The following is a 144,179-nucleotide window of genomic DNA, read 5'->3' on the forward strand; positions in this document are numbered from 1 at the left end:
ACCTTGTACCCTCTAACTTTCACATCTTCCCAGCCATGAAGTTGTTTTTGAAAGGAAAGCATTTCCCAGATGACTTCAGAAATCAAGGCTGCATCATGTCGTGGTTGGAGGACCAACCTTGGGTATTCTACAAAAAAGATCTCCAGAGCTGCATCAAACGATGGGAGAAATGCATAACTCTGGGTGGTTCATATGTAGAGAAAGACTAATAACTGTGCCAAGTTTTGTTGCTCTACTGCTATGAGAAGTGGGTCAGGGGCATTACTTATTGCACGCCCCTCATATATGGAAAACTACCGTTTCTAACATATTTTAACCTTTCCCTCTAATCTATCTACTATTATATAAAAGTGTGTGTGTGCGTGCGTTCCTTCCTCACAGGCTCAGCTGTTTCAGAACTTATTTTGCAAATTACATACAAAGCTAATTTATATGTCTGGCAGTGTTCTTAGATAATTTCTGTACAAATGTACAAAACAATCCGATAAGTATCGAAAATCAAAAAAATATGATCTTCAAAATAGCTTTTCTCTCTTATAGATGAAAAGAATACTTTTTACAGGGGGAATATTTTATGTTACACCGGCAAGGGAGATAATAAAATCTGAGCAAATCTTTTCTTCTTAAATAAAAAAATGAAAAACTGATTTATCATAATCTGGAGATATAGCTCAGTGGTAGAGCATTCGACTACAGATCGAATGATCCCCTGTTCAAACCCGGGTGTACCTCACGATTTTATTTTAATCTTTTCTTATTAATGAGTTCAATTTATGATAAGAAGCGGTACCATTTAAAATCATTGCAAATCATTTTTTCGTTTGCATATTTTAAAACTAAACATTAATCAGAAGTGACTTTTCCAGGGCATTCATTATCAGCTAACGTGATATTATAAACAAACAGATGGAATCTGATGAACGACATTATTATTTAAAATTTTTTTTTTTTTTTGCAAATTAGTCCACTGGGCAAATTATTCCTCATAATATATGATTCTATAATAATACATACGCAATCTGCATATATTAAAACATCATATTTAAGCTTATTGTACAACCAGGCAGTCTTACTATATTTGTCCTTTTTATGACAAATCAATATTTATAGTACTAATCAAATATATGCTCCCTTCGCTTGCATATATTTGCTAGGCTGGGGGGGAATTATATAATTATGAAAGCACTGCATAAAATAGTTAAAGCAAAATAAATTGTTTTAAACTATAGAAATTATTTTAATGTTTACCCAACCATGCATTTTTTTTTTTTTTTTAACTATAACTTGTGCTTTAATTCATGTTTTGAAACATGACAGATCAGAAATCTATATCACATCAAACCTATAATTATTTTGTTAAGGTAATGTTATAAGCTCTATCTTCCAAGTTAGTAGAAACTCAGACTAAAGATCTAATTTTTTTTTTTTCCAATTCCGATTAATTGTCTCAACACTACTACCTATCAACCCCAAGACAGAATTTTATTTCAACTAAAAAGATAAATAAAGTTTTCTTTAAACTTCTAAAATTACATGAATGGATTATCTTAATTCTCCAACAGATCCCCTTTATTCATCTCTTGGTTTAGGGAACTATATTTTCGGATTTTTCATAAATTGGGGTCACGATACTTATGCCATAGGGATCATTAATTGACTTTGAGCCAAATGTAATATAGAACAGTAAAAAAAAAAAAAAAAAAAAAAAAAAATTGACAAACTGCAACTACAAAAATGTTGAGTACAAAGTTCCAAAATTCTCAGTAATATCAGAAATCGCAACAAAAAAATGTATTACTCTTCCCAACAACTTATGTGAATCAGCATTCTCTCAAGTTCTCATCCTTAAAAACAAGAACCAAAATCAATTAAATGTGGAAGACTTCTTGAGGGGCGTCATATCAACAACAGAGGCCAGGATAGAGTTGCTATCTGAAAAACTGCAATACCGACCATCTCATTAATGTCTGTTCATAAACATTAATTATATAATGGAAGTTTGTATGTTCAAATAATTTTGAATTGATTTGCAATTAATTTTTGTAGCAGCTTGAGACTTTTCTGAATAAATTAGAAATTAATCATGAATTTATGAAATGCATAGTTATTTCACCAATAAATAATCTATAATTCAATAATTGCAATATATGGCAGTTTGTTGTGCAAAAAAAAATTTTTTAATAAAAAATTGAATGAACAGAAAAGATATTTTAAGTGTTGGCGTTGTTTCCACATTATTATAAAAACATGGGTCGCCATACTTAAAAAGTTGAGAACCATTGATTTAATCTAATTATATTATTTGTACATGAAATCAAATTAAAAACCACATATGGAGCATTGTTGTCGTATTTGAGCTGGTGCACAAACCACTAATCTCTTCTTGCTCGACAAGATCTAAAAATAAGATCTTTAATCTAATACGACCCACATTTTTTACCAAGGTTCATTCCTGTTTCATTGCCGCAATCTTGCTTGTTTTGCAAGTACTATAATGGAATGTGCTCCAACGAACTTGCTACACTTGTTCTCCCACCCCAAGCATAAATCCCCCACCCCAAGCATAAATCCCCCAACTAGCCCAACAATCAGCAAAAGTTGCTTCTGTTTTGTTATTGTAAAAAAAAATTCAAAAATTGAAATATTGAATTTCGAGTGAAAAAAATGATATCTACTGAATTGTAATGTCGCAATAAGGAATATATCCAAAAATCATGAAAAATGATTAGGTAGAAAATTATTAAAAAAATATTTTTCAAAGAAATTAGCAATTTTAGATGACATAACTGAAGAGCGTGCATATTCGCAGGGGAGATAATTCATTTTTGAAACTTGCACAAATTCAAACCTAGTTATTTCCCTTGTGTTTACATCACACCTGATAAAACAAACATGGTGAAATCATTTTTTCGTTGAATCATGGAAATACGTGTTTTATGTAATATTCCAGAAATATTTAACTAATTGTGACATGACAATTAGGTAGATAACATTGCTTATTGTTGAAATCGATAAAAAATAAATTTTTTAAAATTTTTAAAAATTTAAGAAAAAAAAAAAAAATGTAAGTAGTTATTATTGTTTTTTAAATTAAAACTAAATATTTCAACTGTTGGATTTTGCTACAATAATGAAGGACCTAAAATCTCTACTCGTTCACTGTAAAGGTCCCAGATGCTGAAAAACTTTATACTTTAATAGCTTCCTGCTCGACTTTAGAATTTTCTCCCTACTCCTTAAACTGTATCAACATGCAGATATTTAAATGTAACATGATTAAATATTTCGCTGTATAACACTCCACTTATGGGACAGCTTTATAGGGCAATCATAATTTACAGTAACCCTTAAATCTCAGTGGAGCTCAGTTAAAGTGCGTCTTTTTTGGAGTGAACATAAGTATTAAAAAAAAAAAAAAAAAAAAAAATTATTATATACACGGCAGCAGTTAACAATGCATATGGTTAAACTGCAGTAACCTCTTTACATATTTGCACAAATATTTATATATTATGTATTCGTGTAACATAAATAAACCTTTCATTTCTACAAATAAAACTCATTTTTATTTACAGTAAAATTAAATTTTACTAATTCCTTTGATTTTAACTCACCTAAAAAAAAATTTCACTATTTAAAAATATTAAGTGTTTAATAAAAAATTTTCACTATTTTAAAATATTAAGCATTTAATAAAATCGTTTTTAAGCTAAAATATTTGTATGAGGTGAACATTTTTTTTTTTTTAATATCTTTTTTATTTGAAAAAAAAAAAAAAAAAAGAAAAAAAAATTGGTTATTTTTTTTTTTTTTTTTGCTCATGTGAAAGATGGCAGTGCAAAATAAAATAAAGCTTATGGATATACTTTAAACAAAAAAAAAAAATGTATACCAAAAATTATGGAAAACCAGCAATTAGAATTTTAATGAAAACATAAAATTTACTATTCAGAGTCCACTAACTGAATGACATTCACATCAAGCCAGCGTGTTATAGATTATCTCCTTTCTAAAATAAATAAATGCTGGCTTGTCATTCAGAGTACAGCACAATCACGTTGACACACCAGTTCTCACCAGATCACCGAAGTTAAGCAACGTTGACCCTGGCCAGTACCAGATGGGTTACCATTTGGGAAGGCTAGGTGGTGTATGTACCTTTTGGGAAGGTTGGGTGTGGGTCCAGCACCCTCACCCCCGTAAAAAGAACTCAGTCACTACAAAAGCATCTACAAAGTTGTAGATGGCCTATGCCCCTTAGGGGCTCAAGGCTATGGATGGATTCTTATTCAGAGTTCATGAATTCTGAATAGTAAATTTTATTTTATTTTTAAATTCCACTCAATTTTCCATAATTTTTTTGTGTGATTTTTAAAAGTTAGAGTTTCAAACTTAAATATTCATTAAAATGATCTAAACTTGCAAACTGTTAATTTATGGAGTTACAACCTTATTTTCTATAAAATTGTATCCAGAACGAATTTAAAACATTGAAAAGGTAATTGTATGTATTGTAAATTTTTTCACCGATACAAAATCTTTAAATTGCTTTTATATATGGATACATGGTTTAGAGACCTAGGAATTTCTGATGCTATAAGCATTTTATCATCAGCTAAGAAAATATTAGATAAAAAAAAAAATTTTTTTAAATAAAAAAAAAAAAAAAATTAAAAAAAAAAAAAATTAAAAAATTAAAAAGTAAAAAGAATGAATTTAAAAAATATGAATAAAACATTTTTTCTATTACACCGGTTTTGTTAGTTTTCATTTTGCATTTTTTTTTATGAAGGTTAGCGTCTTACAATATTTATTTAAATAAAAAGTAATTAAACGAAAGTCACATTTTAACATTTTTATATCTCAAATTAAAATATTTTTTTAAAAAATTTTATTTTAAAATCTCTAATATGATTTATGTTTTATACTTCTATTCAACATGTAAAATATTAAAAGTTTATAAAAAAAAAAAAAAAAAAAAAATTGTTTATCCAAATAAACATTAGAAGTAAAAAACTGAATAGTCATTCGGATTATAAATGATTAAGAACTTAAATATTTTACATTAAAAAAAAAAAAAAAAATTTTTTTAAATCTCTGAAATTTCTGGTTCATATCCAGAATTCAACCTAATTAAAAAAAAAAAAGAAAAGAAAAAAAATACAGGAAAATCTTTATGATGTACACCAATTATTGAAAATTTCATATTCCAAAAATCACATAAATTGATCAAGTATCTTTTCAAAGGAAATATTTATTATTTTTAGCAATTTTAATAGTAAATTGTAGCCATTGTAAGGCCGATTTTGATCTCTGTAGTTTGAATGGAATTTTTCCCCCCTTAAACATGGCAGGTCAAAACATCTCATTTCTTCATAAAATTTGTTTTTCTTAGTTAAAAAAAAACTAATTGACCAATTTATGTGCTTTTTGGGATATGACATTTTCGTTCCATGACCGGTACATACATAAAGATTTTTCAATATTTTTGTATTTCTTAATTAGGTTGAATTATGGATATGTTATAAAATTCCTATATAATTATTTCTTTTAATTTTAAAATATTTCGGTTTAACTCTTCTGTATTCACATGCAAAGGCAATGTTATAGAATTAAAAAGTTACGTTAACATAAGTTCCTCCCATTTTCATTCGTTTGAGTTAATGCAAATTAAATTATTTGATTCAGAATAAAAAGTATTTACAGAATCTAGATTTTTTTTTTCATAAATTACAGATCTTTGCACAGCGATGGATCATTTGAACGGCCGGATCGAAGACTGCAAAGTAGTTCCCGGCGACACGTGGAAGAACAGCTTCCATCTGTGGTTGATTTGTATTTATATCTGGAAAAAGAAAATAAAATAAAGATTCTAAAATGCATATCATGAGAATGGAAATCTCTTTTACAAGTAGACAGATATGACAAAACCTTTTTCAATCTTGGAAGAAGCAACTAAAAGTGGACACATTTAAGATGGAGTAATCCAAAAAGCTTATGCTTCTGAGTTTTTGAGATGAAGGTCCATAATTTGGATTGTTTTGCTTATTCAAATTACTATTCTCATCTTGAGTGTTATTTTCACTTTCAGGTTTCTGTAAATGTTTATTTTCAAACTCTGGAATCTTTCCGTCGAGTAAAAAAAAAATAAAAGGTTTAAAGGTAAAATTCTGAAATAATTCGCAGTGCAAGCAATACTCACAATATAATTGCAAACTACTTAAGACTTGTACCTGATCATGGCTGATTGAAAGAAAAGCATGTTACCCCTGTGGATTAAATAAAAAAAAAAAGATTTCATTGAAATTCCATGCAGATTCCAGAGTTCAACAAGATACACTTGAAGGTTGGTGGTTACATCATCCAAAGCATTGTCAAAATAACACTCAAAATGTGAACAGTGGTTTGAATAATCCAACCAATTCTAAAAAGCTAATGTTTGATAAAACTTTTTTGCTCTCTCTCTCTTTCCAATTGTATTGTAACACGATCAGAAGATGCAATGCAATAAACTTAATGTTCTTCATTGTTTATATTAATTTTCCAATGAGATTTTATTTTTCGTAACATGTTCAGACAAATAAATGCATTTGCAATAGACCTCAGTGCAGGCAGAACAACACATTTGAATGAAGATAGTTTTGTTCATATTAGTAATGGAATGATTCCACTATTCCCCTCATCCCAATTCAGTTCCGATTCTGTTCTAAATTTCCTGATTCTGATTCTTTTAAATTTCTTAGTATAGAGTTGATTTCTTTCGGGGGGGGGGGGGGCTATTTACTGCAAAAAAACATGTAATATGTGCATATAATTTAGCAAATATAAAAATACACATGTGGGTTGATCCATAGATTTTAATAGAAAATGGATAAATATTGATCATTTTATCATTAATACATGCCATGTGTAATGAAGTTTTAAACAAAAACAATTAAAAGAATCATTTTTGGCATTAGAAAATAGGCACAAAATTTTCTGACACAAATTTCTCTCTAAATATAAAGTTAAGTATGCTTGTTTTTATGTACATGAAACACCATTAAACTAATTAACCGACAATTATGAATTTTGGAACACACCTGCTAGGTATAAAGGATAATTTTCTGCCAAGAGAATAAAAGAGGGTAGAATTCGTCGGACGATGACTAAATGATTAATGACACAGATTGAGTGTATCAATTATGAATTCTATTCATTCCACAGAAACACTTTCACCAAACCCACACGTGACCTTGTGTCTAACCTTCTGGGAGGAAGTAAATAAAATAAACCAAAACAGAAGGTTTGGCAGATCCATAATCTGTAATGGATTCAAGATGTTGATTAAACAGTTAACAAAGTGGATTGACAATATATGTATGCAAAGTTCCAATCCAGTTCATTTCACAAAAATACTTTCATCAAACCCACACTTGACCTTTTGTTTGACCTTCTGGAAAGGAGGTACATAAAATAAAAAGAGGGTGAAAATTTACATATCTCTGATTTTTGTGAAATCAGAATAGATATTAGACATCAATTAATAAATTTTCTCCAAATTTCCGTTTCTTTGGAGTATTTTAAAAGGTTTAAATTTAAGTAAAAATGACAGGCAAAAAACTGCAGGAGTTGATAAATCGAAAAAAATGGCACAAGTGAATAAATAAGTTGATAAATCGTAAAAAATGGCACAAGTGAATAAAGGAAAATTAAAAATATATATATTTACATTGAAAAGTAAATGAGGATTCTCCATTAAATTTCCTCTCCCTGAAATTCTACTTTTTTTAAGCAATTAAGTGATTTTAGAATCAGGAAAAATATTAGAATTGTCCCATCACTATTTATATACAAAGATATTGAAATAAAAACAGCTTGTATTTTTAGAGGAACCATATTGAACAATATCTATATATTAATACGATAGCGTGAGTGTTCTTTTGTGTGTCATGCTTACATCCGGGTCATTTGTTATGTTCTTCTATTTCTTGTTATAAATAATTTTATCAAGAATTTTCATAAGTTTTAGTTTCGACTATAGCTGATGGCACTTTATTTTTTTATAATTTTATCAAGAATTCTTCATAAGTTTTGGTTTCGGTTATGGCCGAAGGAACTCAAGTATATATATATATATATATATATTCATAAGTTTTTATTTCAGCTTCGATTCAAGCTAATGCATCTAAGTCATATGGATATATTTTTTATTTTTGAAATCACAACTTTATAATATAAAAATCGATAGAACATTAACTCTATAATAATATATACAAAATCTGCAAGAATTAAAATATCATATCTAAGCGTACTTTACGAATGGGCTTTATCGGACATTCGTGCTAGCTTAGATAAATACTTTTGCAGTTTTAAAAAAAAGCTACAATAATATCAGTGTATCCATTTACACTGAACATCTACAGAATGCCAACATTAATATATTACATATGAATAAGTCCCCTATGGAATTTTCACAGGTTCCGCTAATTTAATATTAAAATCAAAGAAATTGATCTAAAAGTAAAATATTTGTTTCTGACAACACGGACCAATACATACTGATTAAGGAAGTAGATTTTTTTTTTTAATGATACTTTTATTAAAAAAGATTTATCAAGCACAATTTATATATAAAATTATGAGTGATTAATGTATGTCAGCACTGATGATTTAAATTCTAATTACAATTATCACAAATTGCAAAAAAAAATAAAAAATGAGAAAAAAAAAAGGAGAAAAGATTAAAAACAATTTCCAATCTATTGGATTTCTTACCTATTAAACAATTTTAAAACAGTGTCGTCTGTTTTCATAATTTCAATCAAATTGTTCCAATTTGCAGGGCTCAACGATGGCAAATTATACGTCGCCTTGAAAAGATGTGAAAACAAAACATTACTCAATTAGATAAAGATTAAATGCAACTAATTTATAATAATGCATTCATAATATACATTAGTAACCAACAGATTATTGTTGCAGTAGCACTACAAACATGCTCTGGACTGCATGTTTTAATGATGCATTCAAATGGCAGGCTTTACAGGTAATAGATGCTTGGCCAAGGAAAAAAGATGGAGCACAAAGGTTTGAAAATATCTATGGTTGGAATCTTCCTTTGAAATAAAATAAGTATCTCATTAAACGGAGAATCAAGCTGCCATCAGCCTATTTGAGAAAATAATAATCCAAGATGATCTCCAGATAAACCCATTTGAATGAACACTATCCGTTTATCTCCAGTGGTGATTTCAAGTAGTCAACCTCTGAATGGTCAAATGATGCCACTAACAATGATCAGAATCCAGTCAGAAGTAAAAGGACTTCAGGAGATGGGTGGGAGGAAACAGTCAGAACTAGCCCTATGGCTTTGAAACACTTCAATTGGAGTGGGACATTCAAGGAGGTAGTTGTTTTTTGTTTATTTTTTCTAAGAGTTTGTGGTCAGTTGGGCCAATGTGCCTTTCCAGACAAGGTGTGCGTTCAAAGATCTTGGCTAAATGACTATGTTAATGAGATTTAGTTTGGTCAGGCTAAAATCTCATTTTGCAAGTCTGCTGTTTAACCTAGGAAAGTACCATTTTAACCTTCAAAGAAAAATAAATTTTTTTGTTAATTGTTTTTAAAACTGGAGTTGTGGCTTTTACCTGAAAAGAAGAATCCCTTTGCTGCAGCACTGATTGAATGAAATGACAACTTTGAACCAACACAATGAGGGAATGCAAAACTGCACATTCATACTATGACAAATGGCAGCAGCAACTGCAGTCATTATTCTACAGCATTACCACTGTCAACTAAGAGAAAAGTTTACTGAATGTGTGTACAATGAAATGATGTATGGAAGTGAAATTTACTCCAGTAAGGGTTGAGGACATGCATTGCATCCAGAGAAATGATATAAGACTGAGACAATGGATGTGTAATGTTAAAGAAGATTAGTTCCAATGATCTCAGAAGATCAAATTTGGACAGTATAGGGAGATGATCTTTTGTTTACAAAATTTGCAAAGTATTAAAGGTTTCAACTAGAAAGGCATCACCACGACAGATGACTATGTGCAGATCCTTTAAAAATTCCAAGTGTAGTGCATTCAAAATGCACTCATTGTTTTAGGGGATTGTTAACAATGATGGTCTCATCACTTCATTTCACAAGATCTTTAAGTAAACTCTGCCACTTACGTAAAAGTTCTGAAGACACTTAAGCCATGAATTGGTAACATACAAATGGAAGATCTTGTGTTTCAACGAGATGTGAAACCATTACATAAAGCTGTAGCAACACAATATTAGATGACAAATAATTTTCATGACCATTTGATCTCCAATATTTGATCTCTTAGTTTCCAAGATCTTAATCCATTGGACTACTTACTATGTATGGAGCATATTTGAAGAAGAGGTTAATCAGCATCCTTATAAAACTAAAAAATACCTGAAAGTCTTCATGGTTTAAGTAATGTCCAATACAAACACAAATCGCTTGATTCTAGCATGTAGGTATTTCAGAACTTGCAGAAACCCTTGTTGAATAAAGTTAGGAAACAAGATAGATTTTTTTTCACAGCTTTTCCATTTTAAAGCATTGTTAATGGTTTCTATGATTCATTTTTGTATAAGAATAAAAAAAATGTTAAATATCTTAATTTTTATTATTAAATAATACTCAATTTATACAATAAAATTGTCTGCAGGAATTCACATTAAACAATTTTTTTAAATGTTATTTTAAATAATTTCATTACATTACTGTAATGACAGTGATTACATTGAATTTGACAAAAATTTGTTCTAAATCAATTGATATAGAAAAGCGTGACTGTTCCTACAAGAATATATTTATGGTTTTGTTTCAACAACAAAAAAAAAATACAAGGATTGTTCCAAAAGTAAAGCCTCCTATTATTTTTTAAGTTGAAGAGCTATGAAGATCAGAGTAGTACCATTAAAAGCACAACTTTTTGTGTTCCAGAATTTATTTTCTACATAGTCACCATCATTCACAATGCAATTTTGCCAGTAATGAATGATGGCTGTGCATGGCCATCTGAAGTGTCCTTTCTCATATGAGGGTCGTTCCAAAAGTAAAGCCTTTTTTTTTTTTTTTTTAATTCACAATGTTAAAGAGCTATGAAGACTGGAGTTTTACCATTAAAACGGGCGATCTTTTGTACTCCAGAATTCATTTTTCTACACAATCACCACTATTCTCTATGTACTTTTGCCAGGAATTCAATGACGCATCTCTGCTTCAGATGCACATTCATGACAGAGGGTTGCTTTTTAGAGTCTCACGCCGTCAATATCTGCAACAAAGAGATGAAACTTTCAGGTCATGAATGCATAAGTACAGTCATCATAACAATGCAATTTGCAATACCCTTCGATCCATTCAGGCAGGAAAAATAGGAAGCATTACTTTTGGAATGCTCCCTCATATGGAAAATCAAGCAGAAATCATTGTGAAAAGTACACAAAAAGCCTAAAAGCAGAAATTAACAAATTCCAAATATGGCAAGCATTATTCGAAAGATTCTAAGATAAGCTAGAGTGTGGTGCCATGAAACATAATGCAACAATATTTAATACTAGCATTTCAATCCGACGTTGCCCGGGTGTTTGGAGGTGTATGCTGAGCAAAAAAAAAAAAAAAAGGGGGGGGCGTAATTTTTGTAACTTTGACCCCTATTATGACCCCTTAAAATTTGTTTTGGGCTCAAAGTTAGATCCATGTCCAAGGAACCTATATCTAAAATTTCAAGTGTTTAGAACCAAAATTGTCGGAGGAGTTTGGTAGAGTTCTCAAAGGTCAAATCGTTGAATTTTGACCCCTTTAAACAGCCAAATTTCTGGCCAAAAAAACGATCACATCGATTTTCCCAAATCTCAGTACCCTGTATATCAAATTTCGAGTCTGTAGACTAAAAATTGACAGAGTTATTGTGTAGGGAAATGTACACACACAGATAGACAGACAGACAGACACTTTCACAGATATATAGATAGATTGGAAGAAACAATAGGCAGAATTTGGTCAAAATTCTTAGAAAGCATGTCCAATATATTGATGCCAATCCATATTTCTTTGTCATCATTAAAATTTAAATCCATCAAAGTTTTACTGCAATTTTCAATTTCGTAATATGTGACCTAAAGTTTTCTTAAGTTAAAAAAAAAAAAAGACTTAAATTTTTGGAGAGTTGAAAGTAGGTTTCACTTACATTCCCCACATAAGTAATAACGAGGTAACAGACAACTTTGCCACGGACATTATTCTATCCTTGGTATGAATACATATTTATATGAATACATATTTTCTTGATATCTTTATTTCTTTTTTATTGTATTGCACAAAAAAAAAAAAAAATTAAAAAAGTTTATGCATAGAAAATATTAAGTTTTTTTTTTTATAGATGTCCCGCAAAAATTTAAGGAGTTTTAATTTTAAGTCATTATTATTCTAGAAAGTGTACAAATATACTCAAGGGCTGTACTCACCTTAGCACTGTACTCTTTTATCCATACAGGTTTATCTCGTTCATTAGCCAATTTTAGATCTAAAATGTAACTGTCATAATCAAGGACAGCCTACAATAAAGAATGTCAAATTTAAGAGTCATAATCATAGAAGAGGGAGAGCGAGAAACAAGAGGCGGGGGGAAGGAGAGCGAGAAACAAGAGGCGGGGGGAAGGAGAGCGAGAAACAAGAGGCGGGGGGAAGGAGAGCGAGAAACAAGAGGCGGGGGGAAGGAGAGCGAGAAACAAGAGGCGGGGGGAAGGAGAGCGAGAAACAAGAGGCGGGGGGAAGGAGAGCGAGAAACAAGAGGCGGGGGGAAGGAGAGCGAGAAACAAGAGGCGGGGGGAAGGAGAGCGAGAAACAAGAGGCGGGGGGAAGGAGAGCGGGGGGAAGGAGAGCGAGAAACAAGAGGCGGGGGGAAGGAGAGCGGGGGGAGGGAGAGCGAGAAACAAGAGGCGGGGGGAAGGAGAGCGAGGAACAAGAGGCGGGGGGAAGGAGAGCGAGGAACAAGAGGCGGGGGGGGGAGCGAGAAACGGGCCGCGGGGGGGGGAAGGAGAGCGAGAAATGGGAGGCGGGGGGGAAGGAGAGCGAGAAACGGGAGGCGGGGGGGGAAGGAGAGCGAGAAACGGGAGGCGGGGGGGAAGGAGAGCCAGAAACTGGAGGCGGGGGGGAAGGAGAGCCAGAAACTGGAGGCGGGGGGGAAGGAGAGCCAGAAACTGGAGGCGGGGGGGAAGGAGAGCCAGAAACTGGAGGCGGGGGGGGGGTAGAGTAAATCAACTTACCCAAGAACTGGAATTGTAATTGCCATCGACTTCATAGATACGGAAACTTGGGTTAACCGCTGTATTTGTTAAGTATGGAGTCACACTACTGCCAATGTAAGCCATACTAACGGGCCTCTTCATGTTATTAACATCATAAAACATTTCGTAGCTGTCCAGGTGAATATGGCCAAAAAACTGACCAACAATTGTACTTTCATACCTGAAATAGAATTAAATTTTATTTAATTATTATTCACAATATTGGGGGGGGGGGTCAACAAAATTTAAAAAATCAGGCATTTTATCATATTAGTTTTAACGTTTATTTTGCATGCTGACATGTGTTGGACAGTTTCAGATATTGATTTCAAAGGTAACTTACCTCCGGCCAGGTCTTTATACCTGTTTCTTTAAACTCCATCCTTACTACTTCCTCTCACGATTTTTTTACCAACATAACCCTGCTACCTAAACTGTTCTACATCTATTAATCCAAGAACTCCAATTCATTCATTCAACATGGCCATATTATCAAAATCTGTTCTGCATGCATCTCGCTATACTGTCCAGATTTAATCTCCCACTACAGTTATCAAATCCAAGACTGTTTAAGACTAGCATTACACATCAATCGTGTCATTCACATATCACATTTCATACACATACCTAATAGACATTTCCTTTTGTTGACAGTTATAATGTTCTACTGATTAGTAATGACAGTTTTTTCTTGAACTTACTTGATACTGTGTAAAGATACCAATCGACCATACAATTAATAAAGTAAACACAAGATAAAGAAGTAAAGACAATAGCAAAGAAGAATGACAAACACAGATAGTATCCTATCGTCTTAAACTGACTAAGAAAAAAGGTAAAATGCATGGCAAGGAATATCAGGATCATCCACAGAGAGAATGGGCATCTCGAGGGGGTGAGATTCTTTCATCTCTAAGGTAGAATGATGTGCCTTGGTTGATTTGAGTAAGAGATGGGATCTGATGTTGACAACCGGTAGTGAGATGTCGATAGGGTATCATGTAACACCAAGTCACCCTGCTTATGGGCTAAAGGTTAGATGGAGTGTTTCACATAAAGCTTAAGAAATTCATTACTTTCACCAAAACCCTGGAATATGTTTTTTTGCCAATATGGTGGACAGATAAGAAATTTCTCAGCAAGGTGAAGTTGACATTGGCGACGAGAAGTTCGCTCTGATATCTAAGAAGATATTGTCATTGGGCCACGTGTTTTATTTTTAAAAAATATATTTTTGGGATTCACAATTCATGTGGAAATTGATGGACCACATTTATTTTTAATTGGAAAAATTCAAGAATCACACATTGTAATATTGACAAAGCTATGAATATTCAATTATTCACTTTGTGTACTACTACTACTATAATGTAAGGATGCATGTAGGGAGGAGGAGGGGTGGTGGTAGGTATCTGAGTGTTGGAAGGGCGTGTAGCAGTCGCAGAGAACTACTTTCGCTGGTGAATCAATGCTCCCCTCTAAGTTCTTCGGCCACAAGCTGACCTATCAGCTAACAGGGCACCAAAAATCTGAAACCTTGGGCTAGATTATGATTGATTGATTGATTGATTGGTTTTACGGCATATCAACCTATGTGGTCATTTAATGCCGGAGTCCTTTTTTTTTTTTTTTTTAACTTTTTTTAAATGGGAGGGGGGGAATGACTTTTTCAGCCTTTCCTCCCTTTTTTTATAAAATTGAACTAAGAAATTAAATGTTGTATTTATACATGGATGTGTATATTTGGGTGACTTTAAATTTCCTTAAATTTTCTTATATAAATTTACTTTCCTTAGGTATGCTAGAATATTTGCTGAGTTGACCTTTTCAAAAAGGTCTTCCATATTGCTTTCTGTATAATATAATTTTCTAGTTGGGGCAAGGTCATCACACCCAACTAGGATATGTTTTACTGTGAGTGTCTCCTGGCATGGGATGCACTCTGGCGCCGATTCTCCATTTAGTATATAAGAATGAGTAAAGTTGGTGTGCCCTATGCGCAGCCGAGTCAGTATCACATCTTCTCGGCGTGATCTCTTGATGCCCGGACATCGTTCCTTAAGTTCAGGTTTGATTGAGTATAATTTGTTGCCCTCTTGCTGACTCCACCGCAGTTGCCATTTTTCCTGTATGTATGCTTTTATCTGGGGTCTAAGATCAGTATGTGGAATCTTAAAATTGTCAGTTGGAAGGTGAGAAGATCTTTTTGCAGCTATATCTGCCCTGTCATTGCCTTTGATCCCCACATGGCTGGGGATCCAGACAAGAATAATGTTTTTAGTAGTTGAAAGGATATTGATTTTTTCTATTAATTTTGTTGTTAGTGGATTTTCTTGTTTTTGATTTTGTATAGATAATAGGACTGATAGAGAATCTGTGAGAATGATGAAGTTTTTGGTGGTTTCCTCTGAAATTATGTTGAGTGCTAGATCGATAGCTATAGTCTCTCCAGTGAATATAGATGCTTCATTTTGAAGATTTCTCTTCATTGTGGTTTTATGGTACGTTGCTGCACATCCAGTGTGATTGTTGCTTTTAGACCCGTCTGTGTAGATAAAGGTGTAGTCTGAATATTGTAATTTTAAATGTTGAAGTTCGTCGTGGTATTCAATAGGGTTTGTGGTAGATTTGGACTTTTTGTTTAGGTTGAGTTTTATTTCAACTTGTTTCATGGTCCATGGGGGTGTTTTAGGCAGTATGAAGTTGTGAATGCTGGAGATTGGAATTTTCGATTCTTCAATGCTTTCCTTCATTCGGAGCCCAAACGTTTTGATAGTTTTTCTTCTCATGTTAAAGAGTTCTTCATATTTAGGATAGAAGGTACATTGGTATGCAGGGTTGTTTGGGCAAGACTTCAGTTTCAGTAAATATTGAAGGGCTAACTTTTCTCGCCTTAGATCTAGTGGGGGTTCGTGTGCTTCCGTGTATAGACTGTTCACGGGGGAAGTTCTGTATGCTCCTAGGGCCAATCTTAGGCCAGTATGGTGAATAGGGTCTAGGCTTTTTATATATGATGTTCGGGTTGATCCATATATGAAACAACCGTAGTCTAGCTTTGAGCGGACTAGTGCTCTGTAAAGTTTAAGGAGTGTTTCCCTGTTTGCACCCCAATCGGTATGTGCTACCACTCTCAAAAGATTTACAGCTTTGTTACATTTTTTTTTCAGATAGTTTATGTGTGGGATGAATGTTAACTTTTTGTCAAATAAAATCCCTAAGAATTTGTACTGGTCAGTAACTGGTATGGGCATTCCTTCCATGGTTAGGACAGGATCATTATGCATGTTCTTTAGTTTGCAGAAATGCATGCATTTCGTTTTTCTTTTGGAGAATCTAAATCCATTCTCTTCCGTCCATCTCATTACTTTGTTTAAGCACAATTGAAGCTTCCTTTCTATTATAGATATATATCTAGATCTACAGCATATTAGGAAGTCATCCACATATAGGGAGCAATCTACCCCAGGGTTAAGGTTTTTTACAATGTTGTTAATTCGGATACTGAACAGGGTCACTGACAGTATACTCCCTTGAGGTACTCCATTCTCTTGTTCTTTCAAGTCCGAGAGAGCTGTGCCAACCTTTATTCTGAACCGTCTATTTTTTAAAAAATTTTCAATAAAAATTGGCATTCTGCCTTTTAGTCCAAGCGCCTTCAGATCCCTTGTAACACCGTACTTCCACACAGTATCGTAGGCTTTTTCCATGTCAAAAAACACTGCTGTTAAATGTTCCTTCCTTACAAAGGCTTCTCTGATGAAGGTTTCAAGTCTGACTATGTGGTCTATTGAACTTCGGTTTTTCCTGAATCCTGTTTGAAATTCTGTAATAAGATTCTGTTTCCAGGAACCAAATTAGTCTTTTGTTTATAATCCTTTCCATGGTCTTACAAATGCAGCTTGTTAGAGCTATTGGCCTGAAATTCAATGGATCTGAGACGTTACTTGATTGGGATTGGATGTTTGAGTTTTCAGATTTGGGGATTGGTATTATTGTGGCCTCTTTCCAGGTCTCGGGTACGTTTCCACTGGACCATATAATATTGAAAATTTCAAGTAGGTATTTCATTGAGGTTTCTGGAAGTTTTTTGAGGATTTCATATGGAATTTCATCGGGCCCTGTAGCTGTGTCATGGGATTTGGTTAGTGATTCTTTTAATTCAGGCAAGGTAAGAGGTTGGTTGTATTTTTCAGTATTTTGTGATTTAAATAGAATTTTCTTTTTCTCTTCCTTTTCTCTAATCTTTTTGAATTTCTCTGTCTGTCACATGATGAAATTTTTGATAAATTATCTGCCAGGTTATTGGAAATGTCTTTTTGATCTGTGTATATTTTGTTGCCTTTAGAGATGTGGGATATTGGTGTACTACTACACTTTCCTTCTATTTTCCTCATCATGTTCCAAACTGTTTTCGCCTTGGTATTCACATTAATTTTGGATATATAATTTCTCCAAGTTGTTCTTTTGGATTCCTTTATGATTCGTCTGGCTTTTGCTCTGTTGTTTTTGAAGAAATCCAGATTTTCGCTTGTTGGATACTTTTCGAATTTTCTCAAGGCAGCTCGTCGAGCTCTGATGGCTTTTCTGCATTCTTTTGTGAACCAAGGTTTGTTGTGATTGTTGGTTTTGGTTGTTTTCGGTATGGTATTATTTGCTATGTTTGTGAGTGTTTTAATGAAGTAGTTCAAATGGTCATCTTCATCATTCTTTTCGATAATTAATTGGTTTTTGCACTGTTCCTGGAAGTCTTCCCAATCCGCTTTATGTAGGTTCCATTTGGGTGTTTTTTGTTCAGTGCTAGTACTTAGACTTTCCAGGATGATTGGGAAATGATCACTCCCACAGGTGTCATTGTGTACTTTCCAGTCATAGTCCATATATATGGAAGGATCACATAAGGTAAGGTCAATGGCGGTGAAAGTACCTGTTGCTGGGTACATATAGGTGTAGTTTTGATTGTTAAGGAGGCATAGATTATTTTTATTTATTATGTTTTCTATTTCTTTTCCTTTTTTATTTGTTTCTTTACTTCCCCATATTACATTGTGACTGTTGAGATCTCCTAGTAGAAAAAAGGGTTTAGGGAGTTGTTTTATTAATTGAGTTATCTCAGTTTCGTTGATTGTATCTTTTGGAGGGATGTATATTGAGCAAAGTGTTATAGTTCTATGTAGAGTCACTGAAACTGCAATTGCTTGCAAGTTTGTGTTTATATTTATTTGTCTTTGAGGGACTTCATTCTTCACAAGTATTGATGTGCCTCCAGAAGCTCTGTCCGTATCTTTATTTATGTAGTTGTAAGATGTGTAGTGTTTTATGTTGATGGTATTATTTTCTTTCAGAAAGGTCTCCTGTAGACAGACAAGTGCTGGGCTCATATTTGTTATTAATAATGTGAGTTCATTTTGGTTTGCTTTTATCCCTCTGATATTCCATTGTAATATTTTGTTCATCATTTGGAATTGTGTTCAACTTCCATCGTCTCCAATCCCTCAAATCTATTTTCTGTCGGAGTCCCTGTTCGAGATATAGATTGGGATCTTTCTTTTCCTGTTTTTGTTTGTTTTGTTTTTTTGTCTGGGGGGGATTTTTGATTCTTTTCTGGCTTGTGGTGTGTTTGATGGTTGTTCGGTTGTTTTTGTAGAAATGGTTTGTGGTTTTGTTTCTTTTTGTGGTTCAGTAGTGTCTTTACTTAATATTATCCTTGGATTGGTTGCAGACATTGCACTATTCATTTTCCTCATTTCTTCTAATAGTTCTTTCATTTCCTTTATTAGTTTGCTTAGGACATCAATTTTCTTGTCAGTTGTATCCGTTACATGTATATGACCATTTTGATTGTTGATTGGATTAGTTTTTTTTGTTGCATCTGCATATGTTTTAGTTTCGATGATTTTCCTGGCCTCTGGGTAGGATATATTCTTTATATGTTTTAGTTTGGTCACTTCTTTTTCTCTTTTCCATATTTCGCAAAATCTAGAGCCAGCGCCATGGTTTCCCAGGCAGTTGGCACACTTGAAATCTTTTCTGCAGTCAATGTGTGGGCCACTTTCTCCACATCTTCCACACACTGGTAATCGTGTGCACCGATCTTGATGGTGTCCAAACTTCTGGCACTTGAAGCATTAGAGGGGGTTTGGAATATAAATTTCTACATTTATTTTCATATATCCGACTTTCACTTCTTTGGGTATGGTGAGGGAATCGAAAGTTAGTATATATGTATTGGTATCGATTTTCTCACTGTTTTTTTTAATTTGAACTCTGCGAACATCTAACACATTCTGTTTCTGTAAGTTTGTCCTGATTTCCTCCAAGGGACAAAGTGCAAGTTCGTGGCTTTTCACTACTCCTTTGCAGGTATTTAGGGTTGGATGTCTGTAGCATTTGACTTTGATGTTTTCAAATAATTTTAATTTCAATATTTCTTTAGTTTGTTCTTCGTTATGGGTTTCTATTAGTAGGCTGCCGTTAAATTGTTTTTTAATAGACTTTGGTTTTAGAGTTTTAAGATTTTTTTCAATTTTAAAAGGTGATAGTTTGCTCAAAGGAGTTTCCTCCATTGATTCTATTACTACGAATGTTGAGTTCCTTGGTTTTATCGTCTCTTCGTCAGAGCTACCGATGTCAGAGACATCAGAGTGGGTTCTCTTTGGGTGGTTGGGTGGTTTTTGGGAGGAATAAGCCATATATTTTGTTTTCTTTTTTCGTCATCTTTGTTCCCCACCCACCTCGGAGTCCTATTTGGGAAGAGCCTGGGGGGAAACCCATTCGCCCAGCCTCTACAGGGATACAATGATGATATAACCGACTTTGGTGGTATCATAATGATTATCTGTTCTCTCTTGATATTGCTATGGGATCTGTAGCAATCCTGAGGGGTTTACAGCCTCGTCATCGATATTCACACCTAATCGATTGACCCTCAGCCACCGCTTTCCATCATATATTAGGGAGTAGGGTTATTTGTGGGAGAGGGGGGGATGTGTTGTATTAGTAGTGAGTTTTTGGAATGGGCAATATATGGTGGGGCTTGGCGTGACTGGCCGATTGGTCGGATCGGGCCTCTCCGACCGCCCGTCTAATCGAAGTAAGGGCCAAAGTAATGTGTTGCGGTGCCTAAACTTCTATGTATCCTGGTTTAGGTTCGCTCAATTACCAGGATCACGTCCTAAGACTTTACGGGTAGCAACCCACGGCTAACTGGTTGCCCCATTGAGGGATTTTTACCCTCTGCAAGGGGGCAGTCGGTTTGTTCTCATGCCCTACCGACAGGGCAAAAAAATAAATAAATAAATAGATAATTTAATAGAATATATTTGTTTTCTTTTTCTTTCTTTTTTTGTTGTTTCTTTTCCTTTTTAAAATCTGTTTCTATTTAACCCATAGTTGGGACCCTAACAGGTACTACCACTCCGGGTCAGGGTGGACCTGGGAGCAATGGCAATTAAGAGGTGGCTCCACACTCCCCAAGCCCGTAAGCCGGACCTCACCATCGGATGTAGTTTAAGGTCATATCCAGGACCGGGAGTAAGGTAGGAAAAAATAAAATAAAAAGGGGGGGGGAATAGGCTGTTGTTTTTGTTTTTGGTTTTGCAGAACATAATTAAGTTTTACAAAAAAGATCAGAAAACAAAAAAAAACGTCAATGTAGGTGCATTTCGTCTCAGGAAGCCACAGGGCAGCCTGATCTGGTAGCACCAGTTGGGCTAGATTATCTAAATGGACAACTCAATAAGAATTTAGTCACATTAGATTGGAAGACGACTAGGTTATAGTCAGCCGGGAAGCAAACAGTATTGGACAGTTCTAAAAAAAGAAACTCTGCTTATAGAATTTTCATTTAGATTTGGGCAGAGATAGATACTGAGGAAATTTGTTGCCAGTTGTTTTACATTAGGTAAGTATTTGTTGCTAACGTTTTATGGGGAGCGGGGGGGGGGCACACCTTGGAGCTCATTCGAGCATCTACCATACCAGTATTGTTAGAGCAGAGAGACTCAAAATGTCTCCTGTGAAAGAAGAGGAAGTAGGGAGGCGAAAAGGTCGTTGCCCTATAAACTTCAAAGACTGTATCCTATCAAGGCAGGAAAGAGTGCTCTTAGAAGCTCCATCCCAGATGTGGCGACAATACTTCATTTTAGGGCGTATTTGACTCTTGTACAGGTACAAGATTGCATCAGCAGCAAGATATTTTCTGGAGTGATAGGACGATCGCACCAAATTAATGATGATAGGTGCTGAATCAACACTACTTTCAAATACTATAGTCGACTTCTGTAGTCGTAAGAAGAACAAGACAATTCGCCTAAAAAGGGAAATTCTAAGTAAAATCAAACTTTGGATGATATGAACGAAACCAGACAGAAATAATTGGTGTACGACAGAATCAAAATTTAAAATCAATTGACCACAGCTGATCCTAACAAAGAGGCGCCAGTAGATGTGCAGATGTGAAAATAATATTAAAAAATCTTCCATGTAGGGTTACAATTAAACAAAGAACGGAATTCCCCTAAAAGTCAAGTTAGAACTTAGGAGTCTATGATGTGAGGATATGACATCACAGACAGGAAGTTCAAAGGGAGATGTGGTGAAGAAAGATTTGCCGCTTCTCTGAGAAACAATTAAGTAAAGCTAATGTGATGTAAAAAAATAAAGCAATGGAGAATAAGAGTCAGTGAAAAAAAGGTTGTTGGCATTTATCCGTTATTACGGTGATCAGGGAAGACAGTTGCCACAATCATAAACAGAAAATGAAAGTGAATAACTGTTTCTGCTGCTGTTAAAACACCACAGCTTATGTGTCTGAAAGAACAACTGTTCCGTAAATGAAAAAATCTGGGGAACAAAAATACTTTTTCAAAGCTTCTAGTTATTGCCACTCATCTCCTGTGTGTAAAAAATGCAGTTTGATCTTGGCAACTAAATTTAACAATCATTAAAACTTGAGGCACTTACCCAGGTTACAATTCAATCTTTCGCAACTTTGCATCAACATCTTCCTTCAGATTATGTAATCTGCTGGAAAAAGCTGACAAAGACTGCACGATAATTCAAAATACAGTGTTCCCCCTCCCCATGTTAAGAATTTAGAAAACCATTCTTAACATAGAGAAAGGAGGGGGTGGGGGGGTAAAGTTGCCATAGTTATTTTCAGTTTAAAAATTTTTTCTTGATTCTAATAAATTTAACTTTCTTTGAAACTTGTCTTTTGATAGCTGACTGAATAATCAGTTTTGGCATCTTTCGGCTGCTTATATAATCTACTGACAGGAAATTGCCAGAGATGGAGTCATAAACTGGATAAATATCAAGGTGAAATGCGGAGGAAATGGGGGGGGGGGGGGGTAAAGCTGATCAGCTTTCTTGTACCACCAACTTTGCCACACCCCAATTCCATTTCAAACGATAATTTGGGAACTGCAAGATAAAACTACGATTGATGATCAACTCTAAGAAGTGGAAACCCTTTAGCAAGGTCAAAAAGAATCAGTACACCAATCTGAGCAAAGGAATAATGTTTTGAAAAAGGGTTAAAATTTACCTAGAAATAATTTTGTAGTAATTGAAACTCCAAGTCGTCAAACAATCCAGTACTCCAGGAGGAATATGGCCAATTATATGAACCTAAAATAAGATTTAAAAAAATATATAATTACTTTTGCAAAAAAGGTGTAGAAACAAACATGAACAACTAGCAAGAAGGCCTGACATTGCTCAGGATTGAACGACGATCAACAAGCCTTCCATGGTACCATACTTTTATTGTCATTGAAATCAACCATTTTTTAATCAAATCGATTGATTACCTGTTCTTGTTGAGGAACCCACTGCGGTGTAACAGCAGGAAACTTCATATGCCTCTTGCAGTGACTAAGTTCACAATACATTGTAGCCTACATTGCACTGTAGATATAACCCTTTCTCCCTCGCAGGGGTCGCGCGCGCACGGTGAAAAACGACGCGCACTAACCCTAAGGACGGTTGGCTATATTTTCGCTCCTTCGAGCCTCGGACCCCGCACAAGCATCCGTCTCTCTCCCTCTCTCTATTGAGTCTCTCCGAATTGGACGTTGGTATCTGGCCGTCTAGTGTTGTAACGCCCAATCGGGAATTCTTGGTAATTTCTGTTGTGATCGTCTTCTCGTCGGTGGCCGTCTCTCTCTGTCTGCGACGGCTGGAAAGTCAAGTTTGGTTATGCTGAAATCGAAGGGCAGTCTTCACAAGTATAAATGGAAACAATCAACAACGATGAGGATAGTTTAGGCTGTTCATTTAGTGATTCGGTATACATTAAGGCTCGGCTCGTCCCTTATACTTTCGTCAGGCTTGGAATGCAACCCCCACAGTGTATTTAAACAAAAACTAAGTCGCGGTCTTGTTAGTTTTCTTCGTCTCAATTAGAAGAGGCTGGCGGCACGCGTGGCTTCCCGACTCCTCTGTTCGACAGACTGTCCGATTCTCTTCTTTTGTCTATCTCCGCAGTAGTTTTATTAAACGTCATCCTCCCCTTCCTTCTGTAGTCGACCCAATCTCTCTATTCGACGGGTAATCATAATTCTTTCTCTCTCTCTCCTTCCCAACCGACCCCCTCTAGATTCAATTCAGAGAATTAGTTATCACTCTAGGCAATTAACCAATTTGTTCCCTTAAAATTAGAATGACTAATTCAATTGTTTTCGGGTTTGTTCTTTCTCTCTCTCATCACCTCCAACTTGTTGGTTTAAGTGAATCATGTTATCATTTACACTCAGATCATCGACTTTACTCGTCGACCCTTCCCAGACCTCCTTGCGTTTTCCTCGCCAACCCGACATCTGGCTTATCTTTAATCTGGCCCTTTTGAACTCCAAATAATTTACTTGTCAACCGATGACAATTCGTTGGTTTCTCACGAGATGGGACTGAGACCTCTCGCCCAGCTCCATCCCACTCACCCTCAACCTAGGAAGCAAGGTTATCCGGTGTCGCCCGGCTTCGTTACATACGACCCCCCGTTTTTTGTGTCATTGTCATCAATTACACGCACGTCCCCTGCCTCTAGCTTCTGCTCCGAACCAGTGTGGGTCGTATATGTACTTATGTATGTAGGTAGGCGTGTGGGTTGCATTCCATTCCCCCGGTTTTTTTTCACAGTTGAGAACCAGACGAGGGGGAAAAAAAAAAATCTTTCTTCTCTTTCAGCATGCAAAAGAAGATAATTAATAAAATAGGACGAACCAACCAAAATAAAATAGAAAGAGAAAAAAATGTTCTTGGATTAACGGTCCATCTGATATGCATAAAATTGTTCGTCTCGAAAATTTTGCAAATTTCTTTTTCATCTCATTTCGTCTGCATTTTTGTTCAAAACAATTAAAAAACAAAGAGTTCATAGCGACTCAACAGTTAGCATGCAATTGATAAGGTAGGGTCGTTGAGTCCATTTTCCCCTCCTCTTCCTAAGTGTCATAAGGACAACATCGATAAGTTCAATTTATAGATTCCTTCCCTTCTTTGTCTCGCGAAATCGTTCTTTAATCCGAAGCATGCAAGCAAAAAAAAATATAACAACCAAAACAAAAAAAAATCATTTTTTCCTTGAATTACTCAATAGTTAGCGTGCGGTAACGAAAGGATCTTCCCTTTTTTTTTTCCAGTGAGGTACCTAAAATCCAATAAAGAAAAGAGAAAAAAAAACACACACACACAAGGAATCCTCCGGTGGTCCCCTCTCCCTCTCTTCACATAAGAAGCCATGTACAGTTTATGTCACAAAATCACCTGGGGATATAGATTTCCCTGTCTCTCTTACTTCCTTTCCGTCCTGGGTCGCTGGACGATTTTTGAGGGTCTCACTGCCGGCTTGGGTTCCTCCTCAACGCGGATCTGGTTTACCAGGTCCTCGGCTTGATTCTCTGATAGCCGCAACTCAGGCTCTTCTTCCACGCCCCGAGAAAGGGCGCTCATTGGTATCCCCGCTCCGCTCTGGTGCGTTGTCGTCGGCGGGTTACCATCACGTAATCTCCTCCATCCTCCCCATAGATACCTTACCAAAACGGCTAAAACTATCACTACCATTAGAATACTCATGATCGGCCAAGCTATTTTTCCAACCACTTCTGGCCTCCCCCCTGACTCTTCCCTACCGACTCGGCTTAATTTTAACCTCAATTTCTCTAGACTGATTTTTTCGATCGGTCCCAACACTTCGGGCATCTTCTGTAAGGTAATATTGGGGAATTCCTTTATTATTGGTTCCCATAGCTCCACCCAACCGCTGGAGTTGGTTTCTATTAGCTTCTTAAGGGACCCCCTATCTTCGAATCTCTCTTCCGCCTGATAGTACGGGGCAAGGAAATCGAGGCCCCGTGCGCGGCACAACCCATGGGTAGCTCTATAACAGACAATCGTGCAGCGACTCACTGTTCTCGGGGGCTTCCCGTCACAAACTCGGGTTAACTATTCCCTCTTGGGTTACCACCGCCCAAATCCCGTCGGACACCCCCACTGCGGAAGGTAATGTCACCTTCGTTAAGATTTCTACCTCGCAACTCTCTTTGATCCCCGGTTCGTTTTTTCTAAACAGCTCTAGTACGCACAACCGGTATCGACTCACTACATAAATGGGGCTGGTTGACCCACACGTTCCAAGGGCGTCAGCCGGCTTCCTCACCGGTCAGCAACATGAATCTTGTTCTCGCCATGTTTAACGCGATAAAGTCCGTTTCCATCTTATATCTAGCCACTGCCCCTAGCTTCTGGTCCGCTCTGGGGTAGGGCATGGCTAGGTTCATGACTTGGTATATCTCGAAAGTACTGTCGTGGTCCAACAAGGGGATCGACACTAGTACAACGAGTCTATCCTCTTCCAACAGTGTAACGCAGCCCAGGGCATTATAGTATCTCCATAACCGCTTGGTGGGGTCTACCGGCAGTCTCAAGTGGGGGGGCAACTTCAACTGTATCTCCAACAGCACTTCTCTTAACCTCCCTGGAGCCACTATACTCGGCGACAAATGTCCCAAGGACAACATATCCAGCTGCGCCCGCACGTGTTCCAATTGTATCATTACCTGTTGCCCTGTCTGATGGACCCTGTTCGTTATGGCCAACAATTGCAGGTACCTCTGCACAAAACCATCCAACTCTCGTAATTCCGTGGATATCAGCTGGGTTATATTCGCTACCTCTTCTTTGAATCCTCGAATCTGGGAAAACAGCCTCCCTATGCTGGCCCTGTTCTTGGCCAGTTCTAACCTGGTAACATTTAGGATCGATACACTCTCTTCGGCTACGTGTGCCAACACCCCCTGGTCCTTCTCGACCTGTTCCAATCTCCTCCGAATGATCCTTACATCACTCTCGGATACCGTCCCAAACAATACGTGGAGGGCCTTTCCCACTATCGGCAGCACCGATCTCTTCGGTTTCGTTCGGAGCAACTCTACCTCCTTTAGGTAGAACCGCATATCCTCCCACTGAGCCTCCATTACGATGGTCTCCCTCCTCAGGGAGGCCAGTAACTGCACGTACTCGCTACGACCCCTATATTCTTGGATTATTTGGCTCTCGATCTTGGCCAATTTGGCCGCTTGTTCACTCAACCGCTCGATCACCACTCTATACGGCTGCAGGTCTATCACTAGCGTGACCAACCACCTTGATCTGGTGATCACTACTTCACTGGTCTTTTTAAACACGGTATTCCGGCTCTGCTCCCACATACTTGCTACCGCTAAGGCCGCCAATAGTACCACTACTTTTCGTCCATACATTCCTGAAATGATACAAGTAGAGAACCAGTCTGAGCTCTCTATGTTAGACTCTTTCCAACAGGTTCCAATCACTGTCATTACTCGAAAGACTTTAGAACCACTCTGGCTGTTAAATTCCTTCCAACCCGTTCCAATCATTTTGTCCCTACTCGACAGTTTAAAGGCTTTAAAATCACTCTCAACATCAGACTATTCTCGCTTCCTCAGCACATCCGAGAGTCGCGAGCGCCACGCCCTCCAGCCCCTCACATGCACGGGGGCCCTTCCGCACACATGATGGCCCGTCGGCGCACCGCCGCTTCCCCAAGGTGGCTAATCAACAGAAAAAAAAAATAATAATTATAGCTTTCCTTCTCTTCACTACCATTCTTCTTCCTTCTGTTCTGGTCCCCCGGGGTGGTCTACTCCTCTTAGCCTTAACTTCAGGGGCAATTCCTTCTTGACGCCCAATGTTTCCTTCTCCCTTTCCCACTTCTCCCGGAGCCGAGCAAGGGGGACTTCATCCTCTTCGTCCCACTCGCTCGGTGCATCCCCCGGGCTTAATCCCGGATTCTCACCGATCCGACCTCCTCTGTCCGTGGGAGCCGTCTTGGCTCCCTCCCTCGAGGAGGTCATCGCCTCCTTTACAAGCCTATCACCAGCTGGAGGGGGAAACTGACATCCCGCTCCTCCCCACTCTGATTCACTATCGGATTCCACTCCCTCTGGGTCCACGAGAGTGGTCCGTCTCATTTTCCTCCTCTTCGCTCTTATGGGCTCTGGCTCTTCCCATCCTTCCACTTCTGCCAGCTTTAGATCATTGACATGCACTCGTTTCGTTCTCCCCGCCACCTGATCCCAGATGACAAAGGATACCGGTCCCGTCTGCTGTACGATCCGGTAAAAGGGGGCCCATCTCTGGTCTAACTTCCCTTCTCTTAGGGGTAACCTGTAGTATACCGGGTCCCCCACTTGTAAGCCAACTTCCTTCCTTCCCTTATTTACTCGTTCATTCCTTTTTTGCTGGGCCCTCTGGACCCTCCTCCTAACTTGGGTAAAAATCTGGTGCTGCTTTTCTAAAATCAACTTATGGTGGTCTTCCCCCAGGTATTTGCGGCGTGGTTTCAGCAAGTTATCGATAGGCAACACCACGTCCCTTCCAAACAGCAAGTAATAAGAGGCGGCCTTCATGGTTTCATTCATAGTGAATCTTACCGCCGCCAGTGCTTAGGGAAGATATAAATCCCAATTCTCCCTGTTGCCCTCAGCTAGTTTGGCCAGCACATCAGCCAGGGTCCGGTGGAACCGCTCGACCTTGGCGTTACTTTGGGGCCGATACACAGAGGTAGTCACGTGCTGGACGTTCAGACCTCACAACGTCTCGGCCATGATCTGGTTCACATTCTCTGGTCCGTTATCCGTGACCAGCTGTTCTGGGGCTCCATATCGGGGAAATATCTCGGATAGTATTATATGGGGCACAGTTTGTGCCCGTTTATCTGGTATGGCGAATGCCTCCGGCCAGTTCGTCAACCAGTCCACGAAGCTAAGTATGTAGAGATTACTCGCGGTGGTTTCTCCATATGGCCCTGAGATATCCATGCTCACCTTTTGAAACGGAAAACTCGGCACGTCTGTTTCCATCAGAGGGGCCGATCTTCCACTCCTACTCTGGAGTAGGCAGGTGCGGCAGCTCTCCAGGTGGGCTATCACGTCCTGGTACAGCCTCGGCCAGTAATAATTCCGGCCTATTAATTTGTATGTCTTCTCGATCCCCATGTGCCCAGTTCCCTCGTGGCACTGGGTCAATATTTCCCCTCTTAACCCCTCCGGCATGACCAGCTTGGCGCTCACTCGGCCCTCCCTCTGGGAGAGATAACACAGCACCCCCTCTTGTATTACAAATCTGGTCGCTGTACCCTTCTCTACGCTAACTCGGAGACTAGCTATTTCTTGATCCTCTTGAGCTTTCTCGATGAGGCTCCTCCAGTGGGGATCCCTGATCGTTTCTGGTTCCTCCTCATCACTACTTCCCCACTCAGGCCGCTGGCCCTTTTGATGAGAATTTATGACGTTTATCTGATACGCCTTATCGTCCACGCCCGGTTCCAACTTGACCGACTCGGTCTCCAACTTCTCCGGTATCCGGGACAGCACAGATCCGCGCAGGTGTTGTCCCTACCGGCCAGGTATTCTATCTTACACTGATAGCCGCTAAGCTTCAAGGCCCACTGTTGTATTTTTTTGTTCGTCCAGTCGGCCTCCAACAAGTGTTTCAGTGGTTTATGGTCCATCTTGATAGTAAAGACAGCTCCATTCAGATAGTAGTCTAGTTTCTGCACCGCATATATGATTGCAAATGCCTCTTTCTCTATCACCGGCCATCTCTGCTGGGTCTCTGACAATCTATGTGACAGGAAATACACGGGCACCTCCTCTTGTATTCCTGGTATTGGGCCGTCCCTCTCGGGGCAAGGCTGGGTCAACACCGCCCCCACGCACCTATCACTGGCATCGGTGTACAACACCATAGGCCTGCTCAGGTCAGGGTAGGTCAGCAGTGGCACCGCGGTCAGTTGTTCTTTAAGGGGCTCGAAGGCCTTTTGGCAGTCTTCCGTCCACTTGAATCAGGCGTATTTCTTTGTTAGTGCTACCAAAGGTCCCGCTAATCGGCTGAATGCGGGCACAAATCGTCGGTAATAACCTATTGCACCTATGAATCCACGGACCTGCCTCACCGTTTTGGGTTCCGGCATGGCTCGAATGACCTCGACCTTGTCCATGTCCGGGCGAATCCCGTCCCTGTCTATTATAAACCCCAAGTACTTCGTCTTATCCTTCAAGAACTGACACTTGGGTAGCTTCAGCTTCAACCCGTGTTCCCCTAGTCTATCGAACACCCTCTGCAGGTGTTCGAAGTGCTCCTCCTCATTTTTCGAAAATACCAGTATGTCGTCCAGGTAGGCCATGGCGAAATCTTCCAGGCCTCGCAATACTATTGACATCAACTGGGTGAATACCCCTAGCGCATTCGACAACCCAAAGGGCATCACTCTAAACTGAAACAGCCCCACATGACAGGCAAAGGCCGTCTTCTGTTGATCCTTCTGCTCTAGTGCCACCTGCCAATATCCAGACCTCAGATCCAGGGTCGAAAAACAGGTGGACCTCCCCAGTAAGGCTAGTATGTCGTCTATAAGCGGCAAGGGTACCGCCAATGGTTTAGTGACGACGTTCAGTCTTCGGAAGTCAACGCAAAACCGGTGACCTCCATCCTTCTCAACAATAACTATGGGAAAACTCCATGGGGAGCTGGACCTTTCTATTATCCCTGCCCCCAACATATCCACCACTGCCTCCTCGGCCAATTTTCTCTTGTGTATCGGGGTTTTATACGGTCTCATCCTTATGGGCGGGTGGTCCCCTGTGTCAATTCCCATCTCCACCGTCTTGGTCTGTCCCAACTCTCTATCAGTCAAGGCTATCACGTCTCGGTTATCCTCTAACAGTTGTTTGGTCCTTATTCTGTATGGTCCGGGAACCACAATGTCCTCATCTCCCAATCGTTCAGCTCTCTGCCTCCCTTCCTTCCTGGGGATCTCCTCTAACCGTACCCTTTCTGTCCTCTTCACTGGGCGGCAATATGCTAAATCTTCTCCCTTAGCTATTCGGATCGTCTTTCCCGATGTGTTGAGCATCAACACCGGTATCGTCCCCGACGCTGGACAACCGATTCGCTCACCGTCACTCCCTCTTCATTATCCATGTATTTCTCTATGGGCGATATCTGGACTAATCCCCTTTTTATTTCCTTCCTTGTTTCAATCCTACCGGCGCAAGACATCGCCATCCTGGGCGAAATCCTCATGTCGGCGCTCGCCAAAATGGGCAACTCGTCATGATCTTCACCACCCAAGGGAATTTCCGTTTCACCTATCGTCAGTACAGCAGGGTCGAAACTGAGTCTGGCTCCCTTGGCTCGGAGCCAATCCTCCCCCAAGATCAATTCGCTGCACAGCCCGTGCGTTACATAAAAGGGAAACTCCTCTCCCCCTGCTACTCGTAAGGGCAACCATGCCACTCCGTCTACCCGCAGTTCGCTCCCATCTGCCTGGCTGATCGCTATGTCTGACAGTTCTAGTCTGCCCCTTCTCGCTAGTCCTTGATACGTTTCTTTCCCCAACAGTGAGATCGATGCCCCAGTATCTATCAGTGCCTTCACTCGCACACCTCCCATAATCGCTCCGCATGTGAGTTCCTTTTTTTCAGTGAGCAGGGAGAACACCTGGGCTCTCCCTCTCTCTATTTGTGGGGTCCTTATTCTGTATCCCGCTACCGAGGACATGGGGGCGGGCAGCAACAAACCCCCTTGTGACCTATCCGTCCTCGGATCGCCATGGTGCTCCCGACGGTCCCTAACAGTTGTCTCCCTGGGTGGGCGCATGCCGCCAGGGCGCCGCCTCCCAGAGGGGCACCCCTTCCTTAGGTGGCCCTCCTCTCCACATTGCTAACATCGACGCCGCCGGCAATTGGCGGAGAAGTGGTTCTTCTCCCCATACGTCCAACACGCTACTGATTTCGACTTTACTGGGGCCACCCTGCCAGTTACCTTCGGCGGGGCGGCCCTCTAGCGTTTCCCTAGTTCCTTCCCTCATATCTGGGTGGTACGCGATGATTGGGTGTAGTGACCCCCAACCTCCTGTCTCCAGCTATTCTGCACCCCCTGTTCTCGTGTCCGAACTGCCCACATTTGTCGCAGTTCGGTCCAACCGGATCAGGTGGTCTCTCCCATCTCGTGGGACACTCCGCCGCCCGATGCTCCTCACTCTGGCAGGTCCAACAAATCAGTCCGTATCTGCCGGGAGTGGGTTTGTAAAACCCATGCGCGAGGTGGCATTCTTCTGTTTGAATCGGCCTCCGCCTCCTAGTCTTCTTCCCCTTCTTTCCACCCGGGCTTCCCTTTCTTCTGGGGTTTCCTAGTGTTTTCGCCCCTCTCTATTCTCTCTCCAAGCCTTACACTCGCCCACGCTAATTCCTTAGCTCCGGCTAGGGACAGTGGCTGGCCCCTGACAATATCTCTCCTGGTCTCCCTGTCACTCAGACTATCCACAAACGCATCAATCAGTATCGTCTGTATGGCATCACTGCCTCTCGTCCTCTCATCCGGGAACGCCAACACCGCCAGCCTCTCTATTCGTTCTGCCAGTTCGTCGATGCTGTCCTTGTCCGACATTTTCAGTCGTGTTAACTTTCGCACCGCCTGAATTGCCGTTCGCTCACTGGCATATTGTTTCACCAGTGCCCCGCGCAACTCGGACCAAGTGACGGTTTGATTGTCGGCGTATATTGTCCCAATGAATTTTGAGACCGGTCCCGCAGCATTGTCCAAAGCCAGCAGGACCATCTCGTAATCCTCTAGTTCGTATATCACCCTCTTTTCTATTATCGCTAGCCACTCCTGCAGTCCGGCGGGTTCACCCGCATAGGACGGAATCCTTATCCCCGCTATGGGCTTATCTATCTTCTTTGCTCCCCCGAGGGGCCCTTCGCCTATGGTACTAACGCCCTCTAGCTCATTTATTTCTCCTTCGTCTGAGGTGGTCATTATAGTAATGCTTCTCTTCGTTCACTCTTCTTAAGGTCTCCAATTCCCTTCTTCTTCCCCACAATCTATCGCAAGTAATATCCCCCCTTAGAACCACAACCAATTAAAAAAAGAAAAAAAGAAAAAACCCACCGACAACAAGCACCTGTAAAAAAAAAAAAAAACGAGCGAAGCAACAAGGAACCAAAAGAAAATCTTTTTCCTACCTCTTTTTGCTGTTCTCGTCCTTCCGTTTCTCTTTTTCTGCAATTGACGGGCTGGCTTTTGACCGCACGGTCTTAGCTAAGCCCTAAAAGTTCTGTTTAGTTTACTTTTCTTTTTCTTTGATCTCTTCTGATCTTTCCTCCGTCTCAGTGATCATTTATTGGATAGATCTGGATGCTGTTTTTCGTGACAACCAGTGTGGCATTCTGGCTTCACGGCACCATTAATATAACCCTTTCTCCCTCGCAGGGGTCGCGCGCGCACGGTGAAAAACGACGCGCACTAACCCTAAGGACGGTTGGCTATATTTTCGCTCCTTCGAGCCTCGGACCCCGCACAAGCATCCGTCTCTATTGAGTCTCTCCGAATTGGACGTTGGTATCTGGCAGTCTAGTGTTGTAACGCCCAATTGGGAATTCTTGGTAATTTCTGTCGTGATCGTCTTCTCGTCGGTGGCCGTCTCTCTGTCTGCGACGGCTGGAAAGTCAAGTTTGGTTATGCTGAAATCGAAGGGCAGTCATCACAAGTATAAATGGAAACAACAACGATGAGGATAGTTTAGGCTGTTCATTTAGTGATTCAGTATACATTAAGGCTCGGCTTGTCCCTTATACTTTCGTCAGGCCTGGAATGCAACCCCCACAGTGTATTTAAACAAAAACTCTAAATGGCGGTCTTGTTAGTTTTCTTCGTCTGGCGGCACGCGTGGCTTCCCGACTCCTCTGTTCGACAGACTGTCCGATTCTCTTCTTTTGTCTATCTCCGCAGTAGTTTTATTAAACGTCATCCTCCCCTTCCTTCTGTAGTCGACCCAATCTCTCTATTCGACGGGTAATCATAATTCTTTCTCTCTCTCTCCTTCCCAACCGACCCCCTCGATTCAATTCAGAGAATTAGTTATCTCTCTAGGCAATTAACCAATTTGTTCCCTTAAAATTAGAATGACTAATTCAATTGTTTTCGGGTTTGTTCTTTCTCTCTCTCATCACCTCCAACTTGTTGGTTTAAGTGAATCATGTTATCATTTACACTCGGATCATCGACTTTACTCGTCGACCCTTCCCAGACCTCCTTGCGTTTTCCTCGCCAACCCGACATCTGGCTTATCTTTAATCTGGTCCTTTTGAACTCCAAATAATTTACTTGTCAACCGATGACAATTCGTTGGTTTCTCACAAGATAGGACTGAGACCTCTCGCCCAGCTCCATCCCACTCACCCTCAACCTAGGAAGCAAGGTTATCCGGTGTCGCCCGGCTTCGTTACATAGAGAACATACTGTTGATTTTATGAAATTATTTTTACATAGTGGCTCGAATTAAAGTTTAAAATACAGAAGTATCATGGTTCAACTATGGTCTAAATAGAAACATTCATTTTGAACATATCTATCTTATCAAAAGAATTACTGTTGATTTTATTCACTGAGCCTTCCTACTTGTGTGGTAATAAAACTTGTGATGTTAGGTTATATAAAAGTGTTTACTGGGATTAAAATCTAACTTCCATCTTTAATCAATTTTTTTTTTGATTATCGAACCTTATCAGAGGCATTCCAATACAAAACCTATGTAAGAACACTTGTTTCGGAGTCTATAGGGAACAAAATCACACACACAAAAAGTGACTTTTATATAATAGAGATTTCAAGGATTCACACTATTATTCTCAGCTTCTTTGTTATATTCACAATTCAGCCAATTTAACCGCCAAGTCATGACAAGAGGCAAGGAAGGCAATGCAGTGTCTTATCAGGACAGTATTTCAGGTGAAACTTAATCATATTTCCACAATAAGTCTCTGGGAAAAACTGAAGAAAATGTGAACACTGTAAGGGTTGAGTAAAGCAGGATATTGTATCCTTCTGGCTCGTGGTGTGTTCAATACAAAATACAAATGTTTGTGCCCATGTTTACTGTATTTATAGAAATCAGGGGAGGTCATTCTGGTTCCTTCCTGCCCAGGGGAGCTCACTGGTTGCCTCTCATTGTCAGGGACAGATAACTCTTATAGGTTTTTATTTCAGATAATGTATATTTATGATCTTGCAAAAAAATAAAATAAAAAAATAAAATATGAGCTGTAAAAACTTGAACAAAAAGAAGAAAAATAGCTTTCAAGTGATGGATTTTTTTTTTTTTGCTCTTATTTTGTAAGTATAAACATGCTTCACTGTGACAACTAATTATCTCCCTTGGAAAAAAAAAAAAAAAAAATGAAAGGTTTTAAAAAAAAATTTCTTATATCGCTTTAATAGACCTTTTTTTTTATTAAATTGATTTAATGGTGGCCCTTTTTATTTTTAAAAATCGCTTTAGTATTTTTTATAATAATATTACTATCAGCAAAACATTTGTATAAAATATGATACAAATTATAAATGTATATTCTGTAATATTAATTTATTAGAAAATTTTTATTAAATTAATATACAAATTAGGAAAATCTACCGCTGTTTGTAGTTTCCACTATATCAATATATATATATATATATATATATATATATATATATATATATATATTTTTTTTTTTCAAGCCAAAAGGTTTTCCTTTGTTCTCAAAGTCACCAGAATCTAAGCCTTTGAATGATTTGTTCTATGTTGGCTGAGCTATGGTCTCATGCAGTTCTAGGAAGTACACCAACCTACCGCCCAAGATTTACCTTTTCACTCTTTGAAAAAGGTTAGTTGCTTATCGTCCAAAGCACCCCTACTGGAGAATGCCAATACGACTGCCCAGGCATTTTTTTTGCAGGCCAGAATCTCATCTTTATCAACCTTGTGTAAAAGTCGCACCATGGCAAGGAAATAAACATCCATAAGCATAATCTGTTTTGATGTTAATATAGATGGGAAAAAAATCTACTGTATAAATCTCATTTGTCTGTTTAAATGTACATATGTATGTATGTCTGCCTAAAACTTTTGACAGAGGTGACAGATTTTCACGAGATCATTATTGTTTTGAAGCTTGACCCTTTGGACGATAAATATTGAAAAATTGGCTAAAAATTTCTTCATGCTCAACTGGTCACTTTTCTACAAGGAGGGGGGGGGGGTCACTTTTTTCACAGATATTTTCGAAAGTCATCCTCTCTTTTCTATTGACTAGCCTTAATTTAAACTCACCACTTCTGGTTTAGCGATGGACGCAACGGCAAAGACATCACTTTTTTCACGTTCTTTTCCTCCTTCGCCTGCCTACTATCACTTATTTTTTTTTGCTTAACACACACCTTCAAACACCCGGGCAATGCTGGGTACCCAGGCTAGTTTATATATAAGAGAAGAAACATTTAGTTTAATGTCACTTTCACATGCTAGTGTGCACTGGATGACTTAAAAACTTACTTCCATATACCCCTACCTTTGGCCTTTTTTATCACTTCCTCCCAGATTTTCATTTGTTTTCTTCTGAACTGAACCTGCTACCTCGACAGTCTTACATCTAACTCGAGAACTCATCGATTCTTTCAACATGGTCATACCAACAAAGTTTTTTTTCTTCTGGAAGACATTTCTTCAACAAGTTACAGCAATAAGAAAAACAATTGGGTGATTATACTTACTTTCTCATGATTATCTTCAGCTTTCTGGAGGACACTTATTAACCATTCCAATTCGTGGTTAGGGTCAGTCAGGTTAGACATCAACCACCTGAATAAAAAGAGAAAAAAAAAATGTTCAGTTATTTCCTCTTACTGTAGAATATCATTCAACTACGGTAGTAATTGAATTTATTATTACTATGTCTAGATTTTTGCCACTGCCTGTGGCAGACCATGCCACCCTTCTCAACAATCGCCAACCATAACGCTGTTTGCCATGGTTGCATATTTGTCTTCAGGTCATGTTCTCATTTTGGCCATTTTATTGTCTCTAACACTGGCAATTGCCAAAGGCGCAAACAGTGGTTTACAAGCATAAAATATTGTGAACCCATAAGAGAAAACAAAAACTGACACATACTGCAGATCTCAGTCGTACTTTGTGTGTGTGTATGTGTGTGTGTGTGTTATTATTGCAGAAAAGGACCCTTCAAACACTACGTTTGTATCTTGGATAAGTTTCAGTAAATATCAACTCCAACCCAATTGAGAAAATCTTGGCTGTCGAGACCATCACTATCATTCTGTTGAAGTCAGCTCATCTTGGGTCTGCTAAAGCGATCTCGATATGCTCCAAATAACAAGCTTAATAATCACAAAAAAAAAAAAAAAAAAAAAAAAAAAAAAAAGAAAAACACTTTGTAAACAAACTGACTCCTAAATGTATTGACTCAAAATTGAAATACTATGTCAGGTCTTTTATCTTGGTCACCATCACTGGATTAATAGAAACCGACTACTTCTGCATTGGCACTATCAGCCACTCTCAGAGGACTAGTTGGAAACTGACCATCAATCATGAGGCGTCTTCCCATCTCGAGGGTTCAAATAACCCCAGTCTTTTTACTCATCTCACTTCCTTTTGGTCTGTTAATGAATCATTTCCTTCCATTGATCGTCAGAAATTTTGGCTCATTTGTAGTATCACACCCACACTTTCTAAGATCAAAACATCATTCTGTTTTGAAACAAATTTCAAACTGCTTACATTGTTAAAAAAAATAAAAAATAAAAACATTTAAAAAAAATAAAAACTGTTCAGCTATATTTGGACATAAAAATTTTTTTTGATGTTGCATTAAAATATCCGAGTAGTCAAGTGAGATTACTGTTTTTGGGTGATGAACAATATTTGAAATGCTTGATCAACAAGTGGCAGATGTCATTCGTTTGACTGTAGCAGTGCATTTAGCGGTACATTCTTTGAGGAAGGTTAAGCATATCCATGTTGCACTCAAAGAATTATGTAAATTGATCAATACTTTCATTTTTATAAAAACCATTTAAGCAATTAATGGGAGTTCATACACATTACAACATAAATTATGCTAGTTTTTTGACCCGATGGGGACCGAACGTCAGGTTGACTTGCTTGTTGCGGATCAGTCTCCTGGGTGGTCTCATTGACACGAATTCAGGAGATTTCACATGGTTGAATCTAATGAAGAGGGTGATGGAAAGGAGGAAGCCTCGAAGGGTATCTACGCCTGGCATGAAAGTCATAAAAATAATTCCCAAGCAGGGAAAGCTGGGTACTTATGTTAATTAACAGACCTCCAAGGAAGAGATGATAACATTCTGTCAAGTGGTTAGTTTGGAGGAAATTAGCCCTGAATGCCGCTTGACGAAGGAGGGTGGGGAATGTTATTTCCAGACTGCAGAATGTGACAGCTGACACCGAAGCCATAAAAAGTCGCAGATCCACAGGGCCTGGTGTTTGTTGCTTGACCGAAATAATTATCTGTTAGAAGACCACCACGGAAACAGGTCAAGGGGACCCATTGAGTGGTAATTGACCATGACAACCCGCCTTTTCTGACGTGTGGACATTTATTGCCCTTACTTACTGACAGGGTAATTTAGTCTGGGATCGTTGACAAGAGGAGTGGTGGGCGACGAGGCTCATTAAAACTGAAAACCCTTTTCTCTTCAATAATTTTAAAGGTCTTTTTTTTTTTTTTCTTTTGCGTCAGAGTTCATGTGGGAAATGCTTGGACCTCCCTTCCCACCCTTGGGAACAGGACGTTACTGGACCCTGAAACAAAAGCACGGCTGCTGATTAGTTGACAGCCACTTGAGGACGTATTGGGAGGGGTGGGGTTGCAACCAACCGATACTGAAATAATGTTCAATAAAGACATCTGAAGACTGACTTTGCCACGCGCCTTGGGCAACACCCTCCTCCTGATAACATGCGTCTCTGGACTTTTACTTCCCGTAAACTGATGATAGAAAAATGAAGAACTTTGTTAAAAACCGCCAACCCAGATCTATATAAGTAACTAAGGCAGTTGTGTATATGCTATTTGTAAAGTTGAAAGCAATAATTATTCTATGTTAAGAAAAGCCAGTTAATCTGTTACTTATTTTCTTTGTTTTGAAAACGCCGTTGTTGAGTGCAGTCTATCTTTCAGACCGGCCCTGTTGACAGTTCGGAAGCTGGATTAAGGTTGGAAACAAGTGAGCGGACCACGCCGACAGGGACGAATTCGATCACTAGACAGGAACACGGGTGATGCCACAGGGATTGGCATCAGTTGCACCTCTCACCTCAGCCTGTGCATCTGAGCCGGCCTGTAGGGGTTACAGTTTGAATTATTGTCGAGTTATCTCCCTTTGTTAACAGTTTTCAAAATGGTAAACAAGACAGCCACTGTTTGGTTACTCATAAAATTTGATTTTATTTAAAAAAGAAAAACATCTACTTGATCAGTTTACATAATTTTGGGAATTTGAGATTTTCGTTTTATCACATGTAAGTACATAATACAAATTTTTCTTTGTCTTAACATAGGAGGAAAAACAAGTTATCTATTTGAAGGACTTCACACTGAATGTGCATCAGATCCCAAGATCTGATATTCTGGCACTGCGATGAGGCCAATAAAAAAAACAATTAGGTTTTACAAGATGTCAACACTTGTGGAACATTTTATGTTATAATCGTTCATGTTTTGTTTTTTGAGATGAGGATTGATAATACAAATTATTTAGATTATTCAGACTACTGTTTTCATCTTTAGTGTTATTTTCATGACGTTTTGGCCGCCGGAGCCTACAACTTTCTTCGGGTGTCTTTTACTGAATTCTGGAATCTGCATAGAATTATCTACAAAGACCCATGGCATAACAATTTAAGTACCAGGTAAAAAATTCAGTTGTAAATGACATACTCCTAGAGGTTGAAGGCTCAATTCTTAGTGTGGGTGATACTTAGAATATAATTGTGAATCACTTAAGATTTCTATCTGGTCATGGCTGATAGAACAAGAGCATGCTACACCTTTGGATTGAATAAAGAGCTCTGTTCAAAATTCTGTTCAGATTTCTGAGTTTAACAAGATATACCTGAAGTAGGTAGGAAGTTGCATCAACCAAAATGTGAAAATAGAATTCAAGATAAAAACAGTAGTCGGAATAATCTAACTACCAGGAATGTTCCAAAAGTAATGCCTCCTATTTTTTTTTTTTTTTTTTTTTTTTTTTATTCTGCCCAAATGGATCATAGGGGATTTCAAATTGCATTTTTATGACTGAACTTATGTATTCAGGACCCGAAAGTTTCATCTTTCTATTACAGATATTGATGGTGACACTCTTGGAAAGCAATCTCTGTCATGGACGTACATCAGAAGCAGAGAGGAGTCACTGAATTTCTCCATGCAAAAGAATTTAACTGATCAACATTCACTAAATTGATGCAGTTGATGTCAGCATAGTTATAAGATGGGTTTGTCAATTTCAGAATGGTGACGGAGATATGAGTGGTAAAACACACTCTGGACTTTTAGAACCAAAGCATCAAAAGAGGTTGGCAAAAGTGCATTGAGAAAGGTAGTGACTATGTAGAAAAATAAATTCTGAGGCACAAAAGGTTGCTTGATTTAATGGTGCCACTTCCATCTTCGTAGTTCTTCAACATTTTAGTTTTTGAGTTAAAAATAGGAGCCCTTACTTTGGGAAGGACCGTCATATATATATATATATATATATATATTAGTGATGGGACGATCCAAAATTTTTCCTGATTCCGATACAATTACAGATTCCTTTCAAAATTTCCGATTCCGATTCTATTAAAATTTATACATATTTAGAGATTTGTTTTCTTTTTATTGTTTCTTTCGTAAATTTTCATAAACCCCTGGATAATTTCCGCATATATTTTTTCTCAAATGTTTGCTCTGTAATTGATTAAAAATTATAAGACAAAACATTTATTTTGATTTTAAAACAAAGCTATATTGTATCAGATTGTATTTACTGTATAACATGCTACTTACATAAATAATTAGATAGTTGAAAATATTCGAAGATTGGTAGGCCAAATAAGAAAACGATATAAGACAACATATTTAACAACGGTACCTCTCATTGTTACAAATGAATTTCTAAATTTAGAAAAACATTTTTAACGAGAGATTGCGTGAGCTTTCTGTGCCTTCTCTCTATGAATGAAAATTTTATTTTAATTATAAAAATTTGGTAGGTTATTAAATTGATTTACTTTGCTATGAAAAATAAAACAAAACGAAGTGCAAATGGTGATGATGATGATAACGACAACAACGACTTTGTAGATTAACACGCAGCTAAATCCCTGTTCCAAAATGAAATATTACTTTCATAGATTATGTGTTTACCCATTTTTTTAAATTGACGGAAAGAAAAGCGATCATGGTACTTGTGCAGTTTACGTCCCTCATTAAAAAATGAAAATTTCAAAAAACAATTATATTCTACGTACCCGTTGTGGAATAGAGTTCTAAAAAAAAAAAAAAAAAAAAAAAAAAAAAAAAATTCACTTAATTTCATCAAGTAGTTTTGTTTTTACAGCTTGTTTTCAATCTCGGGAACATGGAATTTCTCTAATAAATCGCTTAATTGATATCAAAGGGAAGTAATCCATTATATTTCGACCAAAATCAAGGCTAATGGCGTAGTTTAGATTGACTGTTTCGAATGCCTCAAATGAATGCTTTTAGCGATAAAAGTAAAACTACTTGATGAAATTAAGTGAATTTTTTATGAGAACTTCATTCCATAACGGGTACGTAGAATGTAATAGTTTTTCTTTTTGAAATTTTCGTTTTTTAATGGGGTACATAAACTGCACAAGTACCGCAATCATTTTAGAATTTAGAATGTTTCAAATATAAATTTAACGCAAAATGATCATCGTTTCTGGACACCCTAATTCTTTATGGGTGTTAACTAAATTGTTTCTCACTAAATTAAATTCGATTTGCGACGTTGTAAAACCATGTGTAATTGCTTAAAAAGTAGACACCCCCTCCTCCTCCAATAATGCACATAATTTAAAATTGGTAACACACTGTTTTGGAAAAGCAGCTCATTTTACGTTAAATTTATTTGTGAAATTGACCCTCTATTTTAAATTCCTAATCGTTTTATATTTTTTTATAATCATGAGTGTTTATAGGCAATGTTTATATTTCATTTTTAAATAGCTACGTGTAAAACGGTACGAAGATGTAAATGATGTATTCTCGTGAAATTATCAGTGTTTTTTTTACTCCGTTTTCATTTTTCACCCATCGCAATTATAACTTTTTGTTGCAAAAAGAAAAGTTTGATTCGCCATTTTATAAACGACACGGCCCTTTCCTACTACTAACCCTAAGTCCATGATACTACAAAAAATAAAGAGTTGGATTCCCTATATTAAAAACCGACCTTGTGTCTAACACTACCTTCGGATAAGGGATGACAAGTAAATAGAATCACATGTAAACGAACTCACACACCCCAAACAAAATGAGATTCTACATTTTTAGGCGATTATGTGAACATATTAAAAAAAACGCTAATTTAAAATTTAGAGAGTGGGATCAGTTTAGTATATATATTTAAAGTAAAATCGTCTTCATTTTCAGGCCATTATAAATTATTATGATTGTTCATTAAATTCTTTTACAACTTACCCTAAGTTAGACTGGTAAGTTCATAAAACCCGCATATTATCACTTAAAAAGTTATCTCCCACATACAAACACACAGAACTTACATATTATAGCAATCTTTGGTTAACTGTCCTTAAACGTTAGAATTACTTGGATATGGAGGCTCATTTTCTGTTAAATTTACTTGTAAAACAGATACTATAAATTCTTAAATTTATTATTTTTTTGCTTTTCGTCTGGTGATGATTTTTCAGAATAAGAAAGGGAGAGAAGGGGCGAAATAATTGAATACACAACGAATAAATGTTACGAAAAACATTTGGATAATTTTTTTTATTTTTTTTCCACTTTAACTTATTTTAAAGTGTTTTTTTAACTTAAAATAATGGTAGTGTAAAGCCTATTGAGTTAAAACAAAATAAAAATGGTGATATTATTCAAGCCATATTCGAACCTCGGTAATAGCTCAGAAATCAAAGTACTGATAGAAACGCACCCAAGAAATGTCACTATGTTCACCCGATGTTATGTGAGAACAAGAAAAACGGCCGACATACGACTTAACTCTCGATAATGACTCAAAAATTAAACATTAAATATACAAGTAGAAACCCATCCAATAAATGTTACCAAAAGCAAGATAAGTTACACTTCTACCTAACAAAAGAATATATTTGACTTACAAAACAAAAAAACAATTCAAACTTTCGCATCACATTAAAATAAATGTTAAACAAAAATAAAGTAAAAATATGCTGGTAATTAATTTTCAAATCATGAAACACATTTTAAATATCTTTAAAATAGGTGTTTAAAAATACACTTACATTTTATGTTGCCAAATTGTCGAAGCCAAACGAGTATCGAAAATGTTAATTACCCCAAAATACTTTTAGTTAGTGGCCTTATATAGGGGAGTGAGATTGGTGGGTTCTAGACGGCGTTGGCGCCACCGCCACCGTAGGAATCCCTAAGTATAAACATAAATGATACCGGAAGAATCAAAGAAAATCACACGGAAGCATGACATTTCACGAGTTCATTTCAAATTCAATTTAAGGCCAATCCTTTTCACACCTTTCGCCATTCCTTGTCATATTTGCCAATGCCAAGTAAGGGAGCTGGACAAAAACCTAACCGGACAAAATCCAACACTATTATATTCTACTTTTGATTAAATTAGCAATAATGCTTGATATTATTTTTCTTAACAAAATATTTCTTAAAATTTAAACAATTTTTTTAATACCTTGAAAATAAACTGCATTCTTCTAAAGGTTATCTAGCGAATTTTCGCAAAGTTTCAAGTTTTATTTTATGCAGATAAAATAAATTTAGATCTTTTAATGTTAAGATCTATACAAGTTAGTTTTACTAATAGTTTAAAAGGAATAAATATTTACCAACTTTATCAGTAATGAAAAATTAACATAATAAAATATTAAAAAAATCTGTTTTGGAATGGGAAATTAGGCACAAATTTTTCTGATTCCGATACCCCGAAAACTACTGATTTTTCTGATTCCCGATTCCGATTAATCGGTACAACACTAATATATATATACACACACTAGCATTTCAGCCCGGCGTTGCCGGGGTGTTTGGATGTGTATGTTGAGCAAAAAAAAAAAAAAAAAAGTGGTAGTAGGTAGGCAGGCTCGAACCCATACCGCAAAGGAGGAAAAGAACCGGGTAAAACCTAACGTTTATGCTGTTACGATCACCGCCAAACTGGAAGCGACATTTTTTAAAAATTAAGGCTAGACAATCTAAAGGAGAGGATAACTTTCAAAAATATCGGCAAAAAAGTGACCCCCCCCCCTGTAAAAAAGTGCCTAGTTGAAGGTGAAGATATTAATGTTTTTAGCCAATTTTTCGATATTTGTCGTATGAAAGGTCAAACTTTAAAACGATACTGATCTTGGTTATATCCGTCGCCTCTATTGAAAGTTTAAGGCAGACATGCAAACAGACATGCATTTATATATTGGTAACTAAAAATTTTCGACCAAAACTGATGAAAAAGCTTGCCCTATCTCTGAATACCTTTTATGTAAAATTTCAAATATTTAGACCAGAAATTGTCCGAGTAATTTGGAAGAGACCGCAGAGGTCAATTTTTTAAAAACTTTGACCCCTTAAAATTTATTGTTTTCGGCTCAAATCAAGTTATTAAGTTAGATCCATGTCCAAGGAACCTATATCTAAAATTTCAAGTGCGTAGACCCAAAATTGTCGGAGGAGTTTGGTAGAGTTCTCAAAAGTCAAATCGTTGAACTTTGACCCCTTAATCGCCAAATTTCTTGCCAAAAACCCGATCAAAGATTTTCCAAAATCTCAGTACCCTGTATATCAAATTTCAAGTCTGTAGACTAAAAATTGACAGAGTTATTGCGTAGGGAAATGTACACAGACATGTTCACTTTTTATATATATATATATATATATATATATATATACATACACACACACACACACATTAGCATTTCAGCCCGGCGTTGCCCGGGTGTTTGGATGTGTATATTGAGCCCCCCCCCCCCCAAAAAAAAAAAGTGGTAGTAGGAAGGCAGGCTCGAGCCCGTACTGCAAAGGAGGAAAAGAATGGGAAAAAAAAACTGACGTCTTTTGCTGCTATGATCACCGCCAAACCGGAAGTGATGTAGGTTTAAATTAAGGCTAGACAATTGAAAGGAGAGGATGACTTTCAAAAATATCAGCAAGAAAAGTTTTTTTTCTTGATATTTTTACTTGCTGAATACATTTCAATTATAAAATGAAAAAAATAAATATTAAAGTAATATATATATATATATATATATATATATTACACTTGTTTTGTACATCAATTTGAAGAGATTTTTGTTACATACAGCATCCATTATATACTGGCCAGGCTGAACATTGCTTAACTTTGGTGATTTTCCAAGAACTAGTTTGTCAAGATTATAACCATATCAAACAGAAAAATAGAATTAATAAAAAATAAAATTTTTTAAATATTTTAACTTACCAATTGAGTGTATTACAGTAGTTTGTATTGATGGAAACAATCCTGAATCCTGGGAAAGGAGACACTGTATAAAAAGCACCTCTGTGGATAAAAAAAAGGTAAAGAAAAATTCTTCCAAATTTCTTAATCAAAATAAAATATTTGTATATACAAATCAGAATCATGTTTTTGATAACATTTGAATCTACTAATTCTCTAATTTAAAAAAATATATATAAAAATAAATAAATAAAAATAAAAAAAATTAAAATAAAATATGCAGAATAGGGACAATAAACTACCAAATAAAATTTTTGTTTCTTTTTTTTCCACTGGCCAAATTTCTTCAATGGAAATATTTTTGTTAAGAAAATCTGTTTGCAGAGGAATTTTAATTTTTGCTTCCAGAGACATGGTGAGAATTTTAGCAAGTTTTCAAGAATTGGTACTTATGCAGGTTACAGACCGTGCTAAAATACTAATACTAAGGAACTCATTCTTAACATGGCGAGGAAAGGGGGTTTGTTAGCTATTGTGTACTTTCACCTAATGATTTAATAAACAAAAGATACCGTAAAAATTGAATTTAACTTGAAAATCCTACCTGAAAATAAAATAGTATATAAACTGCAATAAAATTTATTGAAATGGTGATGACTAATCTGTTTACACAAATTGAATTTTCTGCAATATTTTTATTGCATTTACCAAGTGTCAGTTGTTCCGATTATTATTATGCAAGTGTTTCAGTACTTTTCGGTCGTTTACATAAAAATATGCTGACTATAATGCATAAATATCGAAAAAATCCAAAATTTTATTTGAACTATTTGTTTTATAAATTTGAGTATCTGTCAAACCAGATATCATGATGCAGGATTTTTTATCAAATAAATGAAATATTTAACGGATTTTCAAATTTCTCATACCGACTAAGGAAGGCTCATGGAGCTGAAAATTTGGATAAAAAAAAAAAATAAATAAAATTCCTTTATTTTTAAAAAATTATACTGCATTGTGTTATTTAGTTTCTTAACAGATTTTCACATTTCTCATTATAGCAGAGTTTCTACTGTAGTAAAAATTATCCTAATATTTGTTTATCACTATATGTAAGATTGAAATGCTGGATCATCCTCCCTCATTTATGGTTCAGCACTCCTAATAAAACCATAGATTTCATTTTTGAACAGCTCAATGTGTGCGGCAGAGACAAACACAATCTTGTCATTTCCACAGATCAACCAGATCTCAAAGGCACCATAATTAGTAGCATTATAAACTCCCATCACTTGTGCCCCTTCGAAGTACATACTCCTTTCCAACTAACCAGACAAGCAACAAAATCTCACACCTTCACTGTTGAGGTCCATAGATGTAGGAGTCTATTTCTCAGACTGCTAGACTTCAGTATTCTCTCAGTTTCCTGCTTCCCTGATAGTACAACCTGCAGAAGTTTAAATATAACATAAATAGACATCTCGCAACTCAATTTTCTACAGTCTCCTGTTACACACAATCCCAAATAGTTTGGACAATTTGGGTTTTCTTCCAGCCCCCACTGCCAGCGATTTAGTGGATTTTTACCACCAGAATCACTGCTGGATAAAATGGCGATTTCACTACAGCAGCGGCAGTTCTGAATCTTCTACAGTTCGCATCAACAATGTGACAGAGATGATAACGGTCAATGCAGCTTCCATTCTGCCGCATTTGTCATCTATAAAGAGTAGACAGTAACAGTGAGAAATCAGTGAATAACCAAATAAAATAATCATCCTACGATAACTCCTTTCCTGACGAGTCACTGATTATTTATATATATTTTTTTAATTGATTATGTAATTTAGAGAAAAAGCACATATTTAACATTCAAAAACCTACCTTTTAATTGTACCATATGTCTCTTTGGGTAGCCAGTTGGCCCAGCTCTTATTTAGAGCCGAATAAAGCCAGCTTATAGAGTTGTTCCCTGTAATGTATGAGGGTGGGAAGCTGAAAAGAAAAAATACACACTAGATTAATAATGAAAGCTAAAATATTGGGGGGTTTTTTCTTTTTTTTTCAAAATAAAAAGGATTCAAATATCAAAAAAACAACAAATTGTCAATTAAAAGTTAAAATATTGAACAATTTTTTAAAACTACAATTCAACACACAATGTTTAAACTAAAAGACATAAATCAAAAATTAAAGTTCTTACATATAATTCTTATTTGTCTTTTCTAGAGATATGTGCATGTGTATATATATGTGTGTGTGTGTGTGTGTGTCAGGTCATGTCATATGCTATTGGTACCATGTAACCCAGTACTACCTGCCTCATGGTCGGGTCACTGGCGACTAAACTGGTTCCCCACCAGACTTGTTTGGTGAGGAGGGTGGCTAGTCTCCCTGAAGGATTAAAAACAAGACCTTCCAAAGGGCGAATGAACCCTTTTTCGGGGTCAACGGCTAACTAGCACCGTGTGTATTTATATATGTGTTGAAGTGGAGAGGGCTCCCCTAAGTCGTGGTGAAAGCAACCTTTCTAGGAGAAGAAAATCTCTGATTTAAAAAAACCATAAAGCGGGAGACCAGTACCCGCATTAAGCTGGTCTGCAGTTCAAATTGTTTCTGGCTATCTTGCTCTTGCTTGTTGCTGGATCTCAACATTTTGAACAGACAGAGAGAGAGACTTAGCTGTCATACAAAGCTAAGACTCTGTAACATCATCTGTGTATAGATACTTCCTCAGGCATTTGTCTATAAAAATGGTTCTGTGGCGATGGAAAAGTTGTGATGTGTGGAAGCTTGAAATGCTGGAAGCATGAAATAATTGACCTCAATGACAGTCTTCAGTGTCATGCCCGCTTGAGCATGTAAATTCACCGGTAGGGCTAAAAAACAGTCATTTTTGGGCTCATGGACTTTAAGTGTCTGAGGGAGTGGCACTCGTCTGACAAGACATTGCAATCATCATCATCATCATATATATATATATATATATATATATATATATACACACACACATACAAACATTATTAGCTACATGTGCATAAATGTTTCTGCAGAATCTTTTTTTCAGAGAGACCACGTCATGCTACAAAAAAAAAAATAAAAAAATTTTCCAGATTTTTTTCAACCTGATGATGATGTGGTCTCTCTGAAAAGAGGTCCTGTAGAAGCATGTATATACATGTATGCAGCAGCATTGCTGTTTCAACAGCGTCGGCAACCATGGCTCTCCAAATTGTACAGTGATGATAATCTCGGGAAGAAAAGTAAAGACTTGATATATGTTGTCAGCATACCCACCCACAAAGACTATAAACCAAAAAAAATGTGGGGGAAGGCAATGTGGTGCGAAGAGAAGTACACTTTTTTATCGCACATGCGTTGAACAGTGAATAATGCATGTCATTATATCTTAAAAACTACTTGGCTCCATCTAAGTTAAAATAGATTGTCTTATTCAGCATAGTCTAAAACCTGTAGAAATCGTCAGTTTGAAGAAAATAGTATAGTTGGTGTTAAGGTTAAAAAGTACTAAAAAAGTTCATGTCTGAGCAGTGTGAAAAACAAGTCCTAAAAAGAGAACTAGACAAAAAAAAAAACAACTATAGTATAAAAAAGCCAATATATAACAAATAAGTATATTCATAGGCAATGTAATAAAGGGGAAATTTATACTTTAGCAGCATAAATTATTTGACAAAGGAAGAAAAAAAATTTTTAAAAATAAAAATCAGCATTAATCTAGTCAAAGGCAAACTGAATGAAAAGTAATGAAAATAATTTATCTTTATTTTAATTCAGGTCTTGAGTGTGAAAATATGTTTTATATAAAAAGAAAAAATACTTATGATTTTGAAAGTTTTTTTTTTTTTTGTTTGCCTGATCACCCCAATTTAGGTTTGGCACCACTTTGATGTAGGAGGCTACTACAATTCACTTTACCAGATTTTTAAATTAAAAGATGTTTAATAATACCACCACCCCCCCAGTAAATTCCATAAATTTAAGTTTGTTATCGAAGAAAATTAACTTGACAAAAAAAAAAAAAAGAAAAAAAATGTATTGACATTTTTTTTCTTTTGTCAAGTTAATCTCATTGATAAAAAAAACTTAAATTTCAGATAAGAAAAAAGTAAGAATTGTAAAAAAATTTTTATGCCTTATCGTCGGGGATCAGTTTTCAATTATAATGTTCTAATGGAGTGAACACATACGAGAAAAATATTGTCTCAAGGATGGTCACAAAGTAAGTGTCCAATTTAGTAGAACGTTAATGTGTAAATAATATTAATCCAAATAATGCATAATGGCATGTGTAACTTGTAAGGAAATGTTATGGTTATTTTTGGTAAAAATCAGTTCATAAAATAAAGGAAAAGCGACGATAGTAAAGTATAAGTGATTTAAAAGAATGCAAGGCAATTGATCGGCTATATGGAATAAGGTGTTCATTTTTTGTATGTTTGTGTGCAATCCAGAATAATAGAATTTCATGGTTGCAGCCAATGAGAATAGGTGGAATGTTATTGGGAGAAATCATTATTTTCGAATAGTGAAGTGCAATAGTAGTTGCGTTTAATGTGTTTAGGAAGCCATGAGAAAACCAGCAATAGCCATATTGCTTTTAATCTTATCAAAATTCAAGGGTGGCATATCAATTCGACAACAGAAATTTTATTTGTATTCAAATTAAACTTTTTAATCACTAAAAATCATAAAATTTGATTTTCTTTATTAAAAAAAAAAAAAGAAAAAAAAAATACTTATCAATTTACGTGATTTTTGGAATATGACTTTTGCTCCATGACAAGTACATACAAAGGTTTTCTGTATTTTTGTTTTTAATCAAGTGTAATTCTATTATTTTATCCAAACCCCCCTAATATATATATATATATATATATATATATATATATATATATACATACACACAACATACAAAAAAAAAATGTATTTAAAACGAGCTTGATTAAACAAAATATTGTTGAACAATATGCAATATACTTATTCCTATAAAAAAATAAATAAATAAATACCTATTGACAGGTGCACTTTCATGATTCCCAACTACAGGGAATAATGTTTTCTTTGGAAGATATTTCAAAAAATAATCTGTTAGGACACTGATGGCTTTAGTCTGGTCGGTTCTTGTTTGGCTCCAAATGTTATGTGGAGGTAGATCACCTGTCCAATAAATACAATCAAACTGGAAAAAAAAAAAAAATCTGGATTAAAAGGCAGGAGAAGCAAGAAGAAAGAGGGAAAACAGAGTTAAGAAAAGGTATGAATCTACATTAATATTAATTAAAGATGAATAGTGAGGTTGGGTGTTGTTGCTGTGTAAAGTAAATGAATATAAGGTTTCATAAATTAATTAGATTGCGAATAATCTGAAAAAAAATTCATTATGAAAGTTATTAAAATGAAAACATGCAAAGTTCAAGCAATGACGATTATATTTGTTTTATAGAAAATATTGTTGGCTACAATATGCATAAGCAAATTCAAAATAAATGATAATTACAAAAAAAAAACAAAAAAAAACTGAAAACAAACAAGTTAATTTAAAAATATATATTGAAGTGGTTAGCTTTCAAAATGTCTGCCAAATTTTATTAACTAGTTTTCTCTTGATTTACTAAGCAGTGACGAGGTAATTGATCCACTTTATAAATTTGGTGGATGATTTTTGCATTTAAAAATTTTTTATCATTTTTAAAATATTTATTTGTTTTCTGGTTTTCACAAATTAGATAGCATCTTTTAAGACAATTTCTTCAGCAAAATTCTATATTGGAAACATCATTACCAAGGTTCAATTGGAAATATTTTAATTTCATTTTTAATAAACACTGTTTGATTTTATGTTGTTTTTTTTTTTGTTTTATGTATTATTTTTTTAATATTGTTTGATTTTGTTTCTTACAAAAAAAAAAAAAAAAAAAAAAAAAAAAAAAAATCACTCCTTTAAGCCCAAGTCCGTGTGGCAACATTTTTAATAAAGCGTTTTATTATATTAATAATTACTATTTACCAAATAAAAATTCAAGCAAAAATCAAAATGGATTAATTTGCCTTGTCATCGTTTGTCAAAACAGAAAACTAGTCAATAAAATTTGGTAGATATTTGGAGAGCTGACCTTTTTAATAAAACCATTTAAAATGAAACAAATGATAAATAATTTACTTTAAAATAAAAATAGACCAAAAATTTAAAAATAGAACAAATGAAATTCAAATAAATAATTTCAATACAAAGTTACTAGTGCCCAAATAAATTTTAAAAAGATCAAACTTATAAAAAAAAAAAAAATCTGTTGGATAATTTACTTGAATATTTGAAATTTTTTTTTTTACTGCTCGAATTTTTTTTTTTTTTTTTTTAGAAATATTTTTCTTAACAAAAATTATTTAACAGAGAATTTAAAATGCTCCAGACCAGCATTCCATTTTTTTTTTTTTTTCGTCAAAGCATTTCTTTTTTAATACTATGATCCTGATCGCAAGAGTCAACAGGAAAAAACAGAACCTCTATTAATCTCTTGAAAATAGCAGTTCATTTTAGGAATTTCAAAATCTTGTTAGGCGATGGTTAGCACCAATCAATGTGATGTCAGCAGAAAGACAAAACTCAATGGAGAGGCTTTATCTCGACGAGTCACATTCACTATAAACAACTTCATCTGAATTTGATAATTAGAATCTCATAGGTGGTAAAGAATGGAAGAATCTAATATATAATCTAGAAGAATAAGACGTTCATACTTTGTTAATATGCCTTTTTTTTGTATTTAATTGTTTACACTATGCCAAACGGATAATTGCCAAATAATATCATTAAGAAATGACTAAAATTAAAAAATCAATCCAGAATGGTAAAAGTTTGCAACAAATGGCGTCAGATAAAATTTATTCTATTTTTCTAAACAAAGAAATCAAGAAATATTTCATCAAGTAATATATTTTTATAATATTAAAAATAAATTCAAAACCGTGAAGCATTAACATTTTATTATTTTATGAAAAAAACAAAAACAAAAAAAACAAGTATTATGCAAATTTTTTATCTGTCATTGTTTGTTGCGGACTTAGAGTCACCTGCTCTGATTCACCCTGTAGTCACTCATTTTCACACAATGATCACGTTTGATAGAAAGCATTTTGATACTGTAAAAAGGTATGCTTTAAAAAAATACAAAAGGTTAAAGAAATGGGTTACAAAGTGTTCCTTCTTAAAACAACCTAAATAATTTTTCTTGTAACAATTCTGGTTCACCATAATATTGTTGTAGAGAAAGCACCAAAACTCTTCTTGCATAACGAACGATGCATAGTATGTTAATGATGCTAGCTTTAAGGATTGTAACAGTAGTATGAGTATAAGCGGACCATTCCCCATATACATCACAAGCCAATTACTCAATTTGTAACTATGTACTGCATTGTTCACTTACAGTAATGAACTCTTTATATAAGCTGGATGATTGAGTTATTAAGTACATTTGGATAATATTTGAAAAAAAATAAATAAAATAATCAAACTATTTAGAATATATTAAAATTTCTGCAAATATGCTTAAGTCTGAAAACTTTAAATAGCAACAAATATGTCCTAGCATCAAATGGTTTTGTATCATGAAAGATTGATTTGGTCAGTTTGTTTTACTACACACTGATCGTTTTCTCGTTATTTAATACTGAATTCAGTAATTTGGGAAAAGTTTTTCAAGCTTAAAGTTTTTTTTTTATATCTTCGAATATTTGTTCATGATTGTTTGATTCGGCTGTCTTTTAAGAGGATGTTTTTAAAACTTTGCAAAACAGGATCGATTTTTGCAAATGAAAAGAAAAAAAGCAATAGCATCAACATTTTAGGTCAGTGAGCCAGTATCTTCAAACAGCCTAATCTGGTACACTAAGTATTGTGAAAGAAAAAGTACTTTTTCTAGAACTTACTTTATCTTGAATTGACTTAAGATGCTGGAAAAGATTATCAAGTGTTCTTGGAGGCACATCACAGCTCCTGTAGTCTCCCCATTTTCCTGCACCACGTATTCCTTTCTCTGTTTAAAAAAAAAAAAAAAAAAGTGCTTATTGTTAGAATTATTATAGTCATTAATTTTCATAAATATGCAATAGTAACACGGATTATCAACAACAGGATCTTTTCTATGCTAACAGATTCTTTCTTCAAACTGTTTGCCTTTGTAATTCCCTCCCCAATCCCCATTTGTCTGACAACACCATTATGAAAAACATTAAAGATTACATGAGCAGATATTGGTTAAGAATTCTCCATCTACACTCATAGATTCTTACAAATCCAATATTATTTTCTTTTATGGAAATTGCTCCAGACAAGGCATGAAGCATTTTGATGTAAGAAGCTTAAAAAAAGTTGTAACATCAAAAACCTAGCCAGTAATTAGTAGTATATTAATAGATTCTGACCTAGAAAACAGCAATTCTTTCCTCTTGTCAAGCTTTTTTCATGGAATGTGAGGACTAAAGAACAAAATAAGACTGCCAAAAGAAAATCCAAGGTCATCTTTCTACTCTATTTTATTTCCCTTCTGTACTTTCATAGTTTTAATTTTTCCCTTTATTTTTCAGTAATCATTTTTTCAGTATTTTTTATACATTTTGCCCCTTTTCAAAAATAATCCTCTATCTTAGACCAAGCAATTTTATTGCATTATTTGAACTTCTATTCTCATCTTGGTTGTTATCTTCAAGTCTCTAACCTTCCAAACGTGTTCATTTTTATAGTGAATAGAAACCTATATGGAATTTCCAACTGAAACTAACAGAACAAGAACAATATAATCTTGTGATTTAAATGAAGAGTTTGAAATTCTGAATAGGTTTACAAGTTGGAAAAAAGGTTGGGTGTTACGTTAGTTGAATAATTGTTAAAATAATAATGAAGAGGAGAATTTTAGACCAAATAATCCAAATTATTAATCTCATTTATAAAATTCACTATGTCTCCATTTTGTTGCTTTCAAATTAGCTTTTGGTTGAAATTCTGACTGATAGCATCCATGTCAAAACCGTTTTTTACTTTTGACATCTTGACTATGTATTGGGTATAGTATCATATGAAATAATCGAGAAAACTTGTATACAAAATCTGGATAAATTAAAATATATTTAAGTGTATTTTATGACTGGGCAATGCCGAGCGCCCTCTGCTAGTCATTATCTAAAAATAATTCAGAAATAAACACCTATAGTTTTTTTCTTTTAATTTTTTTTTCGTTAATGTTTTAAATGATTCTTCAGTTTTAGCCCAATATTTAAAAATATTTTATAAAAAGAAAAATAAATTGGTACAAAAGTTTATGTACTTACAGGATAGGTACGAAATAAAAATAAAATAAAAAAATAAAGTCCATTAAAAGTTCCAAATTCATTTAATATTTTTGTTTAAAAAAAAAAAAAAAAAAAAAAATATTAGTGAAATCTCATCGGCCGTTTTTAGCCTTATTAAGGTTAAGGTACATAACTCAAACTTTAATTCAAACAAGAAAAGGGTCAATAAAGCACTGCCTCCTTATGTTAAGAATTGCTTTCCAAATTTGCATATGCATGATTTGATTTTTCTTTTTTAAACAAAAATACTGGATAAATTTGCATAAATTTTGGTATACCATTTTTTTTTTTTTAACCAAACAGATATGTAAATAAAAGTGTGCAATTATATAGTTTTTTAATATTTAAGTGAAACTGGAGAAGCACCCCATTTTATTTCCAATTTTTTCTTAAAATGTTACTTTATTTAACTTATATTACATTTTTGTTACAATTGTCTAAATTTTTTTGTTTTTTGGGGGTTTTTTTGTTTTGTTTTTTTAAACCTCCAAACAAGCCATAAATCTATTTGAAATGTAAGTAACTACAATTTAAAATCATGTCTAACAGGGGATTGTGGGAGAGCTGAGCAGCAAGATGTCTGTTCATGTTACATTTAAACTTTTTTTTTTTTTTGCATTTTCACCCTAAACAAGGCACAGTGCCACTTTGATGAAGGGAGGTTACTATCTGGGCCATAATTTGTAGTTGCACTATGTGAGAAGCTAAGCAGCAAGATGTTTGATTACATTATACTTGAACTTCTGCATGTCAGTACAGTCGAGGAAGCGGGAACCTGGAAGTCTAGCAATCCAGGGAAAGAACTATTAAGAGTAGAAGGCTTTCTGCCGTCTAGGGATTTCTACTGTGTAGGGATGGAATTTTGCTGCTTGCCAGGTTTGTCGAAGGGTATTTATGTCAAGGTGGTACTAGAGCTTGTAGTTTAGTACAGTCAGATAAGGAGGAAACAAGGAGGAAATTCCAAAGTATAGCAGTTCACGGAAAGAAACTCTTCTAAAAAGCTTTCCAATATCTAGGGTCTCTACAGTGAAGATGTGGGATTTTGCTGCTTGTCAAGTTAGTCGGGGGTAAGTATGTCAAGAGGGCACGTGCTACGAGTTCATCAAAGCACATTCCATTAAAGTACTTGTAAAACAGGCACAGGTATATGACATTTGATGAGACAGGGGTTGGAGCTTGGCCGATAGTGCGGGATTTATTAGATCTGAAACTTTTTTTAATCCTGTCTAAGAGTAAGAAACTAGTGATAGATTTCCCAGCCCAAACATGGCAACAATAAACCATGCATGGGAAAATGATGGCTTTATAAATGTATAGGATGCTCGCTAGTGAGAGTAATTTTTTAGCAGAGTAGAGGGATGGGTTCTCAGGTAGAGTGTTATTTGTCATAGCAATCATTGGCCGAGAAGGTTTAATGCTAAAATTGTATAATGGCAGTCTTGTAAAAATTTCTCACTCATTTCACATGAAGTCTTGATAAAAAATGAAATATATAAGTGCACATTCAAGTCGATTGGTATGTTTAATTTATGCCTACCACTTATCCAACATCTCACAAAGGGGGTCCTATGTGTAGCAACGGACACAAAGGGGGTCCTATGTGTAGCAACGGACACAAACGGGGTCCTATGTGTAGCAACGGACACAAACGGGGTCCTATGTGTAGCAACGGACACAAACGGGGTCCTATGTGTAGCAACGGACACAAACGGGGTCCTATGTGTAGCAACGGACACAAACGGGGTCCTATGTGTAGCAACGGACACAAACGGGGTCCTATGTGTAGCAACGGACACAAACGGGGTCCTATGTGTAGCAACGGACACAAACGGGGTCCTATGTGTAGCAACGGACACAAACGGGGTCCTATGTGTAGCAACGGACACAAACGGGGTCCTATGTGTAGCAACGGACACAAACGGGGTCCTATGTGTAGCAACGGACACAAACGGGGTCCTATGTGTAGCAACGGACACAAACGGGGTCCTATGTGTAGCAACGGACACAAACGGGGTCCTATGTGTAGCAACGGACACAAACGGGGTCCTATGTGTAGCAACGGACACAAACGGGGTCCTATGTGTAGCAACGGACACAAACGGGGTCCTATGTGTAGCAACGGACACAAACGGGGTCCTATGTGTAGCAACGGACACAAACGGGGTCCTATGTGTAGCAACGGACACAAACGGGGTCCTATGTGTAGCAACGGACACAAACGGGGTCCTATGTGTAGCAACGGACACAAACGGGGTCCTATGTGTAGCAACGGACACAAACGGGGTCCTATGAGTAAGAACAGATGACAATGTACTAGATATGTAAGAATGGAGAAGTTATATACGTGTCTGCTGAGAAATGAAATAAAAAGGATTTTACTGGGAGGTCCATTATCAGCTCTGCAACAAAGTGGTTCTCCACAATCTGTATTCGTTCCTTCTTTGTATAATGGATCCAAATGAATGTCACTGAGGTGAAGAATTCGAAGCTTCGGTGAACCAGGCTAAAAAAAATAAAAAATAAAATAAAAATAATAAAATAAAAAGAGTCACAGTTTCAGTTTTTTTTATTTTTCAACATATCTTTAAAGGCAACAGTTTGCTTTTACGGCATATCAATCCTTTTTCATTTTATGTAATGCTGAATCGAATCATTTTGATAATTTCTTTTTATTTAATTTTTTTTTTGTTATTTTTTACTAAATAATTAGCACTTATGGGTAAATGTTAATGAGAGATGAGATCCTAATAGGTACTTCAACTCCCAGTCAGAATAAAGCTGGGAGTAACACCAACTTGGGTTCATCTGCTTTCTGTTAGATTCATAAATCACTTTTGGTTGTAAAAAGAAATCCAGCTAATGACTAAATGCTGCATCTACCAGGTCCTCATTCACATGATCCTGCTTTATGGATGCAAAACCTTGCCCCAGTAATTAGCTGATATTCGAAGGTTAGAAGTCTTCAATTAGTGATGTCTCCAATGGTTCACAGAATTCATATCTCTGACCACATATCAAACACCACAATCCACACAAAATGTAAACTTTCTAGAATTGAGAAAGTACTTATCAGGAGGCTCTGCTGGTTTGGGCATACTCTTCGTCTTCCATTAACTGACCCTATTTACATGAATTCGCCAGATATTCTGCGGAAGCTACTCATTAAATTTACCTATTTGGCTTTCAGAATAGTCTCAGAATCAATAGTTTCCGGGCTACCTGACCTTGTTTGATGATCAAGGTTCTTGCAACTGAAGCAAGATTTACTAAACCATCAATATTTAATACTAGGTGCATCATATTTAAGATATATATATGAGGGGTGTGCAATAAGTAATGCCCCTGACCCACTTCCCATAGCAGTAGAGCAACAAAACTTGGCACAGTTATTAGTCTTTCTTTACATAGGAATCACCCAGAGTTATGCATTTCTCCAATCGTTTGATGCAGCTATGGAGACCGTTTTTGTAGAACACCCTAGGTTGGTCTTCCAACCACGACATGACTTCAGAAATCAAGGCTGCATCATCTGGGAAATGCTTTCCTTTCAAAAAAACCTTCATGGCTGGGGAGAGGTGAAAGTCAGAGGGTGCAAGGTCAGGAAAGTAGGGAGGATGGGGGAGGATTTCATAACTATATGCCAGTGCTTCTGATCTGGCGACATACGAGTTATAGATGAAAACGTTGTCCTGCAGGAGGAGGGTACCTTTGCTAATCTTGCCGCGCCTCTTGATTTTGATAGCTTCCCCTAATTTCCTCAAAAGTGAAGCATAATAGGCTCCTGTAATTGTGGTACCCTTTGCCAGGAAATCTGTCATCACTACTCCGTCCTGGTTCCAGAAGACTATGAGCATGACCTTGCCAGCGGAGGGCTGCACCCTTGACTTCTTTGGAGGTGGGGAGTCCAAGTGCTGCCACTGCATTGACTGGGCTTTGGTCTCTGGATCATAGTGATGGACGCAGGTTTCATCCTGTGTAATCAGTCTTTTGAAAAACTTTGACATCTTGGCACATCTCCAAATTCATCCTCGAGCACTCGACGCGTTCTCGCTTCTGGAATGGTGTGAGCAACCTGGGAATCCATCTGGCAGACACCTTATGCATATGGTCATGAATGATAGTACCCTGTACTAATCTTGACATCTTGGGCTATTTGGCGAATAGTAATGCGCCGATCTTCCAAAATGACAGCCTCAACTTGACGGACAGATGCCTCATCAGAAGGGGGGAGGGGCGACCAGGTCTGGGAGCTGTTTCCACAGACTTCCGGCCACGTTTGAATTCACGATGCCAGCGTTTTACAAGGTCATATGATGGGGCATTATCACCATAAGTTTCTTTCATTTCATCAAAAGTCTCCTGTGGTGTGCGTCCTTTCAAATACAAAAACCGGATCACTGCTCGACATTCAACAGGTTCCATTTCACACCTGATTCAGTTCAAACCTGTAAAACAGAAACCACAATTTGTTCAGAGTTGTAATTTGCCACATAACTCGTACAGACATAAATCATTGCATATGCAAAATTTCAGCTGGATCAGACAACTGGAAGTGTGTCAGGGGCATTAGTTATTGCACGCCCCTCGTATTTATACATACTCAATAAAAAATATTCTTTGATATGCATATTTTTATTGAAAAACGGTTTCAAAGATAATAAATATTTAAATTAAGAAACCGTTCAAGTTGAACAGAAAAAAAAATGTTTTTTAAATATTTGCATCTTAACATGGTTTTAATAACCATTGTTTATTCAACATTTTATTAAAAAATACGAAGAGCTTTTTGCCAATACTCATAACATTACAGCGACCATACAACTAAAAAAAGCTTCAAGTCAAGAGTTCTTTACTTCAGTACTGCATGAAAGAACAGCAGTACACAGCTTTGATACAACATGAGGTCAAACATTTTATTTAAAAAAAAAAAAAAAAAAACTCTTTCCTTCTACTCTAATGATGGATATTTTACTATCCAAAATTAAGAAACATTTCAAAATTAATAAGAAACATGTCGAAACAGTATACATCATATATAACAATCTGTCATGCCATAGACAACATATATTGTGAACAAACAGGAATACAACTTTATTATATATATATATATATATATATATATATATATATATATATACACACTTCTAGTTCTGCTATAAATTAAAGATGGCTGCCTAACACCATCCTTCATTCAATTGGATATATCTTTGTGGGGGAAGAAGTTTTCTAGATTTCCATTTCCCTTTGAATTTACTTTGTTATTTTTGTTTCGTCCATTTAGTGCAATTTGTAATAATATTTATTTGCCTCTAATGGGTTGTTTCATGGCACAGTAGACCATATTTCCCATCATTTTAACGAAACATGTGTCAGGTGTTTATGAAGAAATATAGCCATTCACCTATAAGTAAAATGATTTAAAAATGAAAATAAAAAAATTAGCAAAAGTTGTGATTGTGGGCAGATTATGTTTTTAGGTCATTGGAATGTAACTAAACAAACAACATTAAAACTTCAGTATATTTTTACAGACATGTTTCATTTACATAGAACAATCAATATTTGTATGTTAATATTGTATTTTTCCTTACATATACTCATCAGAAAAACAAAACAATTTTCTTAGCAAGAAATAAGCATGACAATATAATGTTGGAAATGAAGCATATGGAAGAATTCGCATTGCGTATTTATTTAGGTTGCCATCTTTGTTTTGAAAACATTGGACTAATATATATATATATATATATATATATATATATATATATATATATATATTTCAAGGTTGTTGTCCAGAATTCCTCCGATATTGTCTGGTTGTAAAATACACTTAAATGCATTTTAATTTAGGCAGATTTTGTATTTATTTTTACAGAGCAAATTCTCTATTGACATACACATATATATATATATATATATATATATATATATATAAATGAATAAATGACATTTATATTCCAAATTTCATGATGTTGATCATCTTATAATTTATTCCTTTAATTTAGTTGACATTTACAATTCTTGACAGTATCTTTTGTAGCACAAAATCATTCACTTAATTATTATTTCAAGCAATGAATCTATTTTGCTCTTAACTCATCAGAAGAAATAATAACTACCAATACACTAAAAGGAAATAAAATGCATTTGGGCATGATTATAAAATCTGGAAATTGGGAGAAGTTGCAATTACCTTATTGTTTGCTTACATTATGAGATATATATATATATATATATACACACACACACAGTACCGATTTCAAAAGTTTAAAAAAAAAAAAAAAAAAAAAAAAAAAAGACAAACATTTAGGTGCTCCAGCTGCATTCCCTACTGTTTGATCTAATGACAGACGCATAAAGACTTAAAATTAAACCACTTCAAGTTATGAATGAATTTGCACATGTGCAAAAGTAATAGAAACATTTTGCATTTCAACGGGCTAACATTATTCATCCATACAAACAAATATTTTATTCACTTTAAATGATCCTTGGTGTATGATTACTATTTTCTGTTAATTTCAGTGTTATGTGACCAGTAATTTAAGAGTTTATTGGTTAAATATTTTCTCTCTCTCTCTCTCTCTCTCACACACTCTCTCACACACACACACACACACACACACACACACACACACACGTTTTATTTATATAGATTAAATACAAGTAGTGTTTGTGTTCCTTGATAGAAGCGCTGGTGGAGTTTGAATAAAATAAATATGTATTAGATACGTTTGAAGCCAAAACAACGCATTATTACAAAATAAACATTTATTTTGTTTGACATTTATAAATATATTTTGAAGATACACTTCATTTTTTTTTTTTTGCCATGTTGTTGTGAAGCATAGAATCAGTAGAAGTCTATTTGTTGTTTTTACGATAGTCTTTTCAAATGTTGTACCGGTGTGTTGGCCATGCGGAATTCACATTATGTTTTGTATTGCTTGATAGAAGCGCTGGTTGAGTTTGAATAAAATAAATACATATTATCCATTTATTTTGTAATGTTTTGTTTTAGTTTCAAACGTATCTAATACGTATTTATTTTATTAAATAAAAGTATTTTGAGTGTTCTTGATTTTCCGGTTTAATTGCCTTCATTCTTTATATTTCATGTAATAATTAAAATGCTCCAAAGAATATTTGCTAAGATAATGATTTGCCATTATATAATAGCCCCACAAATATTTCTATAAAAATAAATTACATATGATAATTCTAAAAACTTACTTTACTTTAAATTCATTACAACTTGCACTTTATATTATTCAATATACCTTGATAGTTTTAACAATTATCATTAAAAAGGAAAAATTAAGGCAAGCATATTTTAGAATTATCTCCCTTTTTGATAACTTACTAAATTACCTCCCTTTAATAATGAACTTAAATGGTCTAAACTCCAGAGTAAAGGCAATGATAAGATACATATATATATATATATATATATATATATGTATGTGTGTGTGTATATCTAGATGTAAGCATGTATGTATATGCATGCACTGTATTAGATTATGCTATCCATATACTCAGTCTGATTCTCATGATCCCCTTCTCTTATTAACAAGTATTTTTTGCTTGATTATTTTTTCAGGACAAATTTCTTGTTTTGACACCTCCCCTTCCCCCTTTATAAATAGTTCATTTATGTTCATCCTCCTTCTCCGTCTTATGATTTTGTAATTAACTCTTCCTTTCCACTTACATTGACAATCTCAATTACACTGGATTTTGTTCTTCCCATTTTTTCCCCGTCTTCACTTTCAATGTCTAGAGTTTAGGTGTCACATAAGCCCTCTCCCTCTAAATTTTGACATGTTTTACTTTTTGAACAAACACTTTTCTCATCTTGCATTTAAAAGCTAGACTTCTCCAGTAGAAAACAAATTTTTTTTAAGTCACTTGACAAGGACAGGTGGTCTTGACCACCTCTGCAAACTTAGCAAGTTCAGTGTTGCGATCATGTAAATTTGTCTATATCAATAAAAATATATCTTGCTCTTTTTTATTGAGCACTCTTAATAACCTTGTTTAATCCACGAGTTTTCTCTCTTGAATACTTTTAACATATATATATATATATATATATGCTTTAAAAATAAAGCAAAAAATAAAGCAAAAAATAAATGCTTTCCAAAAAATAAAATAAATTGCAAACTATGGTCTCCACTTTTTCTCTAGGAACTCTGGTTACAAATGGGACAACACGCCAGCTCAAGTATTGTATCATGTTGTATCATCATAAATAAGTATCTACAAAATATGTTACATTACATTTTTGTGTCCAGATCCATGATGCATCTACCAAGTATATGGCGGCTAGTGGTGGCCAGCATTTCAACATTAACACATCACAACATTTGTTCATCTGCATAGACAGTTTCTAATGTTTATATAATTTTATTCATATTACATACATACATACATGCATAGATCTCAAACTGATGAACATTAAGATTTTTCTTGATCTGAAAATTAGTGATGGAACAATTTCAATGCAATTATCGATTCTGTTCTAAATTCCTGATTATGATACAATTATGAATTCAGATTCTTTTTAAATTAGTAAATATAGTTGGGGTTTTTTTTGGGGGGGGGGGGGATACCACAAAAATCCATGTAAAAAGGTGTATATATTTTCACAAATGTAAAAATATGCTTATCGCTTTTGGATGCGACTTGATTTTAGTTTCACTCATAGTTTAAAATCAATAGATATTTATCATTTCATCATTAACACGAACAGTGGAAAATTAAGTTTTAAACTAAAACAAAGAAATAAAAACAATTAATAGAATAGTTTTGAGCATTGGAAAATAGGTACCAATTTTTTTCCATTTTCAAAAAGTTCTGATTTTTCAACTTCAGATTCATCATCCCACCAACTACTGGAAATTTGTCAAAACTAAAATGGAATATTTTAGAGACAACTTGTCAGATTAAGAAATGCATAAATAGTGTAAAAAATTTTAGGAAAGAAAAGAAATTAAGAGGAAATCTTTTTGAACTATTAAATGAATTATTTCATAGAATTTGTGCTGCATAAGATGCCCAGCTAAGCGCAAGTTGACTTCATGCTTTGACAACTCGTTTGATTATAACGAGGATGATGAGGACCCGTCCAGAACTTGGGTTTTGCTGCAATCTTCAACCATCTCTATTTAGTTACAGTCATCCCAGTATCACATCTAAGCCCCTGTAAAAACTGTTCCACTATAGAACTACACACATGCATTGACTCAAGACGCATATGCTGGCTAGTAAAAAAAAAAAAAAAAAAAAAAAAAAAAAAATTAAAAAAAAAAATTAATAAAAATCTTTTACAGTTCACAAGTTTTCTATATCTCTAGAAACAGAAAGAAGTGAATTGTGGTTGTTAAAATACTCCAAATTCCTCTTCGGATAGAGTTTGGAAAGGAGCGTGCCTTTCAACTATCTAAGCACATCTCCCTCTCAAAATCCTGCAAAAAAAAAAAAAAAAAAAAAAAAAAAAAAAAAAAAAAAAAAGAGAGGAGAGAGAGGATGAAGTGGAAATAAACTCACCCTCTTTTCTGGTTCCGACATCGTTTCCTACAACTCATCATAGTAGCCATTATAATGCACAGAATCCTCAAAGTTGGGGGGGGGGGGCACACACACTATACCACATGTTGAAATTAATAACAAATGTTCTAAAAAGTAGAACTCCTGAAAGCATTATGAAACTAAATTTGATTCTGTGCTGTTCTTTTTCATAATTTTTATAACCAAAGGAGATGACAACAAAAAGAAATTTGTGTATGATTTGTATGCTTTACACAATGAAACTCCAGCTGCCTACATGCCAAGCCCCCATCTGAATAATTTGCTGGGATCAAAGAATTGGTCCCTGTTGTGCCACACTGTCAAGTGTTACATTTCAGGTTCAAGTTCCAAAAAGGATAAAAATTGTTGAATGTATAAAATAGCACCAGTTGTGACAAGTAGATAGCCACTTCTTACCTTTGGTGGTTTTATTGGAGTGACAGGAGGTTTGGGGGTTTTCGGAAAAGTCACATTCCATTTGTCGTATGGATCTTTTTTGGAAGTACACTGAGGACCAATAATAATACCACAAACTTCTTCTGGGGTCAAGGTTACATTTTTGATGACATAAAAAAATTCTGACTGCAAATAAAAAATAAAATTCAAATATTTATTTTTTTTTAAAATGGTGAAAAAAGAAAAGAGAAAAAAAAGATTCATTATTTATGAAACGGAAAGAAATTTTAAAGATATTTTGTCAGTCATTTTAAAGCAATGAAGTGAAAACTAATACACATCAGTAGTAGAGATGGGAGGATCCCAATATTTGTCCCGATTCCAATACAATTACCAATTCTATTCAAAATTTCCAACTCTGATACAATTACAGATTATTTAAATCTCTAAATATTTAGCTATGGAGTTGTTTTATATTACTTTTTAGGTTACCATAAAAATCCATGTAACATGTGCATATCTATCTATATCTATAAAAGTGAAAGTGTGTGTGTGTTTGTCTGTCTGTCTGCATCTGTGTACATTTCCCTACGCAATAAATGTCAATTTTTAGTCTACAGACTCGAAATTTGATATACATGGTACTGAGATTTGGGAAAATCTATTTGATCAATTTTCGGCCAGAAATTTGGCTGTTAAGGGGTCAAAGTTCAATGATTTGACTTTTGAGAACTTTACTAACTCCTCAGAGTTTTGGGTCTAAACACTTGAAATTTTAGATATAGGTTCCTTGACATGGATCTAACTTAATAACTTAATTTGAGCCCGAAACAAAAATGTTAAGGGGTCATAATAGGGGTCAAATTTTTTTTAAATTTGACCTCTCCGGTCTCTTCCAAATTACTCAGACAATTTATGGTCTAAACATTTGAAATTTTACATATTCAGAGATAGTGCAAGCTTTTTAATTGGTTTGGGTCGAAAATCTTTAGTTACCAATATATAAATGCATGTATGTATGTATGTTTGCATGTCTGCCTAAAACTTTCGACAGATTTTACCAAGATCAGTATCATTTTGAAGTTCGACCTTTCATGCGACAAATATCGAAAAATTAGCTAAAAACATTAATATCTTCACCTTCAACTGCACACTTTTCTACAGGGGGGGGGTCGCTTTTTTCACCGATATTTTTGAAAGTCATCCTTTCCTTTCGATTGTCTAGCCTTAATTAAAACCTACGTCACTTCCGGTTTGGTGGTGGTCGTCGTAACAGCAAAGACGTCACATTTTTGTTCCCCGTTCTTTTCCTCCTTTGCAGTATGGATTTGAGCTTCTTTGCAGTATGGATTCGAGCCTGCCTTCCTACTACCACTTTATTTTTTTATTTTTTGCTGAACACACCTCCAAACACCCGGGCAACGCCAAGCTGAAATGCTAGTATCTAAAAAAAAAAAAAAAAAAAAAAAAAAAAACACACACACACACACACTTTTGGGTGGTGATCTATAGATTCTAGTTTTAATGGTGGTTTCAAATACATAAATATTTATCATTTTATCATTAGTACTAGCAATTCAAAATTTTGTTTTAAACAATTTTAAACAAGCTGGTATTTGCTGAAACAGAGTTTGAAAGTATAGCAGAAGTCAATGATATTTGCATATGATTAGTAGTTATGAGACGATTTCAATATTTTTCCAATTCCAATACAATTACTGATTCTTTTTAAATCTCTAAATATCTAGCTATAAAGTTGTTTTTTATTAGTTTTAGGATTTTCGTAAAAATCCATGTAATATGCGCATATATCTTCACAAATGTTATGTAAAAAAAAAAAACAAAAAAAAGATTTTGTGAAATACAACAATAATGTAAAGGACTGCATAATAACTCTTGTATGACCACAAAGGCATTTGTGTTTCAGTTTCTACTAGAAAAAGTATAAGAATCAAAGATATGCATGAAAAATCAAACGAAACAGGTGAGATTTTCCAACAGATTACTATTCTACAACTGAACCTTAAGTCGTACAAGTTTGGTTTGTTTATTTAATTACAAATCAATCCTTTTTGGGTGATCTAATTTCAAACCACTATATCAGCTATAAAATACAATTAAAATACAATCACTATATCAGCAATAAAATACAATTAAAATACAATCACTATATCAGCTATAAAATACAATTAAAATACAATCACTATATCAGCTATAAAATACAATTAAAATACAATCACTATATCAGCTATAAAATACAATTAAAATACAATCACTATATCAGCTATAAAATACAATTAAAATACAATCATTATATCAGCTATAAAATACAATTAATTTAATACAAGTTATTTTTACCCATTGCAGGTGCAAGAGGAAGAGGTATTCCCCCCCCCCCAATAATATTATCACAATATACCCGATTGGATTTCAGCTTGTCATAATGCAATTTCGAAGTTTGCAACAGTATCTGTTAGGCCTATCATGCAGTACAGATAAGATGGGTCTATGTAAAAAAAACAAAAAAAACCTAAATTCCTATGAATCAACATGGTGTGAATATTTTTTTGATTGGCTTGATTCTGTTGAAGGCATTGGTTTCAGCGATTCTTTTAGGTACTTACAAGAAGTACCAATGAGAAGGTTGTCAGCGTTCATTAAAGAAAGTGGTGCTACAGAATTGATTGGATTTGAACATCTACGTCAGCAGTCCCTTGCCACAATCATCTTCCCCTACATCATTTGAATTTTTAGGCTTAGAAACTATTTTTTGTGAGAAAAAACATCTCCAGGTAACATTAGTATTGTTCTGTGTACTGTTCTCAGCTTGAATGTTATTTTCTCAATGTTTTGGTTAATATTATCTCTGACCCTCTTCAGGTGTATCTTGCCAAACTCAGGAATCTGAACAGAATTTCAAGCAAAGTCCTTAATCTAATCCACAGGGGGCTAACATATTCTCATTCTGCCAGTCTTAAGTAATTTACAACTGTATTGCTAGTAATGCTCACCCTGAGGATTGAACCTTCAACTTCCAGAAGAGATTCACTTGGAACTAAATTTTACCTAGTACTTGTTACGCCATAAGTCTCTGCGAAGGTTATATTGGCCGAAACATTGTGAAAATAACACTCAGGATGAGAACAGCAGATTCCAAATTATCAATCCTCATCTCAAAAATTCAGAAACATAAGGATACATTACTTACTTGGAATTCTTTGACAACTCCTTTGCAGACTTTTTCGTCTTCAATATGGAAAGTCCGGCAAATTTTATAAATGAACTTCATAATAAATGCCTGTGACTTGTGACCCGAAGAAAATTTTCTAGTGGCGCTGACTGTATAATGGCAGACCGAACAATGAAGGTTCCATTTGAGACTATAAGAGAATGTTTGGAGTTCTTCATCTGCAAAACTGTTTATGTCTTGTTCCATTCTTATGACTCCATTCTCAAGAGGATTGTCAAATCGTTTGAAGAACACGGGGGCTGTGATCGCAAGAACAAACAGCTGACATGCGATGAATAACCAAGGAAATGGGGTAGCCATTTTGTTTTCTTTATTTTACAAACACATCTGAAAATAAAGAAGTTTAGAGTTTTAAAAATTAGTTAATGATCCAAGGCAGCATTGGCATCTACCGATAGTTTACGGTAAACAGCTGTAAAAAGCAGATGCCAACATTGCCAGATGATAAATTTAAAACACTGCAAACAAAACTTGAACTCAAAAAGACTTGCCATAAGTTTAATTATATGAAAGAAATATTTTTGTTTTCAAGAAAAGCATATTGAATGTTTTCAATTTTTTTTTTTTTTTTTTTTTTTTTTTTAGATGGGTGGATGGCGAGACAGGATCAGTCATAATTAAACTTGGGTAGGGCTAGATTATCTAAGAGGACGGCCTCAATATTTGAAGACGGCCATGTTTTTTAGTCAGCCGGGAAATGGACCCACGGTATTGCAATCCGCAGATTGACAATTCTAAAGAGAAAATTTTGCTCATATTTTTTTAATACAAAAACATGGTAACTATGAATGAAAATTAAGTTTGTTCGGGGTTTTTTTTTTCTTCATGGAAAGTACCCAAGAAGTTTTTCTTTTTGCAAGAAAAGTTCCAATAAAAAAAATAACTAAAAAAGTTTTTATATTGTAATGACAAACAATTTTTTTTTTTCTTGGAAAAAAAAAAAAAAAAAAAAAAAACGAACGTTACAAATGGCTTAAATAACCCTGCTTCAATATTAAAATTTTAAAAATCGAAAAAAAAAGAAAAAAAAAAAAAAAAAAAAAAAAAAAAAAAAAAGACATCTCACACCACGATTCCAACCCAAAACCTTTAGATAATGACCTAAGACAACGTACACGAAATTAGGTCAATTTTTGTAAATCTTTAAACTAAATTAGGTTACGACGTCGTATGATCCCCCCACCCCTGTAGAAAAGTGCTGATTTCAGGGCGAAAAAAATTAACGTTTTTGGCCAATTTTTCGATATTTGTCAGACGAAGGATGAGGCTTTCACATGAGACCAAATTTGTGAATTTTTGTTCTGTCTGTCGAAATTTTTTAGCAGACATACAAACATATACATACACACATTTTCGCTTTCATATTTATAGAATAGCGAGGGGGGGGGGGGTACCCGGCTTTGCCCAGGTGTTTGGAGGTAAATCAAAACTCGGGGGGGGGATAAAAAAAAGTTTTGGTAGGTGAGTATGAGGATCGAACCTGAACCCTTGAGGCAAAGTTGGAAATTAAAGTGTGAAGAAAAAAAAGAAACATGCTACGTTAACCATTGAGCCACCGCAACATACTAACGGAAACACGTTTGAATTTATTTAATTACTTAGAATTTGCAGGTGCACGTTTTAATGTCTTAATGAGGTCAACTTCGACTTTTTTTTTTTTTTTTTTTATTTTCCTAAAATCTTGAGGGGGAACCAGCTCCCCTTGTCCAATTTGAATAGCAATTGTCTGATATAAGGAACAAAAAACAAAACAAAACGCAAATGTGATGGAAGAAGAAAACAGAAAAACGAACGTTAAAACTTCTTTAAAAAATCTGAAAAATAAAAACCAAAAGAAAACATGAAAATGGCTTAAATAACCCTGTTTCAATATTAAAATTAAAAAAAAAATCGAAAGAAGAAAAAGAAAAGATACCTCACACCACAATTCGAACTTACAACCTTTATATAATGACGCCGCCCTCTAAGCAACTGAGCTAAGACAACATTGATGAAATTGAATCAGTTTTTAACATTTAAACTAAATCATGTTCCAACGCTATTTGCGCATGCGTAGAAGCGAACTTGTCATGAGAGGACGGTTTTTGCTACATCCTCCCTGTAGAAAACTGATGATTTTAGGGTGAAGGAATTAATGTTTTTGGCCAATTTTTCGATATTTGTCGGGCGAAGGTTGGAACTTTAAAATGATATCTATCTGGCGAAAATCCGTGACCCATGTCAAAAGTTCTTGCGAGACATGCAAACACACATACATTTTCACTTTTATATATATACTAGCGGGGGTACCCAGCATTGCCCGGGTGTTTCGAGGTGTGTGTGCTTTTAAATTAAAAAGAAACCGGGCGGGGGGGGGGGGTAAGTTGATAGGATCAAACCCGACGCCCGGAGGTGAAGTTTGAAAATAAAATGTGAAAAAACACGAACCGTTCGGCCAGCCAGAATGAATTACTGAAAGATGTTTGAATTTCTTTAAGTAAGAACAAAATTGACAGGTGCTCGCACGGAAGTTGTAGATTAAGATTTTGTGCGAGCGTTACGACGACGATGACGTAAGCAATAGCTATTCAGCAAATGAGGTCAATGACCAGGTTTGTTTGTTATAAGCAAAGTAAAAAAAAAAAACAACCTTAAAACTTAAGGGGGGGGGTAATCAAAACATCGAAAAAAAAAAAAAAACACAAAAAAATTAACGTAAGGCAAACAAACGATGTTAAATGTAAAAATCGAAAAACAAAAACAAAAAAGAAAACAGAAAAACGAACGTTAAAACTAAAAACCAAAAAAAAAGAAAAACACGTGAAAAATGACTTAAATAAGCCTGTTTCGATATTAAAATTTTTTTTAAAAATCGGTGGGTACCCGGGTGTTTTTGGGTGTGTGTGTGGTCGGTCGGGGTGGGGGTGTTAATGAAAACCTAAGAATAAGCGAAGTAAAAAAAAACAAAAAAAAAAAAAAACAGAAAAACGAATGTTACGTGAAAACTGGCTTAAATAACACTGCTTCAATATTAAAATTTACAAAAAAAAAAAAAAAAAAAAAAAAAAAAATCTTACACCACGATTCGAACCCAAAACGTTTAGATAATGAACCAACGCTCTAACCAACTAAGCGAACACGACGTACATGAAATTTAGTCAGTTCTTCAAATATTTAAATTAAATCAGGTCATGACGTCGTCTGATGCATGCGTAGAACTGATACGGATACTCCACATTGATCAAAGCTAATTGCTTTCGGACGTTTCCAGCAATCGCGACTGGAAAAATGCTGCCAGAATTAGTTTTCCTTTTATTATACAAAAAAGCTTAACGCACATGCGGTAATTGAAAAATATTGAATATTTATCTTTTCAAAGTTGAGCAAATTAAATAGATAGGCAACCCCCATTGTTAACTCTTAGATATTATGATTTAGACGTGATATAAAAAGTTTTAAGTGAATCGACCGATCGCTTCTCGGAAAAAAAAAAAAAAAGCCTTTCTCGGACACACACAAAAAGCGAACATACATACATACTCACACACTTGCTTTTATATATATACTAGCGAGGGGTAACCAGCATTGCCTGGGTGTTTGTAGAGGTGTGTGATGTTAAATAAAAAAGAAACCGGGGAGGGGGGGGGGGAAAGGATCGAAGCCGAAGCCGAACCCGAGGCGAAGTTTGAAAATAAAATCGGCCAGCCAGAAGTGAAAGATGTTTGAAAGTCGTCGAGCGTTACGATGATGATGTAAGCATTGTTATAAGCGAAGTAAGAAAAGAAAACAACGTTTTAATTAAGCGGGGGGGGGGGGGAAAAATAACGTAAGGCAAACGAACGATTAAAACAGAAAAACGAATGAACGTTACGTGAAAAATGGCTTAAATAATACAGGGTTCAATATTTAAATTTTAAAAATCAAAAAAAAAAAAGAAAAAAAAGACATCTCACACCACGATTCGAACCCAAAACGTTTAGATAATGAACCAAAGCCTTAACTACCTGCGCTAAAGCGGCGTATATAAAGTTTGTTCTGTTTATCAACTATTTAAAGTAAATCAGGTCACGTCATCTGACGCATGCGTTGTAAAAAGTTAACGTTCTGTCTAGACATCTCTCTCTCTCTCACTTCGTCTGCCTTACTCTAAAGACTGGAAAATGGCGTCTGGCTGTTTTTATTTTTTATTTTTTTTTTAAAACTTCAATCGTTAATATTTTTTGTAAGCGTATTTTTTTTTTACTTCACATGTTTGGCTTGGCTTTATTTTTCATTTAACTATCGTATCTACCTATTTTGAATGTGGTAATAACTTTGGTAACGTTGCCATAGCATAGAAGTTCATAGTTAAGCTTTAATTAATTTTTTTTTACCGATAACAACATTTTTAGATTGTAAATTCAGACCGCCATTAGAGGTTGCTGACGCTAAGATCACGTGACATGACTACTTCTGATGGTCACTTTTGGCCAATTTTTCAATATTTGTCGTCCGGAAGGTGGGGCTTTCATATGATACCAAGTTTGTGAATTTTTGTTGTGTCTGTCGAAAGTATTTTGCAGACACACAAACATACATACATTTTCGCTTTATATATATATATATATATATATATATATATAAATGAGATAGACTAGTGGAGGTACCCGGCAGTGCCCAGGTGTTTGTAGATGTGTGTTGGAGGGGGGGTAGATCAAAAAAGAAAAGTTTTAGTAGGAAGGTAGGCTCAAAAAAAAATGTTTTTTGTAGGTGTGTGTGTGTGTGTGTGTGTGTTGGGGGGAGGGGAGTAGATCTAAACCCTATGTTAAACTTCTTTTACAAAATCGGAAAAACAAAAAAGAACCGCAAACATGATGTAAAACGAAGAAAAAGTAAAATAAAGAAAAACTTGTTTAAAAAAACGGAAAAAAAATTTAATAAGTTTTGGTATGTGGGTAGGATCAAACCCGGAATGTTGAGGCGAAAAACTTGATAACTTACTGCTCGCCCACAAAAATAAAGTAACTGAAAACAATTTCAATTTAACGTTTATAAATGGCAGGTGTAGGCGAATTTAATTAGGTCAAAGGAAATTAAATTTCGCACTTAATTTTAACTTTTGGGTTTGTTTTTTACCCAACTTCGATTATGTTTCCCCAACACGTTAGGGAAAACCAGCTCTCCCGTTATTAGAGGAGAGTCCAAATGAAAGCAATTGTCTGATATGACGGTTTTCACCGACATTGCCCAAACGTCCATTGCTTTCTGGATGTTCCTGGCCCGTAGGCCGAGAACTGCTCCTTAGTTTTTTCACATCAGTTTCACTTTTATATGAAAAAGCCAAATCAACACTAAAGGGGCCCGAAATAGCAAGAATTGTGTAAAACTCAATGTAAATAAATCTAGACACGACAGGCTTAGATATTATCTAGGGGGTATATAAACAGTTCTAAGGCATAGTAAACATCCCCACCCACCCCACCACCGCCCGAGAAGCCCAGCAAAAAAAAAAAAAAAAAAAAAAAGTGTAAAAGAGAATAAAAAGTTTAGGTAGAAAGACAAGCTCGAACCCGAAACATCGAGGTTAAGGCGGGAAAAAAAAAAAAATGCCCGACACGTTACCCCTACGTCAAAGAGACATACAACCGAAAACGGATAAAATTAAACCTTTAAAAACACTTGCAGGTGGTTTTAAACTAACGTCAACGTTTTCTAGGTCAAACATGACGTCATTGTCGTAGTAGCAGGAGCAGAGAAAATGAAGGAACGATTTTTTTTGGCGCCCCTCCTTGTACAAAACTGATGATTTTAGGGTGAAGGAATTATGTTTTTGGCCAATTTTTCGATATTTGTCAGGCGAAGGTTGGAACTTTAAAATGATACCTATCAGACGAAAATTTATGACCCGTGTCGAATTTTTTTCTTTTCTTTTTCTCTCACACTCACAACTATTATTATTATATTTACTACTAGCAGGCCCACCCAGCATTGCTCAGGACCGTATAAAACAATGAGAAAGATGAAGTTCGACATATCTGTTATTCTTAGGAGAGAGTAATTTTTTATGTCTATATATCATTTGCTATCTCGGGCAAAAGAATCTTACCTAACCTAGGACGTGAATTACAAATTATGTATGAAATAGTTTTAACTTCCCTAGGATATGTGATTAACAGCACAAATACTAAATAATTTTACAATTCCTAGGACGGATAATGTACAACACATTAAATAATTTTTTTACCCCCTGACGGGTAATATAAATATATATCAAACAATTTACCGTACTCTCGGCACGTATTGTACAACATATATGAACTAATTTCTCTTCCCACCAAGGCCATCATAATTTTAAGAAAAATGAATTCACTGTTAGAAGATGAATTATTAGAATTTCCAACTAAATACATAAATACATAGTCTTGGTTAGGTAACGCTTGCTTCAACTGAAAATTTGTCATTACTGTGTTTCTTTTCTCACCACAACCACCACCGCAACTATAATTTTAAGCAAAATTATATAATTTCTCGAATAGGACTCAGCAGATTTTCCAAATAAATATTATTTCAGCACAGTGCGTATTCTGTATGTCAACTTCTTATTTAATAGATTGTTAGGTGAAAGTACAGAATAGTTTACAAAAATACCCTCCTCTCCCTATATTAAGAATGGCTCTCTAAATTATAACATTATTTCAGCAGTCCGTATTTCATAAGTCAGTCTTATTTATTAAATTGTTAGGTGAAAGTACAGAATAGTTAAAATATATCCCCATATTAAGAATGGCTTTCTAAATGTTATTTCAGCATAGTCCGTATTCCATATGTCAGTTTTCCCTCCCCCTCCCGTCTTCAAAAACAAAAAATGTATGAAATAAAGTAAATATAAGATCGTAAAGTTCTACAACCACTTCCGGAACTGATTCCATATCATCCCATCTCTCTTAAAAATAGATAAAAAATAAAGAAACTTTGATATCATAAACTGCTTCAGCCATTTCCGGGACCGACTCCATATCACCCCTCTCTCTTAAAAATAGATAAGAAATAAAGGAAATTTGAGATCATAAACTGCCTCAGCTGTTTCCAGGCCTGACTGCCGTATCCCTACTTTTAAAAATATATATGAAATAAAGTAGATTTGAAATTATAAACTGCTTCAGCCATTTCCGGACTTACTCCATATCCCTCTCCCCACCTCTTAAAATATGCTGTGTCGGTTATTTTGTATTTTTTTAAGGAGGTAATGCCTGATAGAAAACTATATTACGCTTAATTGGCCTTTCAGCTAAGATCAAAGTGTAGTATCTGTCTCATGCAACATTTCAGCGAAATCATCCACTAGTCCCTTCTCCATAAACAGAAAAAGTGGTGGAAATGCTTGGGAGAATGAACAGGCACTAATTCACCACACTCCAATCTCACCTTAAAAAAGAAGGTTTGGTAATCACTGGCGGCCTCCAGGGTACTTTAAAAGCAACATAATCGTGCTTATCCCCTCCCCACCATGAGAGGGACAAGTAGGTCGACACATGACATCACTTCCGGAAAATGACTCAGCAATTTTTCGAAATACATGATTTCATTATAAATTGTATTTTTTTAATATGTGTACTACACTGTAGAAACATCTTATTTAAAATTCATGCTAGCACCTTATTTCAAATTCATGCTAGCACCTTATTTAAAATTCATGCTACTCAAAAAATAAATATTTCAAAGTGCAGTTAGTGATTAGTTTATTGTAAAGCAAGTGTTGCCTATGTCGCGGCTAGGCCGCTAACAACAACAACAACAACAACAACAACAGCGACAGCACAACAAACGACCAGCCTTCAACAGCCTCCGCCGAAATCAGCAGTAGCAGTAATGTCGGCGGCCGTCACGTGACTCCAGCGCCCCGTTGTAGGAAAGAAATTTAAAAAAGACATCTTTTCTACAACATAACAAAAACAACTAACTTTAATTTCCTGGAGAAACTTCGTGAAATACACACAACGAACTCCTCCAACATCGACTGTGTGTTAAGAACATTTCCGAGAATTAATATTAACCGTTATTTAGAAATAGAAACAGCTGCCTGCCCGTCCCCGGTGACTGGCAGCCTCCTGAATATCTCGGCGATATTTTCGCAGTTCGCCAGTTTGGTTTCCCGGCAAAGCTCAGCACTTGCTCACGGTTCCTCAACCGTTCGACGCTCGCGCACTTACTGTGACTCCAGTCCTTACACTGTAGCAGTCCAGTCCACCACTACCGTGGCTCCGGTCTCCACACCGTAGAAGTCCACCACCACTACCGTGGCTCCGGTCTCCACACCGTAGAAGTCCACCACCACTACCGTGGCTCCGGTCTCCACACCGTAGAAGTCCACCACCACTACCGTGGCTCCGGTCTCCACACCGTAGAAGTCCACCACCACTACCGTGGCTCCGGTCTCCACGCCGTGGAAGTCCACCTCATCACCACGACGCCCGTCCGATCCGAGCGCCCGTCCGTACCTGATGAACACTGAACCCTCAGTGTTGCCAATTCGCCGTCCGTACCTCTCATACACTGACACCTTACTCAGTGACTGTCCGATCCGAGCGCCCGTCCGTACCTGATAAACACTGAACCCTCAGTGTTGCCAATTCGCCGTCCGTACCTCTCATACACTGACACCTTACTCAGTGACTGTCCGATCCGAGCGCCCGTCCGTACCTGATGAACACTGAACCCTCAGTGTTGCCAATTCGCCGTCCGTACCTCTCATACACTGACACCTTACTCAGTGACTGTCCGATCCGAGCGCCCGTCCGTACCTGATGAACACTGAACCCTCAGTGTTGCCAATTCGCCGTCCGTACCTCTCATACACTGACACCTTACTCAGTGACTGTCCGATCCGAGCGCCCGTCCGTACCTGATGAACACTGAACCCTCAGTGTTGCCTAGTGTCCGTCCATTCCTCTCTTAAACCCGAGGCGAACGCACCAGTACTATCCCAGTCGACCAATCACCCGCACCAGTTATCACGCCGACTTCTCCGACGTCATCTCAGCGTTCCAGCCTACGGCGAACCAACAAGCACCCCCCTGCCAGAGTACACCAGCAACGGATCCCGGACCAACGTCGCCCAGTGAGAAAATTCGCATTATTTTTGCCACCCTTTCGTTTGCTTAAATAAAAGGCGAATCTTCGTCTTTAACTAAACCTCCCGAGTTTTGTCATTCTTCTTTGCCTAGCATGCTGTTCACCTTTTGCCTGTGTTTATTTTGTTAGTTGTTGGGTCGACTGTCTCCGGACGGCCGGCCCCTGCAACAAGTGGTGACCCCGACGTGATACTTAACATAGGCAAAAACAGCTGGCAGAGAAGAGGGCTAAAAATACAGACGGACCCGACGCGACTTTCGATACGGGCAAACAACTGACACAGAAGATGGCGGAAGGCACCGAAGAACATGAAATTAACGCATCAACTCCCTTCATTCAACTACCGCCATATAACCCCGTGAACACCAGGAGTTGGTTTATTCAACTGGAGGCGATTTTTGCATCCAGGAGAGTCACACGCCAGGACACCAAATATGCCGCAGTGGTACAGGCCCTACCTGCAGCCGTTGTTGAAGAAGTGGAGGACATCCTCATGAATACCCCCGAACACCTTCCGTACACCCACCTCAAAGACGCCATCCTCAAGCGCACAGGCCGCTCGGACGAAGATCTTATCAGAGACCTGTTCTCTCACGTGTCTCTCGGCGACAGAACCCCATCCCAGCTCTTGCGCCTTATGAAGAGTCGCCTCGGAAACAACACCATGGCCGAGCCTATTCTCCGAGGCCTATGGATGGATCGGTTGCCCTCGAACATCACTCAGGTTTTGGCCCTGGTTCCTATAGAAACTCCCCTGGAAGTGCTGGCCGATTCAGCAGACAAGGTCTATTCTCGGGGCCATGAAAGAGTCCACCAAGTGGACGACACCCACGAAAGAGTCTACCAAGTGGAAAGGACTCACCAAAGAGACCACCAAGGCGATAACAGCCCTCAAAGCCTTGCACGACGCTTCGAAGAGGAGATGGCCCAGATGAGAGCCGAACTCCAAGAGCTGAAACTCACCTTACTCCAGAGGCAACGAAACCCAGACACCCACACTCGCGGTCGAAGCCCAGCCCCACGCACGCGTTATAGAAGCCGTACCCGCAGTTCGAGCCAGAGACGGAGCTATAACCCCAACGAATGCTGGTACCATCAACATTTCGGTGACCAAGCTCGCAAGTGTCAACCTCCCTGTACACGCCAAAGGACACAGGGAAACGAATAAACCAGCAGGCAGCGGCGACAACCCCTGCTGGTACACACATGCATAGTCGTCTTTTTTATGTGTGGGACCAGAACAATGGCCTAAGATTTTTAGTCGACACCGGCGCAGCCATCAGCGTCATACCACCCACCAACAAGTCAAACCTAAGACCCGCCCCATTTCAACTTCGGGCAGCAAACGGTTCCATTATAGAAACCTACGGGAACCGAGAACTAACTCTGAATATTAAGCTTAGGCGTGACTTCAAGTGGTCATTCACGGTGGCAAATGTCAAAACCCCCTTGCTCGGTGCTGATTTCCTGGCACACTACAACTTGACCGTCCACATGAAGACAAGGACCCTATCCGACAACACCACATCGCTCAAGGTTATAGGGACCCCATCAAGTTGCAACACAACCGGGATTAGCGTAACAACTCAACACGACCCACGCTACGCGGAAATCCTGCGCCGGTACCAGGACATCACTCAACCTATCAAGCCTGCCGACACAGGAGAACATCAAACCCAGCACCACATAAAGACCACTGGACAACCCGCATTCGCACGGCCACGACGACTCCCCCCACACAAGCTGGCATATGCCAAAAAGGTTTTTGAAGAGATGTTGGCGGACAACACCATCCGTCCCTCAGACAGTCCATACGCATCGCCACTACATTTGGTACCCAAGCCTGATGGGGAGTTCAGAGTCTGCGTGGACTACCGAAAACTAAACGCATCCACAGTGCCCGACCGGTATCCAGTTCCACACATCCACGATTTCGCATCAGGCCTACAGGGGGCTCGTATCTTTTCGAAGATCGACCTGACCAAGGCATACTACCAGGTACCAGTTGCTCCAGAAGACATACAGAAGACAGCCGTTACAACCCCTTTCGGGCTGTTTGAATTCTTAAAAATGCCCTTTGGACTACGTAATGCAGCCCAGACTTTTCAAAGACTCATGGACGAGGTTCTGCGTGGCCTGCCATACGTCTACGCCTACATAGACGACATCTTGGTGGCCAGCAGAGATGTGGAGATCCATGCAAAACACCTGGAAGAAGTGTTTCGCCGTCTGAAACACTATGGACTCCGAATCAACTCGGACAAGTGCGAATTCGGAGCACAGCATATAAACTTCCTAGGACACCACACCGATGCTCATGGGATCACTCCACTTCCGGCGAAAATAGAAGCGATACGGGATTTTCCCATGCCAACATCCATAAAACAATTACGACGTTTCTTGGGCATGGTAAACTTTTACCGACGTTTCATCCCCAAATGCTCAGATCTCCTCACACCCCTGACAAACGTCCTCCAGAGAAAAAACAAATCCATCACTCTGGAAGGGGAACAAGTAAAAGTCTTTCACGCAGCAAAAGCCGCCTTAGCAAACTTCACAAAGTTGGCACACCTGAACGAGGACACCCGGACGCACATCTATCTCACTACAGACGCCTCAGATACTGGAGTAGGAGCTGTCGTGGAACAGGAGAGTGAAGACCAACGCAAACCTATAGCCTTCTTCTCCGCTAAACTTTCACCAGCTCAGTCGAGATATAGCACTTTCTCCAAAGAGCTGCTAGCAATCTACCTCGCTATCAAGCACTTTCGCCACCTACTCGAGGGCCGCAGTTTTACTGTTTTAACAGACCATAAACCTCTGACAACCTCTCTGTCCAACAACTCGGACAAATATTCTGCCCGTGAGATCAGGCACCTGGACTACATCTCCCAGTTTACCTCCGACATTCAATATGTCAAAGACGAAAACAACACTGTTGCCGATGCCTTGTCCAGGTCCAACATCAACGCCTTGGAAGACAGCCCGCTCAGCCAGGACCGGATAGCAGAGGCACAGGACTCCGATACAACCCTCCCAGATGTGTTGGCAAACACATCCCTGCAGTTAAAGGAATTCCCGGCTCCCTTCAGTAGCAGAACCATTTACTGTGACACCAAACTGAGCCATCCCAGACCTTACATACCTCCAGCACTCCGAAGGCAGATCTTCAACCATCTCCACGGGATGTCACACCCCAGCAAACGGGCCACAGGAAAACTTATCACCGACCGTTTTGTTTGGCCGAATATGAACTCGGACATCCGGAACTGGGTGTCAACGTGTCTTGAGTGCCAAAAATGCAAGGTACACAGACACACAAGATCCCCACCAGGCACATTCAGCAATCCCGATGCTCGTTTCAGTCACATTCATATCGACATAGTCGGGCCTCTTCCAATGTGCCAGAATTACCAGCACCTCCTCACTATTGTGGATCGTTTCTCCAGGTGGCCAGTGGTAGTTCCCATCAGAGACACCTCGGCTAACACGGTAGCAAAGGCCGTCCTGCAGGAATGGATTGCAGTATTTGGTGTGCCCGGCATCATCACCACAGACCGCGGTGCACAGTTTCAGTCCCTACTCTTCCAGGAGTTTACCCAACTACTCGGCGTCAAGCACATCAAGACCACAGCCTATCACCCTTGCGCCAACGGCCTCGTGGAAAGATTTCATCGGACCCTGAAAGCTTCTATGACCACAAGACACCCCACCAACAACTGGGTGGACGAGCTACCCCTTATCCTCTTGTCAATTCGAAACTCACTGAAAGAGGACCTAGGTTGTTCCCCAGCAGAAGTAGTCTTCGGCACGACACTTTCTCTACCTGGCCAATACTTCGAGGATACCACGCCCAAACCTACTTCGGCAAGTCCTTTCACTCAAGAGCTACGCCATAAAATGTCCCAACTCCAGTACTCACCACCCAGGCAACCATCATCACCAACCGTCCACATCCCTCACCAGCTGCAGGATTGCGAATATGTCTTCGTACGAAACGATGCAGTAAAGAGACCACTAATACCAACATACCAAGGTCCATTTAAAGTCCTGCAGCGTACGGAAAAACATTTGACCATCAACCGAGGAAATCGGAACGACACCATTTCGATCGACAGAGTTAAACCAGCTTTCCTGGAAAAGACATCGCAAGGGGCAGAACCTGTCTTAACTCACCCAGACGCCGAACCAGCCCCAACAACAACACAATCACAGCCAGCTCGCCAAGAGACAGACCAAACGCCAGAAGCGTCCAGCCCTCCCACCAAACACACCAGGCGTGGAAGAAAGGTTACCTTTCCAAGTAGATATAAGACGTACATCTACCATTAGCGGATTATACCCAAGTATCCAGAGAGAGGGCATGACCATCAAAAAAAAAAAAAAAAAAAAAAAAAAAAATCATATTTGTAATTGAGTATGATCAATTATCCAGGGAGAGGGCCTTGTCGCGGCTAGGCCGCTAACAACAACAACAACAACAACAGCGACAGCACAACAAACGACCAGCCTTCAACAGCCTCCGCCGAAATCAGCAGTAGCAGTAATGTCGGCGGCCGTCACGTGACTCCAGCGCCCCGTTGTAGGAAAGAAATTTAAAAAAGACATCTTTTCTACAACATAACAAAAACAACTAACTTTAATTTCCTGGAGAAACTTCGTGAAATACACACAACGAACTCCTCCAACATCGACTGTGTGTTAAGAACATTTCCGAGAATTAATATTAACCGTTATTTAGAAATAGAAACAGCTGCCTGCCCGTCCCCGGTGACTGGCAGCCTCCTGAATATCTCGGCGATATTTTCGCAGTTCGCCAGTTTGGTTTCCCGGCAAAGCTCAGCACTTGCTCACGGTTCCTCAACCGTTCGACGCTCGCGCACTTACTGTGACTCCAGTCCTTACACTGTAGCAGTCCAGTCCACCACTACCGTGGCTCCGGTCTCCACACCGTAGAAGTCCACCACCACTACCGTGGCTCCGGTCTCCACACCGTAGAAGTCCACCACCACTACCGTGGCTCCGGTCTCCACACCGTAGAAGTCCACCACCACTACCGTGGCTCCGGTCTCCACACCGTAGAAGTCCACCACCACTACCGTGGCTACGGTCTCCACGCCGTGGAAGTCCACCTCATCACCACGACGCCCGTCCGATCCGAGCGCCCGTCCGTACCTGATGAACACTGAACCCTCAGTGTTGCCAATTCGCCGTCCGTACCTCTCATACTCTGACACCTTACTCAGTGACTGTCTGATCCGAGCGCCCGTCCGTACCTGATGAACACTGAACCCTCAGTGTTGCCAATTCGCCGTCCGTACCTCTCATACACTGACACCTTACTCAGTCACTGTCCGATCCGAGCGCCCGTCCGTACCTGATGAACACTGAACCCTCAGTGTTGCCTAGTGTCCGTCCATTCCTCTCTTAAACCCGAGGCGAACGCACCAGTACTATCCCAGTCGACCAATCACCCGCACCAGTTATCACGCCGACTTCTCCGACGTCATCTCAGCGTTCCAGCCTACGGCGAACCAACAAGCACCCCCCTGCCAGAGTACACCAACAACGGATCCCGGACCAACGTCGCCCAGTGAGAAAATTCGCATTATTTTTGCCACCCTTTCGTTTGCTTAAATAAAAGGCGAATCTTCGTCTTTAACTAAACCTCCCGAGTTTTGTCATTCTTCTTTGCCTAGCATGCTGTTCACCTTTTGCCTGTGTTTATTTTGTTAGTTGTTGGGTCGACTGTCTCCGGACGGCCGGCCCCTGCAACACCTAATTAAGAAATTGGATTGAGAAACAGATCTTAATGTTAACTAATACTAAAAAAAAAAAGAGATAATACATCAGTTTCTTATTTAATAAATTGTTAGGTGAAAGTACAAAATAGTTTAATACCTTCCCCTCGCCATAATGGCTTTCTAACTAATAACGTTATTCCAGTACGATCCGTATTCCATGTGTCATCCCCCACCCATCTTAAAAATATATATGAAAAAGTAAATATAAGATCGTAAAAAAGATATATAGGTTTGTTTTCATATTTACAAATTTCAAACCGCAAGTTAAATTTACGTAGGACTTCATTTTTTTGTTGTTTTTATTACAAAAGACAAGCAGTTAGAATTGAAATAAAAAAGAACCGAGCGTTCCAGCCGGAGAAAAAAAAAAACAAAATGTACGCGCATGCGCACACAAAACTAAAATGTCAGCTAACGTTTAATGAACATTTTACATGTAAATTTGCCGATGTCTGTATGCGATATACATACATGTAAACAAAGATATTACTCGCTATAAACTCCCTTGGATCATGGATATTATTTCCTGAGATTTTCAGTGCTATGTGACCAGTAGTTTAAGAGTTTACCTGTTAGATATTTACACACATGCATGTACTGTTTTATCTATATAGAAGAAGATTATTTATAATTATTTATTATTATATTTACTATTATTTATAATTATTTTCTCATAAAATTATACAATTTTTCTGTCGTATTTATATTTTTTCATCAGCTTCCAATTTTTTTCAATTCTTTGTTTTTTTAATTTCTATTATAATTTATATATAATACTAAATAATAATCATAGACATCTAGATAAGATTATGTTAAAGACTACTAAAATTCCTACTAGAATTATCCATGTGGACATATGGCATAACAGGCAATAACTGTGGTTAGCAATCAGTTATAAGTTAGAACCTTCTGGAGGTTGAAAGTTCAATCCTTACTATAAGCAATAATAAAAGAAAATTATGATCATGGCCGATAGAGAATAATCTAATTCAAATGGATTAAACAAGAAAAATTTAATTCAAATTCAGGCTTCAGAATTTGACTAGAAAGTTGTCGAGTTGGAAAAGGTGCACCTGACGAAAGTCAAAGTTACATTGATTTGTTTAGTTCTCTCCCAGCACAATAACTTAGACACCAGGGTTGGAAAGTGGGATTAGAAGTCAGCCCCCCCCCCGAGGAGGGGTATTCTGATCTGCAAAAAGTGGCCAGGCATTCCTGTCAGTATTCCCCGATAAAGGCGCCTCAGGCGATTAGCAATAAACTAACCCTTTCTCAAAGAGCGAAGGCAAAGCCTAGAAGAGTGGACCCCCTAGAATTGCACAGAACTAAACTCCTGCAACAAAATCAACAGGGGCCAAATCATTACAGGAATGGTCTAATCTCTTGATTTTGGGGGTCCAGGATAAAAATCCCTAACTGAGCCAAGATGGAATAATCAAAAAAAAAAAAAAAAAAAAAAAAAAAAAAAAAAAAAAAAAAAATCCAAATAACAGGTTTTGTTTTTGTTTTTTTTACATTAGCAAACAAACAAAACATGCATTCTAGACTAAATCTTGCTTTGTTGATTGTATGCACAGTATGGATTAGATGAGAAGTGGTGGGAGAAAGGGAATGCATTAAACATAAAAACGAAATGAAAATAAGAGAAAAGTAGTAGTAAATAAAAAAGGAGGGGGGGTTAAAGTGGAATAAAATGTGAACTTTTATGTAAACAAATTAATAGAACTATATATAGAAGGAAAACGATTAGCAGGAAAAGAATTTCACAAGTCTGCAATCCTTGAAAAGAAGCTACTAGATTAGGAGGTTGTATTACAAGGAGATATCCAAACAGCAAAACGATGGAGACCACTAAACCAACAAATCAAATGAATTGGGGGGGGGGGAGTAGCAGGGAATAGATTAGAAAATTCTAAAGAACACTAGTTGAGGCCAGTTAGACATGGTCGAAGGAAGATCATGGTTTGGAGGAGATGGGGAAATGAATTAATCAACCAACTGACAAACACATCCTTGACAGTAAATGAGTATGTGGACCATTACATGTAGAGAGTCGATGGTGTCACGCACCCATAGTGTAACAAATATTTAGTAGAATTTATCAAAGTTTGTGTTTTGTTTTATTAGATCATATTTTTTTGCTACTTGTAAACCTTTGACGCCTGCCAATGTGAGAGGCGAGGACACGGCCAGAAGAGATGAACATGGAAACAACATTCAGATCGACAGGTGTCGAATGAGGTGACACATGGTATTACAAAAATGATGGCTTTTAAAACAAAGGTAAAGAAAAGAGAGGAAAACAAACTTCTGTTACTACATCTCTATGACAACCATCACTGCCAACACTAGAGAGATGCCACTATCTATTAAGCTAATGATTTACAACATGTCAAAAAGGCCAGCCAGCCGTTTATAATAGTGAAAAGAATTGGTTGATCATAACATTATATTTGGTATATATGTGGATCCTACACCAGTAGATAAAGATTATGTCAATTAATATGAATTTTGAAAATGTTACATCAAGTACACGCCGGGACAACCTGACGGCAAACGGAGATGAACTCCGTGCACCTGGCGTGATAAATGCAAAGATTCAGTGGTCAGCTCCCTAGACAAAACATGCTAGAAGTAAGTGTCAGTTTGTTAGATGGAAATTGTGTCATGTGTTCCGCACAGAGTTTCAAAGCAGTTCGCATTGGGGAAGCTGAGAGACAAGTTGCACCTGAAAATGTAGAGATCTAGATGAATCACCTCAAGATTGTCCATTCATCCACCAATTTTTGATTTTTATTTAGTAAGAAAAGCTTATATTTTATAAAGAAATTTTTAGTCTCTCCCTTTGTGAACTAATCTCTCCCAAATAAAACCTTTAAAACTGCCAACAGGTTTCCTTGTGCTTCCATGCACAAGTTATTCAAAGTTAAACAGCCACTAGACAATAAAAGAAACAGTCACATGGAAAAAATGACAATCAAGAAAGATCAGATGACACATGTACGTAAAAGAAAAGAGACTTATTTCTTGATTGCTCACCAGAGATAACCCATGGGTGCACAACTACATGTTTGTTGTAAAACACATGTTCTTCCCATGAATGTTTTATTGCTAAACAATTCACAGCACTCTATCAAATAAGTTCCATACCTTTTAGATGTCTTATCAGTTGAATGCTTTCAGCCATCAACGGAGAGGGGGGGGGGACTCTGCAACAAAGTCTAGGCCATTGATACGATCGCTTATTCCGTTTTACAGAGGTATGTTTCCGATCCTGTGCAGTTCTAAAAAGGTCCACCCCACCCCAGGCTTTGCCTTCTCCCTTTGAGAAGGGGTTAATTTATTACCATGTCCTGATTTTAGACTCAAAAAGGCAGGAATGTTTACATTGGTGATCTTTTAAGCCAACGCATTTCAGGTGAAAACATTACGTATTTGACGAAATTATAAATTCTAAAATTACAGAAATTTGATCCAGTAGATGATGTATTAAAAGTATTTAAAATAGAAATTTTTTTTAAGAATCAGCTACAATTACATTCCCTGATTGTGTTTAAAGATATCATCCTCTAAATTTAAGTCAAGCGTTATCTCCCTTATTTGTCATGCTGAACTGGTCACACAACTCTTCCACATTTAAACATGTGATAAAACCTCGATAATTCTATTCTTACTTGCAATTAATTTTTTCTACGGGATTATTTTTCGTAATTTTTGGGACATGTAAGTGCATAATGTTTTCACCTGAAATGTGTTGGTTTGAAAGACCACCAATGTAAACAAGCACAAAAATTATTCATGGTCCCTCACTATCATATAAGAGACCCCATATGAACTTGGATTCAGAGTCCAAGTATAAAAGTGATAAATTCCCACAATTCATTGTGTTTTAATTACTCTCTATAATAGTCTGCTTCTTTCTTTTTTAGTTAATCTGTATGTTACACTTTGAAAAAGCTAGATACAATTTCTTTATGGTCAAACTATTTAAGAAAAAGGGGAAAAAAAAAAGCTAAATTCGCAAAATTCTTTAAAAAAAAAATAAATAAAAAAAATTTTTAAATTAAAAAAAAAAAAATAATAATAATCTAGTAACCCTGGACAAGGATATGAGAGTGACCTTCTTTTGATGTAACCTCATTTTCGAATATCATTTTAATAATATATGATCATTGTTGTAATGGTGTAAGAAAGGAGCTTGTAGTGATTTTGACGTGTAGCAGTTTTTCACCTAAGAAAATCAGCAAAATGTTATGTAAAATAAAAAACATTCAAAAGAAACAGAGCAAAAAAAAAAGAAAAGAAAAAAAAAGAAAACATTGTCTGCCAAGAGGTGCTGGAGTAAAGGAGTAAATTAAACATCGTCTCTTACAATGCGATTTTATTTTTTTTATTGAACTCTGTTCATGAGTATTTATTATTTATATTGAACTCTGTTCAGGAGCATTTATTGGTACTTATTAATTTATCTCACTTGAGTCAGTTCTATATTTAAAATACAATGGACTTTATTTTCATAGAAATGTTAATATTTGTTGCCTATTATTGGTTTTTCTGTCTAAAGAAATAAATATCAACTTTATCAAAACATTTACTGATTAAATATGTTTCTTGTTCCATGGAATTTCCACAAGTTAATCTTTTACTTTCATTCTTTTTTGTAACTTTAATTTCGATTGTAACTTTAATTTCAATTTTTAATTGGAATTTGATATTTTGATTTTTATGTTGCTTTCGAAGAAGCGCCATTAAGTAGATATGTAACATTGCCTTCAGTTAAAATTGACATAAAAATTAAGAAATTTAATTAATTGGTTTTTAATGGCAATTCAATTTTGTGACTTTTGATGGTCTTTTTTAATTCCAAAGAAGCACTCTTTTTTGTTAATAACTGTGTAAACAAAACAAAAAAAAATGTGCATGGTGTTTAAATAAATGCCAACGAATTAATGATATTTTAATACGAGCATTTCAGCCCAGCATTGCCCGGGTGTTTGGAGGTGTATGTTGAGAAAAAAAAAGTGGTAGTAGGAAGGCAGGCTCGAACCTGTACCGTGAAGGAGGAAAAGAATGGGAAAAGAAAGGGACGTCTTTGCTGTTACGACCACCGTCAAACCAGGAGTGACGTAGGTTTTAATCAAGGCTAGACAATCAAAAAGAGGGGGATGACTTTCGAAAATATCGGCAAAAAAAAGCGACCCCACTCTATAGAAAAGTGCCCAGTTGAGGGTGAAGAAATTAATGTTTTTAGCCAATTTTTCATCTGAAGGGTTGAGCTTCAAATGATACTGATCTTGTGAAAATCAGTCGCCTCTGTCAAAAGTTTTGGGCAGACATGCAAACAGACATACATTTATAAATTGATAGCTCAAATTTTCGCCCCAAAACTGATTAAAAAGCTTGCCCTATTTTTCAATACCCTTTATGTAAAATTTCAAATTTGGTAGGGACCGCAGAGGTCAAATTTTTTTTTAACTTTGACCCCTATTATGACCCCTTAACATTTATTGTTTTGGGCTCAAATCGAGTTATTAAGTTAGATCCATGTCCAAGGAACTTATATCTAAAATTTCAAGTGTTTACACCCAAAATTGTCGGAGGAGTTTGGTAGAGTTCTCAAAGGTCAAATTGCTGAACTTTGACCTCTTAACAACCAAATTTCTGGCCAAAACCGATCACATAGATTTTCCCAAATCTTAGTACCCTGTATATCAAATTTCGAGTCTGTAGACTTTTAAATTGACAGAGTTATTGCATAGGGAAATGTACACACAGATACACACAGAGACAGACACTTTCACAGATATATAGATAGATAGATTTAAAAGAATATTTATCAATTCATTTAGAGTAAAGAGTTTTAATAACAATAAGCTATTAACGAAAAAAAATATCAACATTAAAAAAATGCTATTTGGAACTTATTCAAAGTGTATAAAAAAAAATACTCATAAGTATTAAATTAATAACTACATTTTATTTCAGTATTTAATTTATGTATTTCTGTTGTATTAAATGCTAGCTTTAATTTTTTTTTTTTTTTTTTTTTTTCTCGTCCATAAATGTTTATCTACCAAGTTGATCTTAAATATTGTATAATCAATCCATTATATTATCATTTTCAGTCCCCCACCCCTAATTTCTGGCTCCCATCTTATCTCGCAATTACTTATAATCGTCACCAACTAACTTCGGAAGAACCCCCCCCCATCCGATTTTGTTTTATATCATAAGTTGCTTAAAACGTGATTAGTTAAAGTTCAGAATAAAATCACGCTTTCTCTTAACGGTTAATTAAAAAAAAAAAATCTTCTGAACGCTATTAAAAGTTAAATTCCTCACTAGTTTGGAGACGGAATGCGTTGTTGTGATAAGTGATTTTCTCTATTAATTCGCACTTTTTATTTTAAGATTCAAATATTAATAACTACATTTTATTTCAGTATTTAATTTATGTATTTCTGTTGTATTAAATGCTAGCTTTAATTTTTTTTTTTTTTTTTTTTTCTCGTCCATAAATGTTTATCTACCAAGTTGATCTTAAATATTGTATAATCAATCCATTATATTATCATTTTCAGTCCCCCACCCCTAATTTCTGGCTCCCATCTTATCTCGCAATTACTTATAATCGTCACCAACTAACTTCGGAAGAACCCCCCCCCATCCGATTTTGTTTTATATCATAAGTTGCTTAAAACGTGATTAGTTAAAGTTCAGAATAAAATCACGCTTTCTCTTAACGGTTAATTAAAAAAAAAAAATCTTCTGAACGCTATTAAAAGTTAAATTCCTCACTAGTTTGGAGACGGAATGCGTTGTTGTGATAAGTGATTTTCTCTATTAATTCGCACTTTTTATTTTAAGATTCAAATATTAATAACTACATTTTATTTCAGTATTTAATTTATGTATTTCTGTTGTATTAAATGCTAGCTTTAATTTTTTTTTTTTTTTTTTTTTTTTTTTTTTTTTTTTCTCGTCCATAAATGTTTATTTATCTACCGAGTTGATTGCAAAAATAGATTACCTAATTGTACTCATTTTTAGTTCGTGGGAGGGGAATCTATCACCATACTTTCCCTTAAACAGGTCCGTTGGACTTTTATTAAGTACAATACTTAATAGTTATTTTTTTATTTTATTTTATTTTGATTTTTTTTTTTTTTTTTAATGGAGAGTAGAAAACGCATTGTGGATGCGTTATCGGCAGCTCCTGTTACTCTCGCTTCTTCTTATTTGTCCCTCAGTCCTCATTTTTAAATGAGTGATTTTTCTGACAAAGGGAGAAGAAAAAGCTGTTTTCTAGGTTGGCAGTATTTTTGCGCGAACAGTTGGCAGAGTTGGTGGAAATTTTCTGTTTCTATGTCTATCCTTGTAGCCATGTCACTAGTAAGGGTGCTGGAGGTAAACGTTTTGTCTGGGCTGACGTTATCCGCCTGATAGTCAGGGACCCGAACCTTGGATTAACCACTAAGGAGGCTGTCCTATCAGCAGGTGCAAAGTACTGGGGCTGCTGTATTGCCATTTGGTGAATGGAATCTGGACCATGCAGTAGCTTCTGGTGGGGCCTCTCGATGCCATACTCGTGGGTAATTGTTACGGCTTTACCTTATCATGTGGTACAAAAAAAAAAAAAAATTCTTCGTTTCTTTTTCTCTCTTAGTTTCCCCTCTCTGTCCTGCTCTAAGTAAATCTGTCGACCTAGTCCACAAATTCCAAAATTTCATCATGACAAGTTTCAAGAAAAAATACACGATTAAACCCGGTTCTCCAACTTCCAACGTAGACCCCTACTACCATGTCTCCTTCTCCAACATCAGGGGTCTACGTTCTAACCTTCCAGAGGTTGAAACCCAATTACAGGAGACTAAACCAGACCTTTTATTTTTAAGTGAAACTGGCATTGGACAGGCTATTTCCCTTGATGAGTTTGCAATTACAGGATACTCTAACTTAACTTCTAAATCTGACCCCCAAGATCGCCATGGGCATGGAATATGTGCCTATATTAAAGATAGCTTTCCATGTGGGAGGGACATCTCCAGGGAAGATCCTAACTTACCTTATATGTGCTTCCGGGTTGCTTTAGCTCACACTACTGCATTTATATTTACTCTCTATCGCCCCCACAACAGCGGAGTTACTATCTTTCAAAGCATATCTGAGAAAATTGACCAAGTCCTTTCTACTTATCCTGCAGCTAACATTCACGTATGTGGAGACTTCAATGTTCACAACGTCGAATGGTTGACCCACTCAAACAAGACCGATGATGAGGGGAGGTTCTGTCATGATTTCTCCATTGCCTATGACCTCACTCAGATTGTTCAGGAACCTACCCGTGTGCCCGATAATGACGGCCAGTATGCGAGCCTACTAGACCTTTTTCTCACAACTTGCCCTGAACTATGTTCAGTTTCTGTTCTGTCGCCTCTTGGATCTTCCGACCACTCTGTTGTATCAATTAAGATAAAAATGAAATGTAATAAGTCCCCAGACGTACCTCTTCATCGTACAGTATATCGATACACTAAGGCTGACTGGGATAGCTTCCGTACATTTATATCTGATCTACCTCTGCATTCCATGTTTAAAAAGGATGTGTCCTCTATAGTATTAGACCTAACTGAATGGTTAATTGTAGGTATTGACCATTTCATACCCTCTAAAAAGTTTCAGCAAAAACCTAACAGCCAGCCATGGTTCTCTCCAGAATGTGCTGCTGCCATTGCGCACAGAAATCACTTTTTCCACTGCTTCAAACGTAATAGATGTATGGAAACTAAAGCCGTTTTCAGGACTGCCAGCAACCATTGTAAGAAAGTAATAAGGAACGCAAGAAAGTTGTATGCTCAATCTGTTAAGTCCAAAGTAGCTGAGCAGCGGCTTGGTTCCCACCAGTTTTGGCAAATAACAAACAGAATCCTGAACAGAAGCGTGTGCTCCATCCCAACTATTATCAATGGATCTGAGGTAATCTCGTCAGCATCAGACAAAGCCAAACTCTTTGTCAAGAACTTTGCAGCTAATTCTACCCTTTGCGACCAAGACCGCCAACCCCCAATATTTCCTCTTGTATCAGAAAACACGCTATGTGATATACGTATATCTGTACGTGATGTTGCCAAACTAATCAAAAACCTTGATTCCAGTAAAGCAACTGGCCCTGATGGTATTCCAATCATAGTACTCAAAAAACTTCAACCTGAACTAGCGCCCATACTTACAAAACTGTTTAAACGTTGTCTTAAGGAGAATAGTTTCCCATCTCCCTGGAAAATCTCATCAGTATGCCCTGTATTTAAGAATTCAGGTGATCGCTCATCCCCCTCTCAGTACAGGCCAATAAGTCTCCTGTGCGTCATGAGTAAGTTGCTAGAATCTGTATTAAATACAGAAGTAATCAAACATCTCAACAAAAATAACCTTCTTAGTGACACTCAATATGGTTTCCGTTCTGCTAGATCTACAGCAGATGTCCTTACAGTTATATCGCATAGGATTAGCAAATCTCTCGACGGTGGCAATCTTTCTAGGGCAATTGCTCTTGACATATCTAAAGCCTTTGATAGGGTATGGCATAAAGGTTTACTTCATAAGATCGCTAGCTATGGTATAGCTGGAAAAGTCTTCTCAATTATTAAATCATTTCTTTCTGATAGATTCATAAGAGTAGTAGTTGAGGGGCAAAAATCAGAAGCTCACAATATTAATGCCGGTGTCCCTCAGGGATCCATCCTGGGCCCAACTCTTTTCCTGATCTACATTAATGATCTTCCAAATCATATCCTTACATCATTTGTAGACATTTATGCTGACGACACTACCATTTATGGTACCACATCTAAGACAGTAAACGAGCAAGTTCTCTCCAATTCTCTCTCCTCTGATCTTGAGCACGTAGTACAATGGGGAAAGGAGTGGCTGGTTACTTTTAATGCATCTAAAACCAAGCTTCTCTCTTTACATCATCAACATTCTAATCCACATTTGTCATCAATTGAAATGAATGGCTCTCGTCTTCAGGAGGCCTCAAGTTTTGACAAGCTTCTGGGCTTGACCATTACTCCTGATCTTAAATGGAACACGTATATCAAATCTGTTGCCAAGGCCGCTGGAAAAATGGTGGGATCTTTCTATCGATCCAGTAGATATCTCACTGCTGATGCTATTCTCTATCTATATAAGAGCCAGGTACGTCCAAGGATGGAATACTGTTGCCACATCTGGGCAGGAGCTGCTAGAAAGAACTTGTCCTGCCTTGATAGAGTTCAAAATAGACTTCGTAGCCTCGTAGGAGATGTCCTTTTCTCCTCCTTGCAACCTCTATCTCACAGAAGAGATGTTGCGAGTTTGTCTCTGATGTATCGTTATTTTCATGGAAAGTGTTCAACTGAGCTTCAATCTATGGTCCCCCCTCGCCAAACTTTCACAAGAAACACTCGTCTAGCTGTAAACACTATCAATAATTTCCCCCACTCTTTATCTGTGCCTAAACCTAAACGTAGATTCCATGAACAAAGCTTCGTTCTTAGAACTGCACGCCTGTGGAATTGTCTTCCGTTTTCCTGCTTTCCGGCTGACTACAATATGGTTTTGTTCAAGTCTAAAGTAAATAAGTTCTTGATGAGCCGTTCCATATAAGTTATTAAATTTACCAAATTTTCATTACTAATGATTACTATATTGACCAACTTCTACTGTACACTCTTTAACCCTTATCCTTGAGTGGCCTCTGGGCCTTGATAATGTGGTGATGCCTTTGTAAAAAAAAAAAAAAAAAAAAAAAAAAAAAAGTTATAAAAATTAATTTCCAATCTTTAAACAGAACAGAATATCGCCTAGAATCAATAAAGTCTGAATAAAAACGTTCATGACAAGAAAATAAAATGAAAAACAAATGCTAACATTTGAAGGATGACGTTTGCTTACCACTTAAAAAAGTGAAATTACTTATCTATTTTCTTACCTTTAACAAACAGGCACTCCAATTAACTTGAGGGCTGTTCAGTTGCTGATAAGCTGGCAAATTTGTTTGTTTTTAACAGAGATATGTAGGGGAAAGGGGACATTTTATTTTTATTTCATCTCAAAGGTGAAAAATGACAATTTCTGAAGTTGTGAAAGTCAGAGTTTTTAAACCCGACTCCAGTCATCAGGATAATTTTTGACGATATTTCAGAGACGAAATATTACCAGTTACATTATCCATGCAGAAAAATGCTTTCCGCGTCTTTTATAAAAGGCCATTTTCACAGTGTTTCAGTCGTTTACTCTCTGATCTTTTTCAAGTGTCTTTTACCATAGAAGAAGAAAGCAGAAGCTTAAAATATTCTAAATGTTGAGGAAAACTATACCAAATCAAGGGTTAGACATTTTTTTTAGCCGACTACTTTGGAAATATTTACCAAGCACAGAAGAGACCAGTTACTAAAAGGAATTAAACACATTTGGTTTATTCAGACTACCATTCTCATCTTGATTGTTATTCTCACGCCGTTTCAATTGAATCCTCTTAAACTGAGGAATCTGTACTGAATTTCAAATGGAACCCTTCATTTAATCTTTAGTGGTAGCTTGTTCAAATTCTATCAGCCATGGTTTGTTTAAAGAGTGTTCACCATAAATAACAAACAATAACAAAGACAAGAACAAGGTTCTCTTAAATGTATGGCACAGCAGATAAAAAAAAAAAATTTTTTTTTTAATTCCGTTCCATGAGAGGGGGGGGGGTGAGATTTAATACTACAATATAGACACCTTCAAGTCCAATGTAAACAAGTTCTTGTTGAGTCGACCCTTTAAATAATCAAATTAGACTTAATTTCCACCACTAACAATTACTATGCCTTGGTAGTCTCGGTGAATACCATACATTCATTAACCTTTATCCTCGAGTGGCCCTCAAAATTTAATAAGTGGTGACTAGATTGTTAAAAAAATAAAAAAATAATTATCTGGCATACTGTATGTATGTCAAATCTCACTCGCTTCCAAAAAGCCATCAAAAGAATTAACTGCAAAGTTTCCATGTTGCGTGATCTCCGCAGCAGTTCCTTTCAAATCAACTTAAACCTGTTTCTCTCAAGTCTTCTGGGATTTCCAGATCTTGTGCTATCTTGATGGCGCCACTCGAACATTTCAAGTGTCCATACCAAGAAAAGCTTTCTTCTTTATTAATGATATCAAGAGGTCAAGTTGTTCCAGCAGATCTTGTGATCTTACAGTTGCAACATATCCCTGCTTCACATTGCAAATTCATCTAATCATTGCAGGTCTGCTTTGACTAAAGGTCAGGTGTCACTTGCATGGAGCATTGCACTGCAAACATTGGAGTTATAAACATGGTCACAAGTCTTTTTGTAGTAGTAAAAGTTGAAAATACATAAAGTAAAAAAAAAAAAATAAGAATAAAAATTTTCTCAAATTATATTAACAATTCTCCAAAATACAAATTACATCAACAGAATAACATTTAAAAAAGATGCTAACTCAATCTTTTCTCTTGTAAGACTGGCACAGTTCATATTTGGGAGTATGTCTGTGCAAAAATCTTAAGTATGCCAATAGCCAGAGGCTAAAGGTAGGTTTCGTTTGATGCCAAAAAAGGATTTAATGGTTCTACTGAGCAATATGGATTAGCTAGGCAGCTTCACCTTCTCACCAGGAAGAGATTGAATAGGATTAATACAATTATTTATATAATAACCGAGAACGAGTGCATGGCTCCAAGGGAGATTGTTACGGGTTGACTAAACCCTGATATAGGGAATCAACCAGAACTGAGTATTTGCTCCAGTCACTACAAAGCATTTAAGTCAAGCAATTATTTTTTATTTATTTTTTTATTACATTTTCACTCCAAACAAGGCATATTGCCACTTTATTGTAAGGGGCTACTATCAGGGACATAGGCATCAGGGGTACTGTGTAGGGAGTTGGGTAGCAAGATGTCTGTTCACGTTGCACTTGAACTTCTGCATGTCAGTACAGTTGGGGAAGCAGGGACCGACAGGGAATTCCAAAGTTTAGCTGTCCTGGGGAAGAAATTACTGGAGTAGAAGGCTCTCTTACATCTACGGATCTCTGTGAAGGGGTGGGATTTAGCTGCTTGTCGGGTTAGAGATGTTATTCTGTGATTGCTGCCATTATTGATGTAGCTACTACTATTATATCTGCGAGTGGTTTTCAGCCTTGATAAATGGGTACTCAGTAGTATATAATTACTAGGGCTATGACAACAGCATATTCTTTTCATTGTTTTGACTTGAGTGTATCGGTTGATATCTTACATGCTTTTATATAGAGTGATGTGGTTCTCGGTTGATTAACTGTGGCTAACTGTGTCTGATATATACTAGAGAGTCAAAACAATGAAAAGAATCTGCTGTTGTCATAGCCCTAATAATTGCTAATAGATCTATTATGTCAAATTTGGCAGCTGACCTTTCAAATGGAATTGGAGTGGAGCAATCAAATGGATGGGATGTGGTGGCCCAAATGTGCCTTGCCGCCTCAATCTTCAAGTGTTGCATCATATGACTATTTCCTATGGAGATTCCTTAACAATGAAGTGTACATTATGCAATCTGCTGAAATTCTAAGTCTTTAGCAAAATGTAACGTTACCAGTAATCTACCATTTTAGTTATTAATTCTTTTTTACCCATATTCTCTCTAAACAAGGCACATTGCTTCTGAGATGTAGATGGGGCCACTGTAAATTAGAGACCATGTCTACAGGGACACCAAGTAGGGAGTTGAGCAGCAAGATTTTTGTTGATATTACACTGAAACATCTGCATGATAGTACAGTCAGGTAAGCAGGAAACATGGGGGAGGGTCCAAAAGTCTAGCAGCTCAAGGGATGAAACTATCAAGGGGTCTCTACAGTAAAGGGGTGGGATTTTGCTGCTTGTCAGGCTATTCAAAGTATTTATGCCAAGGATGCACCATATTCCATTAAAGTACTTGTAAAACAAGCACTAGGACATTTTGGCAATAGGACAATGGTTGGAGCTTGATTGGCAGGGCAATGACTCATTAAAAAAAATAAATATTAAATGAAAGAATAAAAGAAAGAAAATTGACATTAGTTTAAAATCACATATTTTTATCTAAATTCAAGTCTTATTTTTGAAACGTTAAAAGTAGTATGCAACATTAAATGAATAGAACACAAACAAAATTTACTTTCCCCCCTCCCCATATACCTCACCGAAAATTACCCACAATGCAAGCAGACCGTGGCTAAGATCAATATGATGTACATGTAGATACAAGGCAGATATGCCACTTCTTTTGAGTCATCATTTTATCAAGGCTAAAAGCCACTCAATGATAAGAATTAATTAAACAGATTATCATTGAATGATGAATGGAATGGACAAAATATGATTATTTATGGAGGACACTTCATGACAAGTATTTGTTGACATGGAATTTGAAGGATACCACATCGTAGTTTGCAGGGAAACAGCCCCATGGTGTTGGGTTTTTAGGGATACGCAAATGTAGCCCCTGTAAAATAACCATGGTTGAACACATAGCCAAGAATAAACAGCAAAACCTATTTTAAAACAAGAGGTAAAGGTTTGTTCCAGTGGTCGAAAGTTGGATTGTGTCTGTTTAAGAAAAAGGAAGACTAGAAAGTTATTTGGGATGTGGTAGGTCAGCCAAGTTATCTTCAAATGAAATGAAAATCGTCCATGTTGGAGTGGATAGGGACAGGAGAGGGCAAAAGAGGAGAGGGGGATTCTGTCTTCGATACTTGTTGGGTTCTCTCTGCTAGCTGACCCTTATTCCCAAAAAGGGCTACAGAAGTTCTGGTTCTTCGTTATTGTAGCAAAATTTGAAAAGTGAAATATTGTATTTTAAGTGAAACTAATGGTATCTACTGAATTGTCATGTCACAGTAATGAAAATATCCAAAAATTACAAAAAACGATAAGGTAGAAAATTAATTATTAATGAAAATAGTTTTTGTAGACAATTAGTGGAAAAAAAGAAAAAAAAACTGGAGAGTTCAAAATCACAACAAAAGAGATGTAAATATTTCCTGAAAATATTTGGCCAATTTAGCAAAACAATTTTCACTAATTATTTTACAAAATTTTTAATTAATAATTAATTTTCTATCCTATCGTTTTACATAATTTTTGGACATGTTCATTACTGTGATGTGACAATTCAGTAGGTACCATCGGTTTCACTTGAAATTCAATATTTCAATTTACAAATTTCGCTACAATAATGAAAAAGAACCAGAACTTCTTTAGGGGACAAATGGAATCAATGTGCTCTGCCAGCTGATTGGTCAGTGTGTGGCCCAATCGCATTGATTCGCGAAAGAAAATAGATCTTTATTTTGTTCCGCTATAGGTTCCCTGAAAGTTCACAGAAAGCAGCTGATCATAAGTTTTGAATTAAATGTCCAGCTTTATTTATTTAGCTTTTGTTACTCGTCATCATTTTAACTGACTCATCTAGTATTGTTTTGAAAACTCCAAATTAAATAAATAAAAGGATATGTACTGAATGACACAAAATAACAGCAATTAAAAGTTTTGTTTTTAACTGTTCTTCAATTTGAATTTTTGCCACAATTATGTTTTCAGTACTTGTAAGAAATGGCCACTTAAATGATTCCAGTACTTTGACATCCCAAATCAGTCCCAGAAATGGCCGAAGCTGTTTATGATTTGAAAGCTTTTTTTTTTTTTTTGCTTTTTTTGTTTTGTTTTTAGAGATAAAAAGTTGGGTGCATGTTCGAAAAAACAAAAATCAAAACTTGCAAAATTGAATTTCCATTAAAAACTAATGTTATCTACTTACTTTTCATGCCAATCTATATTATATATATAAATAAAAAGGCAAAATGTGTGTTAGTATGTGCACATTTTTGGTATGTCCGGCAAAGGCTTTGAGTCCCTGTTTCTTATAACATTTTATATACTACCTAGATTATAATATTTACGATTCATGAAACGAGGTTGTGTGTATCTTATTTGGGCGACTTTTGCATATTATTTTCGTGATATTTTTTGGTCTCTGCGTGTTTCTTTTGCTTTTTCGTATAAAAAAGCAAAACTGAACCCGTAGCAAAATCAAGCTCCCTGGCATTCGTGTCCGGGACGTCCAGAAAAGCAACCAGCTTTGATCAATGTGGGGGAAACTCCTTTTATCAGACAATTGCTATTCATTTAGACACTCTTTTTATGGAGAGCTGGTTTTCCCCAACATCTTGGGGAGGAAACAAACAAAACTGGCTTGCAGCCAAAGTTAAGTTTCCCCTATGGCGTGATGTTTGACCTCATTAAATTTATGCACCTATCACTTAACTTTACTCGTTAAAAAAGAACGTTTTTTTTTTTTTTACAAAGGCATCACCACATTATCAAGGCCCAGAGGCCACTCAAGGATAAGGGTTAAAGAGTGTACAGTAGAAGTTGGTCAATATAGTAATCATTAGTAATGAAAATTTGGTAAATTTAATAACTTATATGGAACGGCTCATCAAGAACTTATTTACCTTAGACTTGAACACAACCATATTGTAGTCAGCCGGAAAGCAGGAAAACGGAAGACAATTCCACAGGCGTGCAGTTCTAAGAAAGAAGCTTTGTTCATGGAATCTATGTTTAGGTTTAGGCACAGATAAAGAGTGGGGGAAATTATTGATAGTGTTTACAGCTAGACGAGTGTTTCTTGTGAAAGTTTGGCGAGGGGGGACCATAGATTGAAGCTCAGTTGAACACTTTCCATGAAAATAACGATACATCAGAGACAAACTCGCAACATCTCTTCTGTGAGATAGAGGTTGCAAGGAGGAGAAAAGGACATCTCCTACGAGGCTACGAAGTCTATTTTGAACTCTATCAAGGCAGGACAAGTCCTTTCTAGCAGCTCCTGCCCAGATGTGGCAACAGTATTCCATCCTTGGACGCACCTAGCTCTTATATAGATAGAGAATAGCATCAGCAGTGAGATATCTACTGGATCGATAGAAAGATCCCACCATTTTTCCAGCGGCCTTGGCAACAGATTTGATATACGTGTTCCATTTAAGATCAGGAGTAATGGTCAAGCCCAGAAGCTTGTCAAAACTTGAGGCCTCCTGAAGACGAGAGCCATTCATTTCAATTGATGACAAATGTGGATTAAAATGTTGATGATGTAAAGAGAGAAGCTTGGTTTTAGATGCATTAAAAGTAACCAGCCACTCCTTTCCCCATTGTACTACATGCTCAAGATCAGAGGAGAGAGAATTGGAGAGTACTTGCTCGTTTACTGTCTTAGATGTGGTACCATAAATGGTAGTGTCGTCAGCATAAATGTCTACAAATGATGTAAGGATATGATTTGGAAGATCATTAATGTAGATCAGGAAAAGAGTTGGGCCCAGGATGGATCCCTGAGGGACACCGGCATTAATACTGTGAGCTTCTGATTTTTGCCCCTCAACTACTACTCTTATGAACCTATCAGAAAGAAATGATTTAATAATTGAGAAGACTTTTCCAGCTATACCATAGCTAGCGATCTTATGAAGTAAACCTTTATGCCATACCCTATCAAAGGCTTTAGATATGTCAAGAGCAATTGCCCTAGAAAGATTGCCACCGTCGAGAGATTTGCTAATCCTATGCGATATAACTGTAAGGACATCTGCTGTAGATCTAGCAGAACGGAAACCATATTGAGTGTCACTAAGAAGGTTATTTTTGTTGAGATGATTGATTACTTCTGTATTTAACACTGATTCTAGCAACTTACTCATGACGCACAGGAGACTTATTGGCCTGTACTGAGAGGGGGATGAGCGATCACCTGAATTCTTAAATACAGGGCATACTGATGAGATTTTCCAGGGAGATGGGAAACTATTCTCCTTAAGACAACGTTTAAACAGTTTTGTAAGTATGGGCGCTAGTTCAGGTTGAAGTTTTTTTGAGTACTATAATTGGAATACCATCAGGGCCAGTTGCTTTACTGGAATCAAGGTTTTTGATTAGCTTCGCAACATCACGTACAGATATACGTATATCACATAGCGTGTTTTCTGATACAGGAGGAAATATTGGGGGTTGGCGGTCTTGGTCGCAAAGGGTAGAATTAGCTGCAAAGTTCTTGACAAAGAGTTTGGCTTTGTCTGATGCTGACGAGATTACCTCAAGTCCATTGATAATAGTTGGGATGGAGCACACGCTTCTGTTCAGGATTCTGTTTGCTATTTGCCAAAACTGGTGGGAACCAAGCTGCTGCTCAGCTACTTTGGACTTAACAGATTGAGCATACAACTCTCTTGCGTTCCTTATTACTTTCTTACAATGGTTGCTGGCAGTCCTGAAAACGGCTTTAGTTTCCATACATCTATTACGTTTGAAGCAGTGGAAAAAGTGATTTCTGTGCGCAATGGCAGCAGCACATTCTGGAGAGAACCATGGCTGGCTGTTAGGTTTTTGCTGAAACTTTTTAGAGGGTATGAAATGGTCAATACCTACAATTAACCATTCAGTTAGGTCTAATACTATAGAGGACACATCCTTTTTAAACATGGAATGCAGAGGTAGATCAGATATAAATGTACGGAAGCTATCCCAGTCAGCCTTAGTGTATCGATATACTGTACGATGAAGAGGTACGTCTGGGGACTTATTACATTTCATTTTTATCTTAATTGATACAACAGAGTGGTCGGAAGATCCAAGAGGCGACAGAACAGAAACTGAACATAGTTCAGGGCAAGTTGTGAGAAAAAGGTCTAGTAGGCTCGCATACTGGCCGTCATTGTCGGGCACACGGGTAGGTTCCTGAACAATCTGAGTGAGGTCATAGGCAATGGAGAAATCATGACAGAACCTCCCCTCATCATCGGTCTTGTTTGAGTGGGTCAACCATTCGACGTTGTGAACATTGAAGTCTCCACATACGTGAATGTTAGCTGAAGGATAAGTAGAAAGGACTTGGTCAATTTTCTCAGATATGCTTTGAAAGATAGTAACTCCGCTGTTGTGGGGGCGATAGAGAGTAAATATAAATGCAGTAGTGTGAGCTAAAGCAACCCGGAAGCACATATAGGGTAAGTTAGGATCTTCCCTGGAGATGTCCCTCCCACATGGAAAGCTATCTTTAATATAGGCACATATTCCATGCCCATGGCGATCTTGGGCGTCAGATTTAGAAGTTAAGTTAGAGTATCCTGTAATTGCAAACTCATCTAGGGAAATAGCCTGTCCAATGCCAGTTTCACTTAAAAATAAAAGGTCTGGTTTAGTCTCCTGTAATTGGGTTTCAACCTCTGGAAGGTTAGAACGTAGACCCCTGATGTTGGAGAAGGAGACATGGTAGTAGGGGTCTACGTTGGAAGTTGGAGAACCGGGTTTAATCGTGTATTTTTTCTTGAAACTTGTCATGATGAAATTTTGGAATTTGTGGACTAGGTCGACAGATTTACTTAGAGCAGGACAGAGAGGGGAAACTAAGAGAGAAAAAGAAACGAAGAATTTTTTTTTTTTTGTACCACATGATAAGGTAAAGCCGTAACAATTACCCACTAGTATGGCATCGAGAGGCCCCACCAGAAGCTACTGCATGGTCCAGATTCCATTCACCAAATGGCAATACAGCAGCCCCAGTACTTTGCACCTGCTGATAGGACAGCCTCCTTAGTGGTTAATCCAAGGTTCGGGTCCCTGACTATCAGGCGGATAACGTCAGCCCAGACAAAACGTTTACCTCCAGCACCCTTACTAGTGACATGGCTACAAGGATAGACATAGAAACAGAAAATTTCCACCAACTCTGCCAACTGTTCGCGCAAAAATACTGACAACCTAGAAAACAGCTTTTTCTTCTCCCTTTGTCAGAAAAATCACTCATTTAAAAAATGAGGACTGAGGGACAAATAAGAAGAAGCGAGAGTAACAGGAGCTGCCGATAACGCATCCACAATGCGTTTTCTACTCTCCATTAAAAAAAAAAAAATAAATAAATAAATAAATAAATAAAAAATAACTATTAAAAGTCCAACGGTCCTGTTTAAGGGAAAGTATGGTGATAGATTCCCCTCCCACGAACTAAAAATGAGTACAATTAGGTAATCTATTTTTGCAATCAACTCGGTAGATAAATAAACATTTATGGACGAGAGAAAAAAAAAAAAAAAAAAAAAAAAAAAAAGAAGCTAGCATTTAATACAATAGAAATACATAAATTAAATACTGAAATAAAATGTAGTTATTAATATTTGAATCTTAAAATAAAAAGTGCGAATTAGTAGAGAAAAAAATCACTTATCACAACAACGCATTCCGTCTCCAAACTAGTGAAGAATTTAACTTTTAATAGCGTTCAGAAGATTTTTTTTTTTTTTTAAATTAACCGTTAAGAGAAAGCGTGATTTTATTCTGAACTTTAACTAATCACGTTTTAAAACTAACAACTAAGCGTTTTTCCTTAGGCATGATAAAATCTGATTAAATAAATTAGAGGAGACAACTAAAATCGAAGTGTCGAGGTCAAAAATTAGCTGTATTTTCAATACAAGTTAGTAGTAAAAATTGCTAAAAATCATAAATTAAAATAAGCACCGTTAATCAAGTATCGTCATTTACTTCTTAAAAAAAGAAAAAAAATTAGATTTTTTTTTTTCATTATTTTTTGTAATCTACTTCAAAATAAAATAATTTTTGCTTAGAAATAAAGAAATGAGAAACAAAAGATTTAATTAGAAAACTGGCACTTGTGTCAGAATTTTGGGGTAATTTCTGACACCCCTAATACAAAATTGCGAATAAAATATTAAAAAAAACTCGCAATTTCTCTTTTTAAAGTGGGTTGTTTCTTTTCTTTATGGAATATACTTCCAAAATAAACTATTAAAGTTGTTTAAAAAATAATAGAAATATTTTCTATTTTTTAAAAAACACTGTTTACAAAGTGCCGGCGCGTGTTCATGCAGCCATTTTTTTTTACGTAATGAAATCAATTTAATTTTATGAGTTAAATTTTTTTCAATTTTTAAGCTTTAAAAATCTATCCATTTTTCTAATGGTTCAATTTTTACAATATTTTCAGGTTCAATGTGAATTTTTATGCTCTTTCCAATAAATTGACAAGCGTTTTTTTCTTTTTTTTTTTTTTTTTAAATTCAACCCATTTTGAAATATCTATTCAAATAAAAATAATTTTCTCATCTCTAATTTATATATCACAAATTGAAGATAAAAGATCAATAAAAATAATCCAATTTAAAACAAAAAAAGAATAGTTTTGTGCAAATTTACCTGTAAAGTCAAAAGTTTAAAACCTATTTTTTTTTTTTTAAGTGAAACCTCACATTTTTTAAATTTTGTCCTGAAAAGAGAATACCTACAATTTTTTCTGCTTTATTCAATGTTTTTTTTTTTAGATTTTAAAAAAAAATCACGCCATAAAGAAATAAGATGTATTAAATCAAAAACTTATGTATTTCTTTAGGAGAATTAAAAAAAAAAAAAAAAAAAAAAAAAAAAAAAAAATGGAAAATTCATCGAGCAGTTTTTTTTTTAATGGCAAAAACTGATAAGTGAAATGTGAGCATTTTTCAAATACGATAGCCCAACTTTTGTTTACAGCAAACACATGCCAGAAATAGAAAACGAGATTAATTCTGGTGCTTACAGGCCACCATAGTCCTCAACTCTAAGAAAGGGAGACAACAGTCTTCCCTTTTTTTCAATTTGTGACGAGCTGAATTCGCAGGATTTTTGAATCATTGCTTAAATTATTTTATTTAAAAAGTACATTAAATATAAAATATAAATATGGATAAATTCTTAACAATGAAGAATGGAAGTGCTCATTGATTAGTATTTTTATAGGCGAGTGATTTTTTGGAATTTATATGTTTACTAGCAAGGCCACCCAGCATTGCTTGGGACTGTATAAGAAAAATTTGGAACATACCCGTTATTCTTAGGATAGAGGAATTTTTGATGTTTATCATTTGCCATCTTGAACAAAAGAATATTTTACCTATCCTGGGACAGGTATATGTATGAGATAATTGTACGTTCCCTAGAACAGGAAATTAACAGCACATATATGGAAAAAAATTTCCTTGCCTAGGGCGGGTAATGTACAACACATATTTAAAATTATTTACATAATTTTCTGTTGTGCAAAATTTTCTGTATGTCACAGGTAAGATTTTTTGCTTTTACATCAGATTGCTATAGTGAAGAAGAACCTTATTTCTCATTTAAAAGTCATATTACCTGAATATATTACAGGATTTTTAGTTTTGATAACTTTTATGCACGTCACGTCACAGGTAGAATTTTCTTTGTTTTTTCATGTGAGTACTATACTGCACAAGTACCTTATTTCTTGGGTAGGATAATGTACAAGTACGTCATTTCTAAGATATAAATGAAACTACTAGATAATTTTACAATTTTCTGTTGTGCTAACTTTTCCGTGTCACAGGTGAGAGTGTTTTTACATCAGAGTGCTATAGTAACGAAGCACCTTACTTCTTATATAAATGTCATATTACTCAAATATATCACAATTTTCGGTTTTGATTACTTTTATGTACATTGCAAGTAAAATTTCCTTTGTTTTTCACATGGGTACTATACTGCATAAGTACCTTATTTCTTGTGTAAGATACTGTACAGGTACCTTTTTCTAATTTATAAATGAAAGAACTCAACACTTATGAAATTTTCCGTTGTGCTAAATGTTTTGTACATCGAGGGTAAGAATGTTTTTTATCTGGGTGCTATAGTGAAGAAGCACATTATTTTTTAGATGTAAGTTATACTACTTGAATATTGTAAGAAAAAAATGTAAGGAAAAATTCAAGATGGCGCCCGACTCTCTCTTTAACACGGTAAGATATCCTCAACACGGCACAAGAAGCAACAGCCACACGATTCCCCAGCCAACTCAATCGTCACTCCCCCACGTCTTTCCCCTCACCCGCTTTTATCGTCGTTCTAGGCCGGCTAAATTTGCATATTCCGAGAATTCGTGTGACTTTGCGAGACATCATACTTTACAAAAGACGGCGGTCGCCATCTTGGTCCTCTTTTCTATTTTTGGTCGGTAACGCTGAGCTGGTCTCGAGGTAAGTCTTTTTCCCCTCATCCGTCTCTCCCACGTACCCACACAACACGCAAACACGCGGGCGCTTATCTCCTGGATGCACGTTACACTCCCCCCTGATCTGATGATCACATAGAGAGCACTGGGGGGGGTGGCCTTTTAGTGCGTGTGCTTCTGCGAAGAGGTACATTCACTGTTTCAGATTCGGGCTCTGGATCTGGTTCCGCCTCATCAGATGAAGTATCGCTATCAGTCTCTGGAAGGGGCTCACTGAATCCGTGCATCGGCAGCTCATCGCTAGACGCTTCACTGCTTTCTTCTGTAGTTGTATGACGCACCTCGGTAGCTGGGCGAAGATCTCGCACATGTCGTGGGGTTCCATCGACCAAAACAGACTGCTGGCTAATCACTCCAGATATGTGTCCTCGCTTAAACTTGTCGGTGCACCGATTTCCTGGAGGCCGCACCCACACTGGATCTCCCACTTCATATCTGTTATATGTTCCCTTGTCGGTTGGCTGCGTAGTGTTGATTCCCTTCACTCCGACTCGGTACGTGTAAATAGCATTCGCAGGTGCGGTTGAAGGGGACGTCCCGTCCTTTGGCGTAATGTTGTACCAATATGTTGCTTCCGCAATAGTACATCGCTTCCTGGCAGCAATTCTCTTGATGCTGCGATAGCTTCTTTCAGCAATGCCATTTCCTGATGGCACATGCGCACATCGCAACCGTAGACGGACGCCCCACTCATCTAACAACTGCCGGACTTGCTGGCTACAAAACGCTGCATCATTGTCAGTCAGGAGCTCTTCCGGCGCACCTCGCTCAAAAAAGAAATGGATGATAGGTGGCGAACAACATTTGCTGAATCCTGTCTGGTCATCTGCCGCCACACCGCAAATCTCGTAGGCCCGCAATCAATGAGAGTTAGAAAGGGCTTGCCACTGTAATGGGTAATATCCATGGCCAGCCGCTGCCACACACTCTCAACTTCCAAGCGACCCTTCTGCCATCGCTCTGGTGCAGGATCAATAGACTGGCAAGCCTCACAATTTCTGACGATCTGTCTGACATCCATCTTGGTCACTGCTGGGTATGCACGCCTCACAAAATAAAGGGTCCTCTTGATACCCGGATGTCCGCTCTGTGCATGAATTTTTTGTATTTGACATGGGTCGATTGCAACTGCACAAGATCGAGCAGTAATCTCCATTCCCATCTTCGCGGCTTCATACCATTTGTGAGGTACACGGGTCAGTTGGTCAGCACGATTACAATGTGATGGCACCAGAGTGACGCTCAGTGATAGCCCATACTCAGATACCAGGTTTTTAGCGTGTCTAGCCTTCTCCGTATTAACATTTCGCTTGCTGCCTTGGTACGGATTCGTGTCCGTCCTGAAAGTGTGTCAGACACCCAGTGGTAGACACAGAGAGAATCTGTGTACAAGGTCAACTTCTTAGACTGCCACTGCAGGGGCCAGATTTACCCCCTTTACAACAGCGTCCAGCTCTGCCAGGTTGATATGCTGAGAATCTGTTACGGGCCGCAGCCAACACGCATCCTCGAATACGTTTCCTCCTTGCTCCAACGATACTCCCAACGCCAAAGAACTGGCATCAACCCACACACCTACGTTGTCTCCGTTAACACACCACCGCCCACAGGCAGGGTCCTTCTTGTTCACTCTCTCCAGTGTCTCTTTAATCATCAGAGTTAGTAGGACATCATCGGATATGTCATCCCAACCCGTGGTTGTTAAATTTGCTCTGCGTTTAATCACACCAACAGCTGCGCGGAGCCAGCCACAGACCGGTAAGTGACCAACAAGTTTTCCACACCAAGAAAAAACGGTCCGCCTTGTAACGAGGTTGGGGATTTTTTTTTTTTTTTTTTTTTTTATGCTTGGAATTTCACTGCCACGCCTCCATTGTAGGGTGCCATCCTCTTCATAAACATCCAATCCCAATACACGTGCTCCTTCCCTTAAACGTTCGGGATTCTTGCATTCCAGACCAAACTGAGCCAACTTTTCTTTGACACACGACGCAGACTGTACATCTTCATTGACGTATACGTCATCAATGTAAGCTGACGTTGAGTCCCTCATGGGCTTTTCTTGGGACAATACTGTGTTGACAATAGTCTTCATGATCTGTGGTGCCACATTTAGGCCGAAGCCAAGGCGTGTAAGGCAGTACCTCTGCCCCTGGAACCAAACTGTCTGGAACGGCCACAACGTCTCATCAACTCGCACCTGTAAATAGGCTTTTCGTAAATCCATATTGAGACATTAGTGCCTTTCTGACGCCATTCCCTCAACTTACTGGCGCATACGTCAGCATCGGCAGTGTAGGCTTCAATATGCTTGTTAAGCTCCCTATAGTCCAGCACGGGCCGTACTTTCGACTTGTTATGCTGGACTACTGCCATCAAGGGTATTAGACCCTTTGGAGGCCCAAGCTTGTCCTCAGGGTAGGGGATTAACCAGCCATCTTGGATCCACGCCTTTAGTTCCTTTTCGTATTCTGCTCGGGCCTCACTGGGTATAGGGTAATCTGCAACCCCATTCTTGAGTTTAGTCGGTGCCATTCCCTCGGTCCACTTCCAAGATGCAATCCAGGCCCTCTTGCGCGAGTCGTAGTCCACTGTAAAATCCGGCCGATCGATATGGAGCGCTGCACACACTGGGGCCTCTAAGAATTGCACCTTTCCATCCCGATGAATTGCGACTCCCCCCAGCGCCTTGATGGCATCGTATCCGAGCAACAGGTCAAACCCCAGGAGATTTCCTTGGGTCACGAGCACATTGATCTTAGTGGCTGCACCGGTGTCCGTGTAGATCTTGACAGTTCCAGCTCCACAGCATGTCTGGGTCTCGCCTCCTATCGTGGTGACTTTGATCTTCCTCTTAGTCCAACTTGGACACAGCCTGGTGCTCACTATAGTATGCGAACAGCCTGAGTCGAGAAGTGCTGAGCAGGGTATCCTGTTTACGTAGACGGTTATTACTGGTTGCGCCTTGTTCAAATTTTGCTCGGGGAGCAGGGCGGCGCTGACGTCCTCTCCCCTGATACGTTTCCCGCACAGTTTTGGGCTAGATGCCCCAAACCGCCACACTTAAAACAGCGCACACGCCCCCTGTTGGTGCAATTCCTTGCAAAATGTCCGCGTCGGCCGCAGCGAAAACATTTCCCATTGCTTGCAGGGTTCTGATTCGGAATCTCCCGAGCGCCAATCTGGCCTGTCTGTGTCGCCATCACAACTGGTTCCCCCAGGTCCTCCTCATCTTTGATGATGGCTCGAGCACGTTCCATCAAGTGTTCCATGGTCGTTGTTGAAACGCTGGTTGAGGCTCTCAGTAGCTGCTTCACCCGAGTGGGAAGGCCCGCCACAAACGCGTACGCGAGCGTCCGCTCCGACACCCCTCCACCGAACAGAACTGCGAGTTTCTTTAACTCAGCGAAGAAAACGTCCACGCTTTCCTCCGGTAGAAGTTTTCGGGAAGCAAATTTTTCATAGGCCGTACAAGGATCCATGGCAAATGCCTTGTACAGCGCAGCTTTAATTGCGGTGACATCTCCCTTTTCGGCAGCACTGAGTTGCTGATATACACTCAAGGCACCCCCAGCCAATCTCAGGGGAATTACAGTGTGTACCCTTTTCACCTCACAAAGGTCGCACGTCAGCTCGACCCTTTCAACCCAGTCGACGATGGACGTGGACCCGTCAAACTCGGGTATGAGCTTTAAGTCAAATTTCGACTCGGTCATAGTCCTAGAGGCCAAATGGCCGGAATAGCTTGTAAGAAAAAAATGTAAGGAAAAATTCAAGATGGCGCCCGACTCTCTCTTTAACACGGTAAGATATCCTCAACACGGCACAAGAAGCAACAGCCACACGATTCCCCAGCCAACTCAATCGTCACTCCCCCACGTCTTTCCCCTCACCCGCTTTTATCGTCGTTCTAGGCCGGCTAAATTTGCATATTCCGAGAATTCGTGTGACTTTGCGAGACATCATACTTTACAAAAGACGGCGGTCGCCATCTTGGTCCTCTTTTCTATTTTTGGTCGGTAACGCTGAGCTGGTCTCGAGGTAAGTCTTTTTCCCCTCATCCGTCTCTCCCACGTACCCACACAACACGCAAACACGCGGGCGCTTATCTCCTGGATGCACGTTACAAATATTTCATGGGATTTACAATTTTGATAACTTATGTACGTCACAGGTAAGATATTCTTTGTTTTTCATGTGAGTACTATATTGCACAAGTACCTTATTTATTGGGTAGGATACTGTGCAAGTATCTTATTTCTAATATAATAATGAAACTACTCGATTTTACACAAGTTTTTCATATGAGTACTATACTGTACAAGTACCTTATTACTTGGATAGAATTCCTTGTACACATAAATACATTAACAAAGGAAGTGAACATTGTATGCGATTTTTGGAATACATCTATAGACATATACAAAGATATACATTACATATAATTCATAATGATCAGTTTAGTTTTGGAGTTGATCCAAGACACAAAATGATATAATCATATACGCATAATTAAAATTAATAGTGATCGGTTAATTAATTTAGGAGCGAATCCAATAATAGAAATACATAATCATATACACATCCTTAAAATTAATAATGATCTGTTCATTAGTTTAGAGGGAATCCAATGCACAAATATATAATCATATGCACATCATTAAAATTAATGATCGGTTAATTAATTTAGGAGCGAATCAAAATATACAGACATATGCACATAATTAAAATTCATAATGACCGGTTAATTAGTTTAGGAATGAATTCAATACAAAATTCCATTACTGGATCTATTTACGTGATTATTGGAATGTAACAAATAAGCCAATATATAATATATCCTATATATTTGGAATAGGACATTTTCATTATATCCAGCAAAAACATTTTTCCGTGTTTTTTTTATATAGAAAAGTGTTCTTTTATAATTATTACATAACATTTAAAAGTCCAGAATATCGGAATGTAACAAAAAAAAAAAAAAAAAAAAAAAATGGTGAAGCTCGAACCCGCAACACTGGTGTTAGTAATCGATGATGCTATGCACTGCACCAAACAGACAACTGCATTCATACACTTGTAAATTTACTAAATAAATAAATCTGCTACAGATCGTGCGCATGCATAAACAACGCCATTGTCGTTATGCTTGTTAAATAGTTATTTCTTTCAAGTTTTAACCCCTTTTTGAATCCCTTAGTAATTTTTTTAATCAATTAAACACCCCTAATAAAATTCTGCACCCTATATGCAATCTTTTCAGCTATTGCACGTTTTCCAAGGATCATCCGTCTAGGAGGAGATACAATTTGAAAAACGGAGACACACACAGACATAAGTTTTATATATTAGATTATATTCGAAGTAAGTTAAAATTCATTAATTTTCTTGAAATCTTCTTTAAAGAAGACTGATTTTTTAATAAAAAAATAAAATAAAAAAATATCGCATATTTTGCTATTAAATCTGTTATTTTAAAATTTGGTCTTTGCTCCTTTTATTGAAAAAAAATTAGGATTTAAATTACATTTTTCGAGTAGTTATAAGCTTCGAATGACAGTAAGTCTAAATATTTCAGTGTTTACCACAAATTTTTAATGGCGATTTCTGACACTTGTGTACTACTGCGAAGGAAATACTTTTGGTTTTCAGTTTGAAAATTTGGAGAGTGCACAGCAGGTGCAGACAAATGCAATTTAAGAATTCCCTAAAGAATTCTCTGAAAATGGCCATAGCTACATTGAACGTTAACACCCTGAATATGCGCAATATTGTTCTTTTAACTTTGGACCAGAAGAAAATATACTTTTTACAGCCTAGAAAAAAATAGTTGGATTTGTATTACTGTACACACAGATTCGAAAAAGTTGTCAAAAAACAAATATATAACAAATAAATGTTATCAAAGGCAAGATACTGTTAAAACTCTTGCAATATATGTTACTGTGACATAGGTTGACATATTCGGCGGGTTTTTAATAGTATTTTGTCTAGTTTTTTATTTATAACACCTTTTCCCAAACTTACCGTGTTAAAGAGGGAGTGAGGCGCCATCTTGAATTTTCCAATACATCGGTAAACACTATGGTTTTCGAGCTGAATAAACATGTTACATTGAATAAAAACACGAAAAATATATCCAGTTAGGTAGAAAAGTAACTTATCTTGCCTTTGATAACATTTATTTGTTATATATTTGTTTTTTCACAACTTTTTCGAATCTATGTGTACAGTAATACAAACCCGAATAGTTTTCTCCAAATTCACATGCATTTCAATAATGCATGTTCAAAAAATTTATAAATGTCCAGTCATACATTGACAACTTTTATTAATTTATTTCCGTTTAATGATTTACTTTAGTTTTGAAAATTACAGAATTTTGATTTTGTTCTGCAAATAAAAAAGTCTATTTTGTGTTAAAAGCCTCTATTCGTGTTATTTGAATTTTCTTAAATCTATTTTAATTCAATAAATGTTTCACAAAAATTTTCTCAAAGAAAAAAACATTCGAAAATTTCAAGATTTTGACTGTTACGAAAAAAAAAAAAAAAAAAAAGTTAAAGTCAAGCTTCACAATATTCTTTTTATTATTAAATTGTTAGGTGGGAGCACAGAATACTTACAAAACACCCTCCCCATGTTAAGAATAGCTTTCAAAATAATGGGTAATCGTGAAGAAAGAGAGCCTGTTTCCTCCGTTTGACTATAGGTGCCGTTACTGTCTGTCCACCCAGTTACGGAAGCACAAAGTGTATATAATGGCACCCTTGAAATAAAAATAAATGTTTTTGTTATATTTTAATTTTAAACATTTTTTTTTTTTTTTTTTTTTGCAAACATTTAAGTTTTTTTGTTTTATTTTTTCCAAACAGTTACGTGTGGTTGCTTGTTTATTTTCGAACATTTTTTTTGTAAGCATAAACTAAATATTTTTACTATATTTTTCTTTTAAACATATTTATGGGTACAACCGTTTGTCCGCGAGTATTTTTTACGCTCTTATAATAATAATAAAAAAAAAAAAAAAAAAAAAATCAACGTTTTTTCTTTTATCTTTTTTTTTTCTTAATTTTTCTGCACTTATTTTACCTTTTCCGCGAGTATTTACATATATATATATATTTATTTGAAAAAGGATATTGTAAAACCTGAATCTTACTTGAAACTACTATTTAAAAAATAGCGCGGTCGGTACAATACGTGCATAAGCAAACTTTTCAAAAAGAAAAATATTTCAAAAATATTTAGTTTATGCTTGAAAAAAAAAAAAAAAAAAAAAAAAAAAACGTAAATGTTTGAAAGCAACAACATGTAAATATGTTTGAAAAAAAAAAAAAATAAAACTTAAATATGTTTGCAAACAAACAAAAAAAATGTTTAAGATTAAAATATAACAAAAACATTTTTATTTCAAGGGTGCCATTATATACATTTTGTGCTTCCGTAACTGGGTGGACAAACAGTAACGCCACCGAACGGAGGAAACAGGCTCTCTTTCTTCACGATTACCATTTTGTGTTATAATAATTTTCGGTACTCCTGCAGTATTTTACCCACCGATTTCACGATCTTAGCCGAGCGTTGACGAACCCTTTCGGCGTTAACGCCGACGAAAGCCGAGAATTCGGAGCTACGGTGCAAGAACGCTAAAAGTATGTGAATAGCAACAACATTACAAGGAAAAGATATTACACACACACAACAAAATGGATAAAATTAATACAAAAAATTTGGATAAAATAAATCACAAACACTTACCGTAAGTTTTTTTTTAAAGTAAAATAAATTTATTTTGTTGAATATATTTTTTTTTTTTTGGTTCATTTTGTTTTCCGATAGCTTTTTTTTGGGGGGGGGGGTAAGCAACACTAATAAACACTTCAATGTTTTTTTTTGTTTGTTTGTTTTTGACAAAACGTTATTAAACAATAACAACAATGTTTTTTGTTTGTTTTTTTTTTCCCCCCAGTAATGTTTGAAGGGGGGGGGGACAACAATTACTGTTTATCTTTAGTTCCGACTGGAAGATTTTCTACTGACTGTAGAGAGGCAAAGTAGGGAGCAAAGGGTTTTCAGAGGATGTGGAAAGAAGCTCCTTCCCAAACCGGGTAGCCTTCCGCGATTTGATTTATTATGGAGACAAAAGGGTTGTGTCCAAATTTTTGTCTCCACATAAATTCGCATAAATATGTTTCCAACAGCTCCCGGTTTTTTTTATTTTTTTTTATCGCTAAATTAAATAGCTGAAATGAAAGGCTGTGTATTTTTACTTTGAACAATAAAATAACTCAAATGAAACGCTATGTGTGTAATTTCAATGAAAATTATTCGTCTGCTGCGCGTTCGTTTGAAGCGCCCTGATTGGCTGATAGAGTATCGTACCGCTCGCCATGTTCCGGCGTTTTCCGACGGATGTCGATCAACGCTCTCGGCTAAGATCGTGAAATCGGTGGGTAAAATACTGCAGGAGTACCTAATTTTCTTATATTTATTTTAATTAAATGTTTAACAAAAGCTTTCAAGAAAGAAAAAAAATACGCATTTGTTTAGATCTTCGATTAAGTCTTGAACTTGCATTTGTCTGCCCCTGTATATGCACTTTCCAAATATCCAAACTCAAAACCAAAAACGTGGTTCCTTCACAGTAGTGCATAAGTGCCGAAAACGAAATGTTCCTTTTATTTGCCGGTGGAAGTGAAGGAAAAAAAAAAAAAAAAAAAAAAAAAAAAAAGTTCTGTATTTCTTGAAAGAAATATTAATAAAATCGTGAATAGTTCTCGTATATGCATTTACCGGCTCCACGTAACTCACGCGTCCCCCCTATTAATCTAATATTTATTTAAATTTAAAAATGTGGTACTTAACCCTTTCTTAACATGGGAAGGGTGTTTTGTAACTATTCTGTACTTTCACCTAACAATTTAATAAACAGAGATACTGTAAAACTTGAATTTCACTTGAAAATACTCTTAAAAGATAGCACGGTACCTTCTCGCCATAAATACCAACAATGTAATAGCGTAATATAAACCGAAAAGTTTTAAAAATCCTATTTTTATTGAGAACGAAATTAAATCCACCAGACTGCATTTTAGTTCCTTCGTAAACTAACACGTTAGCTATTTTAACCTTTTGTTGATAACTGAGGGGGTGCGGTTCGTAACCTATCGCACGCACGGGAAGTCATTAAGACTAGTTTTTAAATTATTAGCAAATATTCGTGCATTAAAAGATTGAACATTTTCGTAAATTATTAACATCGAATTTTTTAAATGGAGACCAAAACAATTAGCGTCTCTTATATAACAATTTGGTTTTATCTGAATAATTTAATGATAAACTCATACCGTAGGATTAAATTTAACTTTCAGATTGTTATATATTAAAATAAATAAATAAATAAATAAAAAAAATTAAAATAGTTGGTAAAACTATACAAACACCGTGACAGCGAATTAACCCTACCCCTAACCCTAACGCTGTCACGGTGTTTGTATAATAATACCAAATTAGGTAAGAAGTTAATAATAATTATAATAAAGTACAAAAAAAGACTTCCGAGCAACAACACCGGGTAAGTATAGCGAGCTAAAAGTAAATAACCCAGAGAAAAATATTAAGGGAGGAAATGTTTGGGGTTTTTTTCAAAATAAATCATGGTTATTGTTTGTGTTTTTGATTTTTTTTTTTTTTTTTTTTTTTAGCTTAAATACGTTTATGTTTTCGGTTTAAAAATATTTTTTTAACAAATAAGAAAGACATAGATGTTATTTTAAAAGACGGAAAAAGAAATATTTACAAAACAAAGCCATCAATAGGATGCAACCTATTCTCCATCAATATTGGAGGTACTTTAAATGTGAACTTGCCTGGGTAATTCTTTCGATAAAAATCAGGAGATCCGTTGATGCTACGTAGAAAAGGTTCGCTGTTATCTGTTTGTTTTGACGCAAAACATGCGAAATGTTGGCTCCATAAACGACGAATCTTTGCAGACAAATGACCACGTGACATTGCCGATTGCGACCACGTGACAACACTCACCCCGCGGACACCTGAGTGATGGTGTTTTATACGGATTCCACACTTTCTTAATTGACATGTTTATTATTGTCTAATAAACAAAATGTGTTTTTCTTTTTTTTCTTTTTTTTTTGCCTTTTTGTTCGCTATTCATTATAAGTGATATGACGTCACAGTTATGCCCACCTCCTCCACATACAATCTAAAATGTTTATTTAATTTGGAGTATTAATTGTAGATAAACAACCTTAACCTTCGCTATCCACCACCACCACCCCAATAAGATTTCATGTTTTTTAGGCGATTACGTGTAAGCACCAGCACCACAAAACTGGGTGGAAGGAAGAAGAAAAAAAACAATTGTTTTATTGTGGGGATCAGTTTTTCATTTTGCAGATAAATTTAACGTCAAATTATATTGATTTCCGGGCCATTTTAGCGTTTTAGTTGAGTTTTTAAAAAAAAAAATTATTTTGATATAGGAGATGAACTATGCGGTTTTTATTGGGTAGAGGGATACCTTTTAGACGATTACGTGTTCTTTTACGAGTATTTATTTATTTTTATTTTTTTAATTTTTTTTTTTTTTTTTTTTTTTTACCCAAAACAAGTCATATTACCACTTGGAACGTAAAGGTGGGATCGAGTTTAACAAGGGAATTAGGGAAGTTGAGCAGAGAAATGTCTGTTCGCATTGCATTTAAACTTTTACGTCTTAGTACAGTCAGAGAAGCAGGAAACAGCAGGGAATTCCAAAGTCTAGCAGTCCAAGGAAAGAAATTATTAGAGTAGAAGGTTTAGGAAGGTAAATGTTTTACCTTCCTAATAAAATATATTTAATGAACACAGCACGAAATGAACAACAAACTTCTTTCTAACAATAACAACGTAGAATAGGGTTTTATTGGCAGCAGGAACTTGAAGATAAAACTGAGATAAAGGAAGAAGATTCTTTTTGAGGTCGTTGTCGGTCAGTCAGTACATTTCCTGTCGTCCCCAGCTAATCGCAGTTGTCTTCAGTGGAGACCGCCAATGCTAGATCAAGATGTCCAGTGAACAGGGGACAAGAGGTATTGCTTGGCTAAAGGTCCGGTCCTGACTGACTGACGTTCCCTCAAGGTTTTTTAGGGAGCAGATGAATCAATGCTCCCTATTAGCTGATAGGTCAGCCTGTGGCCGAAAAACTCAGAGGTGGGGGGGGGGCATCGATTCACTGGAGAAAATAGTTCTTTTATAACTGCTATAAAGGCTTTCCAGCATCTAGGGACCTCAACAGTAAAAGAGTGGGGATTTTGCTGCCTGTTGGGTTAGTCGGGAATATGTACATCAAGGAGGCACAATTTCCACAACATCCATTAGCACATCATTCCATTAAAGTACTCGTAAAACAAGCATAGGGGTGCGATATTGCAACAATGGGGCAACGGTTGGAACTTGGCCGATAGGGTGAAACCTATTAGATTTGAGACTCTTTTTTAAACTCTGTCTAAAAGCAAGAGACTAGCGATTGATGCTCCAGCCCAGATGCGTGAGCGAATCATGGCTTTGTAAAGATATAGGTTGCTCTCTGATGTGAGTGATTTCCTAGCAAGACAGGGGGTGTTACAATGAGGGACCAGATTAATGGAGAATGTCATCATTTTTCTAGTTCCTCGACGTAAACAAAAACATTAAAAGGTGTCAAAATCAGCATCAAGACAAATATAAAAATTCATAATATGATTTTATTTAACATAGCAAGAAATGATAAATTTTATTTTTATTGTTGACATACTTTTTTTTATGTGTGCCAATTCAACACACGAGCAAAAAATAATAAATGAATAAATTGTCCGATGTTTGTGAGAATGAAAATGCTATGTTTGTAACTTGATGTATAGTTGCTAGGACGTTATATATATATTTTTTAAAAGTCTGATAAGACTTGAATTAAAATATGTAATGAAAAACAGGAGAGAAATCTTTCTCTGACTGAGACAGAATGTCATTTTTGTAGAAAAATGTTTCTTTTTTTTTATGGAAAATAAAATAAAATTTGTTATTTTAATCAGTTCCATTGTAGCGACTCGCCACAGACATTAGAGTGGCTGGATAAGGAGTGTTCCAGCTGTGCATATATCTATTATCTACACCCACGCAAATTACGTATAAAAATTGAAACTTGGTAATTCTCGCAGACGTATTCTAGAGCAGTACCATGTGACAGTGTGTCTACTTTTCATCCAATCAGCATTCAAAGAAAGCGAATTTCAAAAACATTTTTTTGATAGCTTTCGCTGGAGTTTGTCTGTCACCTATAAAAAAGGCACTGCACGCAAAACGCAATCAGTCAAATCAGAATTCTCTTTCCGTACAGGTCAGCACCACGACTGCTCACTCCATCTCATGATGTTAAACCATTAATATGATTTTGTGTGCCTTGCACCTGAAGCTTATAAATCTCCCTGGATTAATTGCTGAAAGAAAAAAATGATTAATAAAACATGTTAAAAAAACATCTTGAAAAACAGTTAAAAACATATTTAATTTTAAAAAAGGAAGCACAAGATAAGTGGATAGTCCTTAATCCGTGGAGTTTCGGAGAAATACTCTCCTTTTCATCAGAGGGCAGGAATTAGCAAAATGCGGGATCAGATTTTGCATGTAAAAGTATTTAATGAAACCACAAGTAAGTCACAGATCTTACTTGGTTAAAAAAAAAAAGGGGGGGTGAGGTAAGGGGAATAGGAGGTAAAAGAAAAAAATGATAAAATGATTTCACATGAATGGATAGTTCGGTGAAGGGTAAAAAATCCAAGAATGGTAAAATCCAAACACGGTCGAATTAAAAACTTCCAATCCAACAGGTAAGTTCCAAATAGTCCAAAATGATCCAAAAGGCAGAATTCCTTGGAAAAAATCACAAATGGAATGAGTTCAAAATCATTAAAAGAAAAGTTCAAATGTGCACAGAAAAAGCACTGGAGATATATATATATATATATATATATATATATATATATATATATATATATATATATATTAGTTTCATCCTATGCAGTAACCAGCAAATACATAGAAATGCTAAAATTTAGTGTGACAATCTGATTATTTTGCTAACAGTTTTTCCTCTGATGAGAAGAAATAGCATTCTTTGAAACTCCACAGATTAAGGAGTACCTAGCTAACAGCTTTGGAGTATTCTGCCGAATAATAAAAACTTTTTGTAAACTTCTACTTTACAGCTCTGTTTTTCTTCTTATATATATATACATATATTATTGTTATTGATTGTAACGTCTTGTCAGACGAGTGCCACTTCCTCAGACACTGAAAGTTCATGAGCCCGAAAATGACATATAGTCCTGCCAGCGAATTCACATGCTCAAGCAGACATGACACTAAAGACGGTCATTGTTATACATACATATATATTCACGCACGCACACATACATATGTACACATAACACACACTCATATACATGCGTACATACACAATACACAATACGCACACATACATATACATACACACACACATGCAAACATAAACAAGACGGTCATTGGTATACATACATATAAATATATACATGCATACATACATACATGTCTATAAGCATACGCTCATATATACCCATATACATAGACAATGCATAATACACAAACATACATATACATACCCACATTCATACATACACATACATATACATCCACATATACAAATACATACACACATATACTTACACATACATACACATATGCACATATATATACATACACTTACCTACATATACATACACATCCATATATATGCATTCATATACATGCACACATACATATACCTACACACATGCATACATACACATACATGCATATACACACATACATGCATACAAACATGTATATATGTACACACACAAACATATATACACATAGACACATATACATGCATATACACATAGATATAAATACAGATAAACTCACATGTACATATATAAATATACACACACACATACATATATAAATATACATACACAAATACATACATAGATACATATAATGATGGCAGATTAATTGTTACATGCATCCAGCATTACGCGCGTACACACGTCACAGCTTTTTATCGCCACAGGACTTTTTTTTTTTATAATAGACAAATGCCTGAGGGAGTATCTATACAAAGATGATGTTACAGAGTTTTAGCTTTGTACGACAGCTAAATCTCTCTCTCGGTTCAAAATGTTGACATCCAGCAACAAGCAAGAGCAAGATAGCCAGCAACAAGTCAAACTGCAGACTAGCTTAATGCGGGTACTGGTCTCCCGCTTTGTTTTTTGTTTTTTTAAATAAAACGTTTGGTTGAGACAGACACTTTTGGAATAGTAACTGACGATGATATAAACAAATTCACACATTTTTTCACAAATAAACTCAGTGACGGATAGTCAAAATGTAAACAGTCCAACCAACATATATTAAAGACACACACACGCACACACACACACACACACACACACACACACACACACACACACGTGTATTATTTATAAAAGCTTACTATTATTTTAAAATGTTGTTCCCCTCCCAAGAATGTTGTCACCCTTGCTCATATTATATTGCTGGGAGAAGAAGGAAGGTTATAACTGTCATGTCTTCCACACTAAAATTTGGTAACAGTAATTTATATGTAAAAGATCAGTTGACATTAAAAAGAAAAAAGCTAGTGAATTAAAAACAAATAGAAATTATTATTTTTTTTTTGTTCACAATTATCTAAAAAATAATGACCGTCATCTTAAAAAAGAAATAAAACTTATCCAAATTTAAGAGTCCAACAACACTGAATAGTAAGGAACTCTGAATGAAGCTTGTATTTAATTTCCCTATTGAATTTTTAAATTTTCAGAATTTCTTTGATGTTTACAATATAGAAAATAAAAATATTGTTTATTAAAAATGAATAATCATTTTGTGGTTTTGCTCAAAAGACAAAACACCCTTCTTTTTTTTAAAAAGTCTGATTCCGATTTTATAACTTGTGTAATTAAGAAAGCAAAAGCACCCCCCCCCCAAAAAAAAAAAACGAATGTCTCGTATAATTAAGACTAGACCCATTGAGCTTTCTCAATAATTTTATAAAGAAAATAACATTAAAAATTTAAGGGTTTTGTTATTTTTCATTAAAAATTGCTGAAGTCAATCTGACTACATTTTTATAAGTTTTGATTAAACTTTACTTTTCAATTTAAAAGCAACAAATGAAATAATTTCGTTCTTGGATTCAATTGTAAATTTAAAGAAAATAGTTTGAATAAACCATTTTTTAACAGATTATAAAAATATTTAATACACAAATAAGAATTCATATTAAATTGGAGTTCATTTTTAAAATAGAAAATAGACTTTTTATGAAAGAGAAACATAATTTGATCCAATTTTAAGGTGGATGGTTGCATCTGGTTTTCCCTAGTAGTTGTGAAATACAAAAAAAAAAACTAAAAAACAATGCCTTATCGTCTTCATCAAGCACCATTATTATTAATCACAAAAATTCTAACACCATTTTTTTTTTTTTTTAGAAACACTGAAGTATTTTTTTAAGTATTTTATTTTAGTGTTTGGTAGATCTGTATACTACTTGTGACGGAAATGAGATAAAAATGGTCAACATGCTTACCAATATGATTTTTTTTTTAATTTTTTTTTTTTTTTTTACAAAAGAGTCACCACTTATCAAGGCCTGGAGTCCACACGAGGATAAGGGTTAATGAGTGTACAGTGGTCAAGGAGAACATGTCAGTCATCGTTAGTGGAAATTTGGTAAATTGGATTACGTAAGGGGATGACTCATCAAGAATTTGTTCACGTTGGACTTGAAGATAACCATATTGTAGTCAGCAGGAAAACAGAACAGAGTTCCACAGGTGTGCAGTTCTAAGAAAGAAGCTTTGTTCATGGAATCTACGTTTAAGTTTAGGCACAGATAAAAAGTGGGGAAATTATTGATAGTTGTTTGAACTAAATGAGTGTTTTTCGTGAAAGTCAGGACAGGGGGGACCAGAGACTGGGGCTCAGACGAGCACTTGTCATCAAAATGAGACAGGCTTACAATATCTCTTTTGTAGGAAAGGGGTTTCAGGGAAGAGAAAAGGGCATTCCCCACAAGGCTACATAGTCTATTTTGAACTCTGGACGAACCTTGGACGTACTTGGTTTTTATACAGGTAGAGAATTACATCAGCAGTGAGATATCTACTCGAGAAGTAGAACGATCCCACCATTTTCCCAGCAGCCCTGGCAACGGATTTGATGTACGTGTTCCATCTCAGATTAGGAGAAAAGGTCACACCTAGAAGTTTGTCAAAGCATGGAGCCTCCCAAAAACAAGAGTCATTCAGTTTGATTCATGCCAGACAGAGACCAGAACGCTGATGATGGAAAGTTAGAAGCTTGGTTTTAGATGCATTAAAATTAACCAGCCACCTCTTTCCCCATTGTACCACGTGATCAAGATCAGAGGAGAGAGAATCAGAGAGAACTTGGTCATTTACTGCCTTTAAAGTGTTGCTGTAGATGGTAGTATCATCATCATAAATGTTCTTAGGATATGATTTGGGAGATCATTGATGTAGATCAGGAAAAGAATTGGGCCCAGGATGGACCCCTGAGGGACTCCAACATTAACACTGTGAGCTTCTGATTTCTTCTTATGAACCTATCAGAGACCGAGAGAAATGATTTAATAATTGAAAAGACATTTCCAGCGATGCTGTAACTGGAGATATTGTGGATTAGACTCTTTTGTCACACCCAATCAAAGGCCTTTGATATGTCAAGGGCAATTGCCCTAGAAAAGAAAACTTACTTATGACGCACAGGAGACTGATTGGTCTGTATTGAGAAGGAGATGACCGATCACCTGAATTTTTAAATACGGAACATACTAATGAAGTTTTCCAGGGTGTTGGGAAGCATTTCTTCTTAAGACAACACTTAAACAGCTCTGTAAGTATGGGAGCTAGTTCTGGTTGAAGCTTTTTGAGCACGATAATAGGAATGCTGTCAGCACTAGTTGCTTTACTGGAATCAAGGTTTTTGATTGGCTTGGCAACATCATGCACAGATATTTATAAGTCGCATAGCACGTTTTAAGACACAGGAGGAAATATGGAGGTGTTGGCGACCCTGATCACATAGGGTGGAATTAGCTGCAAAGTTTTTGGCTTTGTTCAATCCCGATGAGATTACCTCGGGTCTATTGATGATGGTATAGATAGAGCAAGCACTTCTATTCAGGATGCGGTTTCTTATTTGCCAAAATTGGTGGGAACCAAGCTGTTGCTCTTTGGACTAAATGTACAACTCTCTCACGTTCTTTATTACTCTTTCACAATGGTTGCTGGCAATCCTGAAGACAGCTTTAGTCTCAGTACATCTATTTCATTGAAAGCAATGGAAATAGTGATTTCTGTGCGTAATGGCAGCAGCACATTCTGGAAAGAATTACGGCTGGCTCTTAGGTTTTTGCTGGAATTTTTTGGAGGGTATGAAGTGATCTATACCTACAATTAACCATTCCATCAGGTCTTATACTATGGAGGACACATTCTTTTTAAATATGGAACGAAGAGGTAAATCTGATATAAATGTATGAAAGCTATCTCAGTTAGCTATAAAGTTTCGATATACTGTACAATGGAGAGGTATGTCGGAGAACTTATTACATTGTGTTTTTATCTTAACAGAGACAACTGAGTGGTCAGAAGATCCCAGTGGGGATAGAATGGAAGATGAACATAGCTCAGGGCAAGTTGTGAGAAAAAGGTCTAGGAGACTTGCATACTGACCATCAGTGTCAGGCACACAGGTGGGGTCATGAACAATCTAAGTTAGCTTATAAGCAATGGAGAAATCGTAACAAAACCTTCCCTAGTATGGAACTAATAAATCAAATTCAAATCAAATCAGATTTTTTACAATGCTAAATTTCCTATTAAAAATGGCCAAAATATTGATATGCCATAAAAACTCAATGAATCACAATAATGTTGATATGCCATAACAGATTAAATGAAAGCAATCAATATGTAGTTTATGATATTGTGTTTTTAGCATAAAATGATCAAGAAAAGGGTTACTAAGGTGTGAAATAACTCGAACTGTAACAGAATGCCACTGAAAAAACTATGTAAGTATATTTTTATGTAAAAAAATGTTTTTAGAATAAAAATAAAGTATAAATTAAAACAATTAATAATTTAAACAGGGCTATGGAGTGAAGATGCTAAACTGACTGGCTACAGAAATCTTTTTCTTCCATGAATAGTAATTTATCTTATTTTGATTTTAAAGCAGATATACGAGTTCTTACAGAAATATAAACTTTTTTTTTTTCAATGTACAAAATCTAAAGTGTTCAATAAATAAGGAGACATGAAAAAAAAGTTTGTGTTGTTTGGACTTTCTTATCTTTGATGTTATTCTTACATTTTGATTGGTTTGTGGCATACCAACTCTTTTCACGTTATTTAATGCCGAATCCAAAGATATTGAAGAAAAATTTTTTAATAGAATATATTTGTTGTTTTCAAGTCGGTTTCCATTCAACCCATAGTTGGGACCTTAACAGGTACTACCACTCCGGGTCAGAGTGGACCTGGGAGCAATGTCAATTAAAGGGTGGCTCCACACTCCCCAAAGCCCACAAGCTGGGGCCTCACCACTGGATACAATTTAAGGTCATATCCAGGACCAGATTTTAACTGATATAACCTATGACCTTTAGGTAATATATATATATATATATATATATATATATATATATATATATATATATATACATATATATACTATATATATATATATACTATATATATATACATATATATACTATATATATATATATATACATATATATACTATATATATATATACATATATATACATATACATACTATATATATACATATATATACTATATATATATATATATATATATATATACATATGAACAAATGATTAATAAAATACGTTAAAAGACATCTTGAAAAAGAGTTAAATACATATTTAATTTTAAAAAAAGAAACACAAGATAAGTGAATAGTCCTTAATCCGCGGAGTTTCGAAGAAATACTCTCCTTCTCATCAGAGGGCAGGAATTAGCAAAATGCAGGATCGGATTTTGCATATAAAAGTATTTAATGAAACCACAAGTAAGTCAAAGATCTTACTTGGTTAAAAAAAGGGTGAGGTAAGGGGAACAGGAGGCAAAAGAAAAATAATAAAAAGATTTCACATGAATGGATAGTCCGGTGAAGGGTAAAAATCCAAAAATGGTAAAATCCAAAACGGTCGAATTTAAAATTTCAATCCACTGGGTAAATTCCAAATGGTCCAAAATCATCCAAAAGGCAGAGTTCCTTGGAAAAAAGCGCAAATGGAATGAATTCCAAATCATTAAAAGAAAAGTACTAGAGATAATATTTGAAACACGTCTGTCAAGGCTGGATGAATCAAAAAAATTTAAGTTTACCATTTTGATTACCTTAGTAAACTTATTGTAACTTTTATATATATATACATATATATACTATATATATATTAGTATATATATATATATACTAATATATATATACATTTATATATACATATATATATAGTACATATATATATACATATATATACACATATATACATTTATATATACATATACACTTGTGCCCGATATTATTCATACCCCTCGGATCTTTGAGATTTCTATAAGATAATTGCTCAAACCAGAAGGTAGACAATATTAAAGGGATTTCAAACAATAAATCAAGCATAAGCATTTAATTTAAACTCAACAAATAAATAAATTATGCAAGTTTGAAACATTATACAAAGAAAACAATAATGGCACTAGTTCAAAATTATTCATACCTCTCTTACTAATAGTCAATAGCATGCCCTTTATTCTTAATAACTGCCTGTAACCGTTTTGGATATTTATCAACAAGGTTTTTACAAGCATCAACACTGATTTTTGACCATTCTTCAATGCAGTAGTTCTCCAAATCCCTCAAATTTCTAGGTTTCCGCTTTTTAACCTCAGTTTTCAATATGTGCCAGAGGTTTTCGATAGGGTTCAGGTCGGGACTCTGGCTAGGCCATTCCAAAACATTAATTTGATTATCCTCAAACCATTTCTTGACTATTTTGGCAGTATGTTTTGGATCATTATCCTGTTGAAGGACCCAGTTTGGTCCTAAATGGAGCTTCTCCGCATCCTGTCTAATGTTTTTCTGGAGTATCTCCAAATATCGCTCCTTCTTCATGGTTTCATCTATCTTGACCAAACTACCTGGACCACTAGCCGAAAAGGAGCCCCAAAACATTAGGCTACCACCACCATGTTTCACCGTGGGTATGGTGTTCTTTGGGTTGTAAGCTTCTCCTTTCTTCCTCCAAACGTAAGAAGCATCCATATGGCCAAACAATTCAATTTTTGTTTCGTGAGTCCACAAAATACTTGAGAAAACGGACTCTGGAGAATTCACATGGTTCCTAGTAAACTTTAGACGTGCTGCAAGGTGTTTTCCGGTGTGCAATGGAGTCCTTCTTGGTCTTCTTCCTTTCAGACCATTTTCATGCAGAGTCTTTTGCAATGTTTGCCTTGATATTTTTATGCCAGAAGACTCCAGATTTTCTAAAATGTCCTTAGTAGTGGTGGTTGGATTTGCATTAACACTTCTTACAATATTCCTGGTGGCTCTAGCAGACAGTTTCCTTTTCCTTCCTCTACCAATCAAGTTGTTTGTTGTGTGGTGGCTCTGGAATTTTTTGATGATGCTCTGTACTGTTGCTGTAGGGACCTCAAATTTCTTGGAAATTGACTTTTAACCTAAACCATCCTTATGTGAATTCGCAATTTTATTCCTAAGATCATTACTAAGCTCTTTTTTCTTCCCCATTCTAATAATTTTTATTCTTTTATTGGTTTTCAGTTGATATCATTTTAATTTCTGAAAAATGCAAAAAACGAAATGAAATTAATCAAAGGTTGTATAAAAGCATTCAAAATAAGAATCAAACAGGAAACAAACAGTCAGAAACTAGATTAATACTGAAAAATTAAGGGGGTATGATTATTTTTGAATATTGAAGATTTTATAAATAGCTGTATATTTCTTTTATTACAAGTATCCCGAGATTTTAAAATGACGAAAATGATCAGAAGAGGTTTATTAAGAATATGTATCAATATGGACGTAAACAATAAATTCTAACAAAGTTACACCTAATAAACTCAATTTTCAAGGGGGGGTATGAATAATATCGGGCACAACTGTATATATATGAATATATACATATATATATATATATATATATATATATATATATATATATATATATATATAATTAGTGTTGAGATGATTAATTGGAATCGTGAATCAGAAAAATCGGAACTTTTAGGAGTATCAGAATCGGTATCTTTTTATTGTTATTTCTATTTGATTTTGTTTTAAGCTAAATCTTCTACTGGTGGTAATAATAATAAAATAATAAATATTTATTGATTTTAAACTACCAGTAAAACTAAAATCTATAAATCCTTCCGCACATATGTATTGTTACGCTTAAAAAAAGATTTATAAAGAATCGAAATCAGTAATTGTATCAGAATCGGGAATTGTATTGGAATCGGAAAAAATATTGGAATCGCCCCATCACTAATATATATATATATATATATATATATATATATATATATATATATATATATATATATATATAAGAAGAAAATAGTTGCACACTATTTGAAGACACTTAATTTAAATAGAAATTCGAAAATTTTTGAAAACTTTAAGTGTCAGGAAAATGATAAAATCATTTTTATGTCCTTTTGTTGATGTTGTAAGTCCGATATTTCACTAAAAATAGCCTCATCAGGGTAGTTAGTCAGTCCATAGTTTGTTCTTTTTTTTGTTTTTCTTTTTTCATTTTGTTGTTATAGAGGAAGTAAGTCGTGGAGAAGAAATTTAAAAGTTTTCAATTGTTCAAGTGTTCACATTACACTTGAACTTCTGCATGTCAGTACAGTTGAGGAAGCAGTAAGTCGGAAGGGAATTCCAAGGTCTAGCAGTTCTAGGGGACAAACTATTACCGTAGTAGGCTTTCTTATATCTAGGAATCTCTACTGTGTAGGGGTGGGATTTGGCTGTTTGTTGGGTTTATTTACGTAGAGAGGCTTGTAGTTCTTCGGAGCATCCACCATTAAAATACTTGTAGAACAGGTAGAGGGATGCAACATTTCATCGATGAGACAGAGGTTGAAGCTTAGATGACAGTTCAGGATCTATCAGGTTGGCAACTCTCTTTTGAACTCTGTCCAGGAGTGAGAGACTAGTAGCAGATGCACCAGCTCAAATGTGACAACAATACTCCATACATGGGTGAATGGTGATCTTGTAGAGGTACAGGATACTTTCAGATGTAAGTACTTTCTAGCACGGTAAAGAAAGCCCACCTTCTTCACAGCAACCTTGGCAATGCTCTTGATGAGTTTGAATGAAGTACTTTCAGGTAATGCATCTTTAGCCATAGCTATTGGTGGTTGAGAAGGTTTCTTGTAATCATTGAATGAAACGAGCTTAGCTTTGGCAGCATTGAATGTTACCATCCATTTTTGCCCTCATTCCACTACAAACTGGAGGTCTTCCTCTAGGCTTTCTACCATTGCCTTGGACATGTGTCCATTCGTTTTTCCCTAGTGCCTGTTATAGAGCATGGTGCTGTCAGCAAATATGCCCATCTCTATTTTATCAAGGAGGTTATTTATGAATATCAAGAATAATAAAGGTCCAAGGATCGACCCCTGATGTATTACAATGAGGTATCAAAACAGCAAATTGATGGAAACCACTAGACCAACGAGTCAAACAAGCTGGAACAAAGGAGCAGTGAATAGATCAGACAATTCTAAAAGAACACATGGCATAATCGTATCTATTAAAAAAAGACTGAGACTAGCAACATCATGTTCATGAAAGGGCGCAGAGAAGAAAGGATTGGACCAATCAAATTATAGATACGTTTCTTCACTTTATCAAGAACCCTCAACTAGGAAAATATGGCAACAGTACTGCGTAAATGATTTGTAGAGATAGAGAATAGCGTCAGGCGTGAAAAAGTGTTTAGAGCGATAGAGAGAATCGATTTTACAAGAAGCAGAAAGAGCAATGGATCTAGTCTATCAAGCCCAAGAAATCTTTGATTTTCAATCTTCTCATCATATTCACCATTTAAACTGATAATCCATTCATCTCTAAATGCTTGAGTGGCTTTTCGCCTTGATAAGTGATAACTCATTTGTATTTTCATTTTTCAATAAGCATGAATATATTTGAATAAATGTTGATGTTGTTGTTCAGAATCATTCATTCATTTCATGTGAATCAGTTGATCAGTGTTGGCATTCATTTCTCTGATATCTTTCCAGTTAGAATTCTTTCTAGAAAGACATCGGGTACTTATGTGAGGTACCATGTGAACGTCGCCAACGTCCCTAAGTGAAAGTGTTTCTGTGGAACAAACTGGATTCAAAGTTGACACACTCAAGTTATCAATCCGTGTCGTTAACCACTTAGCTACCTTCACCTCCTTGTTGATGATGCAGAATGTCTGACACCAGATTTTTAAGTGGAAAATTAAAAGTCACATGATGGCCCCCACAAATGTCATACAAAATCTGAACAAAGCAAAGAATAAATCTTTGCAGAAAATGAATTGAGAACAGGGTTGGGGTTAGGGTTAGGGTCTGGGTTAGAGCACACTGTATTTATAGACACACAAGTTTGAAATGTGAATAGATCAGTTGTCCATTTGTGTGTATAAGAAAATTAATTGTTTCTTTGAGTGCGTAGGCGAACACATCGGGTGATTTTGATGGTAATTGTTCAGCTGTACATTTGTATGAGTTTTTTCAGAAAGTTGAGTGACTTCCCTTTGTTTGTGAATAAACAGAGCCTATGTCATGGAATTTGGTGGTTTGTCTGGCATTTGTTATCTATGCAAGACCTGTGCTGCAACAGTCAAATAGAACTTGAAAGCTTGGCAACTTCATGAGGAGGATACCTTGGATCAAACTAAATGACAAATGTACGTTCGAGCAGCAGCCAAAAGGCAGACCCGTACAAGCCATGGAAACCAGTTTAGAATTGAATAATAATAAGATCCGAGAAAGGAAATAATTATCATCTACAAATCAATATACATTCGTGTAAGCTTCGAGGATTTACTTTTGCTCCAGAGTTAATATGAAAAGCTTATATCCAAGACATTAAAAACAAGATATTATGATTTACCAACTATTCTAATGATCTTTTTTGTTACGTATATTTATGCAGAATTCTTTCATTTAAGCAAACCTTGTTAAACATAATAGAATCTTGCTGCTGGTTGTATGTTTACCATACTAGAAATGAAATTGCAAGTAAATGTTTATACAAAAGTTATAATGAAAACAAATAACGTGATTGTTAGTTTATTCGGGTTGCATTTGTACGTAAATGTGGTTACTTAATAATCATAGAATTAATCAGTAGAACATTACTTAAGAAATACAAGAATATATTGAAGATTCGGAATACAAATTTATTTGAAATCTCACCTCTTCTCCCGGCATAGTAGATCCTTCAGAAACGTTCATTTACATTTATAACCAGCCAGTGTGCAACCACTTCTTCATTTAACTTATACTCTGTGAGCGTTTGCCAGCTGTTAGTTTGCCATAGAACAGTTGCTTTGGTAATCTGCAGTTATCGATACGGACAACGTCCAGCCCAGTGCATCTGATTGTTGGTTATCATGCTTCCAATACTTGGACAACCTGCTCTCTGATGGACAGCAGTGTCTGGTGTCATTGATTGCCATTATATGTTAAGGATCCTTCTTAAGCAGCCCCCCCGCAAGTCAAGGCAGCAAGCACCTCAACAACAGCTATTGATCGTAGGTGCTCCACCTCTGGGTGATACTTTCAAGCCTACATTGGCCTGACAAGTCATCTGCAGACTCACTAAACTCAATCAACTACAAACCAGTGATGTTCGTGGTCTTCATTGACAATGATGGGCAAGCATCATCATCATTAAACAGCATGAGTTTCATTGCTACAAGCCAAGATGTATCTTTGACTGTACTAGCCAGCATGCGTGCATACATGAAACACCATATGTAGCTCTTTTGTCTGCTGTGATGATTATGTTTTTTTTTTCTTGTTTTATATTGATGTTTAAAAAGCTACTGTGATAGGGGCTACATTAATAGAAGGGGACAAGTTGGAAAATACGTCCAAGGATGGAATACTGTTGCCATATCTGGGCAGGAGCTGCAAAAAACAGCCTATCCTGCCTTGACAGAGTATAAAATAGACTTTGTGGCTTAGTGGGGGATGCCCTTTTCTCTACCCTGCAACCTCTCTCCCACAGAAGAGACGTTGCGAGCCTATCCTTGTTTTATCGTTATTTCCATGGCAGGTGCTCGTCTGAACTCCAATCTCTGGTCCCCCCTCGCCAATCTTTCACGAAAAACACCCGTCTAGCCGAATCCACTGTGAAAAATTTCCCCCACTCTATATCTGTGCCTAAATAAAACGTGGATTCCATGAACAAAGTTCTTTCTTAGAACTGCACGCCTGTGGAACTCTGTTCCGTCTGCCTGCTTCCCACCGGACTACAACTTGGATGTGTTCAAGTCCAATGTTAACAAATTCCTAATGAACCGCCCCCTTAAGTAAACACTTCATCAAATCTCCACACTAACGTAATGTACTTGCAATAACCCTTATCCCTGAGTGGCTTCCGGGCCTTGATAAGTGGTGATCACTGTGTAAAAAAAAAAAAAGTAATCAAATTGGTCTTTTTTGATGGTTTAGTAGTAGCTTTTTTTTATGGAAATCGCAAAAGCCTGCATTTCTTGTAAAGAAGCTACTGGAATGGAGAGCTGAATTACAATGAGGTATTAAAACAGTAAACTGTCAACAAGTCAAACAAGCCAAAACAAAAAAAGTAGGGAATAGATCAACCAATTATGAAGAACACATGCCATAATAGTATTTATAAAAAAGACTGAGACTAGCAACATCACGTCTGTGAGAGAGAGGTTACAGAGAAGAAGAAAGAGCGAAGGCCAATTAAATTTCAGATATGTTTTTGCACCTTATCAAGAACACTCAAATGGGACAGAGTTTACTGTTAACCGACAGATCGGGAGACTGGAGAACAACTGCAGTAGTGTTATTGATTATCTGATTAATTTTAATGTTGCTGTTTATTTTGATCGAGAATTGATATTCTCCATAATCCATGTTTATCAGGAAGGAAATACTTGATAATTTTGAAGCGTGACTAAGTTTTTTTGGTTAGCTCAAGGTTAAGCATGTGAACGTCAGCCAACGAATTGGCACAAAAATTGTCATTTTAAAAATTTAATTTATCTTTCTCAGCATACCCTGTTTACATAAAATGTGAACGATTTTTTTTTTTTTAAGATGTAGCTTTTTAAAATGTATCTTTTTTAAAATGTATCCTTTTAAGATATATCTGTTTTAAGATCTTTTTTAAGATGTATCTTTTTAAAGATGTATCCATTTTAAGATGTATCTTTTTAAGATGTATCTTTTTTAAGATGTATTTTTTAAGATGTGTATTTTTAAGATGTATCTTTTTAAAACCTGTTTTAAGATGTATCTTTTTTTTAAGATGTATCTCTCTTAAGGTGTATCCTTTTTAAGACATATCTTTTTTAAGATGTATCTCTTTTAGGATGTATCTGCTTTAAAATGTATCTTTCCTAAAATATATCTTTTTAAGATGTATCTGTTTTAAGTTGTATCATTCTTAAGACATACCTTTTTTAAGATATATCTTTTTCAAGATGTATCTTTGGAAGCCTGTTTTACTTGCTTTTGATTTCTTATTGGTTCTAAGATATAGGATTTTAGTATTGTAATGGATAAAACCTGTTAAAATAGCTAATAAAAGCTGGTTCATTGTAGTTGATTTGTTTCATAAGAAAATCCTTTTTTAACTAACAATCATCAGAGGATGAATGTTAGAATTTAAATACAAGGGTCGTTCCCAAAAGTGAAGCCTCCTATTTTTTTTTAAACTCAAAAATTTGAAGAGTTACAAAGACTAGAGTGGTACTATTAAAACTAGCAACCATTTGTGCTCCAGAATTTTTTTTTTTCTACATAGTCACCACTATTCTCAATGTACTTTTGTCAGGAATCCAATGACGCATCTCTGCTGTTGATACATTTTCATGACAGGGGTTGCTTTCTTAGAATCTCACACCGTCAATATCTGCAACAGAGAGATGAAAATTTCAGGTCATCATAACAGTGCAATTTGCAATCCCCAGTGATCTATTCGGGCAGAATAAAATAGGAGGTATTACTTTTGAAATGCCCTTGTACAATTTGAACAGCAGGAAATCCTTCAGTGTATGTTATTCACAACAAGGGAGATAATTCTTGTGTTATGTTGATTAATCGGACTATCATTCTCAGCTTGGGTGTTATTAGCACAACATTTCGGTCGCTGCAACCTGCGACTTTCTTTAAGTGTTGGAAACATGCTTCTTTTTTTCTACTAAGAAAAAGAGGGTTGGCTCTGCATTACAAGAATTCGAACCGTGGGTTTGAAGGTGGGTTTGTAGATCATAAGGAAGGTTCAATCTTCAGGGGTCACTAAGATATTTTTTTAAAGGCTTTCCTATGACTCAACTTTTAGGGATATTTATACTAATTGTTAATATTAGTTAAAAAATGCTTTACGAAACAGAGGATCGATACACATACATATTTTTGTTTTTGTAAAAAAACCCACAATACGGGGGGGGGGAGGGCAACGCCAAGGAAAAAAGAGTTTTTTTGTCTTTATGATCTACAGACCCACCCTCTAAACCACAGTTGCAGCAACCGAAACATTGTGCTAATAACACCCAAGATGAGAATAATAGTCCGATTAATTAACATAACACAAGCTTTCAAATCTCATCTCAAAAATTCAGAATTGCAAGGGAGGTAATCATGATATTGAATTTTACTTGCTTGAAATCTGACTTCATCAAACAATAAACATCATTATGGCAAAACAGCCAACTTCAAAAACAGATAATCTACTATTATATAAAGGGAATTTTGTGTGTGTGTGTGTGTGTGTGTGTGTGTGTGTGTGTGTGTGTGTGTGTGTGTGTGTGTGTGTGTGTGTGAGTTCCCTATGGACTTACAAAGCATATCGCCACTTAGACGTAAGGGCCTACTATTTGGGGCCATATCTAGGAAAGATTAACAAGATATTTGTTTATGTTACATTTAAACTTCTGCACATCAGGGAAGCAGACAATAGGAAGGGAATTCTAAAGTCTAGCTGTTCAAGGGAAGAAATTATTAGAATAGAAAGCTTTCTGGCATTTAGGGACAACAACAGTGAAGGGGTGAGATCTTATTGCTAAACGGGTTTGTCGGAGATATGTACATCGAGGGGGTCCAAGTGAAATAAGTTCATCAGAACACATTCCATTAAAATATTTGTAAAACAGGCACAGTGATGCAACATTGCGACGATGGGACAGGGGCTGGAGCTTAGTTGATAAAGTGGGACCGATTAGATTGACAACTCTTTTTTGGACATTATCTAAGAGGGAGAGACTAGTGGTACATGCACCAGCCCAGATGTAACAACAATACTCCATGCATGGGTGAATGGTGGCCTTGTAAAGGTACAGGATACTCTCAAGCATGAGTAGTCTTCTAGCTCAATAGAGGGAACTCACCTTCTTTGCAGCAGCCTTTGCAATATCCTCTATGTATTTGTTCTAGTTCATATCGCCCGCAAATGTTAAGCTGAGGAGTTTGAAGGTAGAATTCTCTGGTAGGGTGCTATTTGTCATGGATGTAGGGGGTTGAAAAGGCGTTTTGTAATTGTTAAAGGAGAGCAGCTTAGTTTTACTCGCATTAAATGTTACCATTCATTTACGGCCCCATTCCACTATAGTCTGGAGGTCATTTTCTAACAATTCTGCCATTGTCTTAGATTTATGTACATCTGTTCTTCCCTCATGCATATTATAGAGTGTTGTATCATCAGCAAATATACCACAATATTATCAGGTAGGTTGTTTATAAATATCAGGAATAATAATGGTCCAAGGATCGACCCCTGAGGCACTCCCGCATTAATGTTATGCTGCTTGGATGTACGTCCATCAATGACAACCTGTATGCTTCTATTGTTTAAGAAGGATCTAATTATATTTAGTATACGTCCAGTTATGCCGTACGATTTAATTTTCATTAGCAGCCCTTTATGTCAGACTTTGTCGAAGGCCTTAGATATATCAAGGGCTACAGCCCTGACTTTGCCCGCCTTATCCAGTACATGGTAAATGCGTTCAGAGATGACTGTTAAAATATCTGCACTAGAACAACATTGCCTAAATCCATACTGTTTGTCAGAGAGAAGATTTGCTTTTGCGAGGTGTTGAACTAGTGCTTGATTAATTAAGGTCTCAAAGATTTTAGCAAAGAGTGAGAGGAGATTAATGGGGTGATAATTGAGAGGGTCTGTTCTTTTACCAGAATTCTTGTACACTGGTACCACAGAGGCCATCTTCCAGCTATTAGGGAAGCAAGATTCAGCAAGGCATTTATTGTAGAGTTTGAAAAGTATGGGGGCTAGCTCGGCTGAACATTTCTTAATTAGTAATGCAGAGATGAGATCAGGCCCACACGCCTTTGAAATATCTAAGTTTTTTATGATATTGAAGACATAAGAAGGGGTGATTTTTGCATCATCTAATGTGGCTTCAGTCCGCATAGGGAAATTTGGGAGGGAGTTGTTTGTTGTCTCTAAGGTGGAACTGGAGGTGAATCGCCAGGCAAGCAGTTCCACCTTCTCCATTGCCATGCATGCAACCTTCTGGTTGTTGCTCAATAGAGGAATTACTGTGTTCTTTATTCACTACACTATTATAGATTTTCCAGAAATCATGAATCCCTATCTTTTGCGATTCAATGCATTTCCTGATTATTTCAGCATGCTTTCTTTTGGCTGTTGCTATTTCAATCTTATAATAATTTCTAGCATCTACGAATTTTTGCCTATTTGTATTTGACTTATGACGTACAAACCGGCGGAATGCATGCTGTCTTTGTGCAATGGCAGCTGCACAATCTGCAGTAAACCATGGGGGTGAGTGGCGCTTGCTATAATACTTCCGTGTGGGAACATGTGCTTCAATGCCTGTTCAGCAGGAATAGAGAAGATATTGGTTCATGGGGCATCTCGAATGTGTTCTATAATGGCTTCCCAGTCAGCCCTGTTGTACTACCATGTTGTTTTAAGCAATGGTTCCTCACCTAGAGGTTGAGGTTTAAATGTGATGTCAACTGATACCATTATGTGGTCTGCGTTTCCTAGTGGACTGTGGGCATTAGTCACACAATCCTCAGGTACTGTGGTGAGAAATAGGTCTAGAAGTGAAGCCTGCTGTGGTTCACGATCTGGTAGGCGGGTTGGGGACATTACTGTCTGTGTGAGAAAAATAATTTTATAAAATCAACATTAGGTTCTCTACAGTGCAATGTAGACTATAATGCATTGTGGACTAAGTAACTTCAGGCAGCATCGTGAAGCTTCCTCTTGGTGCACCACGATGGGTCCCTAAATAGAGTAGGCAATCAATCGATTTAATAAAAAAAATGGGTGATATCACTGATTTTGATGATAATAAAAATATGGGAGTGTAAAACATCTGTTGATCATCATTGAATTCCAGGTAACGTCGGGTCTCCTTGCTAGTTTAATATAATCAGATCCTTTTTAGCTAAAATAAAGACTCAGGTCATCCTTGATGGCCATACATCCAAACAACATCACATTAAAGCAGGTGTGTGACCCAGTGGTCGATCCTTGTATCTTTATTATTCCTGATTTTTATAAATGACCTTCCTGATGAAATTGTGTCTGAGATGGGTGTATTTGCTGATTACACCATACTCTACTCTCAACATATGGGTAAAACAGATGTGCATATATCCAAGACAATATGAATGCTTACATTTAAATACTACTAAGACCAAGCTCTTTTCCTTGAACAATTATAAGAAAACTTTCACACCATTGATTGCCATAGCTGATAGCACCTTTTCTAAGAGTCTACCATTCAAAGTACTCAGCCTAAAATTCATAGGTAACTTGAATCGGAACAAATACATTCAAGATACTGCCAAGTCGGCTGCAAAGAAGGTGGTCCCCTTCATAGAAAACTTCTCATGTCTGGCAATTTTAGTGTTGGATTTATGGTGAGACTCATGGTAGGGGTTACCAATTATGGCATCTTTGTATCATAGGGGGTCCTCAATTATAGGTCCTATCTGTTGAGTTACCAATTTGTAAGGGTGTGAGTCGGTGTTCACCAATTTATAATCAGGATATATCATTTTAGAATCAAGGTTGCTGGTGCAGGAATCACTTGAAATCCAAAGTAGTAGGGTATCTGCAGGACTATTAAAGGTAAATTTAATGAGATTGCTGATTGATAGCAAGGTGTCACCAGATCACATCCTCACATAAAAATATAGAGATAACTCCAGAAAAATAAGACACTTGACAGAGAACTCGAAATCACTGTATTAATATGTAATAAACAACATTTATTTACGTGTTAGGGATATTAGTTGAAACTGTTCCAACGTAAGTGTTTTCTTGTAATTTTTTTTTTTTTTTTTTACACAGTGGGCACCACTTGTCAAGGCCCAGAAGCCACTCAGGGATAAGGATTATTGCAAGTACATTACGTTAGTGTGGAGATTTGATGAAGTGTTTACTTAAGGGGGCGGTTCATTAGGAATTTGTTAACGTTGGACTTGAAGCCATCCAAGTTGTAGTCAGGTGGGAAGCAGGCAGACGGAACAGAGTTCCATAGGCGTGCGGTTCTAAGAAAGAAGCTTAGTTCATGGAATCCACGTTTTATTTAGGCACAGATAAAGAGTGGGGGAATGAGTGTTTATTATGCAGGATTAGCTAAATGAGGATTTCGTGTGAATAGCATGGAGTTGAAAATTACTTATTTTTATGAACAGAGTGTCACATGTGGTTCCAAATTAACGTGATTATTTTCTGAGAGAAAAACACTCATTGAAGCATGTAAGTGAAATGCATGTGTGTGTGGTCATCATATAAGAAAACAGTAGTTTGAAATAACCTTGTTTAAAAGAAGAATTAATTCTCATTCGATGTGGTAATCTTCCATGATGAGAATTAAGTTTCATGTGCATGGTACACAAATTCAAGATGGAGGATTTTAACGACTCTCAGTCGCGGAGTTATTCTGGCATCCAGTCTTGGGGAAGATGAGAAAAACTAAAATAAACTGATTTGATTTTTGTGGCAAATCTTTATATAACGATGTTCTCAAACGTTCTAGCCTGTTTGCTGTATCACTATGCACGGAAACATAACATAGTTCCTTTGTTCTATGTGTGCGGGTGGTCAAATCACAACGCTGTGTGCTTATATGTTCTGATATTCATGGGCGTTGAAAACAGTGATCGCTACGAAAATGTTCCCGCTGAAGATTTGTTCCGGCCGTATGTAGTGGTCGCTACAGATTTAATCTAAGTTTTCCATTTCAGGTCTGGGATGATAGTAAAAGCTTGTTGAAACAAAGGGTTTCTTCAAGAAGAAAACCATTCATTTCAACTGTGGCAAAAGAAGGGTTAGAGCACTGGTGGTGAAAGAAGAGAATCTTGGTTTTGCAAACGTTAAAAGTAACAAATCACTTTTTCTCTATTGTATAACCAGACTAGCCTGGGTGCCCGGTGTTACCCGGGTGTTTGAAGGTGTGTGTTGAGCAAAAAAAAAAAAAGTGGTATTAGGTAGGCAGGCTAGAACCCATGTCACAAAGGCGGAAAAGAAAATGGAGGTGTGTGTAAGGGTGGTGGTTGAGCAAAAAAAAAAGGAAAATTGTGAGTGCAAAAAAAAAAAAAATAGGGGTAGACAGGATCGAACCCGTACTGCAAAGGAGGAAAAGAAAGTGAAAAAAAAAATGTGCCATGTTAGCTGCTGCGCTCATCGCCAAACCGGAAGTGACATAGGTTTAAAATAAGGCAATCAATCGAAAAGAGGCAATGACTTTCGAAAATATCGTCGCAAAAAAGTGACCCCTCCCCGTAGAAAAGTGCCCGGTTGAAGGTGAAGAAATTAATGTTTTTGGCATATTTTTCAATATTTGTCGTCTGAAAGGTCGAGCTTCAAAATGATACTATCTCGTGAAAATCTGTCGCCTCTGTCGAAAGTTTTTGTGAGATATACATACATACATACATACATACATACATACATTTAAACAGACAGGTGAGATTTATATAAAAGATGGAAGGAGAGATGATCAACAAAGCTTTGATCATGTATCACAAATGCGGGTTTTTTTCTTTACTATCAAGGCCAAAAACCACTCAAGGATAAGGAGTGATATGACAAATAGATTAAAAGTTAAACAATAATGAATAAGCATGGAAGGATAAGAAACATCCACATATCACCCACTCAAAACAACAGACAATCCAAAAAGCAACAATTCTTCCTTTTTGCTTCAAAAACACCACTGATAAAATGAGAGTATTATTAAAGGACAAAATGGAAGAAAGTAAGAGTCACGAGATTTTCTAAAATAAACCCAACGTTTACTTTATATTCGCCATGTTAAAATTCAAATGTCATTTATAAGAGACAGTAAAATGATAATATCACTTGAAATAGATTTTAGCAAATAAACAAAGGGGGAAAGATTTAAATGATAACAGCGGTCATCTGGCAGATTTCCGATTCAAAGGTTAGTCATGTGACACAGCTGATGAAATGTAGACTTTAAAAGCATTAGCGTTTTAGAAAAAATACTTGAAAAGAAAAAATGTAACCCGTTGGGTCACCGGCTGAGCTCAGGTTAAATTGTTTGAACTAAGAAAAAAAGTGATTTTTCAAAGCTAGTTAAAAAAATAATAGTTAAATAAAAAAAATAGAAAGACAAATCCAAAATTAGATTCTCTCTCTCTCTCTCTCTCTCTCTCTCTCTCTCTCTCTCTCTCTCCCTCTCTCTCTTTATATATATATATATATATATATATATATATATATATATATACAGTGCCACGCAAAAGTATTGGATACATTATATTTTTCTTCATAACTTTAATTAGGGTTTAAGATTTTACTTAAAATTTGGTCAGTATATTCCTATTACTATTCTAACTAATATTTGGGGTAGTAATTACAAAATTAAAGTTTAGAAAGTTTATATTAATGGAAAAATATAAATCTACTAACACAAAAGTATTGGATACATTAATTCAATATTTGGTTGCATAGCCTTTATTGCGTTCAACAGCTTCCAATCGCTTTCTATAGTTGCACACATGTTTTTGCAAATATATGCAGGTATTTTGCGCCATTCTTCTTTGCAGAACTGTTCTAGTTGTTGAATATTTTGTGGATTCCTCTTGTGAACATTGATCTTCAATATTTTCCACAAATTTTCAATTGGGTTGAAGTCTGGAGACTGACTGGGCACAAATAAGAACGTCAATTCCGTTATTTCTAAACCATTCTTTGGTTAGTTTGACAGTATGCTTGGGGTCATTGTCCTGCTAAAACACGAAATTGCTATTATGTTCCAACAAATCAGCAGATTTCTGGAGGTTTTTCTCTAAAATCTCCCTGTACATACGTCCATTCATTCTACCAGTGATGATTTCTAGTTCAACAGTACCTTTGGAGGAAAAACACCCCCATATTATAATCGAACCACCGCCAAACTTTACCGTAGGAATGGTATTCTTTTTGTTATAGGCGGTGCCATTTTTACGCCATACATGTGTTGCTGTGTTTTCTTGGGATTGTTCCCCATATGTTTTAACATAATTCAAACGTGATCCGACATGTTTAAGCTTCAATAATGGAACTTTTCTTGCGACCTTGATACAAAACCTGCACGATTTAGAACTCTACTGATTGTATACTTGCTCACATTAATCCCAGCTTCTCTGAGGTCGATTTGAATTTCACCACGAGTAAAAAAAGTTTTTTTTTGTACCTTTCTGATTACCCACCTTGATTTCTTTCGTTTAATTTCCTTGGCCGACCACATCTTGGAAGATTTGCAACAGCTTCACCAGGGTTTTTAAACTTTTTAATAACGTTTCCAACTGTACTAAGTGGTAGATAAGTTCCCTTGATATAATTCAATACCCTTTTCCTTCTTTGTGCTTATCAATGATTTTTTGACAACTCTTTAGTTTTAGGCATTTTTATAAATGAACTGGTTTTCAGTGGTGCTGAAAACGAATATCACAGTTAAATTTGTTTTATGATATGAAAAAATTACTAGGTGACCAGAAAGTGGTGTCCATTTTACATTAAATTTACATAGGAAAGTGAGCCCCCACTTTTTGAAAAAATAATTTTTCATATCATGAAAACTACTTATCTGCTCCAAATTTAAATGTGATATGCATTTTCAGCACCATCGAAAACCATTAAAAGTCGTCATTTTCAAGTTTTTTGAGGAGTTGGAAAGAAACTTGACATTGACCATTTCTTTTTTCTAGGAGTAAACGATGCTGGGTCACGTTGTAAAAATTGACAATTTTTAATTTAAGATATTAAATAAATTATAAAGAAAATCTGTTTCTCAGACAATTAAACACACTTGCTATGGTATAATTATTATAATAAATCCTGGGCAACACCGATTAAATTTTATAAACAAAAAACAAAAAGAGCAGAGGATGATGGATTTTGTTCACATGTGTCTCTGACTAACTCTGCTCTCGTAAGGATGCAAGTAAATGAGGACATTACTTTTAATCATTTTTCTCTAACAAATAAAAAAGGTTACTTAAAAATTATAAATAAGCGAAAAAAAACTTCCTCCGAAATGAAAACAAATATATAATAATGTGCTCCGTTTAAAACAATTTTCAATTAAACTATCACAGCTATTTCCCCTTTTGATTTTCTGTTTTTTAGTTTGAAAATAAAACGGTTTCAGATTTCAAATAAACTCAGTTAAATCAAATATAACTTGAAATTTAAATAAACTAAATAATTTTAAAAAATTTAATTAATACAGTTGAAACAAAGCTATTATGTCGAATAAGTAATGTCATCAAGGTAATTATTTAAATAGATTTAATTTAATGTGATATGTTAATGACCGTAACTCAATAATGTAAATGTGGTTTGAAGAAAGCTATATAATGAAATTACATATCCACTATAATGTCTCCGTTGACAGAAGTATCCTAACATGGGTTTTAATATTTCTTGACCAGGAGAGGTGTACACACATATGGCCTTTATATTTATTTGGTCATTGGGAGTTGTACACACACACATGCGAATGCTACTACTTTATATATATATATATATATATATATATATATATATATATATATAGTGAATCAAGATTTGTTGAAAGAAACAAAATACTAAATCACAAAAATGTGAGACCTAAAATAAAACTTATTTTTCGTTTTCCTTTCTGCTGATCAGAATTAAATTCAACAGTCTTTTAAATGGTAAAAGATCAATCTATGTCAGTGAAACCATGGCATGTCTCTGAAATATGTAACATCGTTTTTAAATAAATAATATATAGAGATATATCTATATATTTATGTAAGTATACTACACACACACACACACATATATATATAAACGCTTTAGTAAAACAAACTTAGTTTTAGTAAAATACTAGATAACTGTTCAGTTGACAAATTAAGTTGCATAAAAGCAAAAATTTAGATTGCTTGATTTTTTTTTTATGTTACATTTTAGCGATAGAAAAACGTCATAGATTGAAAAAAACTAGGGTGGGAGGATTATTATAGCTAAGCTGTACTAGAGTTCAAGGAGTTGACTTCAACAAGCAGATTAGGTCATAGAAAATTAGCTACCATGGAAGAGAAATCCGTTTGGTAACAAATTAGTAATGATTAGTTCCTTTCGTAGATACCTAATTGGGGAGGGGAGAGGGCTGATCAATGAAAATTCTCCTGGCAACAGGTTAGAAAAAGATGAGGGGGGGGGGCTGTGACTGTTTGGAATTTGTCCAATCAAGAGAGATGTAATGAGTGCTTTGAGATGGTCAGACGTTTTTCAGACTGTTAAAGATTCTTGCTTACATTTTGAACAACGATTGAATTATGGGAGGAAGAAATATTCCTCAATGATTTTCTTCCAATTTAAGTTTGGAAATATATAAAGTAATTCTGACAATGGCAAATGATAAATGAACACAAAATAATTTGCATCTTGTATATTTTTACAATGTTTTGATCGTTGTAACCTCCGACCTTTAAGTGTATCTTGTTAAACGTAGGAATCTTTTTGTTGAACTTGAGGATATGGATGGAATTTTGAATGGAACCTCTATTTAATCCACAGGAGTAGCACGTTCTCGTTCCATCAGCCATGATTGAGTAGAAGTCCTAAATAGTTTGCAATTGTATTTTTTAGTGTTGCCTGCACTGATGATTGAATCTTCAACCTCCAGAAGAATGTAACTTACAAAGGAATTTTACCAAGTACTTTATCCACTATGCTACAAGTCCTTGCATGCATTGAATAAAGTGTTCCATTAAAAATTTTGTGAAGATTCCTGAGTTTAGCAGAAAAATTCACGCGTTCAACAAGATACACCTGAAGAAGGTCAGGCGTTACATTGATCAAAACGTGAAAATAACATCTTCTTGGTCTTTCCTAGGCGTGGTCCCAAATAGTAGTTCCTTACATCCAAGTGGCGATATGCCTTGTTAGGGGTGAACAAAAAAAAAAAAAATTCAATTTTGGCAAATTTTAAAAATTTAGAAAAATTCCCGAGTTCAATAAGATACAACTGAAGAAGGTCGGACGTTACATCGACCGAAACGTTGTGAAAAATAACACTTAAGATGAGAACAGTAGTCTGAAAAATCCGTATAATACAAATAATTAATCCTCATCTCAAAAATTCAGAAAAACATAACGTGTAAATTGAAACAACTTATCAGGTTGACAAAAAAGTTCTTGCGGTTTTTAAATTCAGATGAACATATCTCGGCTCAAACAAAAATTTATTGATCGA

The 144,179-nt window shown here is 36.3% G+C and overlaps 1 protein-coding gene across 1 annotated transcript; it reads right to left on the reverse strand.

The window, feature by feature from the left end:
* Window positions 1-5,544: 5,544 nt before the first annotated feature.
* LOC145293930 (sphingomyelin phosphodiesterase-like) lies at window positions 5,545-116,038 on the reverse strand. Its single transcript, XM_080140756.1, has 14 exons — window positions 115,880-116,038; window positions 67,919-68,287; window positions 64,732-64,896; window positions 57,124-57,247; window positions 53,326-53,432; window positions 50,406-50,575; window positions 47,257-47,367; window positions 45,394-45,474; window positions 36,421-36,508; window positions 22,853-22,935; window positions 13,285-13,486; window positions 12,484-12,573; window positions 8,758-8,852; window positions 5,545-5,845 (listed from the first exon to the last, which is right to left on the reverse strand). The coding sequence occupies exons 2-14, from the start codon at window positions 68,258-68,260 to the stop codon at window positions 5,731-5,733; spliced, it is 1,773 nt and encodes a 590-aa protein (XP_079996882.1). The 5' UTR covers window positions 68,261-68,287; window positions 115,880-116,038; the 3' UTR covers window positions 5,545-5,730.
* Window positions 116,039-144,179: the final 28,141 nt, after the last annotated feature.

Source organism: Euprymna scolopes, chromosome 15 (assembly GCF_053919585.1).
Source record: "Euprymna scolopes isolate OS-2025 chromosome 15, ASM5391958v1, whole genome shotgun sequence".
Taxonomy (NCBI): Eukaryota; Metazoa; Mollusca; class Cephalopoda; order Sepiida; family Sepiolidae; genus Euprymna; species Euprymna scolopes.

Bases quoted from the DNA above. Each gene is read 5' to 3' on its own strand.
- LOC145293930 (XM_080140756.1), bottom strand. From the start codon at position 68,260: ATGGCTACCCCATTTCCTTGGTTATTCATCGCATGTCAGCTGTTTGTT. The intron at 8,853-12,483 runs GTGAGTACAGCC...CATCTTTTCAAG, and splicing joins TAAAAGAGTACAGTGCTAAG to GCGACGTATAATTTGCCATC. The intron at 5,846-8,757 runs GTAAGAAATCCA...TTCTTTTTCCAG, and splicing joins GTTTTAAAATTGTTTAATAG to ATATAAATACAAATCAACCA.